At 37.7% G+C, this 144,179-nt stretch overlaps 1 long non-coding RNA gene across 1 annotated transcript; it reads left to right on the forward strand.

Moving 5' to 3' along the window:
* Positions 1–48,694: 48,694 nt before the first annotated feature.
* LOC146890457 (uncharacterized) lies at positions 48,695–105,504 on the forward strand. Its single transcript, XR_014998756.2, has 3 exons — positions 48,695–48,986; positions 71,656–71,722; positions 101,082–105,504. It is a non-coding gene; the product is annotated as an uncharacterized LOC146890457 (long non-coding RNA).
* Positions 105,505–144,179: the final 38,675 nt, after the last annotated feature.

The raw sequence follows: 144,179 nt of genomic DNA on the forward strand, positions 1-144,179 counted from the left end.
GGTCCCCACAATTTCATGTATTTGAATGCTTAGCCACCAGTGAATGGCTCTACTTGAGAATAATTATGAAGGGTGTCCTTGTTGGAGGGAGTGTGATGTGGGATTCCCCTCTGTATGCTGTGAATACGTTTGGTTAATCAAGGAGCTGTCTTGGGCCTGTGCAGGGCAGAATAGAGGTAGATGAGGGAAAACTAAACTGAATGCTGGGAGAAAGAAAGCAGAGTCAAGGAGAAGCCCTGCTGAACCTTACTGGTAAGCCACAGCCACATGGCAATACATAGATTAATAGAAATGGGTTGAATTAAGATGTAAGAGCTAGTCAACAAGAAGCTAGAGCTAATATGCCAAACAGTGATTTAATTAATACAGTTTCTGTGTGGTTATTTTGAGTCTGGGCAGCTGGGAACAAACAAGTGGACTTCCTACTACAGAAGTATGTCACTAGGAGTGGGCTTTGAGGTTTCAAAGCTCAAACTAGGCCCAGTCTCACTTTCTCTCTGGCTGCTTGGGGATCAGGATGTAGATCTCAGCTACTTTTTCAGCACCCTGCTTGTCTTCTGTCAAGCTCTCTGCTGTGGAAATAATGAACTAATCCTCTGAAACTGTAAGCAAGCCCCTAATTAATTGTTTTGTTTCATACAAATTGCTTTGGTTATGGTGTCTCTTCTCAGCAATAGAAGAACACTGACCAAGATAGACATATGACCAAGGTAACTTTAACCCTGTGAAATAACAGCTTAGAAGTAAGAAAGACATGTTTTGGACCATTATTTCAGAAGTGTCAGTTAATGGCAAGCTTATTCCGTTATTCTGGACCTATGGTTACTCAGGACAGCGTAACAACAAAAGTGTGTGATGGGAAAAAATTTGTTCACATTGTGGAGGCCAAGAATCAGAGAGAGGCAGTTAGGAGTGGATGAGAGAAAATCTACCTTTGAAATTCATACTTCCAATGACCTATCCCCTTAGTCCAGGCCCCACTTCTTAAGTTTTCACCACTTTCCCCAAAATGCCATTAAATTATTATTCTATCAGTAGATTCATCCATGGGAGAAGTTATAAACTCCATGATCAAATAACTTTCCTGAATACCCATTATTTGCCAACCAAATCATCAACACTTTAGCTATCACAAGTGACTGTGGAGGTGACAGATTCTATATCTAAGTAGATGTAATAATTATATAGTTTCTAAATGTCCTAGCCAATAATATCAATACAGTGAATTTAGAATGTATTGTGAATAATGACATATGAAACAATAAATAAAGTTATTAAGTTAGCCATGGTGCTGAAAGAGGCATCCTAAATATAGTACTGGAGTTCAAGAAAGTAAATATGTCATAAATACAGGTAAAGTATTCACTCCCAGAAAGGTCTACAAAAGAGTTAATCAGTGTGAGTATGTATGTAATTTGTGGATTTAACTAAAAATTAGAAGGTTCCACTGGAACGCTTAAAAGGTCTTTCAAGTTTAGGACGAGTTGAGGAAGAACTGAAGAGGATGCATCCCAAATTCCCTTTAATCTCTCATGGCAAGAACTGCAAATGCGTCATCCAGAGTATTACACTTGCGATAAATGGCCAATCAGATGTTTTTGCAACCACCCCACTTCATCAGTTTAATGATTTAATTTAAGAATGATAACCTCATCTCAACAGCAATTCAAAAAATTGCTTAACATTTCTTTGTAATCCTAGACTCTTATTGTTACGTTAATTACTCTTTTTTTATACTGTATGTTTTTATTTTCATTATTTGGGTAAGTGTTTTAAGTAGAGAACTATGTAAAAACTCATTTTGCTTCAACTATCCATTGTTAATAGAAAGAGTTAATGCCGTTTACAAGACTTACTATGGACAATCATTTTGATTTAGACTGCTTTTCTAAAAAACTTGTCATTTTATGTGATTGCACACCTGGAAGATCTTCTGCTGACTAATGCTGAAATCATAGCACACCTGGTGTTTTCCAGTGCCAACAAATGGTTCAATCCATATTAGATACAATCATAAGAGTCCTTAATCTTGTGTCCAAGCATAGGGTTTCACAAAAGAAAGTCTCTTCTGACCTCTTCAAAAATATGTGATAACAGTAGTCAAACTAGTAGATGAAAAGTAAAAACCTAACCATTAAGTTAGAAACTGATAATTGAGAAAAGAAGGAGGCTCCAGTCAACACTGAATTTTGGCAACAAAAATAACATTTTAATCCTTTTGGAGAAATAAATCATGAGGCCTGAAACACATATAAAGATCTATGAGTTGTGAGATGAGCTAGAATGAAATATCAAATGAGTTTGATAGATACTATTTATTTTGACCCAAGCAGTGAATAGATATATCATCAGCTGGATTGAGGTAACGGCAGCTATATTAGACTGGATTAGTAGCAATGCATAAATAAAGACAGTGATACTTACAAACCCATACTTATTGCTGCTATGTTTATAATTGAGTAATTCTTTTTAAAAACATATAATTGGGGTTGGAAGGGTGGCTCAACAATTAAGGACACTTGTTGCACAGTCATAAGAATCACAGTGTTCATTATACCAGTTCAGATTCAAGTATCTGTATAACAATCTGAACATCTATAACTATAGTCCTGAGATGCAGAGACAGTAGGAGCTAGCTTAGATCAGACTAGCTTAGGAACTATTTCTCAGAGAATACCTACCAACCTTTCCTGATTTCTATGTTTGAGCACAGGCATGTGGGCACACACACACACACACACACACACACACACACACACACACACAGCATTCACACAGACACCCCTCAGACACCCCTGTCAACACTCAAATTAATAATTTTTTCTTAAAAATGATTATCGAGAATGCTAAGAAAGAAATCAGACTATTTAAAATACGTATTTCATACCATTTTAAACTATGTTTGGGAATTGTAGTATCCAAGTGAAGTGCATTGTTTGTCTGAGGTAGGACAAAAATTCAATGATTTTGATAGCTCCTCAGACAGATGTGGGGGATGATGGAACTGTCCCCACTCCTAGCTGACATGTTGACCTACTTGGTATAGGTAGCTTGTGTACAGGTAACCACAGCTTTTGTAGATTTATGAATGTATCAGGTTCTACAATGTTCAGAGAAAAGATACAAAACCCCCTTTCTACAGTCCTCCTGAACCTCAGCCTTTCAGGATCTTTCTTCTGAGCTTTGGAGAGAGGAAGTTTGATATAGATCCCCAATTGTGGTTAAGCACTGAATATTCATTTGTTCTCTGAGTTTGAAGCTTCAGCATTTGCTGCCATCCACTTTACAAAAACAGTTCTCTGATGTAGTCTGAGAGCTGAAATAATATATAGGTAAAGAGATATTAATTTATAGGGCAGTTTGATACTATTCCCACTTAGTAAAATAATAGCAGTTGGTTCATCTTTGGGGACAATAAACTCCCAAAACATGGTTCTTGACCATGTTTGCAGTACCAGATACCTGTTGACTCCTGTAGATAAGGCATTGAATCCAATTGGAAAACATGCCAATTCCCATAACATTCATGATATTTCACCTATGGACATATATTGCCATGAAAATAGCTATCATAATCCATAGGGTTTATAGATGGGTAAGACTGCATGACTTTTCTCCCCGGAACTTGCACAGTAGCTATTAGTATTATGAAAGCTAGTTAACAGGACAGAAACTTCCTGGTCAACACTAATTTGACTTTTCCATACTCTGTGATCAAATTTTGTGATGTCTTCAGCAATAGGGTCTTACCATTAAGTTCTAGTGGGCAATCAAGAGTAGTAAGAGTAGTAGGTATTGTTTGGGGGATCTACTGGACACTGCTGTCCAATAATGGTGGACCACCAAGTTTAATGGGTAATCAAAAGTAATAACAATGGTCTATATCATTTTGGAGATCTCTTTAGTCAACAATGTTAGTAAGTATCACACAGTATTATGTTTTTTTTTTTATTTTGGTAACCTATGGTTTCTGAGAGGTTCAGCATTCTTTGTATAGGGAATACTGGATAATATATTGGTAATACCCAGTCAAACTTCTATCTATCTATCTATCTATCTATCTATCTATCTATCTATCTATCTATCTATCTATCTATCTATCGCCTATCTATATCTATAGGTGTGTGTATGTGGTATGTGTGTGTGAAGCAGGTTTCAACATTGGTTTATTGAACATTCTTAACATTAGCTATCTGTCTACCGTCTCTCCATCCTACCATCATTCTGCTCGCTTAAAACTACATCTGTTGAATGTGTAGTTGGAAAATACTTTCTCCCATTCTGTGGACTGTCCCACACTCAACTGACAGTGTTTTTCTGTGCAGAACTTTTGATTTTATAAAATCCTATCTGTCAATTGTTTTATTATTTCCTGAACTATAGCAGTCCTATTAAGAAAGTCCATAAGTGTGTCTAAAGTGCTGATAATGTTTATTTGTGGGGAGGGGTTGTATGTTTGTGTGTGTACATAAGTTTAAGGATATTTTCTACTTTATCTTGTAGGAGTCTCAGTATTAAGTCTTAAGTCTTATGGTAAGTTCCTTGATCCATTTCCAGCTAAGTCTTATTCAGGCTGTGAGACAAGGGTCTAATGTAGTTTTTCTCTGTGCTGAAATTCAGGTTTCCCAGGACAAAATCTGAAGATCTTGACTCTCTCTTCTCCAATGTATGCTTTTTATTTATTTTTGTCAAAAATATCATATAACTGTATCTGTATGACAAACATTTAGGTCCCTTACTGTATTACATTGATCTATGTTCTGTTTTGTGCCAATTCCATGTTATTTTTAATTATATGCCTCCGTAGTATAATTTAAAATCAGATATGGTGGTACGTGCCATAGTATTTTTTTTATTTAAGGTCGCTCTCAATATCCTTAGTCTTTTGTGCCTTCATATACATTTTTGATATTTTTCTTTATCTGTGAAGAATGACCCTGGATTTTTGATTGAACCGTAATGAAAGTAGATTTTTCTTGATAGGATGGCCATTTTCCTGAGATTAAGTCTTTTAATCCATGAGCATCAGAGGTGTTTTTACTGTCTTCCTTAATTTCTTTCTTAGCAATTTTAAAGCTTTCATTATAAAGGTAATCATTTTTCTTAGTAAAATTCATTTATTGGTATTGTTCAATAAACTATTTGCTTGATAATCAGTGTTATGCATGATCACACAACAGATAGAAGTACACAAACACACAGGGACAGACATATATAGGACAGATTAAGAAGACACAGGGAACATGAAGTAGAAGATTCAAATTTGTTTTTTCTTTGGTTAAATGGCACCAAAGGGAAGTGCTTTTATTTCATTCCTTAATGTGGCATCAACATATTGGTGACTAGGGTTTTTTTTATTAATGCATTCAAAATGACCATACTTCAGGATGTGGACTTGTATTTAGTTTGTTAATGTTTTATTGAGAGTTTTTGCAACCATCGTCATCCCGAATATTGATTTGTAGGCTTTTTCATGTGTGTATAAGCCTAGGTGTATGGAGATGATCCCAGTTGGTGGAAGAAAGGCTTGAAGGCAGAGTGGGAAAAGAAAAAGAGACTTACCCAGCAAAATGGCTCACAAAGAAAACGAATTGTGAGCTATGGGTCTGGGATAGGCTTGTGGTCTTGAGGATTACAGTGGATAGATTGATGGGAGCCGTTTCCTTATATATTGCCATTTACAACAAGCAGATCGTTAGCTTTAGGAAGCGAACAAATTCTATTCAGTGGTTTATCTATAGCTCCTGCTACAGATTTGATAGATTCTATACAATACATGGGTTAACAAACAAGGCTGGAGAATATAAGAACACAGTCCACAGAATCAACTAACCGGGCTCACAGTGACTCACTGAGACTGAAACTACAATACAAACCCTGTATAGGTCTTATCTAGGTCCCCTGCCTACATGTTATGGTTGTACAGCTAGGTGTTCTTCTGGTACTCCTAATAGTGGGAGTGGAGGTATCGCTGATGATTATGCCTGTGCTTGGAATCCTTTTCCTCCCTAGGCCAGCCTTGATATGAAGGATTGTCCCCTAGCCTTATTGTAATTTTGTAATTTGTTATTCCATTTTCGGTTGATATCCCTTAGATACCTGCTCTCTTTTTTTTTGTGGGGGGAGTGGAGAGAGTGGATCTGGGGAAGAGAGAAGGGAGACAGCACACTAGGAGGAGTGGAGGTAGGGAAAACTGTGGTCATGATGTAATGTATATAAAGAATAAAAACAACAGCAAAGAAAACACGCACCCAATCCCTGGGCACTATGTTATTTAACAAAAGGACCTACACTCTAATGTTATTTCATAATATCAAAAAGTATATACACGGTTATAAACACACACTCCTATTTACCTATCTTTTGGCATGTAGAATATTAATAATGATGCTTATTTTATTTACTAATATTAAATCCTCTTTAGAACCTAGGAGAAAGAATAACAGAAATAATTTTGTCACAATTTTTGCTCACTGTTAAGTGCATAATTGCTATATTGTTATAGTAATTATCTGGCAATCCTTTCCTACCATGAGTTAATTCTGTTCTACATACATTTATTTAATTTATCAATATTATCACCAATATTAAAAAATGACTTTTCTAACATCTCTCCATTGGAATGCCTCCTTAAGAATTTTGTATTAATTATTTTCTTGACATCTACAAGCAAACACTTCAGAAATGACCCAGCTCTAAGTTATTGGTCACATCTCAGTGGAGGAAATGCACTGCGTCTAATGTTTAGTTCCAGCATGAAGTTACAGTTGAAAAGATCTGACACCAAGCAAGAGCAAAGAAGTAAATAGTAGTATGCCTGCCTCATTCTGGACATGATCTTGGGAATATTTAACATAGTTAGCTCCCCATACCCCAAAGAACTCCAAATGTCTTTTTTCCCCCATCCTATAGGACCTGACTGAGAATTTCCTTGATGACATTTTCAGAGGCCAGTTTGCTAAGCTTAAATTATTATACACAGCTCTCAAAGCAAAACAGTCTCTGCCTGAAGGGCTAAAGTGTTACAGGAATGCTTGGGAAACATTTGTAGCCTTGGTTTGCTTTGCAGTGGTTTTGGTCTTTAGTTTTGATTGCATTGTTTTGCTGAAACATGAAGGGCATTTGGAAGTCAAGGAAACACATAGGATTCGTTTACAACAACATTCCCTAAGGCAACATCTTAATGTCAGAAGCGAATTATAACAACTTACATTGCTGGTGAAATACATTATAATTCAAAGCCAGAAAAACTACATCAAGGTTGGTCTTAGTATTACATAAAAAGAGGCTTTTAGCAATCTTTCCTCACCAGATGAAGACCTTTTTGGATGCAAACAGCATCAGTAGATCAGTAGAAGGTAATTGAAGAAAATACGTGTCTTTTATAACACATGGAAACATTTTTCCCTTAGGCTTCTCCCCGTGTACAACTATTTTACAAAAAGTTTTCTGTAATTCACAGACAAGGTGGAATGGTTTCTTTACAATATGATAGCAACTTTTAAAAACCTGGAGAATAAACACATCTAGAGTTGGAACTGTTCTTTTTCTTATAGATGTATCCAAACTAACATTGTTGAATAATTAACATTCCTGAACTGTATAATTCCCTATATGTAAAAACAATGATGGTGGTTAACTCATTGGCATTTATGATGTCGTTTTTCCAAGCTACATCAAAACCCCAACTGTGTCTTAAATAAGAAGAAATAGCAACAATGTGTATTCAATATGTCTGCTGTTTCACTTTGGTTTCTCCCTATTCTATAATAATAGTCTTGGCATCATTAAAATCTATCATCACCAAATTGAAAGAATGAATAGAAATTCTATAATCATTTTACCCAAATATTATTGAATCTGTGTACAGATATTGATGATATATAATTAGATTTTTTTTTAATTCAGAATATTCTTTAATAAACATTCAATATTAGTAAACAAAAACTGTTTTCCCATAGTGGCAAGACTCACTTTCATGATAGTCTGGAATTGCTTAGTTTAAAAAGTCTTCAAGTTATTTAATAATTGAACATTTAAAAAAATATTCAAGAAACAAAGTAATACATCAGCTGCAAAGTGCGGTGTTTAATTGTTAATGTCAACTTGAGGAAAATTGGAATCACCATAGTAATAAACTTCTTGCTGAGTTTACATAAAGTATGTTTTAGAAAAATTAACTAGAGCATCGTGAGTCACCGTGCACGTGGGTGCTACAATCCCAGGGACTGATATTACAGCTTCATTAAAGGAAAAAGCAAGGTGGGCACCAGCTCAGCTCATCTCGTCTTTCTGACAGCAGATCCAGTGAGACCTGATGCTTCTTACCCCCTCCCAGCTGTCCTAACTTTCCTAACCTGGTGGAACTGCCCTGAAGCCATGAAACAAAATAAGCATTTCCTTTTGTGATGCATTTGTGTTGTGTCGGGTACTTTACCACAGCAAAGAGAAACGTACTGCAAGCACGACACAGTTTCTACCATCTCAGTGAATGTGCACACCATAGCTCCAGGAAGACATAGGGCAGAAAATGGCACACATTTTAGTTACAGCTTTTCCCAGGCTGAAACCTTTTTACACCATAGAACAGCTCTTCTGCTTATACGCTAACAACATGATCAAAATGTCTTTAAAACAGAATGGTCCTCAAATGATAACTATAATAGTACATTTGTAAATTTTTCTTTGTAAAGAATTCGGGTTTCTTGCCAGGCAGTGGTGGTGCATGCCTTTAATACCAGCACTCAGGAGGCAGAGAAGGCAGATTTTTGAGATTGAGGCTAGCCTGGTCTATGGAGTGAGTTCCAGGACAGACTCCAAAGCTACAGAGAAACCCTGTCTTGAAAAACCAAATGAAAAAAAAAAAGTTGAGTTTCTTACATAGTTAAAAATACATAATTTAAGTGTCCTATGCTTGTATTAACCCTTACATATAGTGGCAAAATGCCCTGTGTCGCAGTGGCTGTCTATATATTAGTCTTATACTTTGAAGCAACAAAATGAATAGTATTTACTATTTAAACCATACACAGAAACCAGAAACCAGTTAAATATTTAGTATTATAACAGGAGGGGACTGCTTGCTGGTTCCCGCTGCCTGGCTAGCATAGCTCTGAAATAATCAAACAGAAAATGTATTCATTAAATCACTGCTTAGATCATTAGCTCTAACTTCTTATTGGCTAACTCTTATATCTTAATTTAACCCATTTCTATTCATCTGTATATTGCCACGTGGCAGTGGCTTACTGGCAAAGATTCAGCATGTCTTATTCTGGCGGCGGCTCCATGGTGGCTCTCTCTCCGCCTTCCTTCTCCTAGCATTCTGCCTAGCTTTTCCGATATACCTAAGTTCTGTCCTATCAACAGGCCAAGGCAGTTTCTTTATTTATTAACCAATGAAAGCAACACATAGACAGAAAAACCTCCCACAGCATAGTATAGCTGAAAAATTGTTGACAACTTATAAGTCTAATTGGAAAATGATCTTAACTGAAAGCTGATGAGTAATGGTTGTTTTGCAATTGTTCTGGTCTTTGCAAATGTTGAAACATAATGCATGGTTATTCATCTTAGTTTCTCAGGCGAGGGTTGGGAGAGCCTGTTTTTCTGCAGTGCTGATATAGAGCAGCATTAGAATAGATGCTTCTCACCAGTCAGTTGAAGAGGTTATAATCTATCCAGTTCCCAGCCCAACTTCGTTTTCTGGAATTTCCTTCCCTTCCCACAAACCCCAGCCAGGAAAAAAAAGTAAATTTAAGTGCATGAGAATTTCTGTATACGTTCCTATCATCATTAAAATGAAGTACATTTATATTTGTCTCGTAGAAACTGTGTTTTCTGTGTCTTCGTAATACACTGCTATAGAAAATGAACAAGTATTGAGTTGTGAAAATTTGTCTCTTAAAGTGCATTTTTACATTTGTTTGTGCTTACTATATCTGTACATGTGCGTTTTTAAAGGTCTTTATGCTAGATGAGAATCTACATATAGATTCCAAAACTTGTATTTTTTAAAAAAATGGTTGCTAATAAAAACCACACTTATGCAAGTTTATACTAGTTGGGAAACCATATAACCTATAAAGTCAGTATGACATATTTGTAAGGTAAGCAAATTTTTCAACCTATATTTGGTTAATTCAGTGGAATAAAGTCACTTCCAATTAATGTGGCAGCATTTTGTTATTTTAAATATGTTTTCTACATTTTCCTTTCCAGAGAAAAGTACGTAAAATGTATTGGCACAGTTACCAAGCCAACATATAAGTGATTTTAAATCTCTTTGCATTACTTATGAGGATATCTTGTCTTATCAAATGTTTCCATTCATAGTTGCAATGGTCCAGAAGTCTTATGACACAGAGCAAGGGAGCAGAGTAGGGAGGCCTCACTCAATACTAATGTGCTGTGTTTTCCTTATTTGTATGCCTAGGACAGAACTTACTTTGTTAAAAAGCAGACACTAGTGTCAAATGTTCACATATTTTTCTTTTATACAAATATCATAAGCATGATTTTCAATATAAAGTCAAGAATCCTATCTGCGATTTCTACCTCATGCCATTTAATTATATAAATACATATGGGACATGGCAGCAGAACCACACATACTGGAATGAATCTTCGTTATGGAAGGGAGACTCCAAACCTACAGTGACTCTCCATTGGAAAATTCAAATAAAACCTTTCTAAACTCTGACCTGGGCTTGTGGTAGAATCCTGTAATGTTACCTGCTCAGGAGGCTGAGGCAGCTCAATGCCTGCCGGGCTTACTGAACAAGTTCAAAATCAGCCTGGGCAACTGAGGATTGTCCACTGAATTTTTAAAAGAATATAAAAAGTATGGGAGCATAGCTCAGTAGAGGAACACTTGCTGAGTACATGAAAGGTTTATGCTCAACTCTAGTACCAATTAAAAATAACTAAAAAAATAAAATGATGAGATTTCTGTAACACCCAAAAGTTGTCTACTGCCTCCCTGTACCAAGCAATCATTGACTTGTTTTCAATTATTACAGATTCATTCGATATAAAATTTTATATAAATGAAACAAGCAATGTATATTTTTAAACGTTTATTTTATTATTTTGTGTGTTTGAGTGTCTTGCCTCATGTAAGTATGTGCACCATGAGTGTGCCTGGTGCCTGCAGAGGTCAATAGAAGGCATTGTACCCCCTGGGACTGGAGTTACAGACAGGTTTGAACCACTATGTGACTGTTGGAAAACATACCAGGATCCTCTACAAGAGCAGTAAGTGCTCTTAACCACCAAGCAAACTCTCCAGCTTCTGGTATTTATTTTTAAAAATATGACGCTTTGTTTATTCAGTATCAACATAATCATTGTGACTTATTGTTTTCTAATTTCCAATGTTGCCAGCACAACAGTGATGTGGGATTTCCCTCAGTATGCTGTGAATACCATTGGTTAATAAAGAATCTGCCTTGGGCCTATTCCAGCACAGAATAAGGCAAGCTCCTTTAAGAGGAGGCTTACTTGCTCAGTATAAGAAACGGTGAATTCCTGATTTGTACTGCTAACATGAACTCTCGCTCTTTCAGGAGGCCAAGCACTTGAATGGGATCTGTGAGCAGTGTGTTACAAATTGCTTGATGGTGATACAGACCAACTGTGACCCTGGAGCTGGGGCCATGTGTATGACTCTCAGAGGCACTGAACATGCCTTTGCTATGTTGGACTGGGCAGAGCTAACAGGCAGTGCTGTGGAGTTGGTCCTAGCCATGCTCATAAAGAATTTTTTTTAAAAAAGCACTCTGGGTCAGAAAATTATTACAGATACCCAATAAAGACAAATTCTGTTGTAAAAGGCCTCTAAATGGATCACAGTATTAGGTAAACGTACGTAGGCTTGGAAGAGAGAAGAAAAATAATATAGAGAGTTATAAAATAAGTTAATCTTTTTAAGAAATGAAACAAAGTCATATATATGTTTATATACATATATAAAACATATAATTTATTTAATATATATGAAAACATGCATATAAAAACACCTGAAAGGTCAATATACTTAACCATATTGGTCAATAATAAGTTATTTTTCCAGATAAACAGCAGCAATTAGATCAGAGTACACTCTACAGCTTAGTAGCTCTAACTTTATTTCTTCTATCTTTTCAAAAACTAAAACAAGAGTAAAACAACTCTGTTATTTTTCCTAAAGCAAGTGATGAAAAATATGAACAAAACAGAAAACCAAATGATTTTTGTCCATAATGGTACAAAAGACCCTGCAAAATAGTAGGGACAATAGCTATTTGGACAACTACCTTTTTATTGGACGCTGACAAAAGAGGACAAGCATATTAAAGCACATGATAGCATTTGGTGCAAGTGTAATACTGCTTTCATTGTAAATATTGAAGGAAGGACCCATAATATATCTCTCAGAGTTTAGAAACATTCATATTTTAATAATATTAACTTTTGCATATCCATAAATAAAAAAAATCTTGTGTTTGTTTTAATGTAATTATTTTAAGAAATGGATTTTCTTTATGGAATCATAAACTCAGCTCCAACAGAAGCTAACAAAGTTTATAAAATTGAATATAAGAAAATAGAGACTGTTAAATTGCAGAATTGCACAGGTTATTAAAAGCACATGTGCTGATTAGTTTTTCTCAACTTGACCGAAACTAGAGTTCATCTTGGAGGAGGGAACCTCAGTTGAGGAACTCTTTGATCGTATTGGCCTGTAGGAATGTCAGTCAAGAGCATTCTGTTGATTAATGATCGATGTGGGAGAATCTAACCCACTGTGGGAAGTACCATGCTTGGCCAGGTAGCCCTGGCTTGTAAAGTAAGCAAATAAGTAATACATGGGGAACAAGTCAGTAAGCATTGTTGCTCCAAGTTTTTAGTCTTGACCTCTAGTTTGACCTCTAGTTTCCTAACCCTGAGGACATTTGATTATGACCTGTAACCTTTTCTTCCCCAGATGTCTTTGGTCATAGAGGCAGAAAGTAAACTAGGGCAGAACTCAAAATGAAAAACATATTAAAAACTACATGCAGGCAACTGTAGTGGTTTGGATAAGAATCAACCCCACAGGCTCATGTATTTAAGTGCTTAGGGAGTGACAGCATTTGAAATGAGTAGGAAGTGTGGCATTGTTGGAGGATGTGTGTCCCTGGGGTGCACTTTGAGGTTTCAGAAGGTCAAACTAGACCCAGTGGCTTTCTTTTCCAGCTGACTGCAAATCTGGATGTAGAACTCTCAGCTACTTCTGCATGAGATCTGTCCATGATGACAGTGAACTAAACCTATGAAACTATAAGCAAGCCCCAGTTATATGCTTTTCTTTATAGGAATCGCCACAGTCATGGTATCTCTTCATAGAAACCAAGACTGTAAGAAGAAAAGTTTAGCAGGGTCTATTGATTGGGTTATAATTCTAGCTTCTTAGGAGACTGAGACAGGGGAATTAAAAGTTCATGCCTTGTCAGAGCTGCTTGGGTTCAAGGCTACATTGGGCAATTCAGCAAGGTCCTGTTTCAAAATTAATTAAACGTATAAAAAGCACTGTGACTATAACTCATTGATGGCGTACTTGCCTAGCTTGTGTGAGGCCCTAGATTTAATAACACTTTATTGTAATTTAAAACTCAAAATTCAGTTCACAACTTTAATTTCTATTTTATGAATGGGCAGGAGAGTTCTCAGATGCTAATAGTCAAAAGCAACGGCATATACATCCTTTACCTCATTCTCCATCAAAGCCTGCTGAACTTCTTGTTGAGGTTTTCATGTCTTTTCCTCTCCAAATTATTTTTTCTTTTGTAGCTGCTTTTTGCTGTCTGTGATTGCCCTTCTTGAGCTCCTTCTTGCCTAAACCATCCTATAAACTTTAAATCTAGCTGGACACCAGATTTTGGTTTCAGTTTCAGAACCTTTGATAGTTGTCTTACCTATGAAATGGACAATGATGCTTGTCTATTGATTATGACCTTCTTCCACGAACCTGTTTGCTTTCCCAGCCTATTTCTTAGGTTATCAACTCTTTCAGTGTCCCAAATCTTCAAGGTTCCCTTCCAGGAAACCTGCAAGAACAGGTTGCTTATTCTACCTTGGTCTTCAGTGCTTCTTTCTTAAATATTCAATGAATATTGCATATGTTTAAAAAATATGCGGTGAATTTAAACTTTGGCATTAATTTGAAAGCAACTGAGTTCGAGGATTGCTCTCTATCAATTAAAATATAAAAATAAATAATGGTCACATATTGCTTATGTCTTGTTTTTTTTAAAAAAACATGAAAATAGAGTCTATATACTAAAGGCACATATGTCTGTGTTAGACAGATGACTCTAAGTGTTTGATTTTAGTATATGGCTGATGGAAAAAAAATAAACAAGAAATAGGTCCAGAAGTTGTTTTCCAGTAGATTATAGTTTATTTTTCATTTCTAAGAGCATTTTGATTATTCCTAGTTCTTCTTTACTACACAAATTTGGTATATAAATTCTTGTTTTGTCATTCACATGTTATATACATCTTTAAAATCTTAAGATAAAATCTTGCAAAGAGAGTAAATACACATTTTCTTTACATTTGTTATGGACTTTCCCAAGAAATTCACAATTAAACACCAATAAAATATGAAATATGCCACAGAGACTTCACTCAATGTTAATTAAATACAAAAAAAAGAATATTCTGGGGATTTCAAGGTTAGGCCTAAATTTTATACTAACTTTGGAGAATTTCTTTCTATCTTTTTCTAATATTCTTATATGACCTGATGGTTGTATAGAAAATCACATAAAAATAATTTAATGCTTATGGTAGCTTGAATAAAAATGGCCCCCATAGACTCATAAGGGGTGGAATTATTGGAGAAAAGGCCTTGGTGGAGCAGGTGTGGTCTTGTTGGAGGAAGTGTCTCTGGCCGTGGGTTTTGAGATTTCAGATGCTCAACTCAGGCTCAGAGTTACTCTCTCTTCCTGTTGCCTGCCAATCTAGATGTAGAACTCAAAACTCCTTCTCTAGTACCATGTCTGTCTGCCTGCGTGTTGCCATGCTTCCTGCCATGACAATAGTGGAGCAATCCTCTGAACCTGTAAAACGGCCTCAACTAAATGTTTTCCTTATTAAGAGTTGCTGTGTTCATAGTGTCTCTTCATAGCAATAGAAACCCGAAGACAATACTTCTAAAAGCAAAATCTGACTGTTTGTAAAACATATTTTAGAACACAAATCAATTTTGCTATAGTAATACCATGTCAATGTTTCCAGACAGAAGACAAATGTTGTTTGTAGTTTCCTGTTTCTTGCCACTGTGAAGGTTTGGAGTTCACAAGATTACTCTTCTTTATATGTCAAAACAATAAGTTGATTATACATGTTTAATTTTTTAAAAATCTGGTTGCAATGATAGATAACCTAAATATGTTGAGTTATAAATAAGGACAAAAGCTATTGACATTTTTTAAGTAACTATATTTTTTATGACGAAAAAACATCTTTTCAAAAAAATAATAGAAAACATCTTTGAAGCTTGCTTTCATGTACTTGGTCTCTAATCTCTCTGGATATTCTCCATGACAGGAGTCTAAAACTAAAACAGTCTAAAATCCGTGAACATGTTGGAGTTCATTGACTGACACACTGAATGGACGGCAGAGTTATCAATCTAAATGCAACAAAACTGGGCAGTATATGAAACTATGTTACAGGGTCTCTGCTTTTTTCTTTACATCTGTTCTAGATGTCTTTCCTCTTCCCCAGGCTTCCTTAACACAGTCACTCCAGGTTTTCATACTACTGTCTTTTATAAAGGATATATAATAACAAGAATTTTAAGAATTTTATGTACTATAACAATGAGGAAATCAGAATTTATTGAAAGGACACAAAGGGAAAAACCACAAACAAAATTCATAACTTAGTTTTTTATTCAATTTGAGTTGATTTTCACATAGGATAAGAAATATGAATCTATTTTTTCTTAGTTTTCAGGTGTAGGTATCCATTTTTTTCTCAGAAGCAATTGTTGATAAAAAACTGCATTTTTTCCAATGTCTGTGTTTAGACTTCTTGTGATGTAGCTGCATTTGACTGCAGCTGTATGGGTTTATTTCTGGATCTTCTATACTATCCAATTGGTCTACATGTCTGATTTTTTTTTGTCATTTTAGAATGATAGTATAATTTGAGTTTAGGTATTGTGAAACCTCAAACATTGTTCATTCTGAGTAGGGTACTTTAGACATCCATTGTCTTTTGTGGATTTCCATATATATTTTAGGACTCCTTTTTTTCAGTTCTATGAAAAACTCATTGGAATTTTGACTGGTTTTTGTATCTGTAAGTCACTATTGATAATATAGCCATTTACAAATGTTAATTCTGCCAAATTTTTCCATTTTTTTCTTTAATTTACTTCTTTAGCATCTTTAAACATTTGTAGTATAGGCCTTTCACCTCCTTGGGTAGGTTTTGTTGTTCTGGGTATTTATTGAAAACTATTATGAATGGAATCATTTTCCTAATTTCTTTCTCAGCAAGTTCTTTAATTGTTTGAAAATTTCATTCGTATATACACCTAAAGATGATTGTATCTACTCCTCTATTTTAGTGCTTCAATGTGAGGATCCCTGAAGGTGTCATACAGGGAAGCAAACCCCAAGGGCATAAGAATATACAGATTGTACAGTACAGATTGACTTTGTCAAGCTTGATCAGGTAACAAACACTTTATTCTCAATGTATTTAAGCCCAGTATAATTTGAAAAAAGTTTCCTTGTATAATACAATCTCCTATGCACAAAAAGGCATAATCATATTGAATGTTAACTCAGGGTACATGTCATTTCCTTCAAGAAGACAGGTTCTAGAGGTAGGTTGCCTGTACTAGTTTAAGAGCCTAAGAGTCTGTCATACAGAGAGCATAGAGACCATTTGGGTTGTTAGCCACCTCTGGTCCTGATTGTGGGAGCTTGAGAGAACCTCTGACTATCAGGATCATTGGGATTACTAGCCAACTACAGTCTTGGTTGCAAGAGCTTGATGCATCCTGGCCCCACAAATAGCACAGAACACCAGGCTGTTAATGAATTTTGAAATCTCAGCTTTCTGAATGTAAGATTTCTCATCTTTTTTATTGGACAGACAATCTTATGTGCTTACCTTTTGGATTTCTATGGAGATCTGTGAGTACAAGGACCTCTGTGCTCTGCTCCCAACACTTCAATTCCAGCAGACCTGTCAAATATACCCACTTCCTACCTCCATACTCACCTTTTTTTTTTTTAGAAAATTCACAAGTCAGGTTAGTATTATTCATATGTGCAGCATTGTGTGACCATCCACTGGAACAAGGGAAACGTATCAGTTGCCACACCATCAATGGCAAATGATTCTCTCTAATCCAACTGCCAAGAGCTACTCAGTGAGGGGAGTGATCTCCAAAGGTTAGCCTCCTTTTATGCCAGAATTGTGGCTGGCTTGTTTTTGTGCAGGTTATGTGCAGGCTGCTGAGCACGCCACATAATGTCTGTAAGACAGCATTTCATGCTGCTCCTATTGTTCTTCAACACAACCCTAATCAAATTCCCTACGAATTTCTTCACAGAACATGCTTTCTAGTGCTTTTGAGTTTGGCTTGTTGTTATTTTAGGAATATGAAGTTCTTCATTAGGTTATGTATTAGAAATATATATGATTTATTTTTAAAGGTAGATGAGCTACAACTTTCCTTTTAGAACTGCCTTAGTGATGTAAAGCCTAGTTATCCTGGTAAGTTGTCTTGTCATTTTTATTTAATTGAAAATAATTCTTAAATTTTCTCATAATTTTCCTCAGTTATATTCTGTTCATCAAAGGGCATTTTATTCAGTTTTCAAGTATTTGTTTAGGATATACATTTTTGATGCTTTTGAAATCTAGTTTTGTGATTCTGTGATCCAGTAAGCTACAGTTAATTATTATTTGTATTTCTTACGACTTTCTTTATGGTCTATGATGTAATCAATTTTCCAGAAGATTTTTTGTGTCTTAGTAAAGAGTATGTACCCATATTTGTGATTTGATAGTTTTCCATTAACTATAATTAACCTAAAAATGTTTTAGATCTGAGATTTCTAATTTTTAGTTTAAATAAAACCCATATAAAGCTTTGAGAGTGGTGTTGAACCTTCATGCAATCACCTCATGATGCGTGGCAGTATAAATAAGACCTCAGTGAACTGGACAGACTTAATATACTAGTTACTTTTCGAGTTTCTATCACCAAACACCCAAAAAGAAATAACTTACTACAAGAAAGGCTTATTTGGGCACATAGTTCAGAAATTTCAATCTATTTTATAGAGAAAGCATGATAGTGGGTGGATAAAATCACCCATCACATCGAATTTGTAGTCATAAAACATGAAGATAAATGCATGTGCTCAGCTGTCTTCTTCCTTTTTTCCTTTTATATTCAATCTGGGACCTTTGTCCATGGGTGGGTGCTGCTCACTTTCACGATGAGTCTTTCCTCTTGGGTTAATTCTTTCTGGAAATACCCTCACAGACATACCAGGATTGAGAATTATTACTTAAGCACATGACAGGAAAGCAAGTCTAGAGTCACTCCTGGAGAATGGTTTGGAAAATTGATCAGCAAAACTACTTCATCAGAAGTGCAGGACATAAAGCCATCCAGAGAAAATTTAAGACCAAGAAGAACTGTGAGATGTGTAAGGAATTGTAAGCTACCACCAAAGAAGAAAGCACAATCTGTTCATTTAATCAATCAAAAATTTAATCAATTTCCAATATGAACTAGCACTGTCCAGTACCCTTGTAATCTAATTGTAGAAAATGTAAGAGGATGAGGAAATATTTATTTTAAAATCACAGTCATACACATACTAACATGTGAAGAGAAGAGAATAAAAATTCCTAACATGTTGGGAGCATGGTAGACTTAGTAGACTTAGTAGATCAGTTATATGAAAGTTAGAGATGATTGTAAAAATAATTAAGCTGTCTGAAATGAGAAATAATATTGAATTTCAAATTCTATCTTTAGTTTGCTTTGTGTTGCTATAATAGAATATTGGAGGCTGAATTAGTTATAGGCCAAAGGCATTTATTTGGTGACAACATTTGGCAATAATCTCCTGCCATGTCATAACATGACAGAATATTGGAAAGACAAGTGAACACCCGTGGGAGTCAGAGACAGTTGCTGAATAACAATCTCCTCCATGTAGTAATGAATTCATTCATGAAAGAGAGATTATAGATAGATAGATAGATAGATAGATAGATAGATAGATAGATAGATGATACATAGATTGGTAGATACATAGATAAGTAGATGATAGACAGACAGATGGATGATAGATAGAGAGGTGATAGATAGATAGAGATGCAGATACTCACTCCTCTTAATGACCTAATCATCTCTTAAAGGTCTTCCCTAATGATACTGTCTCTAAGGAAACCAAATTGCAACATGTTATAAGAGGGAATATACTATATTAAAGCATAGGAATTAGCTTGTTCCTGTCCTACATTAAAAATAAAGTCTTCAAAAATAAGAATCAAACCTACTTTTTGAGCAGCTGTATCCTCCTTTGATCAATCGTCATTAAGTGCTGATTTCAGTGTCAGTGAAACTTCTATAATTCCTTTTTCTAATCCAGTTGGTGAATTTCTTTTTGTGACAAGTATAGCACACTGCCTTGTAAAGATTCTTCTCTTTAAAACATGAAACAGTTACCCCTCCCTTGCCAAGCACAGCAGGAAGCTAATACTTTTTTCATGTAACAAGTCAGTCCAATATCATTTATACATAAATGATTTTTCTGGCCCTTCTTCATGTAGATACCACTGAATTCAATTAGCATTGTCACTTTTAATCATCTGTGGTTGGATCTCAACCACTTCTCATTTAAAGAGTTTTATTAATTAGATTCTTATGGCCTGGCTGCCCTGACTACATGGTGTGTCTGTAAGACAGCATATTAGCTGTCATTACACAGCTGGCATTTACTAAAGGTTAGATATTACAATAACCTTAATCATAAATTATGCAACATTGCTTGGGAATGTTCTCTTGGATTTTCTTGACACTATACCCAGATGTTTCTGGTATATAGAATATGTAGGCTATGGCCACATGAAAAAGGCACCTTGATTATGCATCTCATCTTAAACCACATCGGTTCCATGGTTGGTTCAAAGGTTGAGTCAAGGATCAAAGGTCTTGGGGACCCCAGGTCCAGAAGTGTCTGCATTTCACTGCAATGCCAAGTATACTTAGAAGGTGAAGATCACATGGATCTCAGGACAGAGAGCTCTGTCCTACTGAGCCTATTGTCACTCACTTAGGGCTTGTGTATAAAACAATAGGGAAGCTGAAAAATATTCAAAGGCAGAGAATGTACAGACAGTTTTTATTTCAGCTAGAAATACAAGGCAGACAGAGGAATTCAAACATGGTGGGTATAAAATATAATCCTCTAATAAGAAACAAATAGCATGTCAGATATTAGAAAGTACAGATTTTACATTTTCAGTATTGATTATTGATTTGACATTGAGAAAACTATATCATTCTAATGAGCCTCTTGCTTAGGATGGCCCTTGCTAGAAATAATACAAACAAGGAACCTATCAAGCAGCTATAGCTGATTATCACATGTGATCTCATTTTGAGAACTCGAATCTGGAAAATAAAATGTGTACAGAAGACCATGAGAAATGTGTGCTTCTGTAGGAATGATATGCTCTGTGCAGAGGCATTAGCAGAGTCACCATTAAATGCTGGCTATAAGGGAGCCATACTGAAAGAAGTTACAATTGCATAGCTTTATTGACAACTTGCCCTAGAAAAGAGAGACTCAAATCATTTTAGCAAGTTTCATAAAGCCAAGGTAAATCAATTCAACATAGTTAAGAAGTGGTCATTTTAATGTATTAAAGTAGATTGTAAAGAACTTTAATGTCTAATTTCATGAGTTATTTATATATTTTAGAGAACAGTCCTTTGTTTGATGTGGGGTTGGTGAAGATCATTTCCCATTCAGTAGGATGCCTTTTTGTCGTATTGACTGTGTCCTTTGCTTTACAGAAGTTTCTCAGTTTCAGAAAGATCCATTTATTTATTGTTGCTCTCAGTGTGTATGCTACTGGGGTTATATTTTGGAAGTGGTCTCCCGTGCCCATGCATTGAAGACTACTGCCCACTTTCTCTTCTATCAGGTTCAGTGTGGTCAGAATTATATTGAGGTCTTCAATCCATTTGGACTTCAGTTTTCAATTTTGCATGTAAATGAATGGAATTAGAAAACACTATCCTGAGTGAGGTAACCCAGACCCAAAAAGAGGAATATGGTATGTGCTCACTCATAAGTGGATACTAGCTATAAACAAAAGACATTGAGCCTATAGTTCATGATTCTAGAGAAGCTAAGTAATCAGCGGAACCCAAAGAAAATACAGACCCACCTGATATTTGGAAACAGACAAGATTGCCTGACAAAATTGATAGCATCGTGGTGGGGGAGAAGGAAGGGTAGAAGCGGAAGAGGAGGGGAGAAAAAGGTGGAGGAGAACTTGAGTGAATAGGATAGATGAGATGGGGGAAGCACAGAGATGAGAGCAGGGAAAAGAGATATCTTGATTGAGGAAGCCATTATAAGGTTATCAGAAACCAGGCTCTAGAGAAATTCCCAGGAATCCACAAAGATGACCCCGCCTAAGACCCTAAACAATAGAGAAGAGGGGGCCCAATCTTAACTTGCTCTGTACTTAGACTGATGATTATCTTAAATATCACCATAGAACCTTCACCCAGCAACTGATGGAAACAGAGACAGAGACCCACATCAGAACAATGGACTGAGCTCCCAAAGTCCAGCTGAAGAGTTGGAGAAATGAGAATATGAGCAAAGAGGTCAAGACCATGATGGGTTCACCCACTAAAACAGTTTGCTTGAGCTAATAGGAGCTCACCAACTCCAGCCAGACTGGGAAGGAACAAGTATAGGACCAAACTAGTCCCGCTGAATGAGTTTGGCAGTTGCATGGCTGGGGCAGACTGAGGCAGTGACACCATGGTTTATTCTTACTGCATGTACTGACATTTTTTGGATCCTTGTCTCCTTCGATATATACCTTGCTCAGCCTAAATATAGTAGGGAGGGTCAGACTTTCCACAAAGCAGTGTGCCTTATGCTTTCTGAGGATTAGATAAGGGTGGAGAGGGAGGGTGTGTGGAGGGAATGGGAGGAGGAGAGGGAGTGGGAACTTGGATTGATATATTTTTTAATGTAATAAATTAAAAAAAGAAGTAGGATTCTGTGGAAGACCAAATGCCAAAAATACTAAACATTGCCTGAAACAAAATAGACTCTCAGGAAGTTGTTGGTCTCAGATTTCTTTTATCAAAGCTTCAGAGGCAAAAAATTGTTTAAATTAAGTTTGTTGCAGCTGGTCTTTCAGAAATCTACCAATTGCTGCAGCTATCAGAGCAATTTTAAGAACTCACAGAAGGTAATTAAAAGCCTTAATAGTTCTTGTGATTAGATTGACATTTCAATGCCTCTAGAAGTTTTATTGTGCCAATAACCTGTCCCCCTTGCCTCCAAGAGAAATACAACTGACATTAGTAATTACCCAAATATTCTACAGGTAACATGTGCCACATACAAACCTGTTCCAAATTAGGGGAAGAATGTTTCTCTGTGTATTCAATATAATACATCTTAGGTAGAAACTTCTGTTTTTAATTTTGTTAGATCTCCTTATATCATTGTATTTGATAAATTTTGAGAACATAGCCTATTGATGGATCTTATATGAAAAACAGCACACTACACTACATAGCATAATCAATTCTAATTTCCATATGGTTAAGCAAGAATTCGGTCCTTTGAAGAACAGGAATGTATTTTGATATCATTATTATATAATGATGATTTATTAGAAGACATTGATTTATTATAGGGCATTTATGGTGAGAATTTTGTCTTCCTTAAGCTTCTGCCCTGAGTCAGAATTAGATTACAGGTGTGTTGTTTGGCTATTAATAAAAATTTTAAGATTTAGGAAGCTGGCATGTATTAAGAACCGATAATTTGAGAACATGTCTAAGTCAAGATTTTAGTTCAGGTCCATTTTCTCCTGCATTTGAGGAGTTGTACTAATCCATTTCATGTGCACTATGCACAACCATAAGATTAAGCATGAGTGTATTCAAATAATATTTTGAATGATATGTGAATGTATGAATTCATCACACAGATGTTATCAACAATAAGAAGTTATAGCATTTATATGAAGTCCGTGGTCAAATCAATCTAAATAGAAGCAGTCTCAAAGCATTTTCACTAAAAATCAGGGACAAGAACAGATTTGTCCATCCTTTTCATACATAGTCAATGTAGTACTTCAAGTCATAGCTAGAGCAATAAGACAACTCAGGAGGATCAAGATCATGTAATAGAAAAAGAAAAAAAATCTTCTTCAAAAGGGATGTGATAGTGTACATAAATGATCCTTAAACCTCCACCAGGAACTTCCATATCTGTTAAACTCCCTCAATAAAGGAGCAGGATATGAAATTAACACACAAAAATAAGTTCTGTAAGATTCTTGTACCTTTATAGGCATCTCCTTCTTTAGATTTGAAAAGTTTTCTTCTATGATTTTATAGATGATATTTTCTGAATCTTTGAGATAGGGATCTGCTCCTTCTTCTATTCTTATTTTTCTTAGGTTTGGTCTTTTCATAGTGTCCTAGATTTCCTGAATACTTTGTGTCAGGCACTTTTAATATTTAACATTTTCTTTGACTGCTCTATCAACTTCTTCTATTGTACCTTCAGTACCTGAGATTCTCTCTTCCATGTCTTATATTCTGTTGGTGATCCTTACTTCTGTGTTTCCTGTTAGCATTCCTAGATTTTTCATTTTTAGAATTACCTCAGTTTGTTTTTCTTCATTGCTTCTATTTTCATTTTTCAGGGTTTGAACAGTTTCAAACTTTTTTCATTTCAAAAAGTTATTCATTTCCTTCAACTGTTTTTTTTTTCTTTGACTTTCTTAATGGAATTTATTCATTTTCTCCAGTTGTCTGTCATCTTCATAAAGCTGGTTTTAAGATCTTTTTCTTGTGTTTCTGTTGTTTTGGAAAGGCAGGAGTTGTGGTAGTAAGATAGCTAGGTTCTGGTGGTGACATATTGCCTTGGTTTTTTTTCCTTGTATTCTTATGCTGGCCTGTAGATATCTGAATTTTGGATAATTAAAGGTTTAGGTACTGATTTCTGAGGTTGTCTTTGTTGGATGTGGGCTTTGTTCCTTGGTTTTTGTTTCATCTCTGGTCTTCAGGCCTGTGTGTCCTGGGCTTCTTCTAGTCTGGTTTCTGTTAGAAGGGGAAGTCTCAGTTCTAGTTGGAGGCTGGGGAATTGCAACTAGGAGGGTATAGGACAGGTGATGGGAAGGTGCAGAGATACTGAGAGTTGGGGAGTTTGGTGGGCAGGCAGCTTGCCTGGACTTCTCCCAGTCTGCTTGGTCTCTGGAAGAGCATGGAGTCTCCACCCTAGTTGGGGGCTGGACTTTTAGTGGATAGGGTTGTGTTTAGTAGAGCAAGGGAGTCTCTGCTCCAGTTGGAGGCTGGCTGGGTTATAGTGAATAGGAGAGTGGGGGGCTGGAAATAGGGTGGGAAAAGGCTGAAAGCTGAGAGGGTGAGTTGGTGGGCAGGTAGCCTACATGGACTTCTTTGAGTCTGCTTGGTCTTTGGTATAGCAGGACATCTCTGCTCCTGTTGGAGGCTAGGGAATATTGCAGGTAGGAGGTCATGTGACTGGGGTGGGGTTTGGTGAGGGGAAGCTAAGATAGTGAGGGAGTATGAAAGTTTAGCAGAGGGAAGTCTACCTAAACCACTGCTCAACTTCTTAAGGATGCAGAGTCTCTCCTAGTTCAAGACTCAGCATCTGGGCTTCCTGTTATCCCCTACCAGTCACACACTCTCAGCTGCAAACAGTATCTTCTCAAACTTCCAGACACTGAGGAAATCTCTGTCCTTGACCTCGGAATTTGGATTCCCAGCTTTGCTCTTCTTCCTCTTCCCTCTGCGAAGCAGTGAAGGACCGCCTGAGTGTTTAGATCCAACTAAGTCTGTTACTCCTATTTCTTGCATCTGAGAGGCACTCCTACAGAATCCTGCTCTGGCTTTCCCAGATCATGACCAACCATTTATCCTGTATATTTCTGTAAAATGGGTAATGGCTCTAAGGGTTTTGAGGAAAAGGAGAGGCTCCACTTTGTTCCTGTTGCTTGTCTTTCCAGACAATGACTAAGGCATGGCATCCTTGCTTATAGGTATTAGCAGCAGCCTCCTCTCACCACGCTAGCTCAAGTAGCTCTTATGACACAAGACCCTCCTTATTTTGTTCCCTAGTAAGCTTCAAATTTTTCACATCACCGTCCTAGAAAATCTTCATGTCTCACTTAATTCCCACCCTCCTCTCAATATGGCTACGCTCCTCCCCAAGGCTGCTACCATCATTCATTCCTGCCTAGTGTCACTTGAAACGCTTAATTAGAACAATCCACAAGTTTCTACTCCCCTCTGTCATGTCCCGATGATAATACTTGGTTCCTAGATGGAAGTTCATCTCTTGGTTTCGCTGTCTCCTGCTAAGCAGGAAACTTTGCCATAATCTCCTGCGATACCAGTTACAAAGTCTTCTCCTTTACCACCAGGTCCCTACTGATTAGATAGCTTTGGGAAATGCTTTTGATGACAGGATTGCTAAGTAGACCAGCCAACACCCCTACCCTTTTTCTTCTAGTCATCTCTTGGCTTTTTCCAGTATTATCTTCTACCAACCCCAAGTCCCAAATGACAGGCCCTAGCTTCATCATAGAATTTAGCATCCCTGCCACGTTCTGTTACAGCAGCAAAAAGGCCACCACCAGATTTTTCTCAGATGCTACAGCTCCCTGGTCAGTCTATTCACAACTAGAAAGTCTGCTTTCACTTTAAAAACATTCTGACTTTACAATAACTTTGGGTACAAAAGATAGATACATCGTTTTCTGATGATAAAAACTTGAGAACAATACAGAAAAATTAGATTACCTCATTATGTAAGAAAATCTTCAAAACTGAGGCTCAATTACCTGGTAGTTTAAATAGATTTCATGTGTAAAAGACAGACCTTGTCTTTTCTTAGAGGTAACAGGACAGGTTTTAATAAAAAAGCAAACTCAAAACGACCATGCTGTTGTTACTGACTCAGAAATTCCATTTTTCTATTCCTTCATGCTTTATAATTGAGAAGACCGCTTGCCTTTTTCTAGGGCTACTCTCAACATGCAGGTTGTATAAAGGTTAAAATAATGGGGATGTTTTCAGATGGAAAGAAAAGCAGAAGGCTTATGTATGCTGTGAGCTATGAGGCGTGTGAAAATCAGATGTAAAGATGATGCCTACTGTGATAAAACTCCGTAGTACAAAATGTAACACATTAATAGACAGAGTTCTGGTAAGCTATTCACCTAGTCTTGGCAGTTGTACACACAGATATTACATCTTTTTTAAGAAGAAAAACAAACTCATAGTCACACGCTCAAAAACCTGTAATATCCTTTGCTTGTTTTCCTCTCTACACATCAACTTAAAAAGGCTTCTCATTGTGCCATACGTAACTCTGTCCAGTCCTTTCAAGGGGACAACATTAGGATGGAGGAAAGAGCACTCATGTTTCTGAGCCAGAACCATTGTTTTCCACGGGATTCTTTGTTAAGAAGATAAAATTCTAGTTAAACCTGAAATGGCCTCAGCCGGGGGATAAGATGGAGGAACTCTGCATTGTCATGAGCTGTCACACCGTCCTTTAGGTCTCAAGCTTCTCTTTCTCTTTGTTCTCTTTACTGCCAGGAAATTTCTGTCTCATTATAGATGAATGTTCTTACTTCTGTCATCTGATACATTTTCAGGCTTTAGGTTTTGCTGCAGATCAAAATGTAAGTCTACCCAAACTGCTTTTAGTCACGTATCTGTTTTCTCTACAATGAGGATTTTACCACAGAAATTTCAAGCATACTCCCAAGAAAAAAAATATCCTTCTAGGTCCTTAACTTTATTTTCTGTCCACAGTCTATATGTGTCCCAGTAGATTTCCACTCAGCTGATAGACACCATCCAGAATCAACCTTGACCTCATAACCTCGTCAGCCTCAAGTGGTCCTAAAGAGCCCACCAGCCCTCAACTTTTGACAGCCAAAAAAAGGAGGGACTTGACTCTTCCTCAAGGAAGAATGTTTTTACTATGTCTGGCTAAGTTGAAGAGAGAACAAAAAGTTACACAAACTGGTTTACAAACTCTGGTCTCTAGGGGAAGACTCCTAGGGGCAAAGCTGGATTCATGCTCTTGTTCTCTCTGGGGCCCTGGCTTCTACCCCTCCTTGGGTTCTCTGCTCTCTATCTTTCTCGCAATAATGATCGTCCTACGTCTCTTTGGAAGAGAATTAGAGAAATAACTTTATGTTAGTAAACCAAATGTTTCTAATGGAATTTCCTCAGATCTCTTACTATTAGCTGTCAATTAGAGCCCCTGCTTTGGACCAGTATCCCAGAACTCCCTCCTCTCAAGCCACCCAGTCTAAAGGAAAGATACAGAGGATGATCATAACCACTTATCATCAATAGAAGGTTGGAATGTCACATCCAGAAAACCTCATCCCCAAGTGGAAATGCTGGCACTAAACAGCACTTGGTCTGGATATCAGGATAAACAGCTATTGGATAAAATGAGCCCGAAAGGCAGATTTCTTTTATCAGGGACCACCCTTAATCTACCCCAAAGGTCAACTGCACTAGACAAAGGTATCTAGCTCCCTGTCAATCCAACAGCCTCTGTGTGCTCAAAGACCCATGCATATATGGGCACATTCAGGTACATGAACATACAATGTACTTCCTGTATTTTGCTATAAGCTTCTTAGGCCTATCTCTGTGTTAATCCCACCAGTTGAGAATGAGACAACTACTACAGTTTAAAACCAAATTTGAAGCAAGCTTTAATTAAATATTGGCCAGGTAGATGGGCTTTGCCAGGTCAATATCCATTTACCAGAAAATGGCCCCAAATCCAGTTTTGCAGTGGCTTAAGGATGACTTTCAGACTGTTGAAAGAATGGATCCTAAAGCTGTGGGAATTTCCCCAGGAATCTCCTGCCCAGAGAGGGAAGGGGTACCAGCCAGAACAGGAACCTGTAACCTCGAAAGACATCTTAAAATCTATTAACTTATGTATTTGGGTATACTTTTTCTTTTTATTTTTTTTGAGACAGGGTTTTATAGCATTGAAGTTTCTGTCCTGCTGGGTTCCACAGCCAGTCAATCTCAAAGAAACACATAGAGTCTTACATTAATTATAAACTGTTTGATCTCTTAGCTCAGGCTTATTATTAATTAGCTCTTACAACAACTTACAATAATCCATAATTTTTATCTATGTTTAGCCATGTGGCTTGGTACTTTTTCTCAGTAAAGCCTTCTCTTCTTGTGTCTCAGTGCCTTTCCTCTTCCCAGAATTCTCCTAGTCTGGTTGCCTTACCTATATGTCCTGCCTTGGTATTAGCCAATCAGCATTTTATTAAACCAATAAGAATGACAAATATTTAGAGTGTCCATTTATTGTCACAACTCTGTAGAGTTTCTAGGTCTATGTTACCACCAATAAGTCTATGCTGGCTGCTCATAAACATCATTTAAGTGTTTGGTGGCAGAGCCTCTTAAAAGAGCTGTGAAGTTTTTACTGCTAATGCTGAATCAGGAAGCCTTTCATAGAGGAACTGAACCTCTGCTTGCCACCAGGAGAGCCTAAAGGAGTGAAGATAGTTACCAAGAAGCTGTACTCTGTTCTTGTCTGTCTAGAATCCTTTTTTTTTTAAAAAGCTTTCTAAGGTTTTATATGGAAATTCTTTCCAAACGTTGGGTGCCATTTGTAGCACGGAAGTTTCTGTGCAACCTGTCCCACAGCTGTTCAATCACAGAGAAACACACAGAGGCTTATATTAATTATAAACAATTTGGCTCTTAGCTCAGGCCTATTATTAACTATCTCTTACAACTTAAGTTAACCCATAATTCTTATCTATGTTTAGCCTCATGGTTTGGCACCTTTTTTCAGTAAGGCATTCTCATCTTGCTTCTGTGTTTGCATGGCAACAGCTTCTCTGCCTTTTCTCTTCCCAGAATTCTCCTAGTTTGATTGCCCCACCTATACTTGCTGCCTGACTATTGGCCAGACAGGACGGCATTCTATTAAACCAATATGAATGACAGATCTTTACAGTGTACAAGAACATTATCCCACAGCAGGATTTCTCTGTGTAACGTTGGCTGTACAGGAATTCACTTTGTGCTCCAACTAGCCTTGAACTCAGAAATCTATCTGTCTCTGCCTCCCAATTGCTAGGATTAAAGGCATGTGCTAATACTGTCAAGATTCAAAATATTCTTAATGGAAACTGTTAAAAGTAAGGGTGAAACAAGTCCCAGTGTCATTGTTGCATGTACTGGATTTTTGGGATCCAGTCTGTTTGGATGCTCACCTTCCTGTACCTGGAGGGAGGGGGGAGGAACTTGAACTTCCCACAGGGCAGGAAACGCTGACTGCTCTTTGGAATGGAGAGGGAGGAGGAGAAGGAGTGGGGGGAGTGGGAGGGTGTTGGGAGGAGGGGAGGAAATGGAAACTTTTATAAATTAATAAACTTTTATTTAAAAAAAGAAATAAAATAAAAAAGAAGTGTCAGAGATGAAAAAAAGTAAGGGTGAGTTTATATAAATTGTGTATGAAGGATGAGCTATATATAAATTAAGAGATATTTGTTTACTAAGATCTTTATGTTGTTCCTGAGTGAAAAATATTAGGAGAGGCCGTTTGTTGTTTCCTAGCTGCTTAGCCCCAAAATAATCACACAGAAACTGTATTAATTGAATCACTGCTTGGCCTAATTGCTCTAGTAACTTGTTGGATAACTCTTACGTATTAATTTAACTCATCTCCATTAATCTTCCCTCTCTCCTCCCCTCTCCTCTCTCCTCACACAGCTCAGAATCCTGTCTACTCTGAACTTTGGCTAAGCTCCCCCTTTGACTGACAATAAACTTTCTCCTTCACCATATCTAGGAACAATCACATCCTCCTTTTTATTAATTTTTTTTCTTATGAGAAATTCCCCTCTGTATACTGTGAATATGGTTGGTTAATTAATACAGAACTGTCTTGGGCCTGCGCAGGGAATAGAGATAGGTGGAGAAAACTAAACTGAATGCAGGGAGAAAGAAAGAAGAGTTAAGAAAAGCCATGGAGCTGCCACTGGAAACAGATGCACTGAAACTTTGCTGGCAGGCCATGACCTCGTGGAGATGCACAGATTAATGGAGAGTTTTCTTTAGCTACTGTAGTGTGATTATGTATTTATATAAGCTGTCTGTTTACGTGTGCTTATGGTTTTTTTTCCTTTTTGTTGTAAGGTAATGAGTGCTAAATTAGCTGAGAAGTAAATACTTATATAAACTAATGTTAAATTTCATCCAGATCCATTTGAGCTTATAGTAAATCAACATTTTAAGGAGCAAAATACTAAAATACAAAACGTATAAATAAATGTGACCATATAGGTAACACAAACAGAAAAGGGTGATGGTCCTAAATGCTTCTTTGTAAACATCTGAGTTTTTAAATTAGAAAAAAATTAAATCTGCTTTTAAGAAAAAGATAAACATAATTGTGCATTTCTGGTAGGTTGTTGTCTCTTTGATTTCACAAAATGGTCCCTATTGCTTGAGGCTATTAAATAACTTTAAGAGATGATTACTACTATTGCAGGATATGCTATTTCCTATTAAATAATTGCTTTCATTTGAGATGTTGCAGACTTTTATTCCAAAGGAAATAAAAGATTTAAGAAAATAGTTTATGTCTGTGATTTCATGTGAGTACAGATATTTTAAAGATATTTTGAGCACCACTTTGCCTCTCAAATAAAAACGAGCAAGCAAACAAACAAAATATTGAATGAGTTCTTCAAGATCCTTATTTTAACTAGGCCCATGTAACAGCAAACCTTAAAATTTTCAAAGTTGACTGTGGCGCGCTCCTTGACCAGCAAGGAAGAACGACCACGAATTGAGGATTCTTCTCTGATCACACTTTATTGGAGCCTCTTGGTTGAAGAAAGAGCAGGAAGCGAGAGAGAGTGAAAGCCCAGAGGCAGCTGCTTTTATAGGGTGTAGGGACTAGGGTACTGTCCTGATTGGTGAATACCATTCTACTGATGCCCGGGGCCTCGGGATTGGCCAGGGACAAAGCTCAATTGCGCATGTGCAGGCAAAGGGCGACCAGCCCCACGAGGCAATACCAAATATGGACTTGATTACCTCCAAGCTGCAGGAACGCCGGGGCCATCTTGTAATGGCGATTTCTCCGGACGGCTCCTTACAGTTGACATTTTCAAAACCTGTTTAGAAGCTTAAACAGATACCCAAAGAGATTACAGATTATGTGTTTTAGTTATTTAATATATATTAATATATATTAAATATATATTTATACATATAAATATAAATACATCTATCTATCTATCTATCTATCTATCTATCTATCTATCTATCTATCTATCTATCTATCTATCTATCTATATATACTAAATACCCAACTCTGTTCTGCTCTGGATGCCTTATCCTATTTTGGATTCCTCAAAAACACTAATAAAAAGTAAATGCTTTTCTGCCCTAAAATCATTTCAAGGGATCTATCATAATAAATTAAATCTTTAACAAGGAATTAAATTTGTTTAAGAGCAAAAAATAATATATACTTTGTATTTATAACTGTTAGATATGTAGGATACTAGACTTTCTGTATTTTGCACACAGTCTTTTGAGCTTTCATTTTAACTTTCTTCATCAAAATTGATTTCTAAATTTTGTAGTAATAATGAAAATAATAATGTTAAAGTAGAGTGTGGCAGCACATGCCTTTAAATCCAACAGTCCGAAGGCAGGGGCAGGTGAATCTCTTTGAGTTTGATCTACAAAGCAAGTTCCAGGACAGTCAAGAGAGTTTATTATACAGAGAAACCCTGTCTCTAAAAAAAAACAAACAAAAATAATAACATTAAAGTTTGTTCTAAAAGGTTACTTAAAATCAATAAGTTAAAAATACCAAAGATTATAAAAATTTTAAAGGTTAATTCAATGCCCTGAGATAAAATTAATGTTTGATTTTCTACAGTGTTTTTTTAACTATTGACATGTTTGTATACTTTTACTAGATGGACATTTCAAGCCTATGATTTAAAATTTAATCATTATGAGTTTAATCATTATGATTAAATTTTAGTTTTTTTGTGATTTCCTATTGGACAAAGCCTTTGTTTTTTGGTGGTGACATCATCTTAACCATTAAAAATATCTATTTTGAGAGTAATACCTATTTAGAATATTCCTAAAAAATTGCATGATGATTGTAAAGCTTTTTTTAATTAACAAATATTTGAATATTTTAAAAAATGGTATATTAGACAAACAAAACCACAACAAACTGTAAAAGACTTTCAACTATGATAACTAATGTTTAAAATTAGTTACAAAAACTTCTTTAAAGTAACCAAAATTAGATAATTTCACCAACTAAAAGCCAAACGAATATACCAAAGACCCCATTGTGATTTAAAAATCAGGGGTGTATCTTGGTACTTCTAACTTAAGGAACATGGGATGTGACATAATCTAGTCTGTGTTTCCAGGCCATCGTCACTCAGTGTCTACAGAATAGCTGTTGCTTATTGAATGAGAAAAAGAAATAAATAGAAAGGAAAGGACACGGCTGCTCCTAGGTAAGGTGGAGGAGAAAGTTTATTGTAGATATGTGGGAGAGCATAGTCAGAGGCAGAGATATGTGGGAAAGTCCAGAACCAGGCTGAGCGGGGTCATGTGGGAGAGAGAAGGAAAGGAAGGGAGAGAAAAGAGACAGGGAACTAGGTACAGCAGCCAGGAAGCAAAAGGTACAAAAACGGGACTGGTAACCAAAATGTCTAGATTATATACAGAAGAGTCTCTGGGGGAAGGACAGCCCAGCATCTGGCCTGGAGCGTTCAGGGAAGAGGGGAGTTTGCAAACTGCACCCTGTAATAGGTCAGGACTGAGGAATGCTGGGAGAACCTGGAGGCTAGGTCTTCTTTTATATGTTAAAGAGGAACCTCAGCCATTTGTCCTGGATTTGAGACCTAGCATTAATTCTCTTTAAGGTGAAAGCTGAGGGCAGATAATTTTTATCTCAGAAGATGCCATGAATCAAATGGTAGCAACTTTCTATAGTGTGATAAAAACGATTGGAAATCATGCTAGGTGTATATTACTAATAATGGTCAAAAGGACATAGAAAATGGGGAGGGGGATGATTTTCCTGGGAGTTAGGGAAAGAACACAGGGCCCTAGAGAGACATAAAAGAAGTTTACATTTTAGAGCTATGTGGTAGATAATGGCCTAGCCAACCTGTTTAAGGAGTGTAAGGCATAGCTTCCTTGTCAAAAAAAAAAAAGAGTATAAAAATTGCCCACCTTAAACAAGCTGGTTCTTAAAACTGAATTAAAAATTTATGATGATCAATTTTGATTGCCAATTTGATTAACCTAAAAATACCAAGAAGGCTAGGTAATCATTCTTTCCAGTGTGTTTGTGAGGGCTTTCCAAGAGCAGTTCATAGGAACTCTGACACATTGAATGGGATCATAATATGATGGCATGATTGGTAGGTGAAGAAACAGAAGTTATGACCTACCTATAGAAAGTAGATAACTGGGGAATATCCTTAAGGGATATATCTTGCCTTGCTCCCCTTCTCTACCCCCTTTCTTTCTTCCTGTCTGCAACCAAGTAAACAGTTCTTCTACACAATGTTGAAGTAAAACACCTGAAACTGTAAACCAAAATATATCCTTCCTTTTGTGTAGCTGGAGGCTGCTCATTCATTCTCGCCCTGAAATATTCATTCAGAAACTGTATTAATTACAACACTGCTTGATCTATTAGCTTATACATATTTCTAGTTCACTCTTTTATCTTAAATTTACACATTTCTATTAGTTTATATTTTACCACAAGACTCGTGGCCTACCAGCAAGGTTTGGGCTGGCATCTCACAGCTTTATCTTCTGGTGGCTACATGACATCTCATTGACCCTGCCTACTTTCTCCCAGCATTCAGTTTAGTTTTTCCCGCCTAGCTCTATTCTGCCCTATCACACAGGCCAAAGCATCTTCTTTATTCATTTACCAAAAAAAACCCAAAAAACCAGCAGATATGTAGGGCTTCCCACAGTACTTTTGCCTGTCAGATATTTTTGTCAAAGAAGGAGAAAGTATATAAAACAAAATATAAAGTACTTTTCAAAAGACACATATTATGTTAATAAGTGGAAAGTAGTGACAGCAATGGCAGCATGGAAAAAGTTGGCATTATTGGCTAACATCTCAAGATTATCTACAGTGAAATTCTCTAAAATGCTAAAATAATGAAAATATAAAAGGTGATAGTGGCCTTCAACGGGTAACTGCTTTTCCTAGATGTCTCTATGCCTGCCAGAGGTCAGCTCTCAAAACTCTGGAGAGGGGAATGAACCTTAGAGTATTTCCCATCCTATAAGACCTATAAGTACTGTCTTTTGTTTGAAAATCTATTTTTTTTCCTGTTTTCACTCCATTATCTTGCACTTCCTGGAATCTTCTTTCTCATTTCAACATTGTGATCTTCCTAGACAGCATTCTGATTTAGAAAAAAATGCTGCTCAGATGACAGGTTTTTCCCTACACACTCGGGTCCAGGATTCGCTTCCTGGATTCACTCTGTAGCTTCTGTTTCACTATACTTCTGTCTCTCTAGGAGGATCTCAGGTAATGGCAACAATAAATCTTATTTTATTCTTTTAAAAATACCTTCAATTTTCACATCTAGGTATTATTTTTCTGCTTGCAACACAGACAACAAACCTTGCAGTTAAGACTGGGTTCAGGCAATGCAACTTTGAAGAGACAAAAGAGGTGCTTGTTTTAGAAGATTTTAATATTTCTTTTAGTTTGTTTCACATTTGAGATGTTTTTAATCCCCCTAGTATCTATCAGTCTTGTTTATTGAATATTACTGAGATATTTTTATCTTTGTGCACTTTGAAATCTACTTCTCACCCTTTCATTAAAAAATTAAAGTCCCTGGTTGTTGGATTATAGTCCAAGAGTGGAGCTGTGTGAGGAGAGGTCTGAGTATTTGTGAGAAAACTGCAGGAAAACAAGAGTCTTGTGACCTCTGTTACTTCTAAACATGGGTTTGTTCTTGGCATAGCCTTTTATGTCTCTCCCATGCGTAATAAATAGGAGTGGGTTTACTTCTGATTATCTATTAACTTACTTTTGTTATTCAAAAATGTTTCCCAGTGCAGCCTGTCCTTGAGTTTGTATACAGTTTGAACTCATATGATTTTTGCTAACACAGCCTTGCTCAACCTTCAGAACATAAGTTGTCTGATGCTCTAAGTGAAGTTGACTCTTGCGTGAGTCTAGTCCACCTTATTTGCAGGCTTCAGTCTCCCAGGTCCCATTGCCTCTAGAGTGGTGACATCAGGGCCTGTCATGAGGACAGATGCTTTATTCATTCTTTTAAATTTTAAGATCAACATAAACTTTAAATTACAGCCTCTCCAGTCTTTGGAAAGGTAATGTGAGCATTGTATGCATAAAACAGTAAAACTAGATGAAAAGTTGTAGCTTCCAGAAACCCATTTAGTTCTTATAATACCATAATTACCACCCTTTCCTGTTGAAGCCAGACTATTTCTACAAAAAAGTAGCCAAGTAGCTAACAGGGCTTTGTGGGGGAAAACAAAGGTTGATCTCCACAGTTAGCGTCACAAAGTCAGAGGGAATACTAATAGTTTCACAGGAGAGTAATTCAATTGAATGTAGGTAGAACTAAATTTCTGATTCAATCTAGTTATACCCCAGATAAATTTCATTTGGCCATTACCATGTTTCCTAAAGTCTGTCATAAAGAGTTAGCCTTGTGGGCTTTCTTAAGTGGTTAAAAAAAGGGCCATATATTTTGACATTTTGGAAATGGTACATATGGTATCAACTTAATATAATAAAGTCACTGAGAAGTCTGACAAACCGACCAGACCTGACCCCTTAGTTTAACACACTGTTATATCTAAAACATTTTAGACAATATCATATTTTTATACAGTGATTGATTACTTGATAGACTTCTATCATTGTTGGAGAAGGAGGCTGCTTGTTGGTTCCCGGCTGCCCAGCTAGCTTAGACCCAAAATAATCACATAGAAATTGTATTATTTAAGTCACTGCTTGGCCCACTAGCTCTAACTTCTTATTGGCCAGCTCTTAAATTAATTTAACCCATTTTTATTAACCTTATATTGCCACATGGCTGTGGCTTACTGGGTAAAGTTCCCAGCATCTAGTCTATCTCCGGTGGTTCCATGGCTTTTCTCTGATTCTGCCCTCCTTTCTCCCAGCATACAGCTTAGCTTTCCCCACCTAGTTCTGTTCTACCCTGCCATAGGCTCAAAGCAGTTATATATTCATTAACCAATAAAAGCAACACATAGACAGAAGGACCTCCCACATTATATCATTCGCAAGAACTATTTCTCAACAGTTTATCTTGTTTAATTATAATCTGACAGCTATAAGCATATTAGTACATTTTACAGGTAACTTAACTGATTTATTAGTTTAATAGTCAAGTCTTACATTTATTTTACTTAAATAGACACCTTGGGAAGATATTCAGTTTTCCGATTTTAGAATTATATACTATGGATTTGCTTCTTTCATCACATCTTATTGATTTATTTTGCTAGTAAAGGCTTTGCCAATTCCATGTTCACTTTGACAGTCATCATTTCTTAACCACTCACTATGCATCTGTATTATGTATTATGTGCATTTCAAGCCTAATCCCCATAGCATTATGGCAAATGGGTATTATAATTCTCATTTTTAGGTGAAAAACATGACAAGGAATGGCTATGTATCTTCCTTAATGTAGAAAAATAAAAACAAAATAAGAAAGAAAGAAACAAAACCCAAGCTCACTTAAAATTTTGAGATAAAGAACTTCTTTCAGATTGAAAATTTTTCTGGGTGTAATAGTCTGCCCTGACTGCTGTGGTCTCTTAGAGTTTCTAGATCATTTATTCAGTACCTTCTGGTTTTTATAGTCTCCATTGACAAGTCAGATGTTACTCTTACAAATCTGGCTTAATATGGCATTTGGTCTTTCTCCCTTGTGGCTTTTAATATTCTTTCTCTGCTCCGTATGTTAAGTGTATTGATTAGTATGTGCCTAGGGGACTTTATTGGTCCAGTCTATTTGATATTTTGAATGCTTCTTATACTTTAATAGGCATCTCCTTCTTAGGTTGGACAAATTTTCTTCTATGAGTTTGTTGAAAGTGTTTTCTGTGTTTTTACCTGGGTTTCTTGTCCATTCTGTATTCCAACAAATTGTAGATTCATTCTTTTCATAGTGTCCCAGATTTCCTGCATGTTTTGTGACTAGATTTATTTATATTTAACATTTACTTTGACTATAGTACTGATTTCTTCTATATTGTCTTTACTGCCTAAGAATCTTTCTTCCATCTCTGGCAATCTCTTGGTGAGACTAGCCTCTGAGTTTCCTCCTTGAGCTTCTACACTATTCATCTCCAGCGTTCCTTCAGTGTGGGCTTTCTTTCTTGACTCTATTTTTACTTACAAATCTTGAACTGTTTTCTTAATTTCATTCCACAGTTTGTGTTTTCATATGTTTCTTTACGGTGTTTATTCATTTCCTCTTTAAAGACTTCTAATATATTCATAAATGTTCTTTTAAAGTTCTTGCTTTGTGATTCAATTATATCACACTTCTCAGGAACTACCATAGTAGGTGATAGGGGAGTTCAGCCAATCACATTCTGTTTTTGGGGCGTGTTGCCCTCAGACTAAAGCCTGCCTATAAACCTAGCAAGCGTGCTTGCTCCACTAGCCCCTTTTTCGCCTGGCTCCTGCGTCCAGAGGGATCATTTGGATTCTGGTGTAAGCTGTTGTAAATCTTACTTCTGTTTATTAAAGCTGTATATTTTGTATCAAGATAGTCTGGGGACTTTTCATTACCAGTCGCCCTGTGGCTTCAAGTAGGGTTGCTTTAGTAGAGACATATTGTTCTGGCTCTTACTGATTTTGTTTTTATGCTGGCATTTATGCATGTGAGTTTGGAATGATTATAATTGTAGGTGCTTATATCTAGTCTTGGGTGGGTGTTCTATGCCATGGTTTCTTTCGCCCTTTCTTGTTCTTAGAGTGTGGTGGCTGTGGGGTTGCTTTACAGGGAAGGCTTCTTTTTTTAATTTTTTTTTATTAAAAATTTCTGCCTGCTCCCCACCTCTCATTTCCCTCCCCTTCCCCACTCCCCTCTCCCTCCCTCTCCAGTTCAAAGTGCAGTCAGGGTTCCCTGCCCCGTGGGAAGTCCAAGGTTCTCCCCCCTCCATCCAGGTCTAGGAAGGTGCGCATCCAAACATACTAGGCTCCCACAAAGCCAGTACATGCAGTAGGATCAAAACCCAGTGCTATTGTCCTTGACTTCTCAGTCAGTCCTCATGGTCTGCCACGTTCGGAGAATCCGGTTTGATCCCATGGTTTTTCAGTCCCAGTCCAGCTGGCCTTGGTGAGCTCCCATTAGATCAGCCCCCCCCCATCTCAGTGGGTGGGTGCACCCCTCGTGGTTCTGACTTTCTTTTTTTTTTTTTTTTTTTTTTTTTAGTAAATTTTATTAAATTATAAAAGTTTCCATTTCCACCCCCCCTCCCAACACCCTCCCACTCCCCCTACTCCCCCTCCTCCTCCCTCTTCGTCACCCAGGGCGGTCAGGGTTTCCTGCCCTGTGGGAAGTTCCAGTTCCTTCCCCCTCCCTCCAGGTCCAGGAAGGTGAGTGTCCAAACAGACTGGATCCCCAAAATCCATTATATGTAGAGGAAACAGGTCCCAGTGTCATAGTCAATGGCTTTTCAGAAAGACTTCGGGTCAGCCACAGTCAGAGAATCCGGCCAAATTCGGAGAGTCTGGTTAGATCACGTCCTCTTTCAGTCCCAGTCCAACTGGCCTTGGTAAACTCTCATCAGATCCGTTCCCTTGTATCAGTGGGTGATGGCATCCCTCGCAGTACTGACTTCGTTTTTCATGTTCTTCCTCCTTCTGCTCCTCATTTGGACCTCGGGGGGCTCAGTCCCGTGCTGCAATGTGGGTTTCCGACTGTATCGCCATCCTTCGTCAGATGCAGGATCTATGGTGATAAGCAAAATATACATCAGTATGGACATGGGCCACGGCCGATTCAGGCACCCACTCCTCTGTCCAGAGAGCAATCTGGGGGATCTCTCCTTGGACCTGGGATCCCATATATACTCAAGTCTCCTGTAAACCCTAAAATGGGTCCCTTAGTTGAAATATAATCTTCCCTGATCCCTTGTTCATCCTTCCTCCCTCCCCCCCCCATCCCAGGCCACCAAGCTTTCCCCTTTCTTCCCCTACTCCCTTCTCTCTAACCTTCTCCCCTTCCATCGACCCTCCCTCCCCCCCATGCACCCGAGGTTACCTGGGACTCTTGTCTATTTCCTACCTCCTGGTGGATAGCTAAATAATCTTCATCAGGTTCATCTTCTTATTTAGCTTCTCTAGGATCACGAATAATAGGCTCAAAGACCTTTAATTATGGTTAGAATCCACTTATGAGTGAATACATACCGTGTTCCTCTTTTTGGGTCTGGCTTACCTCACTCAGTAAAGCGTTTTCTATTTCCATCCATTTGCATGCAAAATTCAAGATGTCATTGTTTTTTACCGCTGAGTAAAACTCTAATGTGTATATGTTCCACACCTTTTTTAACCATTCTTCTATTGAGGGGCACCTAGGCTGTTTCCAGGTTCTGGCTATTACAAATAGTGCTGCTATGAACATAGTAGAACAAATGCTTTTGTAGTATGATCGGGAATCTTTAGGGTATATTCCCAAGAGTGGAATTGCTGGGTCCTGAGGGAGGTTGACTCCCAGTTTCCTGAGAAACCGCCACACTGATTTCCACAGTGGCTGCACGAGTTTGCATTCCCACCAACAATGGATGAGTGTTCCCCTCACCCCACATCCTCTCCAGCATAGGATATCATTGGTGTTTTTGACTTTAGCTATTCTGACAGGTGTAAGATGGTATCTCAAAGTGGTTTTGATTTGCATTTCCCTGATCGCTAAGGAGGTTGAGCATGACCTTAAGTGTCTTCTGGCCATTCGAAGTTCATCTGTTGTGAATTCTCTGTTAAGTTCAGTACCCCATTTTTTAATTGGGTTAATTAGAGTTTTAGTGCCTAGTTTCTTGAGTTCTTTGTATATTTTGGAGATCAGACCTTTGTCTGATGAGGGGTTGGTGAAGATCTTCTCCCAGTCAGAAGGCAGCCTTTTTGTCCTACTGACAGTGTCCTTTGCTTTACAGAAGCTTCCCAGTTTCAGTAGATCCCATTTATTCATTGTTTCTCTTATTGTCTGTGCTGCTGGGGTCCTGCTTAGGAAGAGGCCTCCTGTGCCTAAATCTTGTAGACTACTTCCCACTTTCTCTTCTATCAGGTTCAAAGTGGACGGATTAATGTTGATGTCTTTAATCCATTTGGACTTGATTTTTGTGCATGGTGATAGATATGGATCTACTTTCATTTTTTTACAGGTTGACATCCAGTTATGCCAGCAAAATTTGTTAAAGATGCTGTCCTTCTTCCATTGTATACCTTTAGCTCCCTTGTCGAAAATTAGGTGTTCATAAGTTTGTGGGTTAATATCTGGGTCTTCTATTCGATTCCATAGGTCGACTTCTCTGTTCTTATGCCAATACCAAGCTGTTTTCAATACTGTAGCTCTATAATAGAGTTTGAAGTCAGGGATGGTAATGCCTCCAGAAGTTCTTTTATTATATAAGATTGTTTTGGCTATCCTGGGTTTTTTGTTTTGCCATATAAACTTGATTATTGTTCTCTCAAGGTCTGTGAAGAAGTTTGATGGGATTTTGATGGGGATTGCATTGAATCTATAGATTGCTTTTGGTAGAATTGCCATTTTTACTATGTTGATTCTCCCAATCCAAGAGCAGGGGAGGTCTTTCCATTTTCTGGTATCCTCCTCAATTTCTTTCTTCAAAGACTTAAAGTTTTTGTCAAATAGGTCTTTCACTTCCTTGGTTAGAGTAACCCCAAGATATTTTATGCTATTTGTGGCTATCATGAAAGGTGATGCTTCTCTGATTTCCCTCTCTGCTTCTTTATCCTTTGTGTATAGGAGGGCCACTGATTTTTTGGAGTTGATCTTGTATCCTGCCACGTTACTAAAGGTGTTTATCAGCTGTAGGAGTTCTTTGGTAGAGTTTTTGGGGTCACTTATGTAAACTATCATATCGTCAGCAAATAACGAAAGTTTAACTTCATCCTTTCCAATTCGAATCCCCTTGATCTCCTTATGTTGTCTTATTGCTATTGCTAGAACTTCAAGCACTATATTGAAGAGGTATGGAGAGAGTGGACAGCCTTGTCGCGTTCCTGATTTTAGTGGAAAGGCTTTGAGTTTCTCTCCATTCAGTTTGATGTTAGCTGTCGGCTTGCTGTATATTGCTTTTATTATATTTAGGTATGATCCTTGTATCCCCAGTCTCTCCAACACCTTTATCATAAATGGGTGTTGAATTTTGTCAAATGCTTTTTCAGCATCTAGTGAGATGATCATATGGTTTTTTCTTTCAGTTTATTTATATGATGGATTACATTGATAGATTTGCGTATGTTGAACCAGCCCTGCATCTCTGGAATGAAGCCGACTTGATCATAATGGATAATTTTTCTAATGTGCTCTTGGATTCGGTTTGCCAGTATTTTATTGAGAATTTTCGCGTCGATGTTCATGAGTGAGATTGGCCTGTAATTCTCTTTCTTGGTTGTGTCTTTGTGTGGTTTTGGTATTAGGGTAACTGTAGCTTCATAAAAGGAGTTAGGCAATGACTCTTCTGTTTCTATATTGTGGAATACGTTAAGGAGTATAGGTATTAGCTCTTCCTGGAAGTTCTGGTAGAATTCTGCATTGAAACCATCTGGTCCTGGGCTTTTTTTGGTAGGGAGATTTTTGATAACAGCTTCTAATTCTTCGCGACTAACAGGTCTATTTAGGTTGTTCACCTGTTCTTGGTTCAACTTTGGTATATGGTACTTATCTAAAAAAATGTCCATTTCTTTTACATTTTCCAACTTTGTGGCATATAAACTTTCATAGTAAGATCTAATGACTCTCTGAATTTCCTCTGTGTCTGTGGTTATGTCCCCCTTTTCATTTCTGATCTTATTAATTTGCATGTTCTCTCTCTGCCGTTTGATTAACTTGGCTAGGGGTTTGTCAATCTTGTTGATTTTCTCCAAGAACCAGCTTTTTGATTCATTGATTCTTTGGATTGTTTTCTCTGTTTCTATTTTGTTGATTTCAGCCCTCAGTTTGATTATTTCCAGTCTTCTAGACCTCCTGGGTGAATCAGCTTCTTTTTTTTCTAGATCTTTCAATTGTGCTGTTAATTTTCCCATGTGTGCTTTCTCCGCTTTCTTTAATTGGGCACTTAGTGCTATGAACTTTCCTCTTAGCACTGCTTTCATAGTGTCCCATAGGTTTGAGTATGTTGTGTCTTTGTTTTCATTAAATTCAAGGAAGAGTTTAATTTCTTTCTTTATTTCTTCCTTGACCCAGGGGTGATTTAGTAGTTGACTGTTCAGTTTCCATGAGTTTGTTGGCTTCCTGGGGGGAGCATTGTTGTTGAATTCTAATTTTAGTCCATGGTGATCTGACAAGACACAGGTAGTTACTAATATTTTTTTGTATCTGTGGAAGTTTACTTTGTTACCGAGTATGTGGTCAATTTTCGAGAAGGTTCCATGAGCTGCAGAGAAAAAGGTATATTCTTTCCTATTTGGGTGGAGTGTTCTATAGATGTCTGTTAAGTCCATTTGATTCAATACCTCCAATAGGTCTCTCAATTCTCTGTTTGATTTCTGTCTGATTGACCTGTCCATTGGTGAGAGAGGAGTGTTGAAGTCTCCTACTATTAGTGTGTGTGGTTTGATGACCGCCTTGAGTTCTAGAAGAGTTTCTTTTACATATGTGGGTGCCTTTATATTAGGAGCATAGATATTCAGGATTGAGACTTCCTCCTGATGAATTGTTCCAGTTATGAGTATGAAATGTCCATCTCCATTTCTTCTGATTGATTTTAGTTTGAAGTCGATTTTGTTAGATATTAGAATGGCCATGCCTGCTTGTTTCTTAGGCCCATTTGCTTGGAAAACCTTTTCCCAACCCTTTACTCTGAGTAGGTGTCTGTCTTTGTGGTTGAGGTGTGTTTCTTGTAAACAGCAGAATGTTGGATCCTGTTTTCGTATCCAATCTCTAAGTCTGTGCCTCTTTATAGGTGAATTGAGTCCATTGATATTAAGTGATATTAATGACCAGTGGTTGTTGACTCCGGTCATTTTTTTTTTTGTTAGGTAGTAGAGTATATGTGTTTTTCTTCTTTAATTTGTGCTTGTGAATGGTCGCTAGATGTTCGAGTTATTGTAGGCCGTGTTGGGAATGTTGGATTCCTTCGGTAGTGATTTTCCTTCTAATATTCTCTGTAAGGCTGGATTAGTAGCTACGTATTGCTTAAATTTGTTTTTATCCTGGAATATTTTGTTTTCTCCGTTGATAGTGAACAGTAGCTTGGCAGGGTATATTAGTCTGGGTTTGCATCCATGGTCTCTTAGTTTCTGCAGTACCTCTATCCAGGATCTTCTGGCTTTCATGGTTTCCATAGAGAAATCCGGTGTAAGCCTGATAGGTTTACCTTTATAAGTTACTTGACCTTTTTCCTTTGCTGCTCTTAAAATTTTTTCTTTAATATTTATGTTTTGTGTTTTGATTATTATATGACGCGGGGATGTTTTTTTCTGATCCAATCTATTCGGTGTTCTGTATGCTTCTTGAACCTTCATAGGAATATCGTTCTTTAGGTTGGGAAAGTTTTCTTCTATAATTTTGTTGAATATATTTTCTGGTCCTTTGATCTGCAGTTCTTCTCCTTCTTCAATCCCTATTATTCTTAGATTTGGTTTTTTTATTGTGTCCCAGATTTCCTGAATGTTTTGTGAAGAGAATTTGTTGGATTTGCCGTTTTCTCTGACCAGAGCATTTATTTTCTCTATGGTATCTTCGGAATCTGAGATTCGTTCTTCTATCTCTTGTATTCTATTGGTTATGCTTGATTCTGTAGTCTCCGCTCGTTTACCTAGGTTTTCCATATCCAGCCGGTTCTCGTTTTGTGTTTTCTTCATTGCCTCCATTTCAGTTTTCAATTCTTGGACTGTTTCCTTTACTTGTTTGATTGTTTTTTCTTGGTTTCTCAGGGTATCACTCACGGATTTACTTATTTCTTCAAACTTTTTGTTATATTTCTCATCCATTTCTATACTCATTTCTTCAAACTTTTTGTTATACTTCTCGACCAGTTCCTTAAGGGAGTTATTCATATCCTGTTTAAGGGACTCTATTGCTTTCATAATGGCACTTTTTTCCACTTCATCTGGGTTAGAGTGTTCAAATCCTTCTGTTGTAGGGTCGTTGGGATCTGATATTTTCATGTTGTTTTTCAGATTGTTGGAGAAGGTCTTGCCTTGGCGTCTGCCCATCTCTTCGATCCAATGCTCTCTATTGGAGCTTCTGGTATCGGGTCAGGTTCCCTTGTTGGGCAGGGAGTTCACTGATAGAATGCCTACCTTTCCCCAGGCAGGGTATTGAAGCACAGGCACTCCCTCTTTCCGGGATGTCCCTACAGAGCAGGCCCAGTGTGCAAGGCAGCTGAACTGGGGAAATTTTATGGCCTCAGTGGGAGGGGAGAAATATAGAAATTTGTACCTGGATGGAAGCTGGGATGGCAGGCGGGAGAGCCTAGCAGTGTGGACACAGCACTGCAGGCTGACCTGGGAGTCTATGGGGTCGGGGAAAGTCCTAGCTCCTCCTCGCCGGGGCCCCTGCCGTGGCCCGAATCAACTCACCACTCGGAAGGCCCTCTGGATGGAAGCAGGAATGGCTGGCGGGAAGCTAGCAGGGTGGAGCCAGCAGGGCAGGCTGACCTGGGAGTCTATGGGGTCGGGGAAAGCCCTAACTCCCCCTCGCCGGGGCCGCTGCCGTGGCCCGAATCAACTCACCACTCGGAAGGCCCTCTGGATGGAAGCTGGGATGGCTGGCGGGAAGCTAGCAGGGTGGAGCCAGCAGGGCAGGCTGACCTGGGAGTCTATGGGGTCGGGGAAAGTCCTAGCTCCCCCTCGCCGGGGCCCCTGCCGTGGCCCGAATCAACTCACCACTCGGAAGGCCCTCTGGATGGAAGCAGGAATGGCTGGCGGGAAGCTAGCAGGGTGGAGCCAGCAGGGCAGGCTGACCTGGGAGTCTATGGGGTCGGGGAAAGTCCTAGCTCCCCCTCGCCGGGGCCGCTGCCGTGGCCCGAATCAACTCACCACTCGGAAGGCCCTCTGGATGGAAGCTGGGATGCCTGGCGGGAAGCTAGCAGTGTGGACACAGCACTGCAGGCTGACCTGGGAGTCTATGGGGTCGGGGAAAGTCCTAGCTTCCCCTCGCCGGGGCCCCTGCCGTGGCCCGAATCAACTCACCACTCGGAAGGCCCTCTGGATGGAAGCTGGGATGGCTGGCGGGAAGCTAGCAGGGTGGAGCCAGCAGGGCAGGCTGACCTGGGTGTCTATGGGGTCGGGGAAAGTCCTAGCTCCCCCTCGCCGGGGCCCCTGCCGTGGCCCGAATCAACTCACCACTCGGAAGGCCCTCTGGATGGAAGCAGGAATGGCTGGCGGGAAGCTAGCAGGGTGGAGCCAGCAGGGCAGGCTGACCTGGGAGTCTATGGGGTCGGGGAAAGTCCTAGCTCCCCCTCGCCGGGGCCGCTGCCGTGGCCCGAATCAACTCACCACTCGGAAGGCCCTCTGGATGGAAGCTGGGATGCCTGGCGGGAAGCTAGCAGTGTGGACACAGCACTGCAGGCTGACCTGGGAGTCTATGGGGTCGGGGAAAGTCCTAGCTTCCCCTCGCCGGGGCCCCTGCCGTGGCCCGAATCAACTCACCACTCGGAAGGCCCTCTGGATGGAAGCTGGGCTGGCTGGCGGGAAGCTAGCAGGGTGGAGCCAGCAGGGCAGGCTGACCTGGGAGTCTATGGGGTCGGGGAAAGTCCTAGCTCCCCCTCGCCGGGGCCCCTGCCGTGGCCCGAATCAACTCACCACTCGGAAGGCCCTCGGTTCTGACTTTCTTGCTCATGTTCTCCCTACTAGAAAAAAAAAATTTTATTGAGAAAACCTGTCTCCAGTGGTGTTGTGTGGGCACGCCTTTAATCCCAGCACTCAGGATCTATATACTAAGTCCCAGGCTGGCCAGCGCAGAATTGTCTCAAGATTAGGAATGAGAAGAGGAAGAAAAGAGGAGGAAAGGAAGAGGAGAAGGGGAAAAGGAGGTCAGGAGACCCAGGAGAAGACTATCTGGCTTCTGGCTAGCTCTTTCTGCTTCCTGATCTACCATGAAGTAGGAAGGTGAACCCAAAGAAAAACATATAGTTATCCTCCTGAATATTGGAAGTAGACAAGATTTCCAGGCAAAAATTGGGAACTTGGGGGTGGGGTGGGGGTAAGGGGAGATGGGGAGAGAAAAGTGAGAAGGGGAGGATGGGGAGAGCTTAGGGGAATGGGATGGTTGGGGTGGAGGAAGGGTGGCTATGGGAGCAAGGAAGTAGATATTTTAATTAAGGGAGCCATTTTAGGGTTGGCAAGAGATTTGACTCTAGAGAGGTTCCCAGGAGTCCATGGAGATGTCCCCAGCTAGTTCCTTGGGCAGCTGAGGAGAGGGAGCCTGAAATGGCCCTATCCTATAGCCATACTGAAGAATATCTTGCATATCACCATAGAACCTTCATCTGGCGATGGATGGAGATAGAGACAGAGACCCTCATTGGAGCACTGGACTGAGTTCCCAAGGTCCAAATGAGGAGCAGAAGGAGGGAGAAGGCTTCTTATATCCTTCCATGTGTGGTCAAATGTGTTTCTTGGTATTGGGAAATTATACTTAGAGATGGAGATGGGATAAAGGTGGGGACAGTGAGGGGTCCACAGAAAAGAGGGCAGCAGGGTGTTCTACTAGGAGCTGCTTAATCCCCTGGGAATTCTGCAGAGAGGCAGGAGACGCCACAGCTGGGCTGATAGCTGCTACAGAGCTGGGGATGAGACTTGGGAACTGGGCTTTGAAGGGAGGAGGGAGAGGGAAGATCTGAAGACTGACTCTCTGCTTTCTTGCCCTGTTTGCTTTCCAGACCAGTGTGGCCTACTGGTTCCCAGGCAGTGATTGTGGGAGATGGTGCCTTAGACAAAGGACTGGGGTTAGGGTGGGTCAGGGAGACTGTCAGAAAAGACTGAAGGTTTGAAGATGAACTACCTGGTTTCCAGGCTGGCATGGTTGGTGGGTTCTCAAGGAAGGCTTATGAGAGTTGACAACTGAGACAGAGGAATGGGGTGGTGAGGGAGCCAATAGGAGAAGTTCTGTGTGATCTTCTGGAAATGGAGCAGTGAGGAAGAGTAAGCCACAGCCCATGGTTTGCAACAAAGCTGAAGATGAGATTGGACTTAATCTGGTTTTTAAGTTCCATCTACGGGTAGCATTATATTTAAGGGAAAACGATTTCAAAAACAAATCAGAACAGATCACACAATGCTTTTCTACATTTTCTTGTCTGCTATTTTTAAGATATAGCTGATTTATAAGATGTGCTGTCCTTGGCTTCTTCAGATGTTAACCTCTGTTCTACCAGCTGTTCTTGTTTGGGAACATAGCACTTCTTACTTGATGAGTCAGGTTAAGTGGCTTTGCCTTTCCCCAAACACTAACAACCATGATCTCTACAATTGGTTCACAAAAATATTAGCATACATAATAAATAACTCATTAAACAAATAATGTTTAGATTATTTCTTTCTCATCTAATATACTGCCATCTACTTTCTGAAATTCAGGTTGAGTTACTTTTTTTTTTTTTTTAAAGCATACTTCCACCGTCTGGCAAGTCATTCCTGCTTTTGATTCGTGTTACTACGGCATTTCATCATTTGGAAGAGTCGATGCCATCAGCAAGTTCAGCGATATCCCTGTGTACTCCAATTTTGCCATCACTTCTGAAAATATTCTCTGAAAACAATTCTTCAAAGAGTTCTCAGTTACATTTCTTATATCTGGGCAGTTAATCACTCAGTGTTTCAAGGTCAAAATCTCAGTCCCAAGGATGCCTAAGTTTTCCCACCTTGTGTCTGATTATTATTTAACTTAAATTTTAGGCTTGGTAAAAGTTTCTTGTAAAGGTTCAAATGTTGTGAAATATTCCTTTATACCATGTGAAGATATGTTACTGTGATTGGTTTAATGAAAAGTTGAACAGCCATTTGCTAGGCAGGAGGTAGGGCAGGGACTCCTGTACCGAGAGCACTGGGAGGAAGAAAGGCCAAGTACCCAGCAGATGGAGAGGAAGCAGGATGGGTAGTACAGAGTAAAAGTAACCAAGTTATGTAAATGACCATAGATTAAATGATATGGTTAATTTATAAGGACTAGTTAGGAATGAGCCTAAGCTACAGCCAAGCTTTCATAATTAGTAAAAAGTCTCTGTCATTTTTTTGAGCTGGTGGCTCAGAGAAAACTTTATTTACAAATGGTATTTTTGGGCTGCCAGCTCACAGAAAAATTGAAGCCTGCTACATCAAATAATTCTACAATCTTTCTCTCATATTTGTGGAGAATTATGGGTAAGTTTAGAGTTTACTATTCTATATTTGTCTAGAATTTAGATTTCTAGGTGCTTTTGTGTAGATACTGAAAAATACTAGCTATCTTGGGAAAGTAATGACATGATTTCAGATCAGTAAAATCTACATGGTGGTGGATATGGATTCTAATAGTTACTTTAGACTATCTGTTTAATGACAGTTTTAACCCTTTTGTCTTATTGTATGAGTTATAGTAGTTATATTTAATTCTAATTCCTTACATTTTCATTAAGCTCCTAATATGCAATATACTAAAATACATGTGCATACACATACAGGAACATACATACACATACACATCAGAGTACATAATGACAATCTGAGTCACAGTTAGGTCAGCTTTTTATTATAAAAATCTGACCCCTTTTCATAGTCACTTCTCTAAACCCTGTTATTTATTATTTATCTATTATTGAGCCATCTTCAGCGATATTTTACTACCCATGTAAGCTACAGCCAGTAGAGGCTGGCAAAGTGCAAATGTAGAAAGGCAGTGAAACCCTTCCTATTTTGATTCTTTTAAAATTGCCTTTGCACATCAAGTAAAAGCTCCACATTTTACATCCTGTAATAGTTCTCAAATAGTATTGATTCTCACTGGAAGAATTTTAGTTTTGTTTTTAGTTTCTGTATTTATGATATTCACTATTTTTGATTTTGATCTGGGTTAAGCTAAATTTTACTTTAAAAGTCTCGATTTTATTGTTATTGTTTTCTCTCTATATATATGTGTATATGTGTCTATGTGTACCTGTGTGTGTGTGTCTCTATGTTTGTGTGTGTATGTGTTGTATATACGTGTGTGTGTGTTGTATATACGTGTGTGTGTGTGTGTATGTGTGTGTGTATGTGGTACAGCTATGAGAGTATGGAAGGGCACATACAAACATAGCAGGATGCAGTTTTTCCTCTACAGCTCTCCATATCACCTGATTCAGAGTCTCACTGACTGAGACGCTCTACATTTTGGCTAGCTGGCAGTGAATCCTCAGGATCTGCCTGTGTCTGCCTCTAATGTTGCAGAAACAGACATGCACAGATGCTCTGCTTTTTGCCTGAGTATTTGGGATTCGATCTCAAGTCCTTATTTTTGCAGAGCAAGTACTTTTTAGCTATTAGGCTCTTTCCTGGGCCCCTTTCTAACTTTTATAATGAAAAATCAGTGATAATGCATGCTCACAATAATCTTCATCCCTGCACTTTTCCAAAAAGAACCCATAGGTGTCATGATTTTTCAGTGAGTCTCTCACGGGTGGGAGAATATTACATAGAATATTGTATAATATATAAATCTTGACTAAAGTCTTTTAGACTTTTATTAGAGTTCTTCTTACTCTACAATTAATAACTAAAACTTGGATGAGTTTTCTATCTTGAATCTTTACATGTAAATACAAGTCCTTGTGTATATTGTTATGAAAACTTCCTGGAAGGTATTTTGAGTTTGGATAGCTTTGTGTTAATCAGTGTCTGATCCTCTAATTCCATATGCTCTGGTTCCCAAGGTTGCTTTGTCTGCTGTCAAAGCATTATACAAATTCTCTTTCCAAGTTCCATTTCACAATTGTTTTATTTCCATTTTGAAGGGAAAAGCAGAGATCTCACTAATCCCAGTCACAACTCTGAGGGCGTGTGTGTGTGTGTGTCCCCAAAGGTACCTAGGATTCAAGATGAAATTCTAGAGTCAGAATGCCATTGCTATCTACAGCATAAAAGCCAGGAAGAAGCAGATACTCCTTTACTGTTTTCCCTTGTTTTAAATATCATGTGCTCAGGCAAACATCCAGTAGAGACATAAGTTCATACTGCTATATTTTGAATTCAGTTATGTGTAAATAATTAGAAAGAAATTAAGTATTGCTTGCATTTTAACAATCTTTCCTCTTCTCTAACCCAATGCTTAGCAAATAAAGCATTATGTTTAATAGAGTACCTTAGGAGAACAAAGAACTTGAGCACAGGAGAAAAGAATAAGGATATCAGTACTCTTATCACCCAAGGAAGACTTAATAGGGCCTATTTATCTGTCTGTCTGTCTGTCCGTCCATCCGTCCATCCATCCACCCACCCATCCACCCACATGTCTGTCCACCCATCCAGACACCTGCCTTCCTCCTCCTCCTCCTTCTCATCATCATCATCATCATCATCATCATCACCACCACCTATTTACTCATCTATCCATTAATTTAGAATATTCATAATGAGGAAGTAGCATAATAAAACAATCTGTTGAAAAAATAGGAAGAGCCCTCTCTGTGTTAAACTTCCTCAATAATAAGAAGCAGTCTGGTCAACACCTCCTCCCACGCATCACTTTTTAACTTAATTTAACATGATTCCTGGTTTTTGGCCCATCATGAACAACATATACTTTGAGTAAAAGAAACATAAAATGAAGCAAATGATGTTAACTTTTTATGAGTAAATAATCAGACTTAGGGAAAAATGTGATTTTCCTTAATAGCTGGACATTACAAAACCATGTTTATATATTAATGTGGGGCCTGTTGTCTCAGACTCATGTCACTTTTTGATCATATGTTTATCTTTACATATTGTGTATTTTATTTATCTTAAATTGATGGAGATTATATAATGCACTCAATCATAATCACCATTTTCAACAATCATTTATAAATAAATTTTAATTTTGCTAAAATTTTAGAAGTCTAATTTTACTTTTGGTTTATAGTTTTTGCAAAATAGATAAAGAGTATTCTTTAAAGGAGAATATTTCCTTCTCTATAGGTAAGGAACAAATGCTATTTAATTTCAGCTTGTGACATAATATCTTAAGCTTTAAAGAGCAACTCTTTTTAATTAGGATTATTCACATACAGTGCATCATCTAATTCTAAAAATTGTTCTATGTGATAATTGTCATAGCAGTAAATGCAATTGCTTCTATATCTCAATAATTCAGGGACATCCTTCTTTCTGCCATTCTTTTGTCTTTTTAAGGTCTAAAAAGACCTATGAAAACCAAATTCATCACCAAATATATGGCTTCATTAACTAGTGAAAATGTTCTAAAATTAACTTATTACATCTTAACTTTTCTTAATTTTCGTTCCCTAAGTATTTAAAGAGTCAGTATTATAATGTAAAAAACTCAATTAACATTTACTATTGATTTTATAGAATAGTTACTTTGTTATAATTCCCAGGATTTGAAGAACTTGGTAAATCAGATAAATAAATAAATTCCAGTACAAGGCAGAGGGTAAATATCTGCTAGCCCTTTGCTTTTAATAATCTTAGACTATATGGCCTGGTATATCATAAAAATACTGATTATAAGTATATGTTTTAGGTATACAGTGGACAACTTCATATAATTCATAGATATTATTATAATAAACTAGTTCTTCTGGGGTTGTTTACATGACCAAGTTAGAGTATCATTTACTTTTCCCTACTAAGATGAAAAACAAGAATAGAATTGATATGTAATTTTATTTACATAGAGAAATAATTATTCCTTTTTAGTGAGCATACTAATTTACAATAATCCTGCATTGCACACTCAGATGTTTTTAAATACAATTTTCATTTTTATACAAAATTATTAATTTTTTTGTTATTTTGATCAGTGACATACATCTTTCATCTGATAAAATTTTTCACTCAATTTTAACACTGGTTGAGGGAATAATTCAGTGGTAGGATATTTGTTTAGCGTGCATAAAGCCTGAATTCATTCTCCAACATCAATCAATCAATAAATAAATAAAACAAACAACCGTAAAAGTAAAAATAAAGAGCTAAATTAAACTTAAAAATTAAAAAATAAATTAAATTAAAAATTAAATTAAAAAATCTACCAAGATTTAAAATGGTAACATTTTACATTATTTTAATTTCAAAGAATTGATTTTGCCTACTTCCAAAGAAGAGGAAGCAACCAACAGTCCTACCTGCTATGATACCTATGAACTACAGCAATGACTAAAACGACACAATAACCATAAGGGTGCAGCAGCAGTACACAAGCCTTGACAATAACCAATATCTTTCCAGTTCAGTTGGCTCAAACTTCCTTATGCTGTGACCTTTTAATAGAGTTCTTCATGCTGCAGTGACCCCCAACCATAAGATTATTTCATTTCTACTTCATAACTATAATTTTGCTACTATTGTGAATCATAATGTAATGTAAATGTCTGTGCTTTCCAATAGTCTTAGGCAGGCCCTGTGAAAGGGTTGCTCAACTTCCAAAAGAAGTCATGAACCATGAAAACCACTGCTCTAATTGGCCTTAACATCATCCCAACAAGAAAGAAGTAATACCTTGTACTGGACACCTAGCAACTGCCCAGGGCTAGTGAAATCATGTATCTTACTGGATGACCTCCAACTGCCATTTTACTAAGTCATAAATAATCCCTAACTACCTTGTAAATATTTATCCTTGGAAACATGGATATATAAATATAAAATAAATAAAGTCTCACTCCTTATCAAATGAGCTTCTCTTTGAAACAGATAGAGACCACAATAGAAAACTCACAACCTACCAAAATGAAGAATTATGGAACCCGGGCCCAGCTAATAAATCTGCAAAACACTCCTGAACCTGTGTCTTAGGAAACATTGCTGAAGAGGAACCAGCAGAGTCAGAGGGTAAGGGAATTTGCTGTGGGATTGTGTCTCTTAGCAATGTCAGAAGCACCACCCGTGAAGTCTCACGGATATGATGGCTCAACCATAAACTGAACAAGCACAAGCCTGGTGGACAAAGTCAAAGGCTTCAAACCTACATAAGAACTGTAGCCACCTGAGTAAAGTTGAGACCTGGAGAGGCAACGCTTCCCTAGAGGAGAGCACACCAATGGTTGTTCAGTGCCGAATGGCCAGCTCTGGAAATAATACCTACAAGCAATACTATTCAGACTGAGCAGGTTATATTTAGGAATATCTATGTACACATACATTTATACACGCAACAACAATTGATGAAAAGACAGGTCATGCATTTGGAGGAGAGCTGGAGGGACATATGGGATTGTTTGGAGGGAGGATAGAAATGGGGAAATGTAATGATATTATACTTTCAATATTTTCTAAAAATGAAGAAAATAAATAAATTAAGATCACATATTGCTCTTTCAGAGGAACTGTGTTGAATTCTCAGAACCCACGTGGAGAGGCTCACTATTGCCTGCTCCAGAAGGATTTGGTACCTCTGGCCCCTAAAGTCACTGGTAGTATTTCACACACAGACTCATGCACATAATCACAAAAATAAAATAAATGTGAAAAAACTTCCATATAAAAGAATGCTTCTGTCAAATTAATTATCTGAGAAATTAATTGAAGTAATCAATGCAAGAGAAAAATGAACAATATTGATATTTCACTGTTTTTTCTCTGCATAATTTGGTTACTCACACCATATTTAGGTACTAATGAAATATGAATTAAAGGATTTTAATATTAGTTTTATTCTTCATTGTACACAGGAAGTCCAAACTTTATTATTTAAAAATAATAAAAGATGTTTCAAATATTTTCTTAAAGTTGAGAAAGTGTTATACACATTTTTCCAAATTCTTTTTAAGGACAATGATGGAAAATGTGTATGTGCTAATACAAAATAAATGCTTTTATCAGCAGTATAACATGTGAAATGAAATACATAAAATTGTTATGGGTAGGAAATACCATATTTTAATTACATTTAGTTGATGGATAATTCATATTTTACATGATAATAACAAGCATTTGAGGTCAGCAATCACTTTAAAGGAAAGTCTCTCTCTCTCTCTTTCTCTCTCTCTCTCTGTACACACACACACACACACACACACACACACACATCCCTACACACACACAATGCTAATGTAGCTGGACTTGATATGATGCTTTACCAGTAAAGCTATTTGGGCCATGTAATACTGTTTCAGATTTAATGCTTTATGTTTCAAAAAATGTTAACTTCAAAGTAATCTTTTTAAAAAAAGACAACAACTGAAGGGAGAAAACTGCGTTTTGAAAGAAAATGACAAATTTCCAAGTCACAGCTTGAATCAGTTTTAAAAAGTTAATAGATTCTATTGCACATCTTTTGGGTTCCCGAATGTGCCAGGCATCAACATAGCAGTCATCAATTAAATCAGTTCCTAGATATATTGCCTGAACTGTTAAAAATTTACAACGCCAGTAGATTTTTAGGTAGCAATTATTTTAATTTCATTTCACATATCAAGGCTTAATTTTTATTGTACAGCAGTATAATCAGCCATATATTAATTTGTTTCCATTTCATGAAATTGTTACTGACTGTTTATAAACTACCATTAGCATCCTTCCTACGGCTACAAAATCTTAATTCTGTTGCCATCAGTTTCCAGTTCATAAAAACAATACAGTTCACAAGACTGCATACTTAAGATACCTGTAGACTAGTATTGCTTTCATAGTCTCTTTTCAAAAAACTACAAAATAAAATGGCACAACATTATTTCTGAAAACATGTATTCTTCTTCAGTGTCTCTGCAGTTCTCAATCTAGCCAATGTCAGAGTATTTAATATGGCCCATTTTTCATAGAGAATAGTAGTCCCATTTACCGTGCTGAGATTGATAACACTGTATGCTATCAATCCCAAAAGCTCTGACGCAGATCACGGACCTCTACCAGAAGATTTGTTTCTGGGCTATCAATCTTACCACTCCCCACTGTCTCAGAGCCCTAAATCAGAAGGCATGATAGGTCTCCACTTTTGTATTCCTGCATCAGCAGTCTGCTTAGGCACAGCCATCACTCACTAGCAATGCTCACTGCACTTACAACAAATACCAAACAACTTTCCTCATCTTAAGGCCAAGTGTGAAATGCTGCTACATTATATCATTTAGGAATCGCTGGGTCAGAAGAAATAATTTTGTTGCATGCCTTGGGAATAATTATAAAGTTCACAGGATCATTGTTAGATTTTGATAATGGAGGACAAATATAACAGGTAGCCAAATGGAAGCAATATATTTCAACAATCAATTATTAAAAAAAAATTGATCAGCGATACCAGACATTTTTTTCCTCTGGAACAAGCAATGTTACTAGAATTGGTATATGTTCAATACTAATTTTCTTATTCTTAGTTCAACTTGATGAATTTCTATAAAGGTCTGCCTCAGTTACAACAATGCCTCCAGCTAGGAGGAGCTGAGCCAAGTCCTCCTAGCTGGCAAGACCTTCCCTCCTGCCCGCTTTTCCAGCTTCACAAATGAATTTTGTCTCAGTTTGATTTTGAATCCTTTCGTTCAGATACTGTTAGCTAGACAAACACAGCAGTATTTCACTTCAACTGCAATCTCTCCATTACAGGTAGAGAAAGGAACCACATCAGTAGTTGGGTAAGTTATCTCTATTAGATATAGAGCTAGAGGCGCTAGTGCTAGGGCCAGAAGTGATGAACAAGGAATTCCAAATAAAATGGCTTCATTGCTTAAAATGAACCCGATTACCAGACATTGAAAAGTTGCATCTCATAATAGGTTAGAATCTGGTATCAGAGATGGCAGGAATTAAACTCTGATGAGCTGAAATAAAGGAATAAATAGTCCTGTTCTATTTGATGGTGGTATACCTTCTCATAGATGTGGTTTTTAAAGTGTTCTTTTCTTCTTGTCTGACAAGAACAGGCATCTTATTTTGCTGGTTCAGTTGTTCAAAGTATTTAGTTATCATTCATATATCATTGTCAGATGCAAATGCATAAAATCTTTACAGTGTAATTTCTACCACAAAGAAGTCAAGGTGTTTCCATTTGATGGTAGAAGGTAAATCCAAAGATGTGTAATACAAGTTTATTCAATGAGGGATTATTCTCGTACTTGTGTGCATGTGTGCACACACACACACACAGACACACACGAGAGAGAGAAAGAGAGTGAGAGAGAGAGAGAGAGGATTCTATATGTAGTGTGGTTAAACTTCATATGCTTTTATAGCTCTTGAGAACCTGAGCATCCCCATAACTCCCAGAGTTCCCTTATTTGAAAAAGACAGAGGTTATGGTGCTTCCTCACCTCTTTCTTCTAAGTAAAGAAATGGTACTCTCATTGTTTACTTTTACCACTTACATGATAGATATTTATTGCACTTGCATTTTCATTTTCTATTTGAAAACTCGATGTTTAACACATATTATTATTATCATAACCCCCTGTGTTGACCCTGTATTTATTTTTAAAGATTTGACTATAGGAAAGAGTGCCTTAACACTGAGATGCATATGTGGTATGTGCTCCATTCTAGATAAGTAAGTTTCTACTTGTGGATACAACAGATTTTGTCAGCATGTGCCTCCTGAGCTTTTGATTTTTTTTTATTATGAACAAATGAGCAGGACCTTGTGCTACTGATAACTTTACTAATGTTATATTTTCCTGTAAAATCCTTTTCCTTCTCTTTCCACATTATGTGTTTACTGCTGATTTCTATTTTTCCAATGTCAACTCTGTAAGTTTATGTTATAAGAAATGCTTTGCTAGTTTCAGTCAAGAAAAACATTGTGTGACTTTTCACTGACTTCGTACCATTATTGTCTTTAGAATACTGTAACTTCTTGTTTTATATACATATATTATGAGTTTCCACTGTTATGGAATATTTAACTCTACAAAGATGTGTTTCATTTATTTATGTTGCAGAATAAGTTGTGCTCCATTTATTCATGTTGTGTAATATTTTTTGTCTATGGAAAGATGTGTTGCATCTGTTTAATTTTGTAAAGATGTGTTTCTGTTTACCTTGTCTACCTAAAGCATCTGATTGGTCTAATAAAAAACTGAGAACTGTCGGGAAGTGGTGGTGCTTTACCTTTAATCCCAGTACTTGGGAGGCAGAAGTAGGTGGATCTCTGTGAATTTGTAGCCTTCCTGGTCTACAAGAGCTAGTTTCAGGTCAGGCTCTAAAGCTACAGAGAAACTCTGTCTCAAAAATCCAAAAAAAAAAAAAAAAAAAAAGAAAAACCAGAAACAAAAAACCAAAACTGAGCAACTAATACTGAGGGTATAGTTGAGACTTCTAATTAGTGATAGTAAGTAGAATGCAGGATTTAGAATTGATAAAGAAGAAAGAAAAAGAGAGAGATACTAGGGAGATACTAGGGCCAGCCAGACATGGAGGAAGCACGAAAGTAGGATATACAGAATGAAAGGTAAAAAACCGTGAGGAAAACATAGATGAATATAAACAGGAGAAATTGAGTTAAAAGAACTTACGGAACAGACCAACGTTAAGAGTTAGCATTCATATTTAATAATAAGTCTCTTTGTCCTTATTTGGGACCTTGTTGGTGGCTCAAAATGGATTAATGTCTGGGTCTTCAGTTCCATTCTGCTGATATACATGTCTTTTTTTTTTTGTGCCGATACTCTCCTGATTTTTTGTTTTGTTCTTTTATATTACATCTTGAAATGAGGGATGGTGTCTCTAGCATAATGAAACTCTAGCAGTTTCATTATTATTCAGGCTTGTTCTTCTTGTCCTTTTGTGTGTGTGTGCATTTGTGTGTGTGTGTTCCTATCTGAAAAACAAATTGTCTTTAGTATTTCTTCTGAAACACAAAACTGCAAATCATCATTTCCAGATCTGTGAAGAATTGTTCTTTAAGTGTTTCTTAGTCATCTGTGTTTCATTTTATTGAGAACTCTCTGCCTAATTCCGTGTCTTAGTTTTACTTGGGTTTTCATTTTGTTGATGTTCAGGGTTTTCCTTTCTTTAAGTTATTTATGTGTTCTAGATGCATAATTGCTAAAGTTCTTACACTCAGTAGGCTGACACTTTGACCAAATAACGGTCTCCTTAAGGTATCATTTATTAACTACTGTTCTTAATGCCTGTGCTATATGTGTCCTTTTCAGAAAGACCATTGCTGTGCCCATGAGCTGAAACCTATCCCCCACCTTCTCTTCTATCAGAATCAGCGTATATGGTCATATGTTGAGGTAATGATTCATTTGCAGTGGAGTTTTGTGCAGAGTGATAGATATGAATTTTATTTTGTTCTTCTATGTAGCTATCTAATTTGACAGAATCATTTGTTGAAGAATCTCTTTTCTTTAGTGTGTGCTTTTGGCTTCTTTTACAAGTAATCTGGCATCTGTAGGTGTGTGGAATTATGTCTGTCTCTTCAATTCAATTACATTGATCATTGAGCTTGTTTTTATGGCAATTTAGACTATTTTATTCATATGGCTTTATAAATGACTTGATACTTCTAGTATTTCCTTTTTCATACAAGATTGTTTTAGGTATCCTGTAACCTATTTTTGTATTTTTATATGAAGATCAAGATTTTTTTTTCATTTTCTGTGAAATAATATTTTAGATTCTTAAAGGGAATTGTATTGAATCTGTGAATTACTTTTGGTAGCATTTCCATTTTCGCAATATTAATCCTATTGAGCCATGTATCTGGGTAATCTTTTTGTCTTATAGTGTCTTTCCCAACTTCTTTCTATAATTTCTTAAGGTTTCAATTTTGCAAGTCTTTCAATTGCTTGGTTAAAGTTACCCCAAAATATTTGTAGGCTATTGTGAAAGGTACTCTTTCCCTAATTCATTTATCAGTATGTTTTCATTTTTACAGAGTTTGCTTCTTTTTATGTGTAACTTTTATATCCTGCTATTTTGTTGCAAGTGTTTAGTAACTTTAGAAATTTCCCGATGGAGTTTTTGTTGTACTTTTTATATAAAATTTTATCATCTGCCAATTAGGATGCTTTAACTTTTTTTTTCAATTTATATACCCTTTATCTCCTTGGGTTGTATTATTTTCTTCAGCTAAGATTTCAAGTACTTTTATATTTAGATAATGAGGTAAGTACCCGCTTAATGTAACCACAGTACATTTGTTTTCTGTTATTAAGTATAAACATTTCAAACCTGAATACCTGAATATCATTGCATTAAATCTAATGATCCTGAAATATATTTATGAGATTGTAGTGGAGAGACCCTGCTCACAGCCTGCCAATCATGAAAACACACTGAAGTCATGGTCAGAACATCTGGATTTGGATTTTGCTCTCTAGTTAATGAAATCTTGTATCTGGAGAAATCAATCAGTTGTTCCTCCTTTATGGGACGGGAGCAAGTACATTTTCACTACTTAGCTAAGGACTTGTAGGAATAAAATGAATAACTCCAATACAGATGTAAAAATGTAAGAAGTTATCTGTTACAGAATATAAAACTCATTCCTTTGTCACTTTCTATAGAAGGGCTATGTGGAGAGTCCCCAGTATCTGTTTCAGGGCATAGAGTCTATAGCAGTATCTCTCCTGTGGGGTGATCTTGAGATGTGTTTGCTGTAATAATTCCATGGTTTTCACTCTTCTGCAAGAGGAAATGTATCTTTACTGTTCAGCCCTGAAGTTTCTGAGGGTGATAACTATAACCTATTTGCCCATTGGTGGCTAACATACACTGAAAACTGTTCTGTTTGCTTAGGAACCAGGAGTAGCTGAGAATCCCACTTCTCAAACATGCAAGGGCTGGAATGTTACTTTGTTCTTCCCCTGTAGCTATAAACACCTGCTATGTAAATTAAATGAGTGCTGCCTAGGCCATTGGCTATCTGATTGGCGGTAGAACAGTCACATAGATTTACATCTGAAGAGAGTCAGAAAGCTAAATGTTGTCAGAAAAAGAGCACAATGTAGAATAGAAGGAAGAAGAGGCAGAGGTAAAGAGATAAGGTGGGGAGGGTATGGCTGCAACCCAAGAAAATGGATGCAGATAGAAAAGAAACATTTTTTAAAATTCACAAGGGGGAAAAGTAGTGAAACTATCTTAATGCTTTCTTTTTGTTAGCACTATCCAGAAAAACGTGTGTGTGCTCTGATTGTTTCCCTTCGAATCCAAGCGCCATCCATCCTTTACACAAAACGAAAGAAACTCTCTGTGAGTCATCATTCCAAAAGTCCTTTCTTTTGTTCAACCTGATTCTCCCTTGTGCTTTAGCAGCTGCGATTTATTGCGTCTATTCCCTGTGCATCTAAGAGTGGTTTCTGTCCTCACAAACACTGCCTGAGAATTGATTGCATACCTTTGAGTGTCCGTCTCTGTGGACTGTCAGTGCTTCCAACGCAGGTGCCAGCCATCCATAATTACACTAAATGAGCAGTTTTCAGGTGAGGAACCCAGCCGGTGTGCAATGGAATTCTTATGTGGACACCTGTAATGGGTTTCATTTTTTCAATGCCAGAATTTGGTAACTTCCAATACAACTCAAGGACTCCCTCATGATGACACACACAAAAAGTGGGATATTGAAGCAGTCTTTGATGTCTTTGAATGCACTACGTATTTCTGTATTTTCTATAGTTTATGAAATAAATACTTAACATCTTAGGAATAATGTGGAGCATGAGAAAAGTGTTCATTCATAATATTGTACAGAAAAGCTATTTATTAACTCAAGAGGGTTTTTTTTCACAGTTAGCTACAAGGAGAAGAAAATAAAGAGCCCAACTTAATTTATATGGTGCTTGTTTCTGAAAGAACGTTCTACTTAAGAGATTTAAACTCAGATTCTGAAATGAGCTTGAAAACTGAAGAAAAAAATCTCAGTAGTTGGAGAACACACCATAAAAAAATAAAAGGATTTCATTGAATTAGTAGGAAATACCAAAAGGAATACAGAAGACAGAAGTAAATAGCTGGTTGGGTGACTCCATGGGAGGGAGTTTTACTTGAGGGTCGTGAGATGCTGAGTATGTATAAAAAGTATTATTTTGATGAATCACAACTGAATTGTCTTGTCTAGCAGTTTTAATGTATATTTATATTTTCTTATCCCCGCTCTTTTGTTTGTTTGCTCTGTTTTTGTTTTTTTGTTTTTTGTTTTCAATACAGGGTTTCTTTGTATATCTCTGGCTGTCCTGGAACTCACTATGTAGACCAGGCTGGTCTCAAATCTGATTAGCGTGCCTCTGTTTCCCAAGTGTTGGTATTAAAGGTGTGTACCACCACGTCCCTGTATCCTCCCTGCTCTTGAAGGCTGCACTAAGTATATTTCTTTTTTTAGTCCAGAGCTCTCTTTGTAAGTCTCCAAGGAGCTGTGTAGCGAGTGATGACTATCAATAGTGAAAATCAGTACTCAAGTCTCCAAGCAGTTCCTATTGTTTCCTACAGAAAAGCATTTCCCCTAAAGATGATGGTAGAAGGTTGACAGTGAATACAAAATCCTTAAAAATGATATCTCATAGAAAGAATGTATGGATAAAGAACTGGAATTTTCTCCCAGGCATCTCCAGATCTATTATGAGCAGCACAGACATTAGGTCATGGGAGATCCACGTTAATGGCAACACTTGGTGCAAGAGAATTATCTGTAATCTGTCAATCACATTTTAAATAAATGCTGATTGGCCAGGCAGGAAGTATAGGTGGGAAAACCAGACGGGAAGTAGAGGTGATGCAATGAGAACAGGAGAATTCTGGGAAGCAGAAAGCTCCCTCCACCATTCCTGCCCAGACCACAGAGAAGCAAGATGTAACCTGCCCTGCTAGAAAAGGTACCGAGCCACATGGCTAACACCGACAAGAATTATGGGTTACCATAAGATGTAAGAATTAGTTAATAAGAAGATTGAGCTAATGGGCCAATCAGTATATAACCTAATGTAGACTCTGTGTGATTTTCTTTGGGACTTGCCGGCTGTAGGGTACCGGGTGGGACAGAAACCCAACAAACCGGCCCTCATGTTACAAACACTGGTAATAAAGAGAAGGTGATAAATATATTTCCATAGCAAAATAAGGAATTGGCAATAGATAGCACCCCTCCAGAATTTTGGGTCTGCAGGGGTCACAATCAACCAGAAACCACCTGGTGCCTCTGGCAGGGTGGTCAGGCACCATCGTACCAAGTATTGCTTGAGGTCTCTAGGCCTGGGCATCGGAAAGGGAAAAGTACTGGGGTGGGCAGTACCCAACCAAGCATCGCCTTTTATCCAACTAAGAGCCCTGGCATTAGGCAGTTGGACACTGCTGTGGTGAGAGAGTACAGAGTGGGGATGTGGGAGAGAGGGAGAGGTGAAATGGTTATGGGCTGGAGAGAAAGACAGGCAGATCTGGCCAGAGAGGTGAGGGTTGTGAGGAACAGACTGATAGGAATGGAGTCCAGGGAGATGTTTGGGCCTGGGCTATGACAAAGGGCCAGGTCTTGATCTGGGACACTAAAGCAGCTGAGAAGGTCTGAGTTAATGTCTGTGGCTCTTGTTGCCCCAGAGGGCAGTGTAGGGTCCTGTGATTTGGACTACCACCTGAGGTCACTTTGATGTCTGACGATCATGCTTCCCTGGGGCCCATGTTCATATGGGTGGTCTGTACAGTCACCAAGGGCCATCGTGAAAACCCAGCTCAGTCCGTTTCCAAGAACCATGTCTCAGTCCATGGTCCTGCTGTGGCTATGGTCTGTGTTGATGTCACAGGTCCATACTACCACTAGGACCCCTATAGATGCCCAGGGTTTGTGCCACAACCTGTGACTGTATTGGTGTCCCATGGCTATGCCACTGCCAGTGCCAGGTGGATTTGGTTGGCCAGAGCTGTCAACTAGGGTCATGGTATAGTCCAAGCCAGGGCTGTGGCAGAGAGCTATGACTGGAGCCATGGCCCTGTTGCATCTAGGGTCTGTGTTGATATCTGTGACTCCTGAGACCATCTAATACTGCAGTGTTGATGGGATCTAGGCTGCCACCCAGGGCCAAGCTTTCTATAGGGGCCATGCTGATTCTTATGACCTACATAGCCACCAGGGAAGATGGTGACATCTTTGCCCAGGCTGCTTCCTAAGAACATATCTTAGGGTCTGTATTGATGTCTGTGGCACATGTTGCCACCAAAGGCCACATAGACATCCAGGGTCTGGATCCAAACCTGGAACCATGAGGGCATCTGAGGGCTATGCTGCCACCAGGAACATCCTGATGTGAGTTTCCTGCACTATCACCTGGGGTCCTGGAATTGCCTGGGCCATGGTTATTGCAGAGGGACTTGTCTGGTCTGTGACCCTACAGCAGCCGGGGTTGAGTTGATGTCTGGGGCTCCTGTTGTTACCAAGGGCTATGTGAAGGACAAGTGTCTGGTGAGTCACTTTGGATCATGTCTGTGTCTGAGGATCATGCTGTGCCTGGGGACATGTTGATTTTGGTGGCAAGTACTGCCACTTGGAGCCAGGTCACTGCATAGGGCCATGTCTGGTTCTGTGGACCTGTGGAGACCAGGGTCTGGATAGCGTTCATGGCTTCAGTTGGCCAACCGTCTGGGACCATGTTGATGACTGAGGGCCATGCTGTCAGTGCAGTGCTGATCTGAGGGTCCTTTGATGCCACTGAGGCCGTGGTGGCTTCTGGGACCAAGATGCTGCTGAGGGCCATGTTGGACTATGTAGTCCTACTGCAGCTGAGATCTGTGGTTATATTCATTCCCCGTGTTAGTGCAGGGGTCATTGGGACCATGCTGTACTGAGGAAGTTCTGCCCTTCACCGTCCCTGGGATGGCTGCTCCTGCTCCTCACTGGATATTGCCGCAGGAAAGCTGGCTCTACCCCTCAGGAGAGAGTTCACTCCCACACTTAGAAAATATGACCTCACCTCATCATAGGCGTGCACCTCACCTGGGGAGCACACTAGAGCTGACCCTGTGATCGGGGATAAAGGTAAGCCGACCCTGAGAGCAAGAAAGCATGAGAACTAGCCCTGCCCTACCACATCTGCCATGTGGATGCATGGGTGAGGGTAAGATGCCATCCTCCTCTTACCTATTACCACCCGTGGCAAGTGCGAGAGCTGGCCCGGAGGTCACCAGAGTAGGAGAGCTAGCCGGGACCCTCGCCAGCTGCAGCGCATGGAAAAGTAGCCTCTCCTTCCCATCTGGGAAGCGCACCAGTGAAGAAGAATGGTTAAAAGAAATCCCACACTAGCTCAAAATTGAGAATTAGGCGGTTATTTATTTAGGGGTAAACTCACAAATCAGATTCCTCTGTTGTAGGCGGTTATTTATTTAGGGGTAAACTCACAAATCAGATTCCTCTGTTGGAACGGAGATCAGAAACCGAACCCCGCAGCTGGAAAAGAGACCAAACTCTTGCTCTACATCGGCATAAATAGTGTAAGAGGCCACACCCCAGTGGGCGGGTAACTACTGGTTGTATGACTTCCTACAACACACTAGAGTTGACCCTGTTGTTGGGATGCAGGTGAGCCAGGCCTAGCAGTGAGAGTAACAGAGCTTACCCTGCTCCCACCTTGTTTGCCATGCGGTGGCAAGATGTCCTCCCAGCTCTACCCCTTGCTACCTGTTGCAGGTGAAAGGACTTGCCTGGGATCATAGAGTGAGAGAAATAGCCCTGCCCTACACCAGTTGCAGCTCACAGAAGAGCAGGCCCTGACCCTGCCTGGGCTGCACACTAGAGCTGACCCTACTGTCTGGTTATCTATCAGGTGAGCCGGCCCTGTGAGTGTGAGAGCAAGAGGGCAGATCACGCTCCATCTTGTATGCTCCCGACGGGTAATTGGGAGAGAAGGCCCTGCACCTTGCCTGGGTTAAACAGTAGAGCTGGCCCTGGCAATTTGAGTGATGTGGACCAGATCTGAGGGCCTAGGAGCAGGAGAACTGGCCCTGCTTCTTGCTGCAGGCTGCAATGGGTGAGCTAGCCGAGGCAGTGCCAGAGAGCTCATCCGGGTAGTGTACGTGAGAGAAAGCTAGTGAGTTGACCATCCCAGCTACCACCCAGGCCCAGAGCTAGGGCTATGACTTGGGCCACCTCAACATCCACTGAATCTGTGAACTGTTGGAACATGTGAAGAGGATGAATTTACAGATTTGAAACATCAGGATCTCCATGAGACAGGATAATAACACAATACCCAAGAGGAGCCTCTATAGAGAGCCCATTATCAGTGAGTGGTGTAGCAGAAACCTGAGGCCTCGAGCCATTACTCGTGGTAATTAATACTTGCAAGTAAAGGTGAACAGACTAAAGGGTAAACTGTATGTCTCAATGGGCCACCCTACAGCTTCCACAAGATTCTTTCTTTTTTTTTTTTTTAATTGTTTTGTTTTGTTTCTTTGCTTTGTTTCGGTTTTGGTTTTTCATGTAAATTTGATTTTATTGTCAGGAGGAGTTTGCAAGAGCAGAGGGCAGATATGAGGGGACAGGGAAATAAGTGGGATCGGAATATATGATGTGAAGTCCACAAAAATCAATAAAAATATAAAAAAATAAGAAATTGGCTACTTCCTGGTTTCAATTACTGTTAAACATCCATCAATAACATGAGGGGTTTCCTGAATTCAGAATATCTTACTAAGCTATACATGCACTAGGAAATATTCCTCATGTAGTACCTTAGTAGATTATATGCATATTTTTTTCATTCAATCAAAGTGAATAAGGTTACCTAGAGTCAAACATGTTGAGAGCGCAGGGGATATCTACATGTTTAGAAGAGTTTGATAGTGTGTCATAATATTAATGTTGAGATTAAAACTAAGTTACTGAAAACTCAAAAGATAAGACTTGGGTAATTTTGAATTGATAATAAAAATAAAAATTAAAATATTCTGTACATGCTCCAGAGACTAAATATCTGATAAAAGCTAAACTAAGTCAAAGAAAGTAACCTTTACAAAACCTAGCAACTGTTATCCTCTGTCCTACCTGAAGCTAATTCGAATCTCTTGCCTGTTGTGAAAAAAGAAAACCAATGAAAAGGAGATAGGATCTTACAAAATTAAGTCTCCAAGATGCAATTTAGCACCCAATTTAGCCATTCCATTAGGAAGCACATTCATCTAATTAAAAGCAGGAAGCTGACCTGTCTAGAACTTTACTAACGAATCATAAAATGAGCTTTCCTAAAATGTCATGCAATTTACTGTAAAATATTCTTAAACTGAATGGGAAGGTTCCTTTTAGAAGGTTTTAAAGTAGTACACTCTTCATTCACTTTGAGGACAGTCTGGTGGCAAGGAGCGCAAGGCCAGTACGCCCAGAGTGTTAGGGACCTGTAAAGCTGGGATCGGCGCCTGGGGGAAAGGTTAGTTTGCAGCAGGAGCCTGAGTACTGTTTCTTACCAAGTCTGGCCAGCTTCACCTTTGCGGCCTCTCTTCTCGCCACCACAGTTATGTATGACTAACGACATAGGCCAGAAATGAGCTTCTATGTCTGTTGAGCGCCAGAGTCTCAGTTTAAAGGCATTCAGGGAATCAACACCTGTCACCTTCATAGCGCTGCTCTGACACATGTATTCTTTTCTGCTTTGTTTCCTTCTTGAAATATGAGCCTTACTGATCATGCTCAGGAGTGTATATCCTATATTGAGAATTGCTGGAATGTACTGCCCAAAGTATCTCAACCGTAAGAACATGTGAAGGCTTCCCTACTAAATTTCTCCATCATTCTTTGACACAGAGGATTATGGTATGTTGGGAAATTGTGCTATTTTGCTAGTAGACAATAAAAATCTATTTTTTTCTCTTTCATGGACTGCCTGTAATTTTCGACTTTAAACTGACCAAGTTGTGAATACATTGCATTTGTTTCCAACTTTGTAAATGTATTCAAAGAATATCCTCTACAAATTATATAATTTGTAGAGTAATATAGATTCAAGTAATAAAGAAACTGAAATTGACTAATGAAACATGATACCTAGATGGGTGGTGCATCCACATGCTTTCTGGTTGATTCTGTCCTGTTCTTTATCTTGTGCAGTAATTTCCAGCCGAGGACCATCTAAGAGCCACACTCCATTGCTCTCTTAGGAAGTGTGCTCAGTGTCATAAACCAAGCTGTCTTTTCTTCAACTAAGGCCCAGCAAGGAGCTGCACGGGGGAGCTTTCTTGTTCCTCACCCGTGTAAAAACACTCCATCACTAAGCCTCTGAAGAGATACCAGTAATCACTGAAATTGAGTCATTTCATATCCTCCAGACCAAAATCAATACAGAGGGTCTAAGGAACTGAGCAACAAATTCCTTCTATCTGCTCTGAAATCAAACAAATTTGGGCAATGCTAAAAATCAGAAATAATGTCCCATTTAACTTAAACAGGCCAGAAATTCATACCAGACACACAACCAATGAATTAATGTCACATGCCCAGAACCCATAGAAAATCAAACAACATGAAAAGCCATGATAATATTTCCTCAAAGATCACCAGTTGAAGTATTATTCAATGAGAATTAGCTAGATGAACCCAAATAAACAGAATTCAAAATTATAAACAGGATCAAAGTATTCAAGGCATTTAAAGAATACACAAATATCTGAAAGAACTTGGAGAGGAAGAAACTTTTGAGTGAACTCCAAGAAAATACAAATGCTTTAGTAAAACAATAAAAAACAATTCAGGAATTTAAAAGTGAATTCTATAGAAATAGAAATACTGACAAAAACTAAAGCTGAAATGAAAATAATCAATAATCCAGGTGTAGTGGTACACTCCTTTAATTCAAGCACTCAGGAGGCAGAAGCAGATGGATCTATGTGAGTCTGAGAATAACCTGAAGCCCAGAGTACATAGAAGTAGCCAGGAAAAGACAGGAAAAAAGAAAGAAAGAAAGAAAGAAAGAAAGAAAGGAAGAAAGAAAGGAAGAAAGAAAGAAAAATTAACCCAATTATAAAAGTGGATATCCCTGTTGCTAGAATGGATCACATAAAAGATAGGCAATTGAGACTTGAAAAAAAGGAGGGGGGGAATTAGGCCACTCATTCAAAAAAAAAAAAAAAGAAAGAAAAGAAAAGGAAAGAAAAAAAGAAAGAAATTAAATACGCAAAAGGAATATGCAGGAACTTTAAGCTATTCTACAAAGACTAAATCTATGAATTTCAGGAATAGACATTATAAAAGAATCCTGGGCCAGTGTCAGAGACCAATTCTTTAATAGGATCAAAGAAAACTTCCTGATACTAAGAATAGACATTTTATACAGAGAATAATAGGCACATAGAGCACCAAATAGACATAGTGTACAAAAATACAACTTATACCCCAATATAGTTAAACCACTGACTTTGTTGCCTTTCTTTTGCTATAAGACATCATGACCAAGAAACTCACAGGAGAAATAATTTATTTCACGCTTACTAATTCAGAGGGTTAGAGTCCATGACCATCATGACAGGGAGCATGGCAGCAGGAAGGCATCGTGTTGGAGTAGTAACTGAGAGCTCATATCTTGAAATACAACTGTAAGCAGAGAAAACTCACTGGGAATGGAATGGGCCTTTGGATCCTTAAAACTCACCCCAGTGCCATACCTCCTCCAACAAAGCCACACTTTCTATCCTTTCCAAACAGTTCCAACAACTGGACACGTAACATTCACATATAGGAGTCCATGGGTACCATTCTCATTCAAATCACCACAATCACTAACTGTTGAGAAAAACAAAAGAGTAGTGAAAGCTGCAAGGTAAAAGACATAAGTCAGACACACAGGGAACCAAACAGAAAAATATCTGACTTTTCAGTGGAAACTCTAAAAACCAAAAGAACTTGGATCAATGTACTCCAAGTTCTAAAAGACTAGAGACACCAATTCAGACAATGTAAACCACAAAATACTATCTGCCATAGTTGAAGGAGAAAGAAAACCTTTCCATGGTATAAGCATGCTAATAGTTCCTGTCCACCAAGACAGCCTTACTGACAACATTAGAAGCAATATTTCAGACTTAAGAGATGAAGAAGTACATACAATAGACTATGGAAAGAAAAGAAATAAAACTATGATAACTAATATAAACCAGAACTAAGAACACAAATTGCAAAAAGAGAACAAAGTTAAACCAACACACAACTTCTCAAGAACTTTATGCATTAATGCTCTCAACTCTGTAATCAATAGAAACAGGGTAGGTGAATGGATTAAGGAATAAAATCCATCTCTTTGCTTTCTATCAATCACAGGTATCACCTTAGAGAGTGTCTTAGTTAGAGTTTCTATTACTGTGAAGAGACACTTTGTGTTAGATGTCATGGCAGTTAACATAGAGGCCCGAGAACTTGGCTTTAGGTTTTCTGAGGAAAGATCCAGGTTAGAGAGTCAACTGTGACGTCATCAGGAAAACCTGTCAGAACTCAGGAGAGAGCAGAGCAATACACCTAGTCTAACACTGAGAGTCAGAGAAGTCTTCCCTCAGGAGGTATCATTGGAGCTACACAAAGAAAAAAAAGAATGAAAATTAACTAAGAAAATAGAAGAAAGTTGTTCTGTGTTATGAATTTGCTAACTGGAGATAATGTTGCATCGAATATCACACAGCCCTGCCTTCGTGCTCCCACCTTAATTTCCTGCTCTGATTTCTCTCAGTGATGGACGGTACCCTGAGGTGTAAGATGAAATAAACACTTTCCTGGCCTACGCTGCTTTTGGTCAGAGTATTTTATCACAACATAAAGCAAATTAGAACACTCAGGTAGGACCACAGGGAATGAACTGGAGATAAATGGCAGAGCGTTACGAGAATAATTAATTCAAGTGGCTGGGAGTGACATGGTGTTAGCTGTAGAAATTGTGCCTGTCGAGGGTGATCCTTTTACTTCAACCTTTCCCCTACACTGTGATTTAAATATAGAGAAGAAACAAGTATGGAACAGAAAAAAAGGACTAATGAGTTAAAATGTTAGGAAAACACACTACAAACAAGTGTGGAGTCTAGAATGTTGAACATGAAGCAAGGTAGTGCAGGCCTCTAATACCAGCACTTGGGGAGCTGAAGGAAGAACACCGAGAGTCTAGACCACCCTGGTCTACAAAACCCCTGCCTCAAAACAATATAAAAGTATTTGCTGTGTAGATAAAAATTATAATAGATTCTCCATCTTCACTTTCTTTCACTATTGGTGTCAGCAGTGAAACTACAGAAATACAGCTAATTACTGCCCTCCTCAGCAACCGAAGAAGTTCTTCTAGGGCAGCAGTTCTCGACATGTGGGCTCTGATCCCTTTGGAGGTCTAATGACCCTTTCTCAGGGGTCAACTAAGATCATCTGCATATCAGATTTTTATATTACTAATTATAAGAGTCACATCATTGCAGTTATGGAGTAGCAACAAAAATAATCTTATGGTTGGGTCACGACAGCATGTGGAACTGTATTAAGGGATTGTAGAAGGAGGAAGGTTGAGAACCACTGAGTTTTCACTGTCATACTCAAGTCAAAGCAGGATTTCTGGATTTCAGACTGAAAAGAATTTCAGGACTATACAGTGTAAGAACAGATTTAGAAATTCCAATAAAGTTATTTTAATTTAAGCTTAAGTACAGGGTTGAAGAGTGTGACAAATAAGACACATCCAAACGGGAGCATATGTTTCCCAAGGAAGAGTAGTGGAAAGTAAGGTGATTTAAATATGGGTTTGGGCTCTTGGAGGGAAAGGAAGTAATTGTTTTAAGATTAGGCATACATACATCTCGGGTGACATGTCAAAAAGTTGCTAAGAGCTTCTACATCTTTTTCCTTTTAATTTAGTAAGTGAGGTGAGGTGCTCTGGAAATGTCTTGGATTGGAACTATAATCCAATAGCATGAAACCAGAAGCTGCTAAGAGTTTAGTAAGTAAATATCCAGTCCATATAGTTAACCAGTTTGTAATGTCTGTTTGACCCAGGCTAGAGTAATTTGGGAAGAGGGAATCTCAACTGAAAAAATATGCCTCACGGAGAACTGATCTACAGGTAAGATTGTGATCCATTTTACTGATTGATAATTGATGTGGGAAGGCCCAGCTATCTGTGGGCAGTACATGCACGACTGGTTGTATTAGAATATACACATGTACACAACAAATACAATCCAATACAAGAGGCTATCAACTTAGGAGTGGATGGTTTTGGAAGGGTTTGGAGACATGGTTACTGGGAGGGTCCAGATGAAGGAAAGGGAATGGGTAAGTGATATAATTTTATTTCAGTTAAAACAATTTAAAATATTTTTAAAAGAAAATACAGAAACAATTGAGCAAGCTGTGAAGATCAAGCCCATAAACAGCACTCCCCCATGACCTGTGCATCATTTCTGGTGTCTAGGTTCCCGCACTATTTTGAGTTCCTGCCCTAGCTCCCTCAGTGATTGTGATGTTGAACTATAAGCTGAAACAAACCCTGTCCTCCATAAGTTGCTTTTGGTCACGATATTTTATCATGGCAATGGGAACCCCAACTAAGACAGTGTGGTTCTAGTGAGATTCTTAGATAATTTCAAATTTACGGCTGTCAATTCCTGTTTCTCTGCTGGTCAAAGGTTAAAACCACATTCAAGGGAGAAGGGCTCATTTCCTCTCATGTCCTTCTCTTCTCTGCCTTTCTATCTGACCTCAGAGGACGCTGCCGTGGGTAGTTTAGTGTGGGAGCTTAGCGTCCATAAGCAACACTTAACACCCCCTAATATATATTATTAAGAATAAGAGTAACCAAGCATATTTATAATTCTTTTCAACTCAAGAAGAACTAGTCCCCTTATAATTCCATATTGGATATGTAGCACTGTTTTCAGAGTTTCTCTAGACACTTAGCTTCAGGTGAATTACGTTGATTGCATGTGATACAGATTCCAGATTGGAAAGAATAATCTTAATGGATTGAAACAGAAGTTGATAAATTCTAATCTTCCTTCTGTTACCTAACTGCTGGACAATTAATAATACACATGTTCAAGAAATTGTATTAAATGTTCACTCAAAGTGTCAGTATGGTCAGTAAAATGTATTTTTTCAATTGGTGCTGAAGGGTGTGTGTGTGTGTGTGTGTGTGTGTGTGTGTGTGTGTTTAGAGGGAAAACAAGTTACTGATCCTTTCCAAAATGTCTTTTTGTTTCTATGTTATAAAGAAATTCAAATAGGGTGTGACTCAGCTTTCAACTCAATGGTTACATTAGAAGCACTTAGAACAACACTTAGAACAACAGGAAAAACTTTAATTACAATGGAAGCATTGGCTTACCAAAACCAGTGTTATTGTTAGCATTTTTTTATCCACTAGTAAAGAGTGAAGCATTATTAATAAAACAACCTAACATCTTGATATGGCTTATTATTTAAGGTTTTAAATCAAAATAAATATGACTTCATGTGGTAAACCTGAGGTAGAGTTTAAAATGCTGAATGTGCATGAATTATGCATCTGTCCAAGGCATTCAGCCAGGGGTATATTGTTAGTAAATCAAATGCCATAAAAATAAAACCATACTTTACTTGAGGTGACTGGCGCTACTGCCCCATGTAAAACACTATTAACACAGGACATATGAAAAGCATCGTATGTTTTGAATAATGTTTCTCCGTGTGGCCGTTTGAAATGGCCCACTGGATGCAAGATTACTAACAGCTAAAGTAACGATGACTGAGAACTCCAAGTAAGTTATTTAACACTTTAGCCAAACACTTTCTGGTTGGATGCCAAGTATGTTAAAATTCTACTTGGGGAGTAAAAATTTAAGGTTGTAGTTCTATCTTTCCATTAAATCATAATCTACTAGGTAATTTACATGCAAAAATCACAAGAGTGCAAAACACCGTAAGAGCACAAGCCCTCTACTAAAACTGGCCTGCTTTATTGTCCTTAAGGTGTAATGAGTATTTCTCTGTCCTGCCAGCCAGTTCCCAAATAACGACATGGAGATATCTTGTTAATTACAAAAGCTCGGTCTATAGCTTAGGCTTGTTCCTAACTAGCTCTTAAAACTTAAAATATACCCATAATTTTTATTAATTTATGTTCTACCATTTGGTGTTCCCTCTCTTTCACCTTGTACCTCCTGTTTCCTCGCAGTGTCTCCTGGCCCCTTGATTAATTCCTCCTCTTCCTTTCCCCAGAAATCCCACCTATACCTCCTGCTTAGCTATTGACTGGTCAACTTTTTATTACACCAATCACAGCAAATATCCTTCATATAGTGTACAAATATCCCACAATACAAAGGCTCATAGAAACTACTTGTGAAGTTTTGTGATGTATGAAACTCTTCACATCTATCTATTGGAGGAGTTAAGTAGACATCATACAACAATCTATTTGCCTGACGTTAATTTGCCATAGACTATATGAAATGAAATGTCATCTAGACAAAAATCAGTCTTTTCAAAGTTGTAAAAGCTTGACAGCTTTTCGTAGAGTAACATGTAATGATAGTAATCTTTAATAAAATATACATGTTGCACAAATATTAATATATTTATTTTTAATATCATATACACAAACAATATAATCATATATAATACAGTATAAATTTATTTTATTAATGCATATGTACATATATATATACATATATATATGTATCAACTGTATAAATGACTTCTAACACATTTTCTCATAACCTTCAATCAATGGTCAATTACACAGCATTGCAATAAAATACCTTTGGACCTAAGGCAATAATCTGCCAAAAAGGTGTTTGATATATACTGTAAACTCTGTGAAGCAGGTGAGTTATTTTAGCAGTATGAGAAGAATGGCCATTAATGATCAGACTTTTATGATGAGAAAATCTTGCTTTTTCTACTAACTTATGCTCATTACTAAGGCATCACATTTTCTGTAGTGTATATTGGTGTAGCTAGTTTAAGGAACTCACATTTGTACAATTCAGGAGCTTGCAAAATGTTATCTTCTATCTCATTCAAAATGGAGTAAGTAAAAACATAGTTCTTTGACACGGAGGAGGCAAGAGATTAGATAGCCTAGGCAGAATGAGCTTTGAGACTTGATAGAACTTAATATGATTCTTTTATATCAAGAAATTATTAGGCCCAACCATCAGTAAGGACTATTTTTTTGCCAAGACTAATCCCCATTCTGATATTTCCTGTGGTCTACCGAAATGATAAAGGAAAAGTCTTTGACTCTCTCTCTGTGCAAACCATAGACTTTCATTATATTTTATTCATACAGTAAGCTGTCTCTGAGGAAACATAAAACTGTTGGAAAAGGCAGAGAGCAAATTGGATTTTTAGACTGGTACAGAAGGCTAATTTCAGGAATCTCTCAAAGTGAAAACAAAGAACAGACACATCCTCATGACAAGCAATAAGACAGACAGGTATATATGAAGCTTCTACAATTACAGCAGGATGTGTAAGAAAACAATCTTTCTCAGAAAGTAAGAAGTAATTGCACATTACCTTCTGTTTAATATAACGCTTCTTGCTAAAGTTTCAATGTATTTTTACCTTTCTTCTCACTATATTGACACTCTATTTTCCCTAGGTTAACACACATACAGGATATTCTTAGTCAGAACAAGAAGTCATAATGGTGATATGATAATGCTAGGAAATAAATCAATCATTGAAATGCATAGCCTTAAAATTTGAAAGTTCTGATTCCTGAGGACGTTGAGCTGAGCCTTTGCCTTCACATTTCTCTCCACACTCTCCTGTTCAGAAGCTTTGATTCTGAACGGCAGCTATTTGGAACCACATAAACCTTTAAAGGTGAAATCTCGCTTTCCCTATACACACTGACCGGCCAACTTCAGTTAATTAATGCATGTAGTAGAGTTTTCTGGAAAGTAATACATGGCGAGAGTCAAAAGTCATTTGTGCCAAATTTAAATCATTTATCCTATTCCTGATTCAGTGTTCTAAGTTTCCTCAGTTATTCTTTATGAATACCTATTAAAAGAACTACTTCAGCTTTTACTGAACTGAAGTTTTGTGCAGTTTTGTTAAATTATTATTTTCAATATTGTCTTCTTTAAAATAATATCTCTAGCAAGTTATTTACAGTGATTCCACCTGTAATTAATATTTCACATTTGTTCTATCTTGTAAACTTAATTTACTTATTCACTCAATAAGGAGAAGAATCCTGTGTGTGTATCTGCAATACACTTTTCAATAGAAAAGAAGGTTTGACAAACAGTATGAGAGTTAAAAACCTTCTGTGTTTTGATAGAGGCTGACAGCATCTTGGGGTTGTTGTTACTGTTGTTAATAGCTTGTTTAATTTTCCTAGCTGATGATTTTTTTGTGTTTCCCCATTCAGTATCTTTTATTCTATTTTTATTATTGAAATCAATTTTTAAATTTTAATACATTTTGATCATATTCTTCCCCTCCCCCTAGTCCTTCCAGATCATCTTCCCTGAATTTAAGTTGTTTCTCAAAAACAAACAAAAACACAGGACAATATCAAAACCACCTAGAAAAAAGAAACAAGACAAAAATACCACACAAAACAAAAACAAAAAAATAACCCACCAAACTGTAACCAAATAAAAGAATACAAGCACACACACACATACACACAATTGTGAAGTCCATTATATGTTGAACAACTCTTCCTGAACATGAGGCCTGCCCGGCAGTGGTTGATATACCCAGTATCACTCTGTGGAGAAAATTGATTTTCCCTTTCCCAGCAGGTTTAAGGGACAGTTCAGTTGTTAACTCTTTTCCTAGTGACTAAGTTTTCATTCGTTCATTCATTCATTCATTCATTCATCCATTCATTCATTCACTCATAAGTCTTCAACAAAATAAAAAATAAGATAAAACAAAAACTATCACATCAAAGTTGGACAAGACAAACCAACAGAAGGAAAAAAGCCCAAGAAAATGCACAAGTCAGAGACCCACTCTTTCCCATACTCAGAAATTCCATAAAAACACTAAACTGGAAGCCATAATACCTGTGCACAGGACCTGGTGAAGACCTGTGCAGACTCTGTGCATGCTGCTTCAGTCTCTGAATTCATATGGGCTTTGGTGAAGTTGATTTAAAGGGAATTGTCTTCTTGACGTTCTCCAACCCCTCTTGCTCTACCTTCTCCCCATCTCCTCTTCTGAAGGGTTCCCTGAGCTCTGAGGGGAGGTATTTGATGGAGACACCCCATTTAGAGCTGAGTGTTACAAGGTCTCTTTCAGTCTGTGTATTGTCTGGCTGTGGGTCTCTGTATTTATTCTCATCTGGGGCAGTAGGAAGCTTCCTCTGATGATGGCTAAACAAAACACTGATCTCTGAGTATAGCTGAATATTATATATAATATATATATAGAATATAATATTTCATTATTGCATTTTTTCTTGTTTTAGACCAGTATTATTCGGTATTATCCTAAGTCCCTGGGCTATATAGTTTCAGGTTTTGGTCACCCAAGCAATAACCAGCAACTCAATTAGATGTAGCCTGTTTCCAGAACTGGAAGCTTCATTTGATGACAGGAGATGATCAATTGGGACTCTATCTCTCCCATAATTTAATGATTCCATTTAGACTGCCTACATATATGTATATACAGGAAATTTGTAGTGTATTAGATTTCCATACTACCCATCACAAGTCCTTTAATTTTAGGTGTCTCTTAAATATTCCCTCCCACAACCCCTTTTGCCCTCCCTGCCCCACTAGAGCCTACCATTCCATCCCCTTTCATACTTATCTATACATTCTATTTCCCTTTTCTATTGCAATCTATGCTTTACTTTAGTCCCTCACTTTATACCAACCCTCTGTTGTACCATAGATTACAGCCTAGTTATCATTTACTTAACAACTGCTATCCACATATAAGCAAATACATTTCATATTTGTCGTTCTGGCTCTGGGATACCTCAATTGACATGATTATTTTTTCTAGTTCCATTCACTTGCCTGAAAATTTTTGGTTGTCATTTTTAACATCTTAGTAGAACTCCATTGAATAAATTACCACATTTTCTTTATCTATTCTTTTGAGGGACATCTAGGTTGTTTCCAAATTCTGACAATTATGAATAGAGTAGCAATGAACATGGTTGAGCAACCATCTCTGTGGTAGGGTAGAGCATCCTGTGATGGTTTGTAGAAGAATAACCCCATAAGCTCATTTGTTTGAATGCATAGTTATCAGGGAACTACACTACTTGGGAGGGTTTAGAAGGTGTGGTCTTGTTGGTGTAGATGTGTCCTTGTTGAAGGAAGGAAGAAAGAAAGAAAGAGAGAGAGGAGAGAGAGAGAGAGAGAGAGAGAGAGAGAGAGAGAAAGAGAGAAAGAAAGAAAGAAAAAAGCAAAAGAAAAAAGTGGGTTACCATAGGTTTGTAGATTAATGTCTGGGTCTTCAGTGCAATTCCACTGATCAACATGTTTGATTTTATTCTAATACCATGTTTTTATTACTGTATATTTGTAGTACAATTTGAAATTAGAGATGGTGATACCTCCAGTTGTTCTTTTATTATTCAACATTGTTTTAACTATCCTTTGTGTGTGTATGTTTTCTTTTTAATTTATTTTTTTTATTTTCATTAAAAATTTCCACCTCCTCCTATTTCCCTCCCCCTCCCCCCACTCTCCCTTCCCCTCCCTCTCCAGTCCAAAGAGCAGTCAGGGTTCCCTGCCCTGTGGGAAGTCAAAGGTTCTCCCCCCTCCATTCAGGTCTAGGAAGGTGAGCATCCAAACAGACTAGACTCCCACAAAGCCAGTACATGCAGTAGAATAAAAACCCAGTGCCATTGTCCTTGGTTTCTCAGTCAGCCCTCATTGTCAGCCACGTTCGGAGAGTCTGGTTTGATCATATGCTCCATCAGTCCCAGTCCAGCTGGCCTTGGTGAACTCCCATTAGATCAGCCCCGCTGCCTCAGTGGGTGGGGGCACCCCTTGCGTCCTTACTCTGTTCTCCCTTACTCATGTTCTCCCTTCTTCTGCTCCTCATTTGGACCTTGGGAGCTTAGTCCAGTGCTCCAATGTGGGTCTCTGTCTCTATCTCCATACATCGCCAGGTGAAGGTTCTATGGTACTATGCAAGATATTCGTCAGTGTATCAATAGAATAGGGCCAGTTCAGGTGCTCTCTCCTCAGCTGCTCAAGGAACAAGCTGGGGACATCTCCTTGGACACCTAGGAACCCCTCTAGAGTCAAGTCTCTTGCCAACCCTAAAATGGCTCCCTTAATTAAGATATCTACTTCCCTGCTCTCATACTCAACCTTCCTCCATCCCAACCATCCCATTCCCCCAAACTCTCCCCATCCTCCCCTTCTCCGTTCTCTCTTCCCTTCTCCCCTTACTCCCACCCCACTCCCATCCCCAAGCTTCCAATTTTTGCCTGGAAATCTTGTCTACTTTCAAAATTCAGGAGGATAACTATATGTTTTTCTTTGGGTTCACCTTCTTATTTAGCTTCTCTAGGATCCCGAATTATAGGCCCAATGTCCTTTATTTATGGCTAGAATCCACTTATGAGTGAGTACATCCCATATTCATCTTTTTGGGTCTGGGTTACCTCACTCGGGATAGTGTTTTCTATTTCCATCCATTTGCTTGCAAAATTCAAGATGTCATTGTTTTTTACTGCTGAGTAGTAATTTCATATGAAGCTGAAAATTGTTATTTCAAAGTCTGTGAAGAATTATGTTGAACTTTAATGAAGATTACAGTGAATCTGTAAATTGCTTTTATAAGACAGACATTTAATACTATATTAATCTTACCAATTGTTGATCATGAAATGTCTTTCCATCTTCTGATATTTTTAATTTCTTTCTTCAGAGACTTAAATTTTTTTATCGTGTAAGTCTTTTACTTGCTAGATTAGAGTTACAACAAGGTGTTTAATTATTTGAGTCTATTGTGAAAGGTGATGTTTTCCTGATTTCTTTCTCAGTCTGTTTATCATTTGTATATAGGAGGGTTATTGTGTTACTGTTTTTGTGAATTAATTTTGTATCCAGCAACTGTGCTGAAAGTGATTATCTGCTGTAGAAGTTTCCCAGTAGAAATTTTCTTGTTACTTATGTATACTATCATGTTATCTGCAAACAATGGTGCCTTGATTCCTTCCCTTGCTATCTGCAGTGATTTAATCTTCTTCAGTTGTCTTATTGGAGCAACACCAAGCTATTCACTCTCTCCATACCTACTCAATATAGTACTTGCTCTGTGTTGCTCCTGGTTTTGGTAAAATTGTTTTGAGTTTGTCTCCATTTAAGTTGGTGATGACTATGAACTGGATGTAAATTACATGTATTATGTTGACAAATGTTTCTTATATCCCTATTCTTTCTAGGACTTTAATCACGAAGAGATGTTGGATTTTGTCAATGCATCTAATGACATGATCAAATAGTTTTAGTATTTCAGTTTGTTTATATGGTGAATTGCACTTATTTTTTTTAACGCATGTTGAGTCATCTTTGCATCTATGAGATAAAGCCTACTTGATCAGAGTGGATGATCTTTTGATGGGTTTTTAATCCTCTTTGCAAGTATTTTATTGAGTATTTATGTTCACAAAAAATTGGTGTGTAATTCCCTTTTTATTGTATCTTTATGTGGTTTGAATATTGGTTGTAGCCTAGTAAAAAATAAATTGGGTAATGTTTTTTCTGTTTCTATTTTGTGAAGAAATGTGAGGAATATTGGTGTTAATTCTTCTATATCTGATAAAGTTCTGTGGCTAAACCCTCTGACCCTGGGCTGTTTTTCATTGAGAGACTTAATGATTCCTTCTATTTCACTAGGAGCTATACACCTGTTTATATTGCTTCTCTGATTTTGATTTACTTTGGTAAGTGATATGTATCGACAAAATTATTTATTTGTATATTTTTCCTATTTCATGGAATACAGGTTTTAGAACAATGTCCTTATGATTCTCTATATTTCCTTGATGTCTGTTATGGCACCTTTTTTTGATTCTGATTTTGTTAATTTGGATATTCTCTCTGACATTTAAGTTAGTTTGAGTAAGGATTGGTCAATCTTATTGATTTTTCTTAATGAACTAACTCTTGTTTCATTGATTCTTTTTATTGATTTTTTATTTCTATTTTATTTATTTCATCCCTGAGCTTGATTATCCCTGGTTGTCTACTCCGCTTAGGTCTGATTTCTTCTAGATATTTCAGTCAGGTTTGCAGTTAAGTTGCTAGTATTCAATCTCTTCAATTTCTTTTATATAGGCACTTAGTGCTACGATCTTAACCTCTTAGAACAGCCTTCATTGTGTACATTGTGAGTTGGGCATGTTGTGTATTCATTTTTATTCAATTCTAGAAAATTTTTGATTTCTTTCTCATTTCTGTTGACTCATTATTCATTCAGTAGAGAGTTGTTCAGTGAGTTTGCAAGCTTTTGTTGTTTCTGTTGTTGCTGTCCAGCTTTAATGCATGGTGGTCTGGCAGAATGTAGAGATATATTTAAATTTTCTTGTGTCCACTGAGACTGACTTGTGTCTAAATATGTGGTAAATTTTGGAGAAACTTTCATGAGGTACTACAAAGAAGGTATATTCTTTTGTGTTTTGGTGTTCTATAAATATGTTAGTTCCCTTTGGTTAAACGTGCTAGTTAGCTCCAGCATTTCTCTGTTTAGTTTTTGTGTGGATGTCCTGTCCATTGGTGAGAGTAGAGTATTGAAGTCTCCCATTATCAGTGTGTGATGGTGTGTATATGATTTACGATGACTACTACTGTGTTTGGTGCATAGATATTAAGAATTGCAATCCTCTTGGTAAATTTTTTTGATGAATATGTAGTGTCTTTTCCTTATCTGATTAGTTTTGTTTTGAAGTCTGTTTACTAGATATTAAAATGGCTACATCAGCTTGTTTCTTAGGTTCCTTGATGCAAAATATCCTTTTTCTAACCCTTTAACCCAAGGTGATATCTATTCTTGATGTTAGGAGTTCTGTTTATTTGTTTCTTTGTTTGCTTGCTTATTTTGATGCAGCATTAGGGTGAATCATGCTTTCTCATCCATTCTCTTAATCTGTGTCTCATTTGTTTCTATTTTTTTAAAACCAACTATCTTTTTTCATTTTACATACTGGTCCCAGTTCTCACTCCCTTCCCTCTTCCCATTCCATCCACCTCCCTCCCATCCATTCATCAGAGAGGGTAAGGCACACTGCTTTGGCGAAGATCTAAGGCCCTCCCTACTTTATTTAGGCTGAGCAAGGTATCCCTCCAAAGAGAATGGGTTCCCAAAAGATCAGTACAAGCAGTAGGGATAAATCCTGGCGCCACTGCCAGTGACCTCACAGTCTGCCCAATCCATACAACTGTCACCCACATCAGAGGGTTTACTTTGGTCCAATGTTAGTTCCTTCCCTGTTTGGCTGGAGTTGGTGAGCTCCCATTAGCTCAGGTAAACTTTTTTAGTAGGTGTACCCATCATGGTCTTGACCTCTTTGCTCATAGTCTCACTCCTCCCACTCTTCAACTGGACTTTGGGAGCTCAGGCCAGTGCTCCACTATGGGTCTCTGCCTCTGCTTCCATCAGTTGCTAGATGAAGGTTCTATGGTGACATTTAAGATATTCTTTAGTCTGACTACAGGGCAAGGCCAGTTCAAGCACCCTCTCCTCTATTGATTAGAGCCTTAGCTGGTGTCATCCCTGTGGATTCCTGAGAATTTCTCTAGTGTCAGGTTTCCTGCTAGCACCATAATGGTTTCCTCAATCAAGATATCTCTTTCCGAACACTCATTTCTGTCCTTCCTCCATCTTGACTATCCCGTTCCATCAAGTTCTCCTCTCCTCTTCCCCTTCTGCCCTCCCTTCTCCCCCATCCCTATTCTTCCAATTTTGTCAGATGATCTTGTTGATTTCCCCTTTCTAGATGGATCTATATATGTTTTTCTTAGGGTTATGGGCCTATAGTCCATAATCCTAGAGAAGCTAGTAGTCTGTGTCTTTTATTAGGAAATTGAGACTGTTGATGTTGAGAAATATCAATGACCTATGATGGTTGATGCCTGTAATTTTGTTGTTGTTGTTGTTGCTGCTGCTGCTGCTGCTGCTGCTGGTGGTGGTGGTGATGATGGTGGTGGTGGTATGTGTGTTTCCCTTCTTTTGAATTTGCTGGCTAAAATTCTTTATTTACTGTGCTTTTTTTGGTTGGAGTTAATCTCCTTAAGTTGGAGTTTACCTCCTAGTATCTTCTTTAGGGTAGAATTTGTAGGTAGATATTACTTAAATGTGGTTCTATCATGAAACATTTTAATTTTTCCTCCTATGGTGATTGAAATTTTGCTGGATATAGTAGCCTGGGATGGCATCTGTGGTTCCTTAGAGTCTGTAGCAAAATTTTCCAGGAGCTCTGGCTTTTAGTGTTTGCATGATAAGTCAGATTTAATTCTAATAGGTCTTTATATATTACTGATTCTGATATCTGGTCTTGTCTTTTAGGTGGGTGTTTTGTTCCTGTTTTTCTTTCCTCTCTGGTTTTTAGGAGATTGGTGGCTTTGTGTTGCCTGTAGGAAAATCTTCAGGAATCTTTAAAAGTGTGTGCACTGGGGGTTCAGGTAAAATGTGTTTCTTAAACTTAGGAATGGAGAAGGACTGGAGACTCTGGAGGGCTTACTCAGGCGAAAAGTAGGGTGTTCCTGCTTTGTTAGTACCCTGAGGATGGGAGCAAAGAACGACAAGTTGCCAAAGTAAGTCACCTGGGGATGGGTACAGGGTGAGAAGAGGCCAAAGCAGAAGATTTGAAAGACCTGAGATGAGACTGGGGATTTGATTTGGAGGAGCAGCAGAAGAAGGTCTGCAGTTAGCCTACCTGCTTCTTTGGCCAGAATGGCCTGTCAATTCATACAGAGTGCCTGCTGGAGTTGGGGAGTCAATACTGAGCATCTTAAAGGGAAGTGGTAACATCACAGTTGCCTCAGAATGAGACGCACAGGAAGTTCTGTTGAACTTTTTTTTTGGGGTATGTCTAAGTGATCGCTGGCATCTGAAGAACTGAGAAACTGTGGAATATTATGGTAGGGCTGCAGCTTACATCAACAAGTCCTGGGCAGAGTGATATACCTGTAATGCTTCACAAACTGATCATTTAAGTTCAAAGCAGCATCTTTAACAGCCACCTTTCCTAGAAACTTACGCTGAGACATTCAGGATGATTGTAATGGAAATAAATTTGGACCAGAACATCCTGCTCAGTTCAAGAGATTTATGCAGCTGATTTCTGAAGTGAGGTTTGCTGATGTTTCATTATGGAAAACATCCTATGGGTTGTGCTGTGCTAAGTCTAAATGCATGTTTTGATCCAGCTCCAGTTTTAAGTCACTGCTCAGAAGGACAGTGTGGAATGTCAGTGTGATGAAATGCTGGCTATAGAAAATAAGTTCAAAGCTTCCACACTTCTAAATCATACGAAAGCATTTTTACTGCTCTGAGTGTACTTCCATTGACAATCCAGGAGACTCCAAAATGAAATGGCAAACAATCCCACTTTGTGGTTTTATACATTGAATTATGTCTTCCAGAATTACCTATCTCTTCCAAAAAAAAAAAAAGAAAAAAGTAGAACTAGCATTTTGCTTTGTGTCCACTGAATCTCACAGATATGTTCATAAAAAATGGGTAAGATTGTAAGATTGTTTTGTAATCCACTCCTCAACTAAGTTTGTCTCTATCCAGGAACAGATTTTTTTTAATTCTTTTCTTTTCATCTTAGTAAAAAAAAAAAAAAGCTACTTAAATTTTGGAAATCAGTTAGTACAGTGCTACAAATCCTACAGCATTGTAGATTAAGCTCAGTTGTTTAATAAAGTATGTTTAATGAGATAATCATCTTGGGCATTGTAGCACCTGCCTATAATCCCAGCATTTAGGGGCTGGAAGCAAGAGCATTAGCAATTAAAATTTACCATCTACCTATGAGGTTGCATGCTAGCCTGGGTTTTGTGATCCCTGTCTCAACAAGGTGGCAGGCCTGGTAAGATTAAGAATACATACTACTTCTCTATTCCTACTGATGAAAAGAGAGTTAAAATCTAGTCAGTTTTAACAGAGGTCCTTTATGAAGGTCTGTCCTTTGAGAAAAAATTAACAATGCTCTTACAGCTGGGCCTGGTGGTACAGGTCTTTGAACACTGCACTTGGGAGGTAGAAACAGGCAGCTCTATGAGTTTGAGGCCAGCCTGGTTTTGAGGTCAGCCTGGTCTACAGTACTAGTTCCAGGACAGTCAGAACTACACAGACAGACCCTCTCAATCAATCAAAACAAAACAAACAAACAAACAAACAACAAAAAAGAATGTGCTGGCTGGAGGCCCAAAATGCCTCCATTGGTATTTGACCAATGAAAGTAACACAAAGACAGAAGGCCCTCCTACTCCAAGCAATAATTATTCTTCTCATCTTATCAGCATAGTGAAGGTGATAAAACTTCAGGGTTAGTCTTCTGGCCAGGTGAGTGAGTAATCCATCTGAATGAACTCTTTTTTCTTTGATTTTTATTGAGCTCTACATTACTTTCTGCTACCCTCCCCGCTTCAACCCTCCCTCAGGGTTCGCATGCTCTCAATTTACTCAGGAGATCCTGTCTTTCTCTACTTCCCATGTAGATTATATCTATGTAAGTCTCTCTTAGTGTCCTCATTATTGTTTAAGTTTTCTGGGATTGTGGTTTGTAGACTGGTTGTCTTTCCTTTATGTTTCAAAACCACTTATGAGTGAGTACATGTGATAATTGTCTTTCTGGGTCTCAGTTACCTCACTCAAAATAATGTTTTCTAGCTTCATCCATTGTCCTGCAAAATTCAAGATGTCATTTTTTTCTGCTGTGTAGTACTCCATTGTGTAAATGTACCACATTTTCCTCATTCATTCTTTGGTTGAGGGGCATTTAGGTTGTTTCCAGGTTTTGGCTATGACAAACAAAGCTGCTATGAACATAGTTGAACACATGTCTTTGTGGTATGATTGAGCATCCTTTGAATATATACGCAAAAGTGGTATTACTGGGTCCCGAGGAAGGTCATTTCCTAATTTTCTGAGAAATCACAACACTGACATCCAAAGGGGTGTACCAACTTACATTTCCACCAGCAATGCAGGAGTGTTCCCTTTTCCCCACAACGTCTCCAGCATAAGCTGTCATCAGTGTTTCTGATCTTGGCTATTCTTACAGGTGCAAGATGGAATCTCAGAGTTGAGGGAGAGATGGAAAAGGTTGTCTACATTGCCTCTCCTGATTGGTGTTGGAACAATTGAAACAAGGAACCAGGGGACTCAGGGAAGCTGAGCACTTGAGAGCAATTTGCACAACAAAGCTCATTTCTTTTATTATAGCTCCTTTGATAACAGTTAGGAGTTTACAGTTAGCAGAGAAGCCTGCTTCACAGTCCAGCATGGTCAAGGTTTTATAAAGCACAACAATATTAATTGTCTTCAGAAAACCATCTGAAGCAGGAGAACATCATTTATCCTATTTTCTAGAAAATTAGGAAGGTTGTAAGCATTCCTGCATTCCTTCTCACATCGTTCAGCATTCCAAATTCCCTTTCTGAGAACTATCAATATCAAATGTTCTCATACCATGTCACAAAGTTATTATATCCTCACATAACCTCAATTCAAATATCAACATCTTCCCTTTTTTAAGTTTATTTTTTTAATATACACAAAAGGCATGTAATTCTATATAGGGAAAAGAAGGCTGCCAACAGAATACTAGAGGCTCTGTTAACAACAAGGGACAGTTTTATAATCTCCTGCTGAAGACCTACCACAAGGCCAGGTGCAGACAAAAGAAGGCAGCTGCTGTAGCTGCTGCAGGGATGGACATAAGCTTTAAAAGGTCATCGGTCAGTGGGGAATCTTCTGCGTTCTCAAGCACTACTGGGTATCATGCAGTGTTAGAAGCACAAGACCAATGACAAATACACCAGAAAAAATTAGCTCTAAGAGTAAGAAAAGTATGTTTCCCACAGCCGAAGGACTAACCCATAGTTAAAGCCTTGCCATGGGCTAGAAATTTACTATATACAATGAAAATGGATTCTAAAAAGAAATCCCACACTAGCTCAGAATTGAGTATAATGAAGGGTTATTTATTTAGCGGTAGACTCACGGATCACAGTTCTCTGCTTGAACAGGGAAGAGCAACCTAATCCAGCAGCTGGAAGAGAGAGCAAGTACACACTTTATATCTGCAATTATAGTATAATAGGCCACACACTATTGGGCAGGTAACTTAAAGGCTCCTGGCTGAAGGATTTTCTTCAGCATCTCCCCCTTTTATTTAAAGAAGAGAGTTCTAAGTCTAATAATAAACTGTCACCGACGTGACCAACTAAAATCCACTTAAAACCTGGGAGAGTTTGGGAAGGAATTCTAGGCAACAACAACAACAACAACAACAACAAGCAAGAAAACAAACAAACAAAAACCTCAGTGTTATGCATGGCTTAATGCCTCCTTTAAGAAAGGTTTTCCTGAAGGGTGCTTTCACCCACTGATATAAGGGGACTGATCTAATGAGAGCTCACCAAGGCCAGCTGGACTGGGACTGAACGAGCATGTGATCAAACCGGACTCTCTGAATGTGGTTGACATGGGGGCTGACTGAGCCCCCAAGGTCCAAATGAAGACTGAGAAGCCATTGACAATGGCACTGGGTCTTGTTTTGTCTGCATGGACTGGCTTTTTGGGATCCTGGCCTGTTTGGATGCTCACCTTCCTGGACCTGGAGGGAGGGGGAAGGAACTTGGATTTCCCACAGGGCAGGAAACCCTGACTGCTCTTGGGAATGGTGAGGGAGGAGGAGAGGGAGTGGGGGGAGTGGGAGGGTATTGGGAGGAGGGGAGGAAGTGGAAAGAGTGTTTTCAGATACTTGAATAAACAAGTCTAACGGAAAAAAAAAGAAAGAAAGAAAGGTTTTCCTGATTCAATGGTAGCAAAAGAAAAAAAAAAAATGCTGCAAGGTTTTGAAATGGCAGCTTTCTGGGCCCTGTGGCTGGTGCAAACTCTGGCTCTTTTAGGAGGCCGAACATTAAAATGGGGTTTGTGAGAGAGTGCTACAACTTGCTTAAAGGTAACATAGCCTGACTGTGTGCCTAAAAATAGCATGGCCTCATGCTAAACAGACCTCTGCCCTGCCATGTTGGAGTAGGCAGAGCAAGCAGGCAGGGTCGTATTTGCCCTAGCAATGCTGCTACTTAGGTTTTTAAGAAGTGCTTAGCATTTTAAGAAGTTGTTCCGGTCAGAAAAGAATTACAGATACACAATAAGGACAGATTCAGACATAAAAAACCGCTAAATGAGATGTAGTGTGTTTGAAAAATGTACGTAGGCTTGGAAGAGAGAAGAAAAAGAGTATAGAGATTTTTAAAAGAAAGTAAATGGCTTATAAAAAAATAAAGTCTTTAAACAAACAGAGTACAGACATTCATAGAGTAAAGGAGTAAAGATAATAAAATAAATATTAAGAAGTAATAGAGCAAAAACAAATAAGTCACGTAAAGATGGAATGTACAAGAAAGTCTGGATTATGTATATTATTGTGTCTTTTTGAACTTTTTGACTGTGAAGGAGCTAAATAGAGACATTTCATTCTGGGAACAGTCAAACAAAGCCAACATGTATGTTTTAAAGGTTTCTTGACTACAAAATTTGAATCTAAGAATATGTTGCCTTGGGAAAGAGGTCCGTCTTTTCTTTCCACAGAGGATGAGAACCTGTGGAATCCTTTCAGTCTAATGTTGTTTGATAGACCAGTATCCTCTGAAAAGTTGCTGTGAACACCCCCCAAAATACTTCACCCAACAAAAAGAAGGAAGCAGTTTGAAGAGAACTACATCCAAATTGCTAAGTTATTGTTTATAAATGTTTGTTTACATTTAAAGAGGATATTCTATTGAGATTTGCATTGATACAAATTTAAGGTCAATTTTGTTATATGTGTATTTCTGCTCTTGATTAAGGTATTGTGTTTGTCTAGCTCATTTAAAGAAAGGGGGTGGTGATGTGGGATTCTCCTCAGTATGCTGTGAATACCACTGGTTAATAAATAAACTGTCTTGACCTGATAGGGCAGAGTAGAACTAGGTGTTCTACTAAAACTAAACTGAATGCTGGGAGAAAGGAGGCAGAGTCAATGAGAGGCCATGTAACCCCGCCAGAGACAGATGATGGAACTTTACCCAGTAAGCCATAGCCTCGTGGTAATACACACATTAATGGAGATGGGTTAATTTAAGATATGAGTTAGTCAGAAATATGCTTAAGCTATTGGCCAAACAGTATTGCAAATAATGTGGTTTCTGTGTGATTATTTTGGGGCTGAGCAGCTGGGAAGAAACAAGCAGCCTACCTATAACAGTACAACTCCAAACTGGAGGTTTTTCTTATTGCAATAAAACATAAGCAATGGCTACAGAAGATAAAAGATATGAAAAGTCCTGGAATATTTCCTGAAATTGTGTTGTTATGAGCTCGGGTTGTCCCCAGCAATGTTATGATGCTCAATAGAAGAAATTTCTAATTTCAGCAAATGTTCTTTTTTAGTAAATTTTCAATAGAATAACTTCATCAATGCAAAAAGAAGCCTTATTAAGTTATCCAGTAATCAATTACATTAAGAGATTATTCTCCTCATCTTCTAACAACCCCACAGCCAGTTCGGGGATGAGTACATTACTTTGTGCTGCAAGGGTTGTCTTTTTTAATGCTGTCTTTCTATTTTTGACAATTATATAGCCCTTAGTCCTCTAATTCAGCTTAGAATTTAATATTCCAAGATCAATATTTCCCTTTTATGTCTGATCAGATAGATTATGCCATCCAGTATTCTCTGGCTCAACTTCTTTAAAAAGTACGTATGCCTTATTTTCCCAATCAACAATGCCTACTTCCTCATTTTTCATTAACACAAATATATAAACATCTCAAGACTATAGGTGGTGGCAGTTTTGGTGATGCCTGTAATGAGGTAGACAGTACACAAGAGACAGAAGTTGTATGGCTGTGTATGAATGTCATTATCATGAGAAGTAAAGTCATAGCAGTTATAGCCTCACGGTTTTGCTCCAAGGTTCATTCTGCTCGCTGGCTTGGTTTCTAAATCTATCCTCACATATGGCTCTCTGCTTGTTGGGCCTATGGAGCTACCTCTTCTTTTGGACTGGTGATCTTTTTCTTCTTGGAAAAATGTTTCCAGTGGGTACTGATGTTGGAATTCTGTTGTCTTATAACCAGGGTTTTATATATCATTGTAGTATCCATACTGTTAATCAGAATCTATAACAAAACAAGCAATGCCACCCCCCCCATTTTCTCACATAATCAATTTATTATTCTCTCTCAGATAGAGGCTGCCACCACATAGGAACTTCTGAAAGTTTTTCTGAATTTCCTGATGCTTCCCAATGCTTTTCAGCGACTGATACATTGTATTCATCCAAGAATTTCAAAATTCCAAGTATAGAGTTTATATAACTTGATCACAAGGGGAAACTGGAGGAACTGCTCCCCCTTTCATATTTCAATAGAAACTATCAAAGGTATGATTTTGATTGTTTCACAATAGTTAAAATGTTGAGTTATACAAAGCCAATAAAAGATAACTAGAGGTGTTGTCAGTTTTAATTTACATCAAAATATATAACATTACAAAACACTGCAATAAATGAGTACACAATTAACATTTTCCCCAGAGAGTGGAGAAGCCAAGATGAATACAGAGATGTCAGAGAGAAAGAGTGTCAACAGTGATATGCACTTACTTAAGTACAGTCTGTGAAGAAACCAGGAATTTTGTTTTCTTGAATTTTTATGGTGTATTTTTATAAGAACTAAATTATTTAATAGATCTTTTATAGTAAGTAGTTTATCTTATTACACAAAATACCATTACAGACAGAACAATAAGACTAGTTTTAACATGGGGATATTTATCAGAATAAGAAGATACGTGATTAATCTTTCACGTAGTTTTATAGTAACTCTATCTTAGTTATGTTTTCTATTGCTATGGGAGAACACCCTGACCAAAAAGCAAGCTGTGGAGGAAAGGGTTTATTTGGATTATACTTCCCCACTTTAACCCGCCATTAAAGGAAGCCAGGACAGGAACTCAAACAGGGCAGGGATCTGGATACAGGGCCTGGTCAACAGACCATGGAGGGGACTTCTTGCTGGCTTGCTCACCATGACTTATAGAACGCAGCACCAATAACCCAGGGGTGGCACCACCTGTAATGGGCTGGGTCATCCCGCATCAATTATTAATTAAGAAAATACCTATAGCCAGATCTGAAGGAGGAATTTTCTCAACTGAGGTTCCCTGCTTTCAGACAACTTTAACTTTTATCAAGCTGACATAAACTTGCAGGCACAGTCTAACTGAAGTATTTCCAAATGGTTAAAACTTAACAATGTTAGCAAAGACATTTTAAGTCAGTTTTTATTGTCATGAATTGATCATGATAACCTTAGGAATTCATGAATCCTAATCCTCAGATCTCATTGCAAAAATAAACACAATATTAAAGATCAGTCAATCTATTTCCTCCAAAAGTCTCCAGTACTGTAGAAACATTGTCAATAAGAATTTCACAGATGGTACTCAGAACAAGGAATTAAATACAAAAACAAAAACAAACAATTCATCAAAGAAGGCAAGAAATTTGTAGAAGATACAAAATAACTGCTCAATAGAACTAAGGAAAAAGAACGTAAGCAGAATTAATTCCTAAGTGATGACAAGAAAATATAAACCTCAGGCTGACAAAAATGGCAAAGTCAATCATGGACTTGAGGATAGACTTAAATAAAGAAATAGAAACATTGATGATGGCTCACACTAAAATGAAGATGGGATTTAGAAATAAATAAGTCAATAGAAAACTCTAAGGATACCTTTACAAACAGATTGGCTCAAGCAGAAGATAGAATATCAGGATTCATAAAAGCAAAGCATATGAAAATTTCTTTAGAGATACAGGAAGGGAACATATAGAAAATGTGAGACACCATGAAAAAAATGAAGCTTTTAAATTATAGACATATATAAGAGATAAAAATCCCAAGTCAATGGCATCTACCAGATCTTTACCAAGATCATAGAAGACATCCACAAGGGAAAGACAAACCCATATAGAAATCAGCTCTGTAGGAAAAAGCTGCTCGTTCATTTCCTGACCATCCAGACCCGAATAATCACATATAAACTAGACTAATTACAGCACTGATTGGTCAATGACTCAGACATATTTTCTAGCTAGCTGTTGCATCTTAAATTAACCCATTTTTATTAATCTGTGTATCACCACATGGTTGTGGCTTACTGAAAAGGTTTCAGCAGCATCCTTCTTCCTTGGCAGCTGGTGTCACCTCGACTCTGTCTACTCTTTCTACATATCTCTTCTAGTTTGGCTATATTCTGCTCTGCCATAGGTCAAAGAAATGTTATTCATTAATCAACAAGAGCAACTCATACACAAAGGGGCATCCCACATCACAGAATAGCAAACTGGCAAGACCAGAAAAGAAACACCCACAAGAAGTAGAGTTAAAATACTAAGTACACATATCGAAGACATATCAAAAATTAAAACAAACACACACACATAGGCAAATACACAAAAGCCCCTAGAACTAAATGAAAATGAAAATACAACATAACAAAAAATCTGTTGTTTTTTTAAAATACATTAAAAGCAATTCTATGTGTAGTTTTCCATATGTATATTAAGAGATTGCATCTGAATCCCAGTACTTGGGAGGTAGAGGTAGGCTGATCTCTATGAGTTCAAGATCAACCTGGTTTATCTATAAAGCAAGTTCAAGGACAGCCAGAGGTGTTACACAGAGAAACCCTGTCTCGAAAAAACAGCAGCAACAACAAAAAGAGATAACAGCACAATCTAAAGAATTAATGATACAATTAAATAATTGGAAAAAAACAGAACAAATTAAATCAAAATCCAGTCATTGACAAGAGATAATCAAATCAGAGCAGAAATCAATGAAATAGAAACAAAGAACATTATATAAATATTTAATGAATCCAAAGCTGGGTCTTTGAGAAGAAAACAACAAAACAAACAAACAGCTTGACAGATTCTTGGCTTAACTAACCAAAAGAAAGAAAGAAAGGACCCAACTGAATTATCCAGGAGTGACTGAAAATATAAAGAATTTGAATACATCAGGGAATTTTCAAAATTGTTCTGTTGTTCAAAGAAGTTTAAAGAAAATTGAGTTTAACTTTCTTGTCATATTAGCAAGTTAATGGCAAATTTAAGTTATTCTATAATGTTCATAATTTAACTTATTTTTAGTTTGAAAGTTCTAGATGGTGTTTTAACTTGAAAATGAATAATTGAAATGCAGGACAGAGAATACTGAATAGAGCTATGTTAAGTCCTTTTGTTAATCTCTAAGTGAGGTCAACAGTTTTAGTGACAGATTTTTATATTGACAAAAGACATCAGTGGCTGCCTTTTTATCAATGTCTGAGAATTCCTGAAGAAATAAAGTTATGTCTTCAAGGATTGATTGAATGATAGAACTTCAATGAAATAGAGAGGTTAGGATGTTGCAAGCCAAGAGCTCAATTACATTAATTATGAGCAATTTTTGTTCTCTAAATAGTTACTCCTTGCTTACATTTGTATCTGACCTAACATCATATGACTAACAGATACATATAGTTTGCAATGTACAAGAAAGCCCTGATTTCCACCCATTGAAGGATAGAAAGGTGCTAGTATCAAGGGACCACAGCAGTTTTCCTTTCTTTGTTGTACCCTGACTACCTGATATACCCATCAATGTATTTGAAAGTATGCTACTGTCATAGTTTATCCACATGAATATTTGTTGACATACACACATGCTCAATTCCTCATAGGAGAGACATGTACTTTCTCTTTCTGAGATTGTGTGACCTCACTTAGTAACCACACATTTTAAGTCCACCTATTTTTTGTAATTTTAACATAGTTTTATGTTATCAAATTTATATATCAAATTTTCATTATCCATTCATTTGTCAATGGATACCTAGGTTGATTCCAATTCTTTGTTATAGCAAACAAAGCTGCAGCAAACATTGGGGTGCAACTATCTCTATGGCAGAGTATGGAGTTTATTGATGTATTTGTCTACAAGTCAGATGGTAGTTGTAGTTTTGTTGTTTGAGGAGACTCCACTCTGATTGACACAATGGCTGTGTTAATTATACCTCTCCCAACAGAGAATAAGAGTTTCTTTCTTTATACACCTCTTCTACACTTGTCAGTTTGCTATCATATTTGTTGATAATACCTTTCTGACTAGAGTAAGGTGGTATCTCAGTGAAATGTTAATTTGCAAATCCCTTGTGTCTAAGACTGTTAATTACATTTTCTTAAACATATTAAAATGTTTTAAATGAATTTGAAGACATTTTCTGTAACTATTTGAGTATGAAGTCTTGGCTAGGTTATTCATCTATACTAGTTGCTAGATTTCTCTGGCACAGTTCTATTAGCCATAATGCCATTTATCAAAAATATAAATGTTAGTTCTAGAATAAGCCATATCTTTTATTCTTTTATGGAGAGAGATGTTTCTTTCATTGACACAACTAAGATTTTCTGAATAATTTTTTAAAATTTATTTATTTATTAAAAATTTCCACCTCCTCCCCACCTCCCTTTTTCCTCTCTGTCCCCCCCATCCCCTCACTCTCCAATCCTAAGAGCAGTCAGGGTTCCCTGCCCCGTGGGAAGTCCAAGGTCCTCCCCCCTCCATCCAGGTCTAGGAAGGTGAGCATCTAAATAATTTTTAAGAAAACTCCAGGCACATTCATTCTGATTATTTAAAGTGGCCTACATAAACTTTGATCATTAGAGTATTTAGTTTTGTGTTCAGAAATGTTCTTAGCAACCATTTTCCTTTCTGAACATGCAATTAATTTTATTAAATTAAACAAGTACAGGAACATATATATCAAATTTAAAATGTATTTTTTTAGCTCTATCCACTTATCAACACATTTTATTTCTTAAGATCTGAATAGTATCCCACTGTGATAATGTACTCTGCTTTCACTTATTTCTTATTATTTATTATTTATTATTATTATTTATTATTATTATTTCTTATTATTATTATTTCACTTATTTCTTGGTGGACATCTAGGCTGATTCCATTTCCTAGATAGTGTGAATAGAGCAAGAAAAGCATGGGTGTGTAGGTGGTTCAATATTAGGATATAGAGTCTTTTGGGTATATTTCCTAGAGCGGTGTGGCTGGAACATGTGGTGGATTTATTTCTAGCTCCTTGAGAAAACACCACATATTAAATTTTGTACTGACTGTACCAGTTTGCCTTCCCAGAAGCAGTGAGTAAGTATTCCTCTTTTCCCATATTCACACAAGCCCTTTTACTGTTTAGATCTGGCTATTCTAATTGGGGTAGTGCCTTCACTTAAGCTAAAGATAATGAAAAATGATTTTCTGCCATGTGTTCCATCTTCTAAGAACTCTCTGTTTAGTTCTCTGCCCTGTTTTGATTGTTTAGTTGGACATCTATATTACCCTCTCTTCCTAGGCTCAGGTATCATGGAAGAATAGAGAGTGGAATGTCTGTAAGAACCAAGGTCAGTAGCTTTAACAGTGTAATTCCTGGAACATGGACTACACCTCAGGACAGGCCACTCACCCAAGACTAGTTGGCCAATACAAACTGGATCTGATGGATTTAAAGAGAGTCATGGAGAGGGACAGAGACAGAGACACTGTGGGTTTGAGGGAGAGGGAGAAAGGGACAGAGAGGGGAAAGGAAGGACAGAGGGAAAAACAAAGAGGGAGAGAGCAAGGGAAGGAGAGAGGGAGGGAAGGGCTTAAGGAGGGAGGGAAATGGAGGGAAATAGAATACACAAAGTTGGGTGAGGAGGCTAGTGGGGGTGGGAGGGATATGAATAGCATCAAAATATAGTATTTGAATTTTAATTTTGAAAACTGCGTTGCTATTAAGCAAAAGAAAAACAAAACAGCATTCTTTTTTTAAAAAAAGCTTTCTATGTATACTTAACAGTTGAAGAAGCATATTCTGTTTTTTCTTTCCACATAACATTTTTATTGATTATCTGGGAACTGATTCGCATACACCTCATCATAGTCCCTTCACAATCCTGCCATGTCTGTCCCGCTTTATGATCCCCTTCCACCAAAATAAGAAAAAATTAAAAATAAAATTAAAAAAGGAAGCCCACTTTGTGTTACCTATATACTTGCTGATCAAATTCTTAGTGGCCTGTCCCTTAAATAGAATTGAGACCTTCCTCTCACACAGCTCTGTCAGAAGTCATCAATTGTGGAGAGCTACTCTTGAGCATCTCTGTCTTAATTTTTAAGAGTTCTCCTTGGTTGTAGGGGTGGGGTGGGAGGAAAGGGGAGAGGGGGAGAGAGAAGGGAGAAGGGAAGGGTTGGGGAGAGCTTGGGGGAGTGGGATGGTTGAGATGGAGGAAGAATGGATATGCGAGAAGGGAAGGAGATATCTTAACTGAGGGAACCATTTTGGGGTTGACAAGAAGCTAGGCTCTGGAGAGGTTTCCAGGAGTCTGCGGGGATGTACCCAACTAGGACCCTGGGCAGCGGAGGAGAGGGTGCCTGAACTGGCCTTGTCCTGTAGTCAGACTGGTGAGTATCTTAAATATCACCATAGAATCTTTGTCCGGCATCAGATGGAGATAGGGACAGAGACCCACATTGGAGCACTGGACTGAGCTCCCAAGGTCCAGTTTAAGAGCAGAAGGAGGGAGAATTTGATCAAGGAAGTCAGGACCACGAGAGGTTGGCCCACCCACTGAGACAGTGTGCCTGAGCTAATGGGAGCTCACCAACTCCAGCTGGACTGGGACTGAACGAGCATGAGATCAAACTGGACTCTCTGAATGTGGCTGACAATGAGGGCTGACTGAGAAGCCATTGATAATGACACTGGGATTTGTCTCTACTGCATGTACTGGCTTTGTGGGATACTATTCTATTTGGATGCACACCTTCCTAAGCCTGGATGGAGGAGAGAGGGCGTTTAACTTCCCACAGGGCAGGGTACCCTGCCCTCTCTTAGGACTGGATGGGGAGAGAGGTAGGGAGTGGGGGAGCGGAAGGGAAGTGAGAGGAGGGGAGGAAGTGGAGATTTTGATTGGTACTATTTATAAAGTATATATAACAATTTAATAGACCCATTCAAGGTTCCTTCCAAAAAGAAAATACCACTTTTGGGCTTCTACTTAATTTTCCTCTTTTCATCCACTCATTAAAACCTTTGAGCTATGTGTAAAACTATCATCCTCACTGACCTTTGACTGTTCCCTAATTTTCAGCCCCAAATAAACTTTACTTCAGAATATCTCTATTTACCTTTTTGAACAGTTTACATCACCAATGAGAGTAGAATATTTAATAAAGTGTAAAATTAAGGGATCTCTATTTTTGGAAAAGACATGAAAGCTAGAAACCTAACTAACATTTACTTGTAAGCCTTGTACAGTTAACAGTGCATTTGTATTTTATATTGAACAGAAATTTAGAGAGGCTTTCCAAGAAAAAATATGCTAAAATAGAATGTACTCCATCTTATTTTATGTGGAAAATTTGTATGAGGCAAAATATGGGCTCCAATTTAAAAAGAAATCAAATCAATCTGCATTGATAGCCCAATTAAGGAATTAAAACAACTTCTTCGAATCAGTAAGGCCAAGAGTGAGCCTTTTAAATTTTAAATAATTTTCCACTTCTTTCCTTTTTTTTTGTCTGTCTATAGTTTGTGTTTATTGACCAGTGCATTGTCTGCCAGTTCTGTGTGACAGTCCCTATTATCTCTTCCAAACTAAGGGCTTTATTATCAAATAGCACAGAAACATGGCTGGAAAAGGAATGTGATAACTTTTCTAGAGAAACCTTTAACAAAGTTTTACAATGGAGAGAAATATTTTTCTGATTCTTAACTATCCCAGAACAGCACACAAATATTATCAAACTATATTTGCATGTTGATTCCAATATTGATTGGGTGATTGGGTCGCTTTCAATTTGTTGGTTTCTTTTGGTAAATGATCACCATTGTACGTATGTATATGCACTTATACTTTCCTGGGACAGAAGCATTAATACATTATTTAAGATTAATGTTATGCATTTAATATAGATTGTATAAGCTGATTACACGGGAAAACCAAGGCATAGTAAAGTTACTCTTAAAAGTAAGTTAAACTTTAATAGGCTGGGTCCACAGTACAGTAGGAGATGGAACACATAGTTTTAAATTATCTCAAGGCATTCTAGTCATATTGCAAGGTCTTGAAAGAGATATTTTCAGAAATGTATATTACATATTATCCAATCATTCTCTCTAAATCCAGTGGCTTTGAATAAAGTCAGATTAAATCAGAATTTAAGAAATGATAAATTAAGATTTTAATAATTATTCCTTTCAAAAGAATTTTCATTACTATTGCCTAAAATGCAGGTTCTGAATATTACAAATATTTATAGAGTAGCTGGGAGGAAATCAGTGTATTTAATTTAATTTCAAGTAATATATAACCAGGAAACAGCCTTAGAAATATCACTTGTGTGTTGTAGAATATTTGTTTACACTATAAAGATATGTCTCTGATGAGGGCACCTTCTGATTGGTTTAATAAAGAGATAAATAGCCCACAACTAGGCAGGAGAGATATGTGGACCTTCTAGGAAAAGAGAGAGAACTCAAGACGAATCTAGGCACTGGAGAGATGCCTAAGAGATGTGGAAGTAGTCAGATACACAGGATGGATAGAAGTAAGGGCCACATGGTTGAATGTAGATTAATAAAAAATATGGGTTAATATAAATTACAAGAGTTAGTTAAAAACATAAGCTAAAGGCCAAGCTTTCATCATTAATAATAGTGGTGTTTTATTATTATTAATATTATTATAATATTATATATATCAGTATTATTAATAATAATTTCTTGGTTGTTCACTAAATCCTCACTATAAACACGCAATTTCCTAGGTAGTATTTTAATTTTAATCATTTTTACTGATTACATCTCCAAATTTTCTCCAAAATGATACCATCACAGTTAAGATTAAGGATGAGTTTTGCAGGCAATAGTGACAGTCATTAACCAACCCCTTCTTACAATCTGTCCCACGGTACTAACTTTGAAAAACAAATGAATTTAAATTCCCTAACTCTATTTCATTTATTCTCATAAATCACATTATATTGAAACAAAACATCTGTGTTATTTTTTTCTTGCCTAGTTCTGGATTACATCTCATAATGATGACAGTCAACAGGCTGTGGAATGGTATGTTTGTAGCAATATGGTATAACTAACTTAACCAAGATCAGAGAGGAATTGAAATCTCTCTTTCTCCTGATTCAATTTTCAAACTGAAAATTCAAATGGAATTGCATTGCTTTACGGCTTTTTAAAGTGATTACTGAGCCCAAAAGATGTTCTCCAGTTCTGAAGGATCAGTGAGCAACATTTATAAAGTGCTGCATCTAATTAGCAAACCTATTTCAGCTCGACTCTTTAAATTGTTCTATTGTTGGTTAAATTGTGCTTGACAGCACTAGATTCCATTTTATAATGTAATTTGGTGAAATATATGATTGCAGGTTCCTCTAAAGCAGAATCTCTAATTTAACATAACTTCGGCAGACAGAGCCATTATGAAGTCTGGGTATTTAATATATTATGGAAGAAATTTGTGTTCTTTATAATATGTTTACAGTAACAGGTCAAAAGAATTTGCTCTGGCCTGGTTTGTAGTAGAAATAGACTCAAATGCGAATAACACTATAATTTTGATAGCTCAACAAATGGGAAAATAAAGATAGATTGTTTGATAATGAAGATTTAGAGGTGAAAGGGATAATCAATGATCATCCAGTTCAAATTCTAACTGAGTCTACACCTCTCTGCTATGTAATTAGGGGCTAGCCATTTTACATTTTAAAATGTTCTATACCCTAACATATCATTATGTGGGATGTTCTTCTGTTATGTGCATTGTTTTTATTGGTTGACAAATAGAGCTATATTGGTCAATGGCTTAGCAGAGTAAATCCGGGTGGAAATCTGAACAGAGATATATAGAGAGAGTAGGCAGTGTCAAAGAAAAGTTACATAGCCTCTGAAGGAGAAAAATGCAAGAAGATTACCAGTAAGACACAGACTTGTGGCGATATATAGATTAATAGAAATATGTTAAGATGTAAGAGCTTTCTAGGAATATGCCTGAGCCATTGGCAAACAGTGTTGTAATATAGTTTCTGTGTGGGTATTTGGGTCTGGGTGACTGGAAAATGAAAGATCAGTCTCCATTTACAAATGGCATCCAAGCTTTTGGCAAGAATTTCCGCATAAAAATCGAGAAAGTTAAAAAAGATTCTAGACAGACAAGAATACAGTCAGGCACTGCTTCTTGGTAACTGTCTTTTCTTTGGTAGATTCTGTTTGCTGGTAGCTAGCAGAAGCATAGCTCCTTTAAGAGAGACTTCTGATTCAAAGTTAGCAGCAAAAACCTAGCAGCTCTTTTAAGAATCTCTGCCACCAAACACTTAAATGGTGTTTATGAGCAGCCAGTATCACGTGTCTTGAATAGTGGTTTGGACCTTGAAACCCCATAGAGTTGTGGCAACAAACATGGCTCTTGCCAGGACTTCTACCATGAAGCTACACTCTCAGAAAGCTAAGGGAATGGGATGGAGTCATTTACCAAAGCTGCAGCTTTAGTCCTAGCCATGATGTTTAGCAGATTAAAGACTCATGTGCTCAGAAAAAGATAGAGATGTAAAGACAGATTCAGATGGAAAACAAAACAAAGCAAAACTTCTAAATGGTTTACATTAAGTTTAAAAATATACGTAGGCTTATAAAAGAAAAGAAAAAAGAGTAGAGAAAGTTCTTAGAAAAAGAAATAGAGAAGCTGGGTCTGGTGGCACATGTCTTTCATCCCAATACTTGGAAGGCAGAGACAGGTGAATCTCTGTGATTTCGAGGCCAGACTGGTCTACAGAGTAAGATCCACGATAACCAAATATATACAGAGAAACCCTATCACATAAAACTAAAAATTAAAAAAATAAAAATAAAAACTAGGGTTAAAATGTTACATAAAATAGAAAATACATAGAAAGTCTGGATACTGCATGTTATTATGTTGTCTTTGAATTGTTTGACTTCTGGGGAATGAGCAATGGCCACTAAAAGACATTTAATTATAAATGCTGCTAGATTAATCCAACCTATGTATCTTGAAAATGTCTTGACTCTAAAATTTAAGTTCAAAGATATGTTACTTGGATAAGAGATTTTGCTTTTGTTTCCACAGGAAACGAGAGTCTGTGGATTCATTCTGGGTTAAGAAAAGTAAGGTTTGATCAAGAAAGATCCCCTGAAAAATCTCCAATAGCAGTGGATGGCCCAGATGATCCAACATTTCAGATGACCTCTGTTGCAATTTCCTCTGACTTCTACATCCAGAACAGCCTCAAGACTGCTGGCTGAGATGATCCAGTCTTACAGAATATTCCAGTCAGGATTTGACCATAATCATGAATTTTCTTTGAGTCCCTATAAGACTAACAGAGCCCCCAATCAGCAGGAAGTAGCCTAGAAAACTATGCCCACATTCTCAAAAATGGATTATAAATGTTTTCCTTTGTTTAGTGTGTTGGTTACAAGTTGTTATGAACCATGGTCAGAAAAAAAGCTAAATAAAGAAAATTAGATTCAGGCTTTTTTTTTTTTGAAAAAAGAAGAAAAGGCGATCTGCTGTGTACACTGTAAAGATTTGATACTTGTGTTGGTTTGGTAAAATGCTGTTTGGTCAGTAGTCAGGTCGGAAGTATAGGTGGGGCAGACAGACTCAAGGAATGCTAGAAAGAGGAAAGGCAGAGAGTCTGTAACCAGCCGGGTGCAGAGGAAGCCAGATAAGAATGCCACACTCATGAAATATACCAAGCCATATGCCTAAAAATAGACAAGAATTATTGGTTAATTGATTAATTAGCAAGAACTAATTAATAATAAGACTGAGCTAATAGGTCAAACAGTTTGTAATTAATATAAGCCCATGTTTCTTTGGGACTGGACAGCTATAGGAACAGCTGGACAGAAACTTCTGTCTACAGTACTATATGCTCATAGGGATCCTACTACATCTCAAATCATGAGAGAGACAAAACATTCTCACAGTAAAGTCTTATCTTCTAACCAGAGACTTTATTGGGTCAAACCTCATTTCTGATGTTTTCTCCTTGGGAAACTATACACAGTTCAGAATACCATTTTGCTTCACTGTGTTTTATTTGTAAGCTAGATTTACACAAATATTAAGTAAATATGCATATTCTGGTTAATTTTTTTTCAACTTGATCTCAGCTAGACTCATCTGTGAAGACTAAATATCAAATGAGAAGATACTTTCATCAGGTTGCCTACAGTCAAATCAGTGGGTCTTTTTTTTTTAAGCTGCATCCACATTGTCCCTGCTCATGGTATAATCAAGAGAGTGTGCAGGATTCTAAGCAAGCATTTTAACTAAAGAAGCTTGCTAAGCAGTAGGAAGAACAACTGAATTAAACTGATAACCAAATAAATAATTAGCACTCTATTTTCAGAAAGCAGGGCCATTTGTTTCTCTTGAGCACTGAATTTCTATCAAAACTAGCGCTATTTGTCACCTGAAAGCTATAAGGAAAAAATTGGACTATAGATCATATTGTGTAAAGTACTAAGCGCCTTCTGTATATCAGCATACTTTCTGGTCTGTAAGGTACTAAGCACCTTCTGTATATCAGCATACTTTCTGGTCTCTACATATATACTTTCAAACTGTTTCAAAATAATTTTGTTAATCTAGAAGTTTGTATAAAGGGTATAAGATTTTGTAAAAATCTTTTAGATATTGTCATGTCTTCTAGCAATTGACTTTCAGATGAAAACCTTGCTTATATCACATATTTGAAATTAACATGAAAAAAGAAACAGAAAATTAAAAGTAACTCTAAAGTTACAAAGTAAAAAATGTTATAAAAATTGTGATAGTCGATAGCGATAAGACAAATCTGGGTCTAGAATATATATTTATTTCTTACATAGTAGTTTCTTTTCAGAACATTCACATATACATTCTAGACAGGCAAACTGTATCAGATTTGCTAGAATTTTTATAGCTTCTACTCTTGCTTATAATTTCCCCAAGTTTGAATTGAGTTCATAAAACTCAATAACCAAGGTTTCCTGTTAGGATATGTCCACAAAATCAGATATTTAAACAACATCATCAAAGATTTGGAAGACAAAATCAGATGGATATCTGTGAGTTCAAGGCTACGTTGGGCTATACAAGATCAATTTAGAAATAAATCCAGGTGGTGGTGGCTCATACCTTTAATCCCAGTCCTAGGGATTCACTCGCCTTTAATCCTAGAACTAGAAGGAATATAAAATGGAATTAGAGAGAGGCTTAGACTGTTTAAATTGCCCGGCCTTGGTAGAGGTAGGACTTCTCTAGTCTCTTGGTTGCCTTGCCTTTCTGGTTTTTGTGTTGAATCCCAATTTCTGTCTCTGGATTTTTATTATTCATGCTACAAAGTTTGTCTTGAAATACATACTATTTTAAGTGTTAATGCTTTGTTAGAGTTCTCAGACACATAAATGTTCGTACTCAAAGACATGTCATTGTTTCAGAGGCATTCATATTTTACTATAGTAATATAGACCTATAACAATTTAGGTATAATATAAAATAGTAATTTAGAGGGTGTCTTTTGTTACTAACCTCATAAACAACTTGTAAGCTAAAGGAAGCTATGTCTGGTAATATGCTCAATTATGTACACATTAACATACTAAGAAAATGTTCGTAATCCACCATAAAAACAAACTGAAAGAAAAACCATGTGATCATCTCATTAGATATAGAAAAGTCCTTTGACAAAATCCATCACTCCTTAATAACAAAAGCCGTGGAGAGATTAGGGATACTGGGACATACCAAAACAATAAAGGTAATTTATAGCAATCCTATAGCCAACATCAAATTAGATGAAGAGAAAAGTACAGAAATTCCACTAAAATCAGGAATGAGACAAGACTGAAACTCTCACCATATCTTTTCAATATAGTACTTGAAGTTCTGGATACAGCAATATGACAACTGAAGGAGATCAAAGGATACACATTGAAAAGGAAGTAGTCAAAGTGCCCGTATTTGCAGATGATATGATAGTATATGTAAGTGACCTGAAAAATTCCTTAAGGGAATGCCTACATTTGATAGATACTTTCAGTACAGTAGCTGGATGAAAAATAAACAAAAAAAATCATTAACCCTTCTATATACTAATGACAAATTGACTAAGAAAGAAATCAAGGAAACAAGACCGTTCCTAATAGCCTCAAGTAATATCAAATATCTTGGGGTAACTGCAACCAAGAAAGTGAAAGACATGTGTGATAAAAAAATTTCACATCTTTGAAGAAAGAAACTAAAATAGACACCAGAGGATTGAACAATAGTCCATGTTCTTGGATAAGTAAGATTAATGGTAAAAATGACCATCCTACCAAACACAATCTACAAATTCAATACAATCTTCCAACACAATTGTGTTGGAATCATCAAAATTCCAACACAATTCTTCACAGACTTTGAAAGGACAAACCTCAACAGTATAAGGAAATACAAAATACTCAGGATAGATAAAAACAATGCTGAACAATAAGGGAACTGATGGGTGTTCCCAATTTCAAGCTGTACTACAGAGCTATTGCAATAAAAACCACATGGTATTTGTATATAAACAGACCCATTGATCAATGCAGTTGAACTGAAGACCCATACATAAATTTGAACACCTATGGACACCTAATTTATTTATAGAAATAATCTGGAAATACACAACAGGAAAATGACATCATCTTCAACAAATGATGCTGGTCAAACTGAATGTCTGCATATAAAATAATGAAAACAGATCCAAACTTATCACCCTGCACAAAACTCAAAACTGGAAGGAATTAGGAAGAAAAATCAACCTGAGTGAAGTAACCCAGACACAGAAAGATAAATATGCTATATATTCCCTTATATTGGATATTAGCCATTAAATAAATGATAAACTTCAATCCACAGACCCAGAGAGCTTAGGCAAAGAGGAGGATCTCCCTAGGAGGGAAAATAAATAGATTTTATGGGCACACTGGGGAAAGGGGACAAGCGTGGGTTGATTACATTAGGGGAAAATAGGGTGGAGGAAGAGAGTGAAAAAAAACAGGAAAAAGAAAAAAGGAAACTTTTTTATTCTTGATTAATTCTTATGGTCCTTACATACATTCTTAGGACTTACAATTACCAGGCAAACAAAGTATTACTGTGGTCTTTTTCACATTAGAGAGCTGAGGTCCAAGTAACTTAAATTTTTTAAGAAACACAACTAATAATAATGGTTAGGTAATCACATTAAAGTGACTAGACACTAAAGGCTAATACCCTTTCAGCACTTTAACCTGCTTTTTTTTTTCCACCAAAGAATTACACATCTTCTCTGCTTTATGTGTCTTCTAGAATCATGTCCTTCTCTTAGCATAAATAAATGATAATGGAGTATAACTTCTCAAGATGATCCTCATCATCCCTTGAAATGACAGATATCCTGCACTTGGTCCTATCATATCCTTTATCTAATTAAGCTGCTTATTTGTGAAACTGTACTTTTTGAATGCTAATAAACTATAGGGAAATTTGATTGTATTTGTGTTATTTTTGAAGTAGATAAAAACCATCTGTATGTCATTTCTGGTACTTTCCTTTGCTCTCTCAAATTAATTAAGTAACAGGTTTTGTCTGGCTGCAGAACACAGAACTTTGGATGTCTGCATTTGTTCATAAATTAAAAGTGCAGCTTTAGAGTTTTCTTATAATTCTGTATTTGATACATATAGAGAGTAAAGAAAACAGAAAAAAATAAAGAAATAAAGCTAACCTTTACAAAAACTTTTAGTTGGTATACCTCTCTTTGTTTGAAAATGACCTTGGCTGCATCTTTCATGCTTCCTTGCTTCCATGTAAGATGCATAATTCATACAGCAATCAATTAGTTGACTGGATAGCCTGTTACAAGATGAAATATTTCATATAAATCATTGTTGGCAAAGTTGCTAGAACAATTAATAAAGGAGGAAATGTATGGGAATCACTTCATAGGTAACAGAGGTTCATTAAAAGCTAATCAGTTTCCTAAACCACTTGGAAAGAAATTGAACACAAAGAAAATACAGGATATCATTTAATCACTATGTCTTGTAAACAGCTTGATCAAAATGATATTATTTGTTGTTTTTTATAAACAAGAACAAATGCCTAATGTAATTGCCTCATTTATTTGGTTTAAGACTTTGAATAATGCTATCATTCTATGAATCAAAGTACAGCTACTAAAAAAGAATTCACCGTGTGAAGCATTTATAGTCTAGTTATGGTACCTTTATACCTAAGTCTCTCGCCAATCCTGTGAATCTAGAGGATAGACTATGAGCAACTTCAAAATGCAAATCAATTCGATACTTATTAGTAGAGTATCAAATGCTTTGTTAATTGCTTCCATATGCATTTATATTCTAAGGTACTGGAGAGACTCAGCTTGTCTATTTTTTAGAAACAAACAAAAATCACTCTTTTATATGTAAAGAAGTCATATAGAGTAAAAAGTGGGTATCTTTATAAGTTATTTGTTTTTATAGACTATGCATGCAACTTTTATATATATATATATATATATATATATATATATATATATATATATATGGGTTAAATACATAAAACAGATGTAAAAATAGAATACAGAAGAAATTGGCAGAGTGGGGGCCTTTGTGAATAGAAGCAGGAAGACAGGAAATAAAGGGGATTTAGTCCTATATATAGACACCTTCCTTAGCTTTTGAAGCTTTTTTTCAATTTGTTATGCATCCAAAAACAATGACAGTAATTAGCTATTTAGTGTCAGTTACAAAGAAGTAGATAATTCAAAATTAGCCTTTTACAATAATCTTATTTTTTCTAAATTTATGTTAAACATTCCATCATTTACCTACTGATAGGAAATATTATTTCATTATGAACTAAATCACTATATCAGTATTAGTCTGTTTCAGGGCTCAAAAATATAAGGCCAAAGAAATGGTGTTTTATATATTTTGAAATTAATGAGTTAGGAAAAGTTGAAATCTCATTTATGACTATTACAGTGTCTCAAACTTCAAAACACACATAAATCACCTGAAGAATTTTATTTGCTTTCAGATTTGGATACACTAGATCAAAGTAAGGCTGATAAGGTACTGACTCATTTGATGGTCTTTGGAGTATCATTTGTATATCAAAGGATTGGCCTTAGTTGTTCAGTACTTTGAGTTCAACTGGAATTTCAAAAGTACTGTTGCCCGTGATGCATCCTATATAGTCTTACTTAATTTCTACGGAGAGCAGGTTGTTTATCTATTTTTCTGTTGCCTTGTTTTCAGATCTACTTAGATTGCTCCAGTGTTGTCAAGTTTTACTGGTATAATGCAGTGATTTGAAAATTGTTTCCGCAGTGGTCTTCTTTGTGGAACCTCAAAAATATGTTAATGTCAAGCCATATTAAGCAAATAGAAATGCATGCAGATATTTAAAATCATTCCTTATCATTGGTCTGTACAATTAATTTTGTGACCCTGTAGTATAGATGAAGGGGAGTAGTATGATTGATAAAACAATGGACAGAATACAAACCAAGCTGTTTGTAAATCTCCTCCTATGAAGTGTTATAACATAGTAACAACATAGTATAAATATATGCACACATGCAATATAAAATATGCACAAATAAAGAAGAAACATACATCTTCTTACGCATTTGCAAACACAATGTGAAAAGAGATAATAATAATTAGAAAACTTGGTCCAAAGGGCCTGAACTGCCTCTGGGACCATGGTGACATCCAGGTCAGAGCTGCTGCCTAGGACTGTGGCTGGGTACCACAGCCAGGGTCTATATTGATATCTGCTAGCACCAAAGGGTAGATTATTTGGGTCTGAGTCACAACCTGTGGTCAAGAGGGCATCCAAAGGTCATGCTGGCACCAGGCACATCCTGATCAGAGTGACCTATGCAGTCAAGCAGGACCACAGTGCTATACAGGACAGGGCTGCTGTAGAGGTCCATGTCTGAGTCTGTGGCACTACAGCAGTCAGAGTAGATGTTTATGGCTCCTGTTGTCACCAAGGGTCATGCCAAAGACCAGGATCTGGTCAGTCACCTTTCACTATGTCAGTGTTTGAGGACCATGTCATACCTGGAGCCATACTGGGTGGTCAGTGTTGCCATGTGAAACCAAGGAGATGTCCAGGCACCGACTGCTGCCTAGGGTCGTATCTGTGTCTGTGGCCCTGCAGAGGCCAGGGTCTGGGGTGGTGTCTATGGTTTCAGTTATCACCGAGGGCTCTGTGGATACCTGGGGTCTAACCAGTTACCTGGAACCATGTTGATGACCGGGGTCTATGCTGTCAGGGCTGTGCTAATGTAAGGGTCCTTTGCTGCCACTGGGAATGTGGTGACATCTGGGCCTGAGGTACTGTCAAAGGCCATGTCTGGGTCTGTGGTTCTGCTGCAGCTAGGGTCTATGGTACATCCATGACCAGTGTTAGCATGAGGATCATTGGAACCGCAATGTGTTAAGCCAGCCCAGTTCGTCATTGACTCAGGGGCCCTGCCCCTTGATGGATATTGCAGCTGGTGAGCTGGTCCTACCCCTCAGGGAAGAGCTCAACCAGCACTCTGCAAAGATGGCTGGCCTCACCCCTCACCATGGGCGTGCACCTCACCTAGGAAGCACATTAGAGCTCCCCCTGTGGTCAAGGACACAGGTGCGCCCACCCTGAGGGCATGAGAGCAGGAGAGTTGACCCTGTTCCCCCCACATCTGCCATGGGTGGTAGCATGGGTAAGGAAAATATGCTGTCCACCTTCACTAGTTACTGCCTGTGGCAGCTGAGAGAGCTGGCCCCCGGGACACAAGAGTGAGAGAACTAATCCTGACCTATACCGCATACAGCACACAGGAGAGCAGACCCTGATCTGACCTGGGCAGCACACTAGAGATGACCCTGTTGTCTGGGTGGCAGGTGAGCCAGCCCTGAAGGCATGAAGGCAGGAGAGCTGACCCCACCACTCCCTCCTATGCCCACTACAGCAATTGGGAGATAGGGCCCTGTTCCTGGCCTGGGCAAACCAATAGACCTGGTCCAGGCAATAAGAGTGATGGGAACCAAATCTGAGTGCACAAGAACAGAAGAATTAGCTCTGCTCCATGCTGTAGGCTGCATTGGGTGATCTAGCTGAGGCAGTGCTGGAGAGATATTCTGGTTAGTGACCATAAGAGAAAGCTATTGAGCTGACCATCCCAGCTACCATCCAGGCCCAGAACTAGGGCTATAAGTTGGTCCACCCCAACATTCACAGAGTCGATAAACTGTTGGAGGATGTGAAGCAGATAAGCTTACAGATCCAAAACAGCAAGATCTCTGTGACTCAGGACAACTGGACACCCAAGAAAAGTCCCAGTGGGAGTCCAATATGGTTGGTGTAGCAGAAACCCAAGGCCTTCATCCAGACCAATGGCTCATGGCAATGAACACTTGCAAGTAAAGATGAACACACTAAAGGGCAAAGTGTGTGTCTCAACGGGCCACACTATAGCTTCCATAACAGGATTCTTCTTTTGTTCTTGTTTGGTTTTAGCGCTGTCTTTTAAATTTCGTTTTGTTTTAGGTGGAGGTTGCAAGGGCAGAGGGTGTATGCAAGGGGATATAAGTGGGATCAGAATACAATGTGTGAGATCCACAAAGAATCAATAAAAGTAAAAAAGGAAAAATTATAGAACTCAGAATATTTCTATTATAATTTTATATGGTTGATCAATTATTGTATGGCTTCAAAATCAATGTACAGTTTCTTAATAATGGAAATACATTGATGCTAGTTGGTTCCTGTAACTATTATCACTATAAAAATTCAAATTACAGTGTATACTGCCAAAAATTAGAATCTTTGTGCGAATTTAAAATATTTAATATGAAACACAAATTTGAAGTTAAATTTAAGTTTCAGTTTTAAGGTAAGTCTATCATAGAGGTGGTTGGGAAGGGCAGCAGGACTGTGAGGCAGCTGGACATATTAAGTCCACAGGCGGGAACTAAAGAGAAACATATACTTGTGTTCAGATAGCTTCATCATTTTTATTCAGTCTGGGACTCTAGCAAATTCAGGTTACATACCATTAGGGTGGCTCAACTTATCCGAATTCACCTAATCTTGAAAATCACAAGCATGCCGAGAGATTTAGCTCCAATGTGACTCCAGGTTCTTTCAGTTTAACAATATAATGAATCAAATAATGAAAAGTGAACAGAAGATTGTAGGGTAGATACTGTTCTGTGAGGTCTGCTTAAGAAGGAAGTAAGAATAAGAAAAATATAAACTGTTCTCCAAAAAATTCAGGGGACCCTGGATGTTTGAATACTGACAGATGGAAAAATTACTACCCAAATAGGATCATCAAGAAAATTGAATATGTTCTGTAAGCACAAATGTTGAAGGTATTTCTAAATATATAGAATTGGTTTTGGAGTTGGACACTGGCTCTGTTCCTCTCTAATTCCAAACAAATTAAAAGAAAAGCCTAGAGTTGCTGTCTCATGTCAGGAGCCATGATATGGGACAGAAACAGTAAAGTATTTAGAAACAACTTTCTACCTTTCTTCATATCCATTTTTGTCTTTATTGTACCTTTTATTGAATATATATATATATGTCTGTATATGTCTATATAAAGAATGCTTAAGTTTTCCACAGTGAACAATGAATTTTCCTGCAGTAAATTTTGAAGTTTTCAGGAAGGAGATGGAAGAAGATGGGGCCCCACAACAGCGACTCCACCTGGTTGATAAGACGTCATGATGCTGATAGCGCTACTACAAGACCTGTTTTGATTATATCATAAAATAGAAAGTGAAGGGACCCACCAAATTAATTCTAAAATGTCAGTTATACTTTGATAGGAAAACTGTATAGATTCATAACAAAGAAAGAAAGTATAGACTAATTTCCTCCACATACAAGTACAGAAATTATGGTTAAAATTCTTACATGTTGAATCCAAAACACACTAAAATATTACACTATGTAAAATCTGGTTTCAAAGAGGGTTCAACACACATAAATCAATAAATTTAATCAGCACATAAGTAAACGTAAGCACAGAAACCCCATGATCATCCCAATCAAGGCATAAATATTGTTCAGCAAAGTTCAAAATCCTTTTGCAACAAGAGTCCTATGGAAACTATGAATAAAACATATTTCTATATAATATATGGAAAACGCATAGCCAATATTATTCTAACTGGCTTCCCTCATATAGTACCAATACATAGTCCCGTATATCCTCAGAACAAATCTATTATTCTACTGGATTCTATCCAAGAAAAACAGCTTTGAATGCCACAATAAGTAACTGAATTCAGCAGCAGTGATTTTTTTCAATGTACTCCTCTTCTACCTTACTGAGAATTAAAATGATACTGTATCACCAAAATGTTTACTTTCTTGGACAATGTATCTCCTCTAAACAATCAAATAACAAATTAATTTAAAGGTTCTCAATTGCCCTGTTGTCATTTTACAAACAAATTTATTTTTATCTGATTTTGTGACATAAAAATCATATATGCAAAATGAATTTTATATAGAAAAAGGTAACTGCTAGCAGGCATTTGAATGCTGTAGCATCTGTTATGTTTACACTCTGCAACACAAATTTCATAAAGCTTCATTGGATTTTATGCCACATTCTTCACCAATTATTGAAGAGTGACAGCTGTGGTAATTGCCATTTCATTAGATAGAAGAATAAAAAGTTACAGTTTTCCTACATTAGAACACTTTCACTTGGTAACTAATTTATAATACGTGTTTCTGTATCTTTTCTTGATGCTTTCCTTCTCTATGTTCTACTTTTCTGTGTTCTTCTACTGATGGTTGAAGAAAGAAGGCACTCCAAGACGAAATTTTAAGGCCTATGTTGAAGCAGGAAAGTCTAGCCTCTTCTGATGGACTGTGTTTGTGTATCTTGTATCTAAATTTATATGAAGGGAATAAATATTCTTTCAATTACAAATTTGAAGGCTATGCTTGTGTATATGAATTGGCATATATTTTATATGTACAGGCGTGCATGCAAATAAGCATTGCCAACTTTTAAAACAAATCTTTTCTTAATAATAATAGAGGGAAAAGTTTTATGTCTTTGATGAATATTTTTAATTTAATTATTTCTTTTAGTATTTGAGATTATAATCTAATTAAACTACTCCTCCTTTCCCTTTTCTCCCTCCATATCCTCCAATATATCTCTCCTTGCTCTCTTGCAAATTCTTGGTAGTTCTTCTCATTAATTGTTGTTACAAATTCTTAAATACATAAAGGAACCTCTCATTTCATGTGTTACTTGTTGCAAGAAGGAGGTCCCACTTGTTCAATCCAGCTGCCTGGCTAGTTTAGCTCCAAAATATCCACAAAGAATCTGTATTAATTAAATCACTGCTTGACTCATTAGCTCTTAACTTCTTTTTGTCTAACTCTTACATATTAGTTTTACCCATTTCTATTAATCTGTATATCACCATGAGGTTGTGACCTGCTAGCAAAGTCTATCTCCAGCTGTGGGCCCATGGCCTCTCTCTGACTCTGTTTCCTTCCTCCTTCTGTCTTCCCCACCTATCTAAGTTCTGCCCTATCAGGCCAAGGCAGTTTCTTTATTCATTAACCAATGAAAGCAACACATGGACAGAAGGACCTCCTATACCATTACTGGCATGTATATGCTTTTAGAGCTGGCAATTTAGATATTGAATAGGTTAATTGTGTGTTCTTCCCTAGGGAATATTATTTCTCTCATTCTATTTTTAGTCTCTCCTTTAACTATTCTTCAGTAGTTCCATCTTATCTACTTCCAAGGTAAAATAGTTACTTAACATATTAAGAACTTGGTGCTATATTGAATGTTATTTTAGAGATAAACCTTATATAACTATTTTTAATTCATACAAGCACTATATCTGACAGGTGAAATCATCTTCATTTTATGGATAAAAAGTCACATCCCAGAGAAATCCAATAATTTGTACAATGATATTTCCTCATTCTGTATCTGAGGACACTGAGTATTGTCACCCAGGATGTATATTGTACAACTCCACAGAATGTTACTTAATTGGCTTATTACATACATAACTGGTGCTCATTAGTGTGGTGTTATCCAGTACTACAGTTCCATATCTTTCTTGAAGGTCTATTCATTTTCTGTTACTATGTTTCTATAGTCTCAAATTGTTTGTATGAAGTATCAAGTGTAAATAGAAGTTGGGAAAAGAAAATTATGAGAGTTGACTTTTGTATGGCTCTTCATGAAAAAAACCTATTGTTTCTATGTAATTGTTTTACATGAGATAATCCTCACAGCATCCCTACTTAAACTTCCATTTATATTGCTTTAGCGAAGCCAAAAAACGATATGCTGCTCTAATCCTCAAACTTATGTGTTAATGGTATTGGAAACTGGATATGAAAGTGCTTCAGGAAAGGAAATCAAATTTAGATTAAGCTATGAGAATGAGGCCCCATAATGACATTAGCGGCTGATAAAGAAGGAAGACCGTATCTGGCTTGTCTCATCATATGATGTCTTCCATTATGACATGGTGCTGCTAGAAGTATTAACAGATGCAAAGAAAATAGCAACTCCATGTTCTTGATCTTACAGACTTTAGAAGTGTAAACCAAATGAAATCCTATCTTTTATGTTTCTTGATTTCATTCATTCTTATAACAATGCAAAAATAAACAGGAGGTATCTTTGCATATAATAATTTAAGATAGTTTGTGTTTCACCTAAGTTTAAACGTAATGATTGTCATAGGCTACATTTATTATACATACATAAGATAGATATGAATGTATGCTTATAAATATGCATATATACACATGCATATAATATATATGATGCGCTTCTCTGTTACCTATGTAGGGAGGTATAAATGATCTTCTCATGCTCCTAATACATCATACATGAATATGCAAATTGAAATTTATTTGAAAAGAAAGTGTTTTCTTAACAGTTTAACCTACTTATATGCTTCTCAATTTATTCAGAATTAGATGTCTACAATTTAATACGTGCACAGTGTGCTTTCCAAAGAAGAGACATTTGTGTGGTGAACATCTGCAGTGACATGGTTAAATGAACAAAGACAATTTGAAGGCATTTGTTGTCCTAATTCCTAGTAAGTTGACAGACAATGCCCCAAACTACAGATCCAGAATGAACTAATAAGCTAATTAGAGCACAACAAGTTTTGCCAAATAACTTCATAAAGAGAACTGTAAGTATGTTTGAACAGCACTCATGGGTATTCCTCAGTAAATGTGCAAAATCACTGTGTGAAATAGTCTTAAGTATTGGCAACTCTTTGGAGTATAGTTCTCTCATTACTACTTAGGACTCTGAGGATTGGAATGAAGGGAAGTGGAATTTTCCCTGGAAGTATGTGAAGCTCCAAGAAGCTCCTTGCTAAGTTTCTGCTCAGAATCGTCCATCTACAACTATATTGTTTAGATCTTCATTTACAGCCCTTACTCAAGATAAGTTTCCAGGGCTCTATGTCATCAACAATTTCATTTAATCATTGTCCTATTAAGTTTCTGAAAGTTCTCCTTACTGAAAAATCCCTTTCTGTCAGTTAAAGATAGTAGAACAGCAAGTTTATGAGGTCAATCTAACAATCTCTGTAGAGACACTAAAATTTGCTAATTAGCAAAATCATTATGATATGCTAATAGAACTTGTGAATCTTAAAGTTGTCAATGAGAAACAGAAAACTAGTCTCATAAATAAGTATTAGTAATTAAGAATGAAGAAACATTTAACAAAATATTCTCTTTGAGATTAAGTGCCTGCTGAGTTTCTTTGATCACATTTAATCATATAATTTACTGAATTTATGTAAACATAATATTCAGTATATGAAAATTAAAGATAACATCTTTGTACAGATAAAATTAGAACCATAGTAGAACATGTCTAAACAACTTAGGACCCCTGATGCTCTGTAGATAAATAAAAAGTTTCCAAATTCTCAGAAAAATATCCCTCCACTTTGCTGCTTCCTTTGTGTTAGTTTTAAGCTTAATTTACAAATCATAGAGAAATAAAAACTTCTGCAATACAATCATATAAAACTTGATTTATATATTTCTTATGTATTTTACTATTCACAGCTGAGAATGGTAAAAATAAGAATGTATTTGGAGTCATTGCTACTGTTAGGATGCAATGCTGAATTTTTTCCTGGATATTTATTTTTGCTTATTTTAGAGAAAACTAAAGTAAAAGTGTAGATTTTTAATGTCAAAACATAAAAATATCTAAATCTGTAACAAGACATGGAAATTTTATTTCTTTAATTTTTTGTTTGAAAATTTAATAATGTATACAATATATTTTCATCATATCTACCCTTACTCCACTCCTTCATCTTCCCAGCTCTGATAATACGTTTCCTTACCTGGCCTATGGAAAACCTTAAAGATATAAAAATCTTTAAGTTCAAGAAGCAACTATCAGAGCTATGTTAATTTCAACTTATTAATGTTTAATTCAATCTGCCTTTCCAATATTTCTAAAAATAATTTTGATTTCATTGATTCTCAATTTTAAATATTATTAAAAATTACAAATATTAAATACTGACTTTTATAGTTAAAAATAGGTTTTTTTATAGACAATATATTCTGGTTAAGGTTTCTCCCTTTTCTGCCTACTCTCAATTGCTCCCCACAAATCCTCTCATCTGAATTTATACTCTCTGTTTCTCATTAGAAAACAAAGAAGCATTAATGAATAAAAAATATAATATAACAAGATAAAAGAAAAAATGGAATATGAAAAAATTGCTAAACAAGCAAAAGAGTCAAAGAAAAAAAAACCAAAAGAAACACATATAGACTCAGAGACACATGTGTTTATCACAGGAATCCCACAAAACCCAAAAGTGAAAGCCGCACTATATACACAAAGAACCTATAAGGTAAACAGAACAAACAGAATCGGGGGAGAGAGAACCTAGGAATGGTGTGGGCTTTTGGAACCTCAAATCCTGCCCCTAGTAACACACCTTTTTCAACAGTGCCATGACTCCTAACCCTTTCCAAACAGTACCACCAACTGTGGACCTTGTATTTAAACATATGAACCATGTAGGACATTCAGATCATAATATCATACTTGGAAATAGAACGTGACTCAGGGTTAGGTCGCAAGGATACTGACTTTGCTTGGAAAGAGTTAATTTCTGCATCAGTCTAACACCATGGAAATTTGTGACTTTAGTGAAGTCATTTATCATCAGGGAGTCTGAAATTAGGAAAATGGAGAGGTTTCCAAGTAACTAAAAATGTAATTAATTGCCATAAAAATCACTTTACCTGTGCTACCCACTACAGGTCATGCACAGTGTTATGAGCATGGCTTTACCTATGCAACCCATGACAGTAACCATGATCACATTGCCTATGGAGGTTCAGTACTGTTACTTAGCCCCTGCTATTTTAGGGGCCCAATGAAACCCATCCCTTCCAATTCACCCAAATGAGCAGCAACATCTCTGACTCTAAGGTCTGGTGCAAAGAAAACACAAAAAACAAGCTTTTGAAATGTGCTAGTGTCCCTCTTACCATTTTGCATCTTATAGGATTAGTGAAGGACACATGTTCTGCATCTTTCCATTAGTGAAGAACTAAGCTTTACACAGCAGGACAATTTCCCCAAGCCTTAAAATCCCTTAGTCATCACCAAGCAAGAGATATCAGGTATCTCCAATTCCTTTTCAGTAGGCAATCTTTGGACAAATACTTCAGCCAGCCATTCAAAAAAACTTTTGACAACTATTTTTTTAACAAGGTCAACATCCTTATTAAACCAAGGATCTCCACTGAGTAAGTCCATATTAATAAACTCAGCCTGATGCAGTTTTATGTTCCTCCCACCCAACACCTTTAAAATTCATACCCACACATATTCCCCAGAATTCAGCTCAAATTAATTAGAAAACTCTTTAAGCTCCTTAATGGTAGAGCACATCTCATAGACTACTTTCTGTCTCCCCTCTAGGAGCTTGCTTTGCCTTAAGTCTGGTCTAGAAGGAGCTATTGGTGGCCCTGAGGGACATCAGCATTTTCTTGCCTGATTCTACTTCAGGGAAAGTTACTGTTGGCTTAGTAGACAATGAAAGATGAATTTCCTCAGATAAAGGCAGAGCATAAAAAGCAATATTTCAGGTAGTGGGGATGAGGGTACAACTTCGGCTAAGAGTGGATAGACTATTTCCTCTGGTGAGATAAACCCCTGGGAATCTGAGAGTTAACGTTCTCAGCCTCAGTAGAGAGTCCCCACACGTCTCCATCTTAAGTTTACTTTCCACACTGTCAAAAGGTTTGTATAGAGGGTCGCCAAATTTCTTTCCTCTCACATTCGCTGATTCAGCATAATTGCTTGCACTTGTCTTGATAAGTTTATGAACAGTGCACACTATGGACTTTTAGTGTTCCCCATGCTTCTAGGATAGGCGTCAGTAACTATAGGTGTTGGCAAATTTGAAGTATATTCCAGATAATTAAAAAAAAGCATCCTTATACTTCTGTTGCTTTAGAACCATTTCTGGTACCAAAATGCATATTAGACGGGACTCTCTAGAGGAATAGCACATTGTGGGATGGGAAGTGGGGGGTGTGGTCCAGCTCGTCCAATAATACAATAATGTCTGCCTACCAACAGAAAGTCCAAGAATCCAGTAGTTGCTCAGTAGCTGAGATTGGATGTCTTAGCTGTTCTTTAGGATATGCAGAAATCGCGACATAAAAAGCTGTAATTTTAGTGAAGGGATAAATTTTCCAGCAAGAACAAGAGCAAACAGGCAGAGAACAATGACTTCTTCTGTATCACTTAAATATTTCCCTGCCACCAGAAAGGTATGGTCCAGATTTAACATGGATCTTCCCACCTCAAAAGATCTGGGTTCTTTTAATTAATTAATTATATAAACCTCTTTTCTCATTTTACATACCAATCCCAGTTCCCACTCCTTTCCCTCCTCCCCTCCTCCCTTCCTTTCACTCCCTCCACCTTCTTCCCTACCCTACTCCCCATCTACTCCTTAGAGAGGATAAGGCTTCCCATGGGGAGTCAACAAAGTCTAACACATTGCTTTGAGGCAGGACCAAGGCCCTCCCCACTATATCTAAGTTGAGCAAGGTATCACTCCAAAGAGAATGGGTTTCACAAAGCCAATACAAGCAGTAGGGATAAATCCTGGTCTCACTACCAGTGACCTCACAGTCTGCCCCAGTCATACAACAGTCACCACATTCCGATGGCCTAGTTTGGTCCTATGCTGGTTCCCTCTTTGTCAGGCTGGAGTTGGTGAGCTCCCATTAGCACAGGTAAGCTGTTTTAGTTGGTATCTCCATCATGGTCTTGATCTTTTTTGTATACATTATGGCTCCTCCCTCTCTTCAACTGGACTTTGAATACTCAGCCCAGTTCTGCTGCAGAGCTCTGCATCAGTTTCCATCAGTTGCTTCTATGATGACATTTGAGACAGTCATCAATCTGATTAAAAAGAAAGGCCAGTTCCGGCACCCTCTCTGCAATTGCTTAGGGTCTTAGTGGGGATCATACTGGTGGATTCCTGGGAATTTCTCTAGTGCCAGGTTTCTTGCTATCCACATAATAGATCCTTCAATCAAGATATCTCTTTCCTTGCTCTCTGTCTCTGTCCTTCACACGTCTCAACCACCCTGTTCACTCAAGTTCTCCTATCCCTTCCCTTCTGCACAAAACTGAAGTACAAATGGGTCGAAGATCTCAATCTAAATCCAGCCACATTGAACCTCATAGAAGAGAAAGTGAGAAGCAGCCTTCAACACATGGCCACAGGAGACCACTTCCTTAAAATAACACCAGTAGCACAGACACTGAGAGAAACAATAAATAAATGGGACCTTCTGAAACTGAGAAATTCTGTAAAGCAATAAGACAAAAAGGCAGCCTACTGAATGGAAAAAGATCTTCACCAACCCCACATCAGACAGAGGATTTATCTCCAAAATACATAAATAACTCGAGAAACTAGACATCAAAATATCAAATAATCCAATTAAAAATCGGGGTATAGATTTAAACAGGGAATTCTCAATAGAAGAATCTCAGATGATCAAAAGACACTTAAGAAAATGTTCAGCATCCTTACATCAGGGAAATGCAAATCAAAATGACTCTGAGATACCATCTTACATCTGTCAGAACGGCTAAGATCAAAAACAGCAATGATAGTTTATGCAGGAGAGGATGCAGAGTAAGGGGACCACTCTTCCATTGCTGGTAGGAATGCAAACTTGTACAATCACTCTGGAAATCACTATGGCAGTTTCTCAGAAAATTGCGAATGAACCTGCTGGAAGACCCAGCAGTAACAGTCCCTTGGGCATATACCAAAAGATGCTCAATCCTACTAAAAAAGCATTTGTTCAACTATGTTCATAGCAGCATTATTTGCAATAGCCAGAACCTGGAAACAACTTAGATGCCCTTCAACCTAAGAGCGGATTAAAAAAAAAATGTGGTACATTTACACAGTGGAGTATTACTTGGTGGTAAAAAAAAATGACATCTTGAAATCTGCTTTATTTGTCATAGTCAAACCTAGAAACAACCTAGACACCCCTCAACTGAAAAATAGATAAAGAAATGTGCTATATTTAAACAGTGGAGTACTACACAGCAATAAAAAAAATGACATTTTGAAATCTGCGTGCAAATGGATGGAACTAAAAAACTCACCCTGAGTGAGGTAATCCAGACCCAGAAAGATAAATGTGGTATGTACTCACTTAGAAGTGGATACTAGCTATAAAACAAAGGATATTCAGTCTCTAGGTCATAACCCGAGAGAAGGCAAGTAACAAGGAGAACCCTAAAAGAAACATACATTGATCACCCTGGGAAGGGAAAATAGACAAGATCTCCTGAGAAAATTGGGAGTATGGTGGTGGGGGAAGAAGGGAAGGGGAAGATCAAGATTTTTAGGGTGGGTCTTCCCACTTTAAATGAATGAATTAAGAAAAGATTCTCAGTGATGTGTCCAGGCACCTGGATATAAGTTAATCCCAGACTTAGTCAAATTGATAACCAAGAATAGCTATTACAGTGCCACTTCATTAGATTAAAAATATGTGTTTACCCAACACTTTGGAAATAGGGTGATGAATTTATTATGGAAATCAGTCAATGTTTCATAACAAGACTCGGCTTTAAGTCAGCAAGATGCAGTTGCTTGTATCAGTCCTTCCAAAAGTAACTAAAAGCGATGAGGATATGAAAAACAGCTCTTATGTACAGCTGTCTGACACCATGTGAGTATGTTCTAACTTTGGTTCCCACGTGAATCCAGTTTATTGTATGTGTTTCAGACATAAGCTTATCTCATGAAATCTTAAAACAGAAAGTGGAGAATTGTACTCTTCTGAACAGAAAATGCAAATATTCTGAAGACATCTCAGTCTATCAGACTATGAAAGCAAGAGGTTTCGGTTTTCTAAAGAAATACAAATTTTGCTAGGAATTTCAAGATGCGTAAAGGAAAAGGTACCAAAATGGAACTTGTCTTCCAAAAGGAGATTTCACGCTGCTGTCACTTGTCTGCTTATCAATCTGACTTGCATGAGGAGACTCAAGCCCAGACAATGATGGATCAGGGATGGCAGGAACCAACTTGACTGTGCTGCTTAGAAGTACCCATCCTTGTACCACTCTTTAAATTGTAAGCACTCTTCAGGACCCCAAAGACAGACTTGAGAAGTCACGTGATCTCTTTCTCCCCTATTTCCAATGTGGTCATTTTGAATAGATCTTCCCTTTTACATTTTTACCACTAAAACAATGATAATATTTAAATTCAGCTGTTTGTTACAAGTTATTTGTCTTTTTTACTTCATGCCCTTCAATATTTCCAGTCCTCCTCCTAACCAGTATAAGTAATAGTTACAAGTTGTCCCATCATTTGGACATAGTCAAAAGGGTGTATATTCAGCTATATAGATACTCTCAGCTAATATTCCAAGTGACAGAGAAACTCACATGGTATATTTTGCGATATGGACTCTCTAAGTTGCAAGGTCTGTATAACAGCCCGCTTTTCCAGCATGTCTGAATAGCTGTAGTGACAGGATTTCTCCTACAGATTGGATAGATAACTAGAAGCTAGAGCAGAGGAAAATTAATATTGTAACTGGAAATTGGAAGGATGGGACCATAAAAAGTGATGTTGATGGCATTAAAGCCAATGATTTGAATTTGAATTGTAGGTTAGAGTACCTAGAGAAGTAAGGAAAATATTCAGGCTTTAAACTTATGGTCAAAACCAACTGACTCAGTAACGTCAAAGTAAGGTTAAGGTTAAGGCTTTGCTATTTCACAATTCTCATGATGACTGTAACAAGCAATCAAGATGAAGAACCTCTAAACTAGAAAACAGGGGCCATTTTGACAAAGATTTATGTACTCTACAACATAAAATATCTGACAGTTGCCAGACATGAGTAGAAATATTAAGGCAGAACATAGAAATAGCATATTGCTTTTGGATTTTCTTTCAAAATGTTGGCATTCCATAAAACTCCCCAAAACTTCACACAACCTATTGGGCCAAAGTTATCTCAGAGCCTGTACCTCGAGGCCTGTAGGACAGAGAGAAGCCTGGCTTGAGTTTGAAAGATAGTCTCAAAGCTAATGAGTGGGGGATGAGACAGCAAAATCTAGGTAGCTACCCTTCCAACCAGAAGAAGTGCTTGGCTGTCTCTCATTGGCTGGAGGTACCCCCCCACATCACACGATGTCACTTAATCTATATATGCTGACACAGTAATAAACTGAGTTTCTGCTTTGACTTGACTCCCTATTGCATCTGGTCGTCCTGCACCTTGGGTCTGCAGAATGGGCGGATAGCACACTCACCTTTCCCTGGAGAATAAGGCTAAGGAGACCTGCCACATCCAAAGGGAGAAACTGTTTTATCATGGAAGAAATTGTGAATGTTTATGAGTTGCTCCATAGCCTCCGTAATTATATTTACAGCATTATGCTGAAAAAATTAACTCACTTACTCTGTTACCCACTAATTTGGAAGTTCCTTAATTGTAAGTGAGGAATTTAAAAAGTACCTAGTGAATAAAGTCCAAAATGAATGCAAACTGATGGCAGGGGCATGCACAATTTAACTCATTCTTCACTCATTTCCACTCATTCTTACTTTACCTCTAGGTAGCAGGAACAGAAGTTACTTCACTTCCCCCAATTACAGACAGTGCAACCTACAGAATAAAATGAGCTCTTCCCTTCCCAAGTTCTTTTTAGTCATGGTGGCTTTTTTTTTTTATTACAGCAACAGAAAAGCAAACTAGAATCATTTCTTAATCACTTTTAAACTAATGATTTGTTTAGGGAGGACCAATAAATACATTGTGATAAGTTTTATGCATAGAGATAAATGGATATGTTAAAAAGTAAAGTTTTATGGTATGTCTTATAAACATTCTATATGGAAGTCACTAAGCTACACTCAGACTTTTCTTAAACACAGTGTTATGATCTTTACATTTCAAACGAGAGTGCTGAGTCGAAGAAGCTAAGTGTTCCCCCATTTCTTCTCTAGGTACGGGGCTGATAAAGGGTTTGAACTTGTGTGAACTTTTAACTTTTTAAATTAAAGCTAGCTTTAATTTAACTTTTCTATATAACTACATTATGGCTGTTATATGGTACATTAGTAACTTCTCCTGTGGATTAGAGAAAATACCTATAAAGGTTATTTGAGGAAGAAATCCTTTATTTTAGCTCATAAGTTGAAAAGATACAAAAAAGAAATACAATCCATCATATTTGGGAAGAACAGAATGGGCCTCAGATTTAATCAGAAAGTGGTGGGTTACCCCTCGCATTCGTCCTACTCCGCACCATTGTGTGTATCTAGTCAGGGCAGTTGCAGCTTTCTGGCTTCACACAAATGGGTGAAATTAAGGATTACCTTTCTCCTCCAAGTGTATATGCATAACACTTTGAAAGTTAGAGTAGGGATGAAAGTTTTTCCATTTTCTGTGGCTCTAATATGTGGCATCTGTATCAGTTGAGGCTTACTGTCAAGTGCTGGACAACAGCTGCAATGGTTGAAGGTCTAAGCGACCCCACTAGCTACTAACTCAAATGAGGTAACTCATTCTCAGTACTTGTTTTTGTTTTGTTTCTTTGTTGGCTTATTTTCAGTTACTGTGTCCATGTTTTGTGTGCTTTTTTCATAAATACACTCCTCTGACTCGAGACAGAACTGATATTTTCATACATGTACCTTCTTCTTTTATTTGTTTTTCTTTCTCTTAATACCTAGGTCTGTCAAATATCTCTCTTTTACCAAGGAGGAAATTAAAAGTTCAACTTTCGCAATGACTGAGGTCATTGCATAAAGCACATGGGTATTTTTAAACCAAATTCCAAAGCGGTGATTTCACAATAATGATTAATCACTTGGGTTTGAGTTAAATTTAACACCTTGAAATACATGCTTGGAATTTTCCTCCTTCTCACAACAGTCTATTTCATGGGTCATTTGGCACCCAGTGAATTAGGAGATTCCACATCTTTGCGTAGAGGCATAGCCGATGAGAGTAACGGAATCTAAGGAGTTCAGCTAGGCACATCTCAGGCACCCGCAGGGACTGTCTCAAAGTAAGTTCCAGGCAGCATTTGATGAGCTTTGCTGTGCTCAGAAATTAGATTAGCTTCTTCCAGTGTTACATAGAAATGGACTCATACTCAATTTGTGCTGAAGCACATGACCGCTTCCTCACAGTTTTTGTGGCTTCATTCAGGTTTTATGTATATCAACAGTCTGGTATTTTCAGTGAGTCACAAACAAGTAACTGAATATACCACAGAGTAATCATATTAGCTGACATTCGGACTTCTTCTCCTCTTGCAGGTAACTGTGATCTTAATAAATCTGGCAGGGTGGTGGTGGCACACACCTTTAATCCCAGCTCTCAGGAGGTAGAAGCAAGAGAATCTTTGTGAGTTTGAGACCAGTCTGATCTATTAGAGCTAGTTCCAGGATAAGCCCCAGAGCTAGAGAGAAACCCTGTCTCAAAAAACAAAAAACGAAAATAATAAATATATAAAATCACTATGAGTTTTGTGAGCAATCCCAAATATGAGTGTAGACTTTCATTCGTTAGATAAAATTAAGTTGACGTTCTAGAATATAAGGCAATTTATGTTTTAATGTTTCGGTGAATTAAAGTTTTCCAAAGTGGATATTACAGTTTTTTAATATAATTTTCTTTTCTTACAAACATTAAAAAAATATATAAACCAGTTTTAGAGGATAATAAAAAGCCATTTTTCGAAAGCATAATTCTTAGCAGTTAATAATAGGATATGCTAGAACTTGGATTTTTCAAAATTTTATTTTCCTTTTAACTTAAACTACTTTTGAAGCAGCATTTTATTAATTCATTGATAATTTCACACAGTGTATTTAGAACATATTCAGCCTCCTCTTCAACTCCTCACATATCTACCCTCCCTTCAATTCCGTCTCTCTTGCCCAACTTTCACTTTTCTTCTTATTTTTACCCTATTGATTCTCCTGTGTTGCTCAACTCGTCTTAGCAATGGGACCTTCCCAGGCATATATTGCTCTACCAGGGACCAAATAACGAACAAAGGCTGACTTCTCCCAAAAGTTATCAAATGCAATAGCTGCTTAGCTGACATTGCAATTTTGTGACTATCCTCTCCTCTTGATGCTGGGATTTTTTTTGTCTGGCTTAAACTTGCACCGGGATTGTGAATGCTCTCACAATTGCTAAGTTTGTATGTGCATCTTCATTATTATGTCCAGAAGATTCTTTTTCCTCAATGTTATCCACCACCTCTGGCTCTTGAAGTCTTTCTAACCCCTTTTCCACAAAGATCTCTAAGCACTGGAGTAAGAGCTGTGATTTATTTGTCAACTCTTATTCTCTGAATGATGTCACTGTATTATTTTCCATCTTCTAAAAAGAAAAACTTTGCAAAAACGTTTGAGAGGTGTTTTCTCCCATTGGTCATTAGGAATCATTTTGATACTATATTCGTTTAGCTCATTAATGGCATTGGATTCTCCTATAGGATCTATATAGCCACAGTTTCATGATCGCTTTAGCTGTTTCAGATGTGCATTCCATTCCATGAACCTGGCCTTAGATCCAACCAGGAACTTGTTGGTTACTTCCATAATGTTTGTGCCATAAATGCAAAACACAACCATCATACTTTCCCAAGGATCAGAGACAACAGAAAATAATGAACAAAACACCCATCCAAACAAAGGTAAGACCTGATATCAGAAGCTAGAATGAAATCTTCCCGATTCCAGATTCCCAGACATCATCATAAAAACACAGTCCGCAATAGCCAGGCAATATGTATTTACTAGAGCCTAGTAACTCTAAGGAAAAAAAATCTCAAAACAGCCTTAAAGAAGAAATGAATAAATTGTTTCAAGAAATCAGTGAAAATATAAACAGTTGAAGGAAATGAGTAAAGCAGTTCAAGACCTGAAAGTGAAAACAGAATAAATTAAAAAAAATGGACTGTGGCTGGCCCGAAGTCTTTCTGAAAAGCCATTGACTATGACACTGGGACCTGTTTCCTCTACATATACTGGATTTTGGGGATCCAGTCTGTTTGGACACTCACCTTCCTGGACCTGGAGGGAGGGGGAAGGAACTGGAACTTCCCACAGGGCAGGAAACCCTGACTGCTCACAGATAAGAACCAGGGGATCCAGGAATGTTAAGCTTGCGGTGCTGTCTCTTCAACGATGCAGGTGTGTCTTTCCATTATGTTGATGTTGACTATAAGCTTGTACTTCAACTTCTATAATATATGAAGACAATCCTAAACAATCCTAAATCTCCAAATAATGATGAGCCAGAATTCTGACTAGTCATCTCTTGTCATCAAACAAAGTTTCTAGTAAAGGGATTGGGTTACACCTAATTGAGTTGCTGGCCAAAGGGAACTCCCCACCAAAACTCAGGCTGTTGCCAAAACTGCATGTTGCTCTCCCCAAACTGACAGAAAGGCCCCATCTCAGAAGATAATACCTGTTTAACTCATTGAATATGGAGATGTGAAGCTGGTGCCTACAGAGAGCTTTCCCCACTATGTGCTTGTATCTTTGATACAGGAAGGTACTCTGCAAACTATAAAGAGAAAATTAACACCAACACAGTCATAAATCCTTTGATCTACAATGGTATCCTGCCTACAAGTTACGCCAGTGCCATGGTGGCACGAAATTTGTGGAAGTAACACGCCAATTCAAGAGAAGGCCACTCCATAAGAAGAAATCATTCCTATACCTAACATTTCTTTGGTGACCAAGAATCTGAAGCTAGAAGGACCAAGGAGGATATATATAAAAAAAGTATCAATAAAATGTCGTCTAACAATACTCTACTATACTTATAGGTAAATGCCTTGCTCAGTAATCAACAGAGAAGCTTCCTCCTGCATCAGATGGAAACACATATACAGACCCATAGCCAGACTTTAAGCCGAGATTGAGAGACCCTGGAACACTTACCTCTTAGTGGATTGTCTCCACATCATCCCACTTCTCGGGACTCAGGGAACCCTGTGGAAAGGGAGGCAGAAAGAATGTGAGAGCCAGAAGGGATAGAGAACAACAAGAGAGTGAGGTCCTCTAAGTGAACATAAGCAATGCTGATTTGAACTCACACAGAGGCTGAGCTGCACCAGGTCTCCCACATACATGCTAAGGTTTCCAATTTAATGTTTTTTGTGGGATTCCTGAGTGTGTTAATCGGTGGCTCACTAACTCTTGTGCCTACATACATGTATGTATGTATATATGTGTATATATATATATATATATATATATATACACACACACACACAATCCAGAATCATTCTGGATTCCAAAGAGCTTGGGCAGCGCCATATCTCTGGCTCTGCCATCCATAGCATATCTAATGTCTCATAGGCTCAGACTGGATCCACTGCGCATATATATATATATATATATACATATATATATATATATATATATATATATATATACAATAAAGGATCATGAAGTGAACTGTGATTAAAAAAAATCCAGAACTACAGTTTGACATTCAGTTTTTTTTAAAAAAAAAAAAGTCAGAATTCAGATTAGGATCTCTCCCTGATGCATGAGCTAGTTTGTTGGAGCCCATCCCCTATGGTGAGATGATAACTCAGCCTTATCACAGTGGGAAGGGGCTTGGTCCTACCCCAATTTAATGTGCCAGACTTTGCTGACTCCCCATGGCAGCCCTTACCCTTGGGAGGAGTGGATGGGAGGTGGGGTAGGGGTGGGTGGAAAGGAGATGGGAGGAGAAGTGGAGGGAGAACTGTGGTTGGAATGTAAAATGAAATTCAATTTTTTTTAACAAGTCAGAATTTTAACAAGTCACTGACATAGTAGGAGTTGTCCAGCTTTTCAATGCAATTTATTTGGGACTTGAATCAACTGAAACTTGGTAGGAGGATGTGGGACCTTGAAGAGCTGACAGTACCTGCTTTCAAACTGTTGGTCCTTTTAATTCTCATGGCGAAGAACAAAAAGGTAGTTTTAAAATATTTCTTTTATTTTTTTAAATTATAGCATAATTACATCGTTTTTCCTTCCCCTTGCCCCTCCTTGCTCTCTTTCAAACTCATGGCCTCTTTTAAAAATTATTGTTTTAAGAATATGCGTATAGATGTATATATGTATGGATATATTCTTAAATGCATAAAGTAACCTGTGTTACTTGATTAGTGACATATGTAGTGGCCTACTTGATAAAGACCATGACCAAAAGCAACTCAAAGAAGAAAGGGTTGATTTCATCTTGCAATTCTCAGGTCACAGACTTTATCATTGAGAGAAGACAGGGCAGGAACTCAAGGCAGGAACCTGGAAGCAGGAGCTGAAGCAGAAGCCAGATAGAAGTGCAGATTACTGATCTGCTCTCAATGGCTTGCTTAACCTGTTTTCTTATACTACATGGTACCAATTGGCCAGATGTGGTACCACTAATAGTGACCCAGATTTTTCCATATCAACTATGAATTAAATTAATGCCTCACAGATTTTTTTCACAGATCAATATAATTGAGGAAAATCCATTCAGATTCCTTCTTTTTTATGTCATGTTGACAAACAAAGCAAAAACAACCAGGACAATGGACCCCTTCTTATCATGACATGCAAACATATCACTCTTGAACCATAACCTCTACTTTCTTGCTATCCCCATGAAGTCATGTTAATATTAATATGGTAATATAGAGCATTCCAAAATTTATGTCCTAATATCGAAAGACTCTTAACTGTGGGCTGCTGTAAAATAAAAAATAAATTACATACTTTCTTACTGAAAGAGGAAAGAATCAGGGCAGAGATGTATTCAAAGCAAATAAAAACCAAAGTCTACCAGTGTAAAACCCAGTGTCATATGGCTGGGTTTCAGAATCATTCTGGATTCCAAAGAGCTTGGGCAGCCCCATATCTCTGGCTCTGCCATCCATAGCATATCTAATGTCTCATAGGCTCAGACTGGATCCACTGCCTAGCTTCAGCTGTCCTTGGTAGTTGTTTAATGGCACTAGCATCTCCCAAAGCCTGGGTTCTTCACTACAACTTGACTTTAGCATCAGCAATAGCTTCTCCAGGGCTCTCTTTAGGGACTATGAGCATGCTAGATGGTTCTAAGTCTCAACTTCTCTCCATGAGCTCTTCAGTCCTGGAACTTCTATTGCCACTAAAGCTTCACCCTTTACCAATGACTTCACGTGGCCTCTCACAATGTCAAGCCTTGGATCCTCTTAGTGATCCCTTCATGCCATCAGTACCAGTACCACCTGGGAGCTGCTTACACACTTCTAAGTTCAGCAACCACAGTTTCTATGCAATGATCCTAAAAATCATTTCACAGATGTTACCTCAAAAATGCTGGTCTCTTCTTAATCACAGACGATTCTTCAGCCCCACCTGAAGTCTTGATTGTCCCAGTAAAGCAAAGGTGTCATGGTAGCAGTTTCTGTATCTTGTTGGTCACAGCCATTTCTTCTGTACCTGATGATACGAAGTCAAAATACCAACTGGCCCCAACTGAGTTTCAAACTTCCCTCACTAACTCTATAATCAAATACCCCATGTCTGCAATCCTATCAGCATTATCTTCCAAGCTTGCACAGAACAACCCACAGAGTTCTGAACCCTCAACGACTTTTCTAACCCAAAGTTCAAATGTCAATCACAATCTTACCAAAACACAGGGTCAGGCCTGTCACAACAATATCCCATGCGGGTAACACCAATGTCTGTCTTAGGTTTCTATTTTGTGATAAACAAATGATCAAAGGGAACTTAGGGAGAAAAGGGATTATTTCGTCTTACACTTCTAGGTAACACTCTGTCACTAAGGGAAGTCAAAGCAGGAGTGGAAGGTAAGAAGCCAAAGAAAGGAATTGAAGCAGAAGCCATGGAGGACTGTTGCTTTCTAGCTTATTTTCCATGGCTTACTAAACCTGCTTTTTCATGATATCCAAGACTATCTGCCCAGAGATGGTATCACCCACAGCGACATGGGCTTTTCTACCTTAATTACCAATCAATAAAGCCACACCGACCTGTCTATGGGCCAATTTAATGGATTGAAATTCCTTCCTTCAGGATATGTCTATCTTGTATCAAGTTGACAAAAAACAAACAACAACAGCAACCAGGATTTATAATAATTTGCTACATCAAAAGCAGAATATAAATAGAAATCAAGTATTAGCCCAACCTGGTGCACTATGCAAACTGCAATAGTAAATTACATTATTTCTTTTCTAAAACTGCCGCTGCTGCATCTCTTTTGTGTTGCTCAATACCCAGGTTACAAACTCTCAGGTCATTTACTCATTTGCTCATTCATTCCCTCGCTAACCTACCCATCAATTAATTATTGACCATGTCCATAAATAACATATTATTCTGCATTCTGAGTATCTGAAATGAAAAATAAATGAAACAGCTATTGAGTTTTATATATAACCAATCACAGCACAAATTATATTCTGAATACATAATGATTCAAAAATGTTTCTTTTATTGATTAACTCTTAGAGACAACTGCATTTATAAGTAACTGAATAAGTAGTGATTTATAATTTGAATCTCAGAATTTAAAAGATAGTCATTTCATCCAGCGCCTACTGCTTTCCCTCTAGACTAAGCTGCTTCTTCTTTCAGAAAAGGTCCCCCCCCCCCAGGAAACATCTTTAAGATTGAAGAAAATACTTTCATTGTTATCTCTCAGATAATTTGTACGATTAACTTGGACATTTCAATCAAAGGTATCATAGTTTGTATGCTTAACTAATAAAAATAAGAGGGAATCACTTTATAACTCAGAAATCTAAGGAGGGGATTTGGCCCAGTGGGTAAAGCAGTTGCTGCAAATGAATGACAACCTGCGTTAAAAATCCCAGTACTAGAGGGGTGGTGGTGGTGCACGCCTTTAATCCCAGCTCTCGGGAGGCAAAGACAGGCAGATCTCTGTGAGTTCAAGGCCAGCCTGGTCTACAAGAGCTAGTTCCAGGACAGGCTCCAAAGCTTCAGAGAAATCCTGTCTCGAAAAACAAAAACAAACAAACAAGCAAACAAAGAAACAATCCCAGTACTCACACAATCTGGGCAAAGCAGCATATATCTATAATTTCAGTGTTTCTATGTTTAGATACAAGGCAGGGGAAAGATAATTCCTGCAAACTTAGAAAACAACAGAAGAGAATTTTTCTTAAACAAAGTGTAAGATAAAGTCTGACTGCTGAGGTTGTCTTCAAACCTACTCAGACAAGAGACAACACACACATGCACACACAGAGATTCAAAATATCAAGAATCTGCAAAAAAGAGTTCTACATATCATATCATGAAATTATGCTCAAAATGATCAACATTTCTCTCTGATATTAGTATACTTCTAATGCCTGTGAGTCAATCTGATAGTATTTGTCTTTGATTTAGACAAGCTATCATAGGATACATAAACCATTGGTTCCTTGATCACAGGATCTCTTTCCATCTTCTGATAGCCACATCAAGCTTTCATGATGCAAGTCTTCCACTTGCTTGGTTGGAGTCACCCTAAGATATATTATTTGAGACTTTTGTGAAAGGTGGCATTTTCCTGATTTCCTTTTTAGTCCATTTGTATATAGGAGGGTTAATTATTTTTCAGAGTTAGCCTTACATCAATCTATTTTCCTGGTAGTATTTATCAGCTCTAGGAGTACCCTGATGGAAATTTTGGGTCACTTATTTATTTTATCATACCACCTGCATCATTTGGCTTCTTCATTTTTAATTTTTATACCCTTGATCTCCTTCAGTAGTCTTACTGATCTTGTTAAGACTTCAAGTACTGTATTGAATAGAGATGGAGAGAATGGATAACCTTGTCATGGTCCTGATTTTAGTGAAATTACTTTGAATTTCTCTCCATTTAATTTGATGTTGGCTATGGCTTGCTGTAACCTGTCTTTAATATGTGTAGGTATGTCTCTTGTACCCGTAATCTCTCCAGGACTTTAATCATGAAGGAGTGTTAGATTTTGCCAAAGGCCTTTTCTGTATCTAATGAGATGACCATGTGGATTTTTTCTTTTAGTTTGTTTATATGGTGGATTATATTTATTGATTTTTGTCTATTAAACCATCCTTGCATCTGTGGGATGATGCCACTGCTGATCATGGTTGATGATCTTTTTGATGTGTTCTTGGATTCAGACTGTAAGCATTTTACTGAATATTTGTGAATCTCTGTTCATAAAGGAAGTTGGTCTCTTTCTTTGTTGGGTCATTATGTGGTTTGGGTATTAGGATGACTTTGCCTCAAAAAATGAACTGAGAAATGTTTCTTCTGTTTTATTTTATGGAAAAATTTGAGTAGTAGTGGTGTTTACTCTTCTTTGAAAGTCTGGTAGAATTCTTCCTTAAGGCCATCTGGCCTTGGACTTTTTGTTAGGGATATTTTTAATTACTGTTTTTATTTCTCTAGGGGTTATAGATTTATTTAAATTGCGTATCTGACCTTGATTTGAGGTTGGTAGGTAGAAAATTATCCATTTCTTTTAGGCTTTCCAATTTGGTGTTCCCGTATGATTCTCTGGTTCAGATGAGTAGATGGAAGGAAGATGTAGTTGAAGGAGATAATGCAGGGAGAGATAGTTGGAATTTGAGGGGTGAGATGGAAACCTAGCGCAGTAGAAACTTCCTAAAACATGAAGGTGATCCTAACATCCTAACATTGTCTCATAAAAATGATGGATACAGAGTCCCAACTACCCATCTCTTGCCTCCAAATTCAACTTCCAGTAACAAGATTGGATTGCATTCAAGTGAGTTCTTGGCTAAGGGGTCACATGGAAATCCCCCCAAAATCCCAGGCTGATGCTAAAACAATAGGTTGCTCTCCACAAACTGAGAGCAGGGAGGCTCCTTTGACAAGGTCAGTACCCATAAATGTCAATGAACATGAAGAAGTAAAAGTCGTGCCTCCATGGAGCTGTCACCCCTATATTCAAGTGCATTCAGAGAGGTAAGGAATTCTGCCAGCTACCCAATGAGAAATCAAAAAACAACCTAGCCATAAAACCTATGACCTACAACATGTCCTCCTTGAAAGATATGCCTGAGCAAAAGTGGCCCAGAACTTGTGGGAGTGGACAAGCAATGTCTGATTTGACTTAAGTCCCATTCCATGAGATGGAATACATACCCAACACTGCTTTCAAGAACCAGAAACTAGACAGTCTAGAGACCTAGGGTAAAACCAAACACTACTGATCAATTAAGTGACTCCTAATAATATTCTGCTATACTCATAGATTGGTGCCTTACTCAACCATCATCAGAGAAGCCTCCTCCTATAGGAGACAGGAACAGATGCAGAGACTCACAGTCAGATATTATATGTAGAGAGAGTCCTTGGAACACACAGCTTTAAATGGGATGCTTCTACTAAACCCCTTCCCTCAGAGTGCAGGGAATCCTGTAAAAGAGGAGGCAGAAAGAGTGTAAAAGCCAGAGGGGACAGAAGACACCATGAGAACAAGGCCCTCTGAATCAACTAAGCAAGGCTCATATGAGCTCATAGAGCCTGAAGTAGCGAGCACAGCACCTACATTGGTCTGCACCAGGTCCTCAGCAAATACACTATAGCTTTCAGCTTAGTATTTTTATGGGACTTTCGACTGTGTGAATGAGTGTGTCTCTGATTTTTGTGCCTGCTCTTGAGGGTGTTTTCTTACTGTTGTCCAGCCTCTATGTGATGATTTTTGTTTTATTTTATTTTATTTTGTCATGAAATGAACAAAAGGTGATAAGAATTTGGGCCCTCTCAACATCCTGTCATGGATGGGGAAGGGTCTAGCAAGGACCCATCCTGAGCTAATCATCAACCAATCATTTGTTTGGGAGGAAGAGAAACATTTCTTCAGTGGTGTAACAACTGGTGAAGTGTCCATGTACCAATAACCCTTCACTCTTTAAATGATGAGGCCCTGAGTTAAGGAATTGGCGTGGATGATAAACCACACTCCACTTTAAACATCACTGTAAATTGAATAAAATTTTAGAGAAAGATGATGAAAATAAGAATGAGGCAAAGTTCTAGTAATAATATCAATTATTTGATATTTTCTTTGATCAAAATTAGAAATGCATGATATCGCTCCTTGTTAGTTATGGGACCAATGATTTTCTTAAATTAGCTGTGACAGTCAGGAAGAGACTTTTCCACAGGTACAAGAAGCAGAGGAGGATATTTACTCTCTGTAAAATATTACCGAAGCCATAAGTTACTGTTAGTTTTATGAGTTTTATTCCTCTGTCTTAATCAAGTTAGTGCAAAAGAACAGCAAAAACAAAACCAAGCAGGCAAGCAAACAAACAAAAAACCCAATCTTGGTAATAATACGTAATTTTCAGGATTTAACTCATTTAAATGACTCACTATGACCGGCAAAGTAGGTACAATTCATATTCTTATTTCGTAGATGAGACAGTGAGATCCAAAGAAACTAAGTTAGTCGTGTTAACACATCGGATGAATAGTAAAATAAGTGTCAACTGAGGAAGCTTGGTCTCAGGGTCCTGACCTTCTGGGCATCAAGCCTGTTACTGTTTTTTCTAAATGGTAATTGTCTTAAAGTTTCTATTACTGTGACAAAACACCATGACCATAAAACAAGTTGGGGAGGAAAGGCTTAGACTTCCACATTGCTATTCATCACTTAAGGAAGTCAGGACTGGAACTCAAATAGGGCAGGATTCTGGAGACAGGAGCTGATGCAGAGGCGATGCAGGGGTGCTGCTTACTGTCCTTCTCCTCATGATTTCCCAGGCTGCTAACCAATAGAATTCAGGACCACCAACCCAGGAATGGCATCACCTACAATGGCTGAAACCAGCCCCCATCAATCAGTAATTGAGAAAGTTCCTTACAGCTGGAAGCATTTCCTCAACTGAGGCTCCTTTCTCTCTGACTCTAGCTTGTGTCAAGTTGACTCAAAATCAGCCAGTACAGTCACTATAGTTGAAATTTAGCTGATGATTTGAAAACACAAATCTGATGAAATAAACTGTAATTTCAAAAGTGATCATCACATTCAACTTCACAGAATACCAGACAGTCCAAAGAAGGCAGAGTTTTTTCTGAGGTACTTTCCATCAACTAAGAAACAATTGCCTTCAAGTAGAAAGCAAATAAACATCCTTGTTAGAAGGTCCATAATTCAGATACAGATTACATTTCATTCAAAAATCAAATGACAGACTAAGATTTCAGATTATTTTATTAATTTATTTTATTTTTTTTTGAAAGTAATTTTATTAAATTATAAAAAGTTTCCATTTACGCCCCTCCTCCCAACGCCCTCCCACTCCCCCCCTCCCTCTCCTCCTCCCTCTTTGTCCCCAAGGGCAGTCAGGGTCTCCTGCCCTGTGGGAAGTCCAAGTTCCTCCCCCCTCCCTCCAGGTCCAGGAAGGTGAGCATCCAAACAGACTGGATCCCAAAAATCCAGTATATGCAGAAGAAACCAGTCCCAGTGTCATTGTCAATGGCTTCTCAGAAAGACTGCAGGCCAGCCACATTCAGAAAATCCGGCCACATTCAGAGAATCTGGTTGGATCACATGCTCGTTCAGTCACGGTCCATCTGGCCTTGGTAAACTCTCATTAGATCCGACCCCTTGTATCAGTGGGTGATAGTATCCCTCGCAGTCCTTCGTCATTTTCTTCCTCCTTCTGCTCCTCATTTGGATCTTGGGGGGCTCAGTTCGGTGCTCCAACGCGGGCCTCCATCTGTATCGCCATCCAACGCCAGATGAAGGATCTATGGTGATAAGCAAAATATTCATCAGTATGGTCCCGGGCCAAGGCCGGTTCAGGGACCCCCTCCTCTGTCCAGAGAACAATCTGGGGATCTCTCCTTGGACCTGGGATCCCATATATAATCAAGTTTCCTGTAAACTCTAAAATGACTCCCTTAGTTGAAATATATTCTTCCCTGATCCCACATTCATCCTTCCTCCCTTCCCCCCATCTCGGTCAACCGAGCTTTCTCCATTCCTCCCCTACTCCCTTCTCTCTAACCCTCTCCCCTTCCAACAACCCTCCCACCCCCCCACCCCCCATGCACCCAAGGTTACCTGGGACTCTTGACTATTTCCTACCTCCTGGCGGATAGCTAAATAATCTTCATCAGGTTCGTCTTCTTATTTAGCTTCTCTAGGATCACGAATAATAGGCTCAAAGACCTTAAATTATGGTTAGAATCCACTTATGAGTGAATACATACCGTGTTCCTCTTTTTGGGTCTGGCTTACCTCACTCAGTAAAGCATTTTCTATGTCCATCCATTTGCATGCAAAATTCAAGATGTCATTATTTTTTACCGCTGAGTAAAACTCTAATGTGTATATGTTCCACACCTTTTTTAACCATTCTTCTATTGAGGGGCACCTAGGCTGTTTCCAGGTTCTGGCTATTACAAATAGTGCTGCTATGAACATAGTTGAACAAACACTTTTGTAGTATGTTTGGGAATCTCTAGGGTATATTCCCAAGAGAGGAATTGCTGGGTCCTGAGGGAGGTTGACTCCCAGTTTCCTGAGAAACCGCCACACTGATTTCCAAAGTGGCTGCACAAGTTTGCATTCCCACCAACAATGGATGAGTGTTCCCCTCATTCCACATCCTCTCCAGCATAGGCTATCATTGGTGTTTTTAACTTTAGCTATTCTGACAGGTGTAAGATGGTATCTTAAAGTGGTTTTGATTTGCATTTCCCTGATCGCTAAGGAGGTTGAGCATGACCTTAAGTGTCTTCTGGCCATTCGAAGTTCATCTGTTGTGAATTCTCTGTTCAGATCAGTACCCCATTTTTTAATTGGGTTAATTAGAGTTTTAGTGTCTAGTTTCTTGAGTTCTTTGTATATTCTGGAGATTATTTTATTAATTTAAAGAGGCATTTAGTAATGATGCAACTTTTAAAAGTGCATATCAAATAAAGTGTTACTAATATCTTTCTCTCTGAAGATTCCTTCAGCAATAAAGCCATGAAATCAGAATTAATTAGAAAGATACTGGAGTTGTACATATTTGAGAAGAGATCTGATTTTTCAAATAAATGTGTATGTGCACTCGTGTGTGTGTGCACACACACTCCTTCCAGAACAACTTATCTACCACAGTCACCCAGATGAGACTTGAGCTCTTCTACTTCAGCCCACTGTGCAATAGCAGATAGAGAAGATAACCCCAAACAAACATTTCGTGATATGTGGGGTCTGTGGCTAGTGAATGGGTTATTTACTCCTGAATACAAGCAAGTTTTGAAATCTGTAAAAAATAAAAATGTTTATAATAAGAATCATGGTATAAGGGATGTAAAAACTGCAGCATTATTTCAATAAAGCAAGTCTAGCAAAAGTACATTTTTTTATTCAGAGGATTTATTTGTTCAGAAAGCGGTAATTTTCATTTTTAACAAATGTGAAATTTCAACTATTTTTAGTGGTACAAAATTTTTGCAACCTTTGACTCAGAACCTCCTACTAAATACATCCTTTCAAAAGCGTGACATGCTGAAGGTCTGTCTGTTTTATTCAAACCAGCAATTAGAACCAGATGTTATTGCACTTTATATTTAGATACCACATTTCAATATAAAAAAAGAAAGAATACTCATGAAGGACAGAGAGAATCATTTATAAATGCAATTAAAGAATATTGTTTAGGCTTCTTCTCACTAATTTACCTGATTGCAAAGTAAAATTAAATGAATTCATATTTAAATGTGAAATTGGGCAAATGAGTAATGAATTTTTTTTAACTGTTTGCATAAGGAAAGAGAGGACGCCGTGTCTACAACTGTTGTGTCAGATACATTTCTTCATTAGTGTTAAACTTTTGCTGTACTATCTTCTATCTACTTTGTGAGCCAAATTTTAATTAATTTTAATGAAAACATATTGACGTCTTATCGAAGAACAACTTGAAATTAACCACATGCTATTTACAATAGTAAAGCTTGCAACATGAACATAAATGTCAAATACCATATGTTTTACCTCTAGTTTTAGATGTCCTTTTTAAATTAGGAAAACAATAGAAAGGAAATGTTCCTCAAGCCAATAATGCTTAAAACATTCTCTATACATATGGAGAAACGATTTGGCCTGAAACACAAAATAAAAGTCATTCTTAAAGTTTGGTTGGAGTAGTTAAGCACTTAAAGACATTTTCACAGCAGTGAGATTTCTCAAATATGTTATTTGTGTTGACTAATATCGAATGGACCTTTTCAGAACGGATGTCAATGGCTGATGACAGAGGGGCAGCTTGCTAACTTGTATCAGAGAATCCTGAAGTGGTCTACTAACCTCTTGCCATAACAAATGCACGAGATTTAGATGTTTAGAGGTTTAGAAGGGATCATGCGAGCATTTGCTAATATAGTCAGTGGCAAATAGGCCTGCGTTCCGTGGATATATGCCCCAAAGGCACTATTATATTCAAACAATCATCAGAAGACAAGGCTAGTAAATTTTGCATCTTTAATTACTTTGTTCATAATTCAAGTGGTCAATAAATGTTATAGCATTCTTTAGAGTTGCTATCCTAGTTGGGTTTCTTGTGGTAAAACACTTTGACCAAAAGCAACTTGTGGGGGAAAAAGGTTTATATCAGGGTACATTTCAGGTCACAGTACATAATTCAGGGATCTCAGGGGAGGAACTCAAGTAGGAATTGAAACAGAAACCATGTAAAAATGTTTCTTTTTTCCAGTCTTGCCTACTATGGCTTACTGAACTACTCTTCCTATATAATCCAGACAGTACTATCTAGGCATACTATCCCCATCAGTGGTCTGAGCCCTCTGATTAAGGAAATGCCTCAACAAACATGCCCACAAGGTAATTTGACTGAGGCAACTCTCTGACTGAGATTCTTTACAATAACTCTGCCATTTAATGTGAACTTAGAGTAAATAAACAGAGAAAGTTAACTCATTGACCTCAATAATCAATGGTTCCCATGCTACTATAAGGCAAACACTTACATATGTTTGAAATTTTGTGTAAGTCGTGATTATTTTCCTTTGTAGTTTCAAAAATGCGAAAATAATGATAACTATTATTTATATAGAATTTATTATATGCCAGATAGTGCTCTATAAATGTACCTATGTTTTCCTAATTAATCACCATCATGTTTCTATGAGGAGTAATTATTACTAGCTCATTTTTCCACGTGAAAATATGGAGGATATAGAGGATCATTTGCTAATTTTTTTGAGGGGCTTACAGCTATTAATAAATAAAGCCAAGATTCATTCAAACTCCACTTAATTTCAGAGACCTGAATTTTCCCTGAACTAAGGGTACCATGGAGGGAAGTAAAGACAGGTTACAAAATGGAAGACGAAGAGTAGCATGTGGATAAAATGAGGTGGAGATGGGGGTTACTCAGGGTGATAAAAGGGTTAATCAGGCATGGTTGTAAGAAGATGGAGGTGAAGGGATGGGGTAGGACAGGGTTTACCACAATGAAAGGTCACATAAACAATTGCTATCTAATATGCCAGGTCTAAAACATAAAAGACTTGGAAGGCAAGTATCTTACATTGCTAGATACTGCTTCTAGAAGCAATGGGTAATTTAAAAAAAATCTCCTGCCAATTGTGAAATACATCCTTTAAAGAATTAGTGGTAACAGAAGTCCCAAATTTATATAGGTTTTTGCCATTTCTCTTGGTTGCCAATTAGCTAAAGATGGAACATACTTTGCATGAATGAGATAGAAAAATAAAGACAAAACTGCCCTGGATGAGTCTTTCCTGCTGGGCAGCTTTCATAACGCTGGAAGGTACTATGCAGGCTGCAGATGGGATGTGTTCCACACATCTTGTACCCTACAGGGGAACCTATTGTGGCGGCTTAGCTAAAGTGCCATAGCATCAAACTATCATATAAATATGATGCCAGCTGTTGGAATCAATGCTGGCTTTATGGCTGGAAATTGTCAATGGAGCCATCTACAGGAAAGTTCAAAGAGTACTTACAATCAGGAAATTAAGTCTTAGTCTGCTTTCATGATTAAACTTGACTTATAAGAGGCAACCAGGAAGATGCACTGAAAACAAACTTTAGTGGATGCTCCATAAAAGTCAAAGTTCGTGTTTACAGAAAGAAACAATCAATCCAATTATAGGAAAGATCTCTATGATGGGCATGTCATGCTTTATTTGAAGTACATATCCATTAACTTGAATTAGATCCCAGGAAGTATCAGAATTAAAAACCTCACCACATAAAGAAAAACATTTGAGCTACTAGTATTTTTTTAAAAAAAGTATTGATTATATAATGACACCATATCAAAATGAATTTTCTGGTTTTAATGATGGCGTTATGGTGATGTATGATAGAAACACTGCGGTGCTGTAGGGAGATAATGTGCCATATTTGCAATTGTTAAACATTTCAGAAAGAAAAACTGTGAAGAAAGGCCTGAGTAATCTGAGAGACATACACAAAAACTGGGGCAAAACAGAGTAGCGTGTGAGTCAAGTTATAGAGTCATTTTCACTAGGACTTTTGTAGTTTCTCTAAGTTTGAGGTTATTTTTACATAAAATTTTATTCTAACAAGGCTTTCCCAACAAGCAGCAAAGCAACTTCTTAAGGGGGTTGATTATGTCCTTGTAACTATTTAAACCAGGTCTTGATAGAGTTGGGACAAGCTCACTGCTCTTCAAAACCTGGCTCCCGGCCAGCGTCATTAACGTCATGGTAAGCCTCCTAGTCGGCATCATTAATGTCACAGCAATCCTCCTGGCCAGCATCATTAATGTAATAGCAGTCGTCCAGATGAGGTGAAACGGCTCCAGAAATCTCTGCGAAGTGAAAACAGTTCAATTGGAAAGCAAGCTTGATTTCTCTTCATTATTCCTCTGACAGAAAGCAGGACCTAGGGTGGTTTTCTCTCTGGCTTTTGTCATGCTAACCCAATTAATGGCCTTGATCTTCATGTTGCGCATATAGGTTTTGTTTTCATTAGTTGTATAAATTCACATCAAATTTCCTGTGTAACCACAGTAACATCTATCGTCAAAATAACTTCCTTCAATCTCAATGAGATGCATCTAGGCTAAATATCCAAAGTCTTGTTTGGAATTTAATTCACCAGAAATTAATAGTATTGCCCTGGTATAATGTTTGTAATATTTTTTAAAAAATGGGAGGGAAATGGGAGGAGTTGGAAATTTTTAATAAATAAATATATTTTAAAAAAATCATTTTAAGTCTGTTAAGGATTTCATATTGGAAACCCATTGAAGTGATAATCATGATGATTTGAGGGAATCAGCAGCTATGTGTTTCCATATTTCAATATTATGAGACATTATCTAGTAGTAAAATATCGTTAAATCTAAAAACCTTACACACATTCTCTATGTATCTATTGATGAACTCTTTCACTTCTATTTCATCTTGAATACAGAAAATGAAATATACATTTTGTGGTTTCCGCCCACTTCACAAGGAAGACTGGCACAGCACTGGTAGAACTGGACAATTAGGTGTGTTCACGTAGGGCCAGATCCCCTCCCTCTGTGAGAAATAAGTAAGTATGTTGGGTTTATTCCTCTCTGATCCTGTTCCAAGGGGCAAGCACACTGGGAACAGTACAGGTGTGTTTTCTAGAAGTAGTTCAGAAGACCTGAGTAATAATCACAGTTATTCTCTATCTTTCTGATTCAATTCTTTTACAGAAAGATAGAAAATAACTGTGATTATTATTGGAAATCCAAATGCTCTTTCCAGAAAAAAGAATGCACTGTAATGCCATCCCTGAGTTGTCAAACAGAAGACCAACCTTCAAAAATCCCAACCATCTTACCCAGTCTTATAGCCTAGATTTTATACTTTCAAGCTTATGAAATGTCTTTTTTCATATTCATATTATACTGAAGATTGAAATAAACCTAAACTTCTGCTAGAGATAGGCAATTAGTAAAGCATTCACATTTCAAAATACACAGTGCCCACTCACTTCATGACTGATGGATATACGGTCATTAGATCCAACTAGATTCAATGATGACCATTAAAAATTTTAGTTCTTGGTTTCAGCACTTGGGAGGCAGAGGCAGGTAGATCTCCGTGAGTTCGAGGCCAGCCTGGTCTACAAGAGGTACTCCAGGACAGCTAGAACTATTATACAGAGAAACCCTATCTCAAAAAACAAAACAAAAGAAAGGGGAGAGAGAGAGAGAGAGAGAGAGAGAGAGAGAGAGAGAGAGAGAGAGAGAGAGAGAGAGAGATTTAGTTCTGCCAAGAGAAGATGAAGACCATCATAAAAATCCATAACTGGTTAAAATGCAGAGGCCACCTGACCACGTGGCATCTACCTACAATTGATACACTTATATGACAACCCTTACACTGTGGCCCATGAAATATCAGAGCAGAGGGACTGAAAGACTGTAAAAACTGTCATTCTTTTCTTCTCAGAGAGCTTGGTTTGAACTTCTCAAATCATACAACACACTCTGCCTACAGCATCATGGAGGAGGTTCTCATTGATGAAGTCAGCAAGTAAAGAAATTAGACCAGTAAAAAAAGAAATGGTCAAAAAGGTAATGGGGTCACATCTCAGGTGCTGGGCCTGGGACAGAACTGTTCAGTGAAGTGAGCTGAGCCATAGAAATTATATCTGTCACTAGAGACATTTGAGAGGCTGAGTGTTACTAAGAGTAAAAAATTTTTTTTCAGATTTATATTATAATGAAAGGAGACTCATCTGGTAATGCTTCTAATATAATGGCAACAAAAATCAATAAATACTAAATTAACCCAGGGCACTAAATTTTGGTAACCCCATTAGAATTCTAAATTAAGTTGAATTTTTTTTCTGTTAAGAGAACTATTTACTATATCATTTTCCTTAAGGAAACATTGGGGGCATTCTCCGTCTTATGACTGTACCAAAATTAATCCAGACTGACTTATAGTTTTCAGGGTTTTTTCTTTCTTTTTACATAAATTAAGCTAAGCATCATCATTAAGTTCGAGCTAGGAAAAAAAAATTATAGTTAAGTGTTTAAAAGAGAGACTATTTAATGTATGGAATAGGTCTCCAGATAATATGAGAACTGAAAAACAGGGTAAAATTAGGGGAAGCCAGTAGGGGGTAGTCTGTACTATGAAATTCCACTGATCAGGGGAAATTCCAATCACCATAGCTGATGGAAGGTCATCAGTCATTCTCTCTGGGTCAGAGAAGAGATCCACCACTATCTACCTTTATTTTTCCCCATCTCTAACCTTCCATTTGCTAACCCTGAGACATAATCAGCTGGTTCAGTAGCTCAGGGCTGTGCACCTCTTGGACTCCACACTACCCAGTGATACAAACTAGAAAAGCAAAGAAAAAATCACCTTCAAGAGCGGTCGACCTGTAGTCAGACGTGAGGCTTGAAGATCAGAAACAGGATAGGGGCCCAATGCCAGGGACTCTGACAAATCTTTCCCAAGAGAATTCCAGCCAGCATAAGTAATATTCAGAAACCAAAGGCCCCAGAGTTTCAAAGGCTTATTCTATGCTTTCTAAAGCGGAAAAGAAAGTACACAAAGAGCACACTATTATTCCTCATTTCTTCCTCCCAAAACATATGAAGTAAAACCACTAGGGATTACATTTTCAATTTTTCAGATAATCCAGATCGTATTTATGAGGTTTCCCTCATCCCTCTTATCTGGAAACACTGTTCATCACATGACATTTCATAATGATTGTTTCCACTCTGATGTCCCTGACATATTCCCCTTCTTCACTACTTTAAAATTGGAATAGGAAAAAAAAAAACCCTGCCAAACTGAAAACTAAAACAACAACAAACTGTTTAGCATTGAGAATGCCAAGACCAGTAGGTCAGAATTGTTTATTAATTATACTTTTATGGAAAATAGTTTATAAAATGAATAGAAAATTAACAAACGTAGGCTCTTTTTTTTTCTTTTTTTTTTTACCACACTGATTCATTCTTTACATGGTCAACTTAAGCATTTTCCAAATCTTTCCATTCTATTTGCTTTTTCCAATTTATTTAAAATACAACGACATCATTGCCTTGCTCGTTCTCCTCTCTCTACCCATGCTCCCTCCCTCCGTCTTTGAAATTCCAGACTCCTCTTCAACCATTGTTATATAGAGTTATAAATCGTTAAATACATAAAGCAACCTGCTATGTCCATTCAATGTGGCTTGCACGGAAATGTTTTGGGGACTGATCACTCTGTATTGGATAACCAATTTGGAGGCTTATCCCTGGGATAGCCTAATTCTCTCTCTCGAAACAGTTATTGGCTGTAACTCCTCAGCTGAAGGTGGGGCCTGTGAGATTTCTGTCATCTACACTGGGATGTCAGTTGTTAGGGAAATTATGCAAGTGTTATTTAGGCAGCCATGTTGACAAGATTATATAGGTATAGTTTCTCTATCATAGCTAGCAACAACAATCTCACAGCTGACTTCCCGGTTTTCCATCTTCTACAGTCTTCCCAACTGCTCTTCTGCTGGGT

The sequence above is a fragment of the Myodes glareolus genome, chromosome 21, assembly GCF_982192425.1.
Source record: "Myodes glareolus chromosome 21, mMyoGla1.1, whole genome shotgun sequence".
Classification (NCBI taxonomy): domain Eukaryota; kingdom Metazoa; phylum Chordata; class Mammalia; order Rodentia; family Cricetidae; genus Myodes; species Myodes glareolus.